Source organism: Lutra lutra, chromosome 10 (assembly GCF_902655055.1).
Source record: "Lutra lutra chromosome 10, mLutLut1.2, whole genome shotgun sequence".
NCBI classification, from domain to species: Eukaryota; Metazoa; Chordata; class Mammalia; order Carnivora; family Mustelidae; genus Lutra; species Lutra lutra.
This window is the reverse complement of record NC_062287.1, coordinates 64,731,745-64,853,901: the sequence shown is the minus strand read 5'-3', so window position 1 is coordinate 64,853,901 and position 122,157 is coordinate 64,731,745. Positions and strand designations below refer to the sequence as shown.

Here is a 122,157-nt window from a genome sequence, read left to right as displayed (position 1 = left end):
GAATTGCCAAAAGATTAAGGCAAAGAGGTGTTAAAGATACCCAGCCTACTAATTGAGTCTGGTTTGAGATTTTTTAACGTTACCTTCTTTTGGGTGGGGAATGGGGGTCGACTAACTATAACCAAAGCGGAGTTGCATAACTGGTGCCCAAACTCCATTAGAAGGCATATAGGACTTTGAGTTTCTTTTGAATAACTCTTTAGCAGTTTAAAGTAGTTTCTATTTTTTACGTCCTTATAAAGATGGAAAATGTGACACAAAACTGGATTAGGTTAATTGAAGCTGGAGGAAGTGGCTTACAAAACAGACCATGTACCCAATGGATATATTCTCTTTGAGAAGTGGAGTTCAGATGAAAAAACAGGTGTTTTAATTACTTTCAGTACCTTCCAGCTGTTATATCTGCATTTTATAAGCAGATATGTCATTAACCAAAATACTTTCATGTAGTTTAGCCAGTTGTTATTGAGTCCCATGCCTTTAATCTACTTATTAAAGCACTATAAATATAAAATCTCATAAAGAATTTAAAAATCACCCTGTAGTTACAGGCTGCAATTGCAGGACATCTTCATGTCCCTAGAACCTTCTGAGTAGTTGTAAAAATTGAATGGTGGTGGATAGGGGGTTATAATTCCAATAATTCAGAGAGAAACCTTAATTCAGATTTTGTTACAGGTAGTGGAACTTCATGTTAACAGTATTTACCAGTGACTATAGAACAGAGTTCAAGTGTACATAGTATTCAAGGCCATTCATAATCTTCAGATTTTCCCCACATCACCTCGTCTCATATCAATACATGTTGTCAAATTAATGGCTTGTTGAGAATACTTTACTTCCAATCAGTGCTAGTCCAGGCTTTTAAAGCTGAACCATTTCCTCAATTTTAGAAATAAGCAAACATTTCTAGCCCCCTTTAAAAACTGTTAACATCATGTTTTTTTTAAAACGTTCCTTTCAGTACCTCAAAACTTTTCTAGAGAATGATTGTTTTGGGCATGTTCGTATAATGACATGACCATTAAAGTACTACATGCACAGAAAAAAGATAAAGAGAAAGGATGCATTAAACTATTATAAGTATCTCTGGGAGAGGGTTTATTTTTTCTGTAATAAATATGGATCTTTTCATCATGAATTTGAAGATTTTTTTTTTTTCCAGCACTAAAGAATTTAAAACCAGGGCACTTGGGTGGCTCAGTTTGTTAAGTGACTGCCTTTGGCATGGGTCGTGATCCTGGAGTCCTGAGAGTGAGTTCCGCATCTGGCTCCCCGCTGGGCAGGGAATCTGCTTCTCCCGATGACCTCTCTCTCCTCTCATGCTCTCTCTCTCTCTCCCAAATAAATAAAATATTTTTAAAAAATAAAAATTAAAACCAAACTAGTAGCTTGCTCTCCGTTAGGAGTTGTAGAATTGTCTTGTTTCAGAACCTGGTAAAACCGCTTATTTTCACAATGTAATTGGGAGGATATATGATAATGTAGATAAATGTAGCACACTACTTACCAGAGGTGCTTCTCATATACTTCTGTTAGCCTGTCTTGGTTCTTAAGCACCTTGATAACACCTTTGAGATTCAGATGAAAGCTACGCAAGATGTACTAAAAAGCTTGAAGTTCTGGGACACCTTGGTGGCTTGGTTAAGTGTCTGCCTTCAGCTCAGGTCATGATTCCCAGCTGGGATCGAGTTCTGCATTGGACTCCTTGTTCAGCAGGGGAGCTCTCTCTCTGACAGAATCTTAATAAGAAAATAAAAAGAAATGAAGTTCTGGGGCACCTGGATGGCTTAGCTGGTTAAGCGGTTAAGCGTCAGACTCTTGGTTGCAGGTTATGATCTCAAGGTCCTCTGATCCAGTCCCTCCTTGGACTCTGCTCAGTGGGGAGTCTGCTCGGAAATTTTTCTCTTCCGCTGACCCTCCCCCTTCTCGTGCTCACACGAAAATAAATAAAGTAAATCTCTTTTTAAAAAAGGGGGGGGCTGAAATTCCATAGGGCTCATGGAGTTTTGGTCTGTAATAAACTTACTGAATTAACTTCATTCAGCGTCCACACTAATCAAGGTTTAGTTAGAACGTACTTTAGGAAGTGTATGATTAGGTTATTTAAAACATTCCCATCTCAGTTCTCAGTATATATGCTGATATAAGCATAGGTATCATAAAACTGGTAATGTAATGTTGGGCCCCCTGGGTGGCTCATTCATTAAGCTTCTACCTTCGGCTCAGGTCATGATCCCGGGATTCTGGGATCCAGCCCTGCATCAGGGTACCTGCTCTGCTGGAAGCCTGCTTCTCCCTCTCCCACTCCCCCTGCTTGTGTTCCCTCTCTCACTAGGTCTCTGTTAAATAAATCTTAAAAGAAAAACTGGTAATGTTGTTAGTGACTAATTGCGCGATTTCCTTACTTCAAACTGATAATGCCCATATGAATGCAATTTTTTCTTTTTGCCAACTCTATGCTTGGACTAATTTGTTAATCCCATTTGAAAAAAATCACCCAAGTAGTGAGCTTCAGGGTTTACCAGTTGTGGTTAATTTGTATTGTTTATTTTAGTGGCAAACTAAAAACACTCAATCCACAAATTATAAAACTTGTAAAGCCCCTTAAGATTTCAGGTGTTCTTTGAAACTGGCTACCTTGATGATGTTCTAGCTATCATTTTGGCTTTTAATTAACATTTACTTAAAGTAGAGCATTACAGGGGCGCCTGGGTGGCTCAGTGGGTTAAAGCCTCTGCCTTCGGCTCGGGTCATGATCCCGGGGTCCTGGGATCGAGCCCCACATTGGGCTCTCTGCTCAGTGGGGAGCCTACTTCCCCCCTCTCTCTCTGCCGGCCTCTCTGCCTACTTGTGATCTGTCTGTCAAATAAAGAAAACAAATCTTGAAAAAATAAAAAAAAAAAAGTAGAGCATTACAGACAGTAAAACCAGTTTCATTAATATGCATAGTAAATCTGTAGCATTTCAGCAGAATAAGTAGTTAGTCCAGGAATGAAACAACTGATTTTAACATGATTTTATTTTTCTGGGGAAACAATAGTTTTTTAATTTTTTAAATATATATTTTTTAATTTGACAGCGAGAGGGTACAAAGGGGAGTGGGAGAGGGAGAAACAGGCTTCCTGCTGAGCAGGGAGCCCGATAACGGGCTCGATCCCAGGAGCCTGGGGATCACGACCTGAGCCACTCAGATGCCCCAACAATCTTAAAAATAAATAAATAAATAAATAAAAATTTTTCATTTTTTTAGACTTTTTTTTATAAGCTTATGATTTTTTGAAAAAGATTTTATTTATTTGACAGATCACAAGTAGGTGGAGAAGCAGGCAGAGGGAGAGGGAGAAGCAGGCTCCCTGCTGAGCAGAGAGCCCGATGCAGGGCATGATCCTAGGTCCCCCTACATCATGACCTGAGCTAAAGGCAGAGACTTAACCCACTGAGCCACCCAGGCACCCCATAGATTTCATTTATTCAAGACAGAGAGCACGCAAGCAGGGGGAGGGACAGAGATAAGCAGAATTCTGTACAGAGCCTGATTTGGGGCTTGATCTAAAACCAAGAATCAGATCCTCAACTGACTGAGCCACCCAGGCACTCCAGGGAAAACATAATCTTGAGATAAAGTGAGAATGTTCTTAAAGATTCATTTTTTAGGGGCGTTTGCGTGGCTCAGTCATTAGGCATCTGCCTTAAGCTCAGGTCATGATCCCAGGGTCCTGGATCAAGCCCCACATTGGGTTCCATGCTCTGTGGGAATCCTCTTCTCCCTGTCCCACTACTGGGCTTGTGCTCCCTCTCTAGCTGTGTCTCTGTCAAAAAAATAAAATCTTAAAAAAAAAAAATTATTTTTTTAGAGAGTGAGTGAGGGTGCACACATGGGCCCTGGGGGAGGGGCAAAGGGAGAGAAAGAGAAAATCACAAGCAGACTCCCCAGTGAGTGCAGAGCCTGACCAGGGGCTCAATCTTATGACCCTGTGGTCATGACCTAAGCCAAAATCAAGAGTCAGACGCTTAACTGAGGCATCAGGTATCCCAATAATTTTTTAAAAAATACAACTCACGTCTCCAAATAAGCATTAAGATTGGTATTATTTTATAGAAAAACACTAACTGCTGTAATTTTTTTGAGAAAAAAGTTTGGTTCAGTCTTAAATTCCTAATACTAGGGACATCTGGGTGGCTCAGTTAAGTGTCTACCCTCAGCTCAAGTCACGATCCCAGAGGCCTTGGATCCAGTCCCGCAGCCAGCTCCTTGCTCAAAGGGGAGCCTGCTTCTCCTTGTGCCTGCTGCTTACCCTGGTTGTGCTCTGACAAATAAATAAAAATCTTAAAAAAAAAAAAAAAAAGATATTTAAAGTAAAAAAAGTAAAAAAGAGAATTTTAAGGATTTGGTTTCAGGGGTCCCTGGGTGGCTCAGTCTTTAAGCCTCTGCCTTCAGCTCAGGTCCTGATCCCAGGGTTCTGGGATTGTGCCCTGCATCGGGCTTCCTGCTCCACGGGAAGCCTGCTTCTTCCTCTCCCACTCCCCCTGCTTGTGTTCCCTCTCTTGCTGAGTCTATGTCAAATAAATAAATATTAAAAAAAAAAAAGTATCTGCCTCCAAAATTTTGGCACCAGTTACAGTAATAGGGCTGTTTGATAGGGTGATGGAATTTAAAACATGAATGGGGCACCTGGCCAGATCAATTGGTGGAGCTTGCGACTCTTGATCTTGGGGTCATGGGTTTGAGCCCCACGATGAGCCTAGAGTTACTTAATAACAAAAATAAAAAAATGAGCTAGTAGCAAATGAAATATGGGGAGATATAATCAAACTATTTACTCCTAATCTCTAAGATTTTATTTATTTATTTATTTATTTTAAAGATTTTATTTATTAGAGATCACAAGTAGGCTGAGAGGCAGGCAGAGAGAGAGAGGAGGAAGCAGGCTCCCCGCTGAGCAGAGAGCCCGATGCGGGGCTCAATCCAAGGACCCTGGGATCATGACCTGAGCTGAAGGCACAGGCTTTAACCCACTGAGCCACCCAGGTGCCCCAAGATTTTATTTATTTGACAGAGAGAGAGATGGCAAGAGAGGGAACACAAGCAGAGGGAGTGGGAGAAGCAGGCTTCCTGCTGAATAGGGAGCTCCATGCGGGGCTTGATCCCAGGACTCTGGGATCGTGACCTGAGCTGAAGGCAGCCACTTAACTACTGAGCCACTCAGGCGACCCTACTCCTAATCTCTATACTATTTACAACCGAATGACCACGAGTAAAACTTTTTAAATTGGGGAACATTTCAGGTTACTTTTTAGAGAACTTTAACCAAATTTGACTTTAATAAAACTGAAAATCGAGATATTTATATAAAATTCAGCATTTTAAAGTGTTCCACTTTAGTGGTTTTTAGTATATTCACAAGGCTGTACAAACCATCACCTCTGTCTAATCCAAATAATCATCCCCAGAATACACCCTGTATCACCCATTAGCCGCATTTCTTCATTCTTTCTCCCCCACAGCCACGACTGTCTCCACACTTGACAATTCTAGACGTTTCATATAAATGGAATGTTTTGTCTGACTTCTTTCACTGTTTCAAGGTTCATCCACATTGTAGCATGTAACAGTACTTTGTTACTTTTTATTGCCTAATATCCAACTGACTGTACGGCCACAAATTATATTTATCCATCCATCAGTTAATGGTTATCTGAGTTGTTTCTACCTTTTGGCTATAATGCTGCTATGAACAATTCTGTGCATGTTTTTGTGCAGATGTGTTTCATTTCTCTTTGTTATGTTTATCTAGCAGAATTTCTGGGTTACACTATTTTTAATCTTCTGAAGAACTGCCAAACTTTTCTACAATAAGCATTTTCATATTACCAGCAATGTATGAGGGTTCCAATTTCTCCACATCCTTACCAAACTTGTGATGTTCACCTTCTTGATTAAAGACGTTATTAAAGTATGAAATATCTACTTGGAATTCTCCTAATGACTAGGGATGTTCAACATCTCTTGCTATGATACTGGCCATTTATCTTTGGAGTTCTTTTTTCAGTAGGCTCTATGCCCAACATGGGCCCAGAACTCACCACCCAGGATGTCACAGGCTCTACTGACTGAGCCAGCCAGGTACCCCTTTACTCCTTTTTAAATGGGGGTTTCTTTGTTGAGTTTTAAGAGTCCCTCTATATATTCAGGATTTCCAAATATTTTCTCACATTCTCTGAGCTATCTTTTCACTTTCTGGAAAGGGTCCTCTGAAGCAGTTTAAAATTTTGATGAAGTTCAAGCTACCTGTTTAACCTTTTGTTACTTGTGTTTTGGTGTTAGATCCAAGAAACTGTTGCCTAATTCGGTCACAAATATTTATGCCAATATTTTTTCTTAAGAGTTTTGTTGGAGGGGCGCCTGGGTGGCTCAGTGGGTTAAAGCCTCTGCCTTCAGCTCAGGTCATGATCCCAGGGTCCTGGGTTCAAGCCCCGCATGGGGCTCTGCTCAGCAGGGAGCGTTTCCTCCTGTCTCTGCCTGCCTTTCTGCCTACTTGTGATCTCTGTCTGTCAAATAAATAAATAAAATCTTAAAAAGAAAAAAGTTTTGTTGGAGTTTGAATGTTTACATCTTTGAACCACTTTGAGTTCGTTTGTGCATATGATGTCAGGGTAGATATCCAACTGTCTCAGAACCATTTGTTGAAAAGATTTTTCTTATATTGAATGGTCTTGGCACCTTTGTCAAAAATCAGTTGACCATAAGCGTTGATTTCTGGACTCTCAATCTTATTCCATCTCTCAGCATGTCTATCCTTATACCTTAAGACCACTGCCATGATTATAAAATCATGTCCGCTTTCAAGATTGTTTTGAGACCCCTTGAATATCCATACAAACTGTTATTTCCTGGAAAAAAAAATTAGCTGTTTTTATAGGAATTACGTAGAACCCATAGATAAATTTGGGGAGGACTGGCATCTTCATGATACTGTCTTCCAATTCATGCATATAGGACATCTTCCCATCTATTTAGTTCTTCTCTCAAGTGTTTATAGTTTTCACAGGTTTTTCAGTTTTGCTAAAAATTTTGATGGGTTATAAAAATTTCCTTAATTCCACTGGTGTTTCAGTACAATTGATTTTTTAATATTAGTCTTGTGTCTTGCAACCATGATGAAGTCAGCTTTTTTGTCAGGATTCCTGTAAGCTTTCTACAAGATCATGTCAAATAGTTTCACTTCTTGCTTTCTAATCTAGTAGGAAGCTTTTTATTTTTTCTTGCCTAATTGCCCTGGCTAGTCTTATATGTACAATGCTGTATATAAGTGGCAACAAGGAACCTGCTTGTCTGGTTCTTGATCGCAGCGCCAGGTAAAATTTTAGTTTCTCATTACAGCCGTTAGCTTTAGGCTTTTGGTAATGCCATTTTTCAGTTTGAGGAGTTCCCTTGTACTTCTAGTTTGAGTTTATTAAAGGATTAAAAAAAAAATCTTTAAGACTCAGATGGGAAGCATTTATTTAAAGATTTTTTTAATTTATTTGTCAGAGAGAGAGGGAGAGAGAGCGAGCACAGGCGGACAGAATGGCAGGCAGAGGCAGAGGGAGAAGCAGGCTCCCCGCCAAGCAAGGAGCCCGATGTGGGACTCGATCCCAGGACGCTGGGATCATGACCTGAGCCGAAGGCAGCTGCTCAACCAACTGAGCCACCCAGGCGTCCCGATGGGAAGCATTTAAATACAGGATCCAAACTGAGTATAACTGACAAAATTTCAATCTACACATGAAAGCAGAATCCAGACATACATAAAAGGTCACCTATGCTTTAAAAAACCTGGAAGGGTGCCTAGGTGGCCCAGTGGGTTAAGCCTCTGCCTACCGCTCAGGGCATGATCTCAGGGTCCGATAAAGCTCCGCATCAGGCTCTGCTCAGCAGAGAGCCTACTCCCCACCCCCCCATCCTGCCTCTCTGCCTACTTGTGATCTCTGTCAAAATAAATAAAATCGAAAACAAACAAACGTGGAAGGGTGTGTCTGTTACTTCACAAAAAAGTTATTTAAAAGACATTTTTTCCTTACATATTAATAAAATCCTGGATTTCTAGCTAAACACCTAGTTTCCCTTTTTAAGAACCACATTCAGCAAAGTGCTACTATAAGAGTGGCCAACCTCATCAAAGGTAAAACGCAGAATTCAGGAATGCTTAAAAAAAAAAAAAAAGTCACAGATATCTTCACCAAAACTTAAATGATATAAAACAGAACTGACATTCTTGTGATGGATGTTTTAATGTAATTTTAGGCCATTCATTTTACAAACACTTATGGAGCGCCTACTATGCTTAAGGCATTGTGTTAGATCTTCCCAAAGACATAGTTTAGTCATATTAATACAGTTCTTAATGACTTTTTCTTCATGCTTGCTTCAGGGCCTACATCTAGGGCTGAACAGAAGCATACAATCGTAAGGCTGTGGTCTGGCCACCCCAGCTCTACACTCTGGTCTCTTCCAGAGGAGAGCACAGCAGTCACTATCTTGATAAGGTGTGTAGCTTAGCAATCACCATTTTATTACCTGGAGAGAAACAGATTAATAACTTCCTTTAATAGTGATCAACGAATAGATTTTGGAAAAAAAATAGACGGCTTAAGTTTAACAAAAAGTGAAGATTCTACGCTGTCAGTCATTTGACAAAACAAAAATTGAAACCCAAACAAAATCAGAATTAACCTCTATAAATTAAATAAGTTACAGGTTAGTGAAACTGTGGGAAAGACTGTATATTAAATAATATCTACATGCAACCCATTACAAGTCTGTAAATACTCATCCAAAGTCCTACACCCTTATTCAGAAGCACTGACAAATATCAAGGTGCATAATCTGTAAGATACTATAATTTGATGTTAAATTTAAGGGAATACTGTAAATAACTGATATATATATTTGATACATTAGAAACTAACACTTGAAAACTAATATAATTTAAAGGTCTTTAATTTCAATTACAATCTATAAATGGAGATTAGTTTGGATTGTATGACAGAGGAGACAATAAAACTTTTCTCAAAGACATACCAGTACATTTTCTTAGAATAAAAGCTCAGCAAATGAGAACTTTCATACTGTGCATGGGAATAACTAAAACCTTTATTAGATATGGTTTTCCAATAACAATGTGAAAATTGGAATTATCAATTCAAAGAGCATTGAAGTCTGAAGTTTAAAAAAGTAGACTAGATATTAAGGGATAAAAGGTAAAGGAAGACGAAAATGTTTAATACTATTCAATATATCCCCTCTGTACACAATGTTGCATATATACAACTACTCCATTTTAATTTTATTGATTTTATATAATAGTGAAATCCCCTTAAGCAACCTAGGGTATACAGATGGTGTCCAACTTGGGGGAAAAAAAGTAGAAACACACTTGATTAACAGTTTTCACCCACACATTTTAGACAGACAATTTTTTTTTTTTTTTTGCCAAGATTTTCATAGTAAATTCATAAATATAGGAAATACTTTCACTCCTTCAGTGTTAAAATAGAAAACCAAACAGTGCCAATAGTAGTGGCTTAATTATTGGCATACAAGAAAAACACAACACCAATGGGTTTTCTTCATTATGCATTTTAAATATCAATATGTGCATTTGTTTCATTTTTACAGTTATAAATTTCCTAGTCTGTTATAGACAACAGCATTTAATAGTTTTGAATCCATTGAGATGTTGCTTTCAATTTGAAATATTGTGTGTATACATGTATATAAAAAAATAACCCAATGTATGACTCATCTGACAGATGTTTAAGATCAATAAAGGCTTATTTTTCAACATGCAGTTAGGAGAGAGGGAAGCAAGCCAACCTCTCCACATTGTCTTTGTTGCTGGCTTGTTTTTGCAGTGGTATCAATAGTGGTTTTTGGAGGGAACCGTGTGCCTTCAGCCTAGCTATTTAAGAAAAGATACCACAATCAACAAGAGGGGTAAGGAAGAAGGGGGTAGGGGAATATGAGCAGGTGTTAAATTTTAAAAGTGTGCATTTTGCACTCTTCTAGGTACAGAATAAAAACAGGCCAATGAGGGAAAAGTTTTATAATTAGGAAAAAAATGCAATCAAATCAAGACATAATAGCCGAATTAAGTTCTTTTAATAGATTGCATATATAGATGTTTAGCCATACTCTTTGATCAACTCTTTAAGAGTAGAACTTTATATCCAATTTACATGCTTCAAATATCACCTTTCTTATTTGATACAGTAAGGTCTTGTATCCAAGTCTCCACTTGTACACTGAGAGCTTTAAGAAAAAACAGGACACAGAGGGAGTTGCCATTTTTAGCAGCAATGAAATATCACTAACCCCTTTTAACATACCGAATTCAAGTCACTATCAGAGGTGAGTGCACCACAAAGTCACCAGGTACAAAATTGCTATTTCATTTTTAAATTAATAACTTGAAATTACCCTGCCCCCCACCCCATTACATCCCTTCTTTTTATAAACAGCAAACATTTTGCTATTTTATACATAGGCTAGCAGGCTTGTTTCAATATGAAAGTGCTAATTCATTTACAGATTTTTTTTTTAATCAGTTATGTAGTGCTACAATAAATGTCCAATAATCTACATAGGAACAATCTTTGATGAATGAAAATGATGAAGATTGAATAAGGCTATCGATTACCTTATCTTATTTACATATAAAGAATAGATACCCAATGGTGAGGAAGAGACAGAAATCGGACAAATACTCATAGGTGTAAAAATTATATCTACCTTTGAGCTTATACTGTAAATGAGACATTTTAAGTAGTCCTGTAGCCCATGCCTATTTTTTCCTCAGAAAAAGAAAAGCTGCCTTCATGACATCCCCTCGTTTCAGATTTCCACAGTGTCACTTGAACTTTCAGTCAGAATCTTACTTTCTTCAAAAAATAAAGAAAATACCACCCCCAAATTACCACCCTCCCCCCCAAAATCCCTCTGGTTTCTTTTTCAGTGCCAAGTTGCATGATCAGGTCCCACCTCCTGGGTTTTTTTGTCCATCTATTGATCAATTAGTTTAGAGTAGATAACATGAACCAGTTCTGGAACCGCTACTAGGAGGAACACAAGCTCTTCACTACAATCACACAGCAGGAAAGAAAGTGATAACTCAATTCATCCCTGGTGCCGGACCTCCAAAATTGAAAGAACTTGGCACAACTGGAGCACTGAATTTGTATCCTCCATGCTTCTCAATCATTTTGGATTCTAAAAAAACAAGTAAGTGAAAGTTTAAGAATATTTAATCATCTTTACTACTTTGGAGAACAGAAGGAATTGATAAGACATTAACAAAAGCTTAACCCACTTAATAAACAGAAAGTTCCAAAGTTGTCCTCTCCCTCCTTCTCTGGTATAGGATTAAGAGAGGGGAAGACATACATTATAGAGAAGATAAACCCTCATGTTATATGCAGTAGACTTCTTAGCCAACTTTCACTTCCTGATGGTAAAAAGAAATCTTTAAATACACCCTTCTGAGTCAAATACTGAATCAGAACTCAGTCTTCAACAAAGGGAAGAACAGCTAATGAATCTAAATATAAAATGCCTTAGAAATTTGTGCCTTCCTTGTAAGGAGGATACTTTTTTGAATACTAATTTGACTAATAGTATTAAGACCTACAGAAAATTGTTAGGCTGTGTATTATCTAAAATGTCCTTTCCTAAAATGCATACTGAAATGTTTAAAGATGGTAAGATGTCATGATGTCTGGGATTTCTTTAATATTTCTAAGAAAATGCAGTTTTCATAACCTAAATTTTTTTATACTTTTAATAGAATTTTCTACTATCAAGCCATCACCAAGAGCTTAAGCAACTTTATCAAAGCTATTGCACAATGAAACTACACTTAAAATCAGTCAACTATGGCCAAAAACAAAACTCATTTCTACATTTCATTCTTTCGTAATTCCGATAACCTGCAACAACTGTAGATTTATACAATTTTAAATCATTTAATATAAAGTGTTAAAGCTGTATTAACTCATCAATTGCATTAAAGAGGGGTTGTGGTCAATTGACATACCATGGGCTGCTCTTCTTTGATCAGCCAGAGTTGCTATATCCTGTAACTGTTTTCTTTGTTCTTCATTAAGACCGTGAGTCAAAGCCTGATACCACACAGGATTACGATTTTGTATAGCTATCAAAAAAAAAAAAAAAAAAAAAAAAGAGGGGGAAAAGGGCAATAATATGAAAGGCCTGGCATTTCCTTTGTAATATGTTCCTTCTACTTCACCTCCAGTTCTGAAATTCTGATCTACTTTATATTTTCCCAGAAGTAATTTAAGTTACTTTAAGTTATTTGTGAAACAAAAAAATTCTGGTTTGGCTTTATGCTACAAAAAAATCTTATCATTATCATACTTCGTATTTCCAGCAAATAAGAAATCATGTATATAAGTCTATAAAACATGTATATAAATATATAAAATACAAAGTCACAGACAAAAACAAGCCAGTAATTCATGGCACCCAATCAATTCTTGATGCCTGCCATGTAGCTCAGAAACCATTCCTTTGTGTTTCTGTACCTTGCATCATAATCGGTTTGTCATGGGTTTGGAAGACTAATGCCTTGGTTATCAGAGAATTTATTCCACATCAAAGTTCTCATAATACATAGGAATGATAGTAGAGTTATAACTCTGTGGAGAAAAGGTATTTCAAATATAATGCCAATTTTAATTTCTTAAGTTGGACAGAACAGAGATGTTATATTTTGTTTAAGTCCAAGTAAAGGATGGCAAAGGCACCTACAATGTATTACAGGAAAAAAAGGGATTCTAAGACCACTAATATTAAAAATGGTCAACTTCTCAGAAAGTTAACTGTGGTTTTAGCTGGAGGGGAAAATAAAGATATACATACATAAACACACAACAAACAGATACAAGAGTGCATACTTCTGGAGAAAGCTGAAAGAAATCAGAAGTGGGAAAGAGGAATTGTCATTGTATAAATTTTGAAATGTACTACTTTCCTATAATGTGCATGTTTCAATATGATAACTTAAATAGAAGTAAAATAATAAAATAAGGAAATGCTCTACAACTCTATGGCAACAGTAGTAACTTTGGATACTTCAGCTACCAATCCCCTCAATCAATCAAGTCAAGTTTGGGTTTGATATACCTGAAATCCCTTCTTTAAGTGACAGACACAAATAGGAACAGACAAGTGCAGAGAAATGGATCATACAGAGCTATCTGAATTACATATCTTACATAAGTCGACTTACTTTGAAATATAGCTTTAAATATCTGATACTCATCAACAGGGTTATCTTCATCATCGATGATTGTGGAATAGCCTTCCAGAGCAGTCTCCTCAGCATCATCCTCTTCCCAATCTTCATCATCTCCATCCTCACCTGCCTGCTTAGCCAAAATCTCCAAATATTCTTGCCCATCTTCATCAATATCATCTTCATCACTCCCCAGTTCCTCTGTAAGTCATAAATAGGTACATTTGTTAACAATGAAGTATTCTCTTACTCAACAAACTGACACTGATCACAGTTAGTAAATTACAAATCACAACTAAATAAATTCAAGTTCCAGAAACTGGTGTTTAAATACAATATTCTGCGGAGCACCTAGTTGGTGCAGTTAGTTAACCATCTGACTCTTGCTTTTGGCTCAGGTCATGATCGGCTCAGGTCATGAGATCAAGATCCAAGCTAGGGTTCGCTGAGCGTAAAATCTGTTTGAGATTCTTTCTGCCCTACCTTTTACTCCTCCTACTCCTGCTCTCGTGCTCTCTTTCAAATAAACAGTTAAATAAATACAATATTTGGGAATAAATAGAATAAAAAAATATCATAGAAATCCAAGAAACCCAACCACAATTCCTAATATCAGAGGTTTGAAAAAGGATTACATAATATGAGATTTAGCACTTGTGCTCTGGGCCTTATGGTATATACCAAACCAAACACCAAGAGTAAAATAATATAGTTGGTTTTTTTTAAGATTTTATTTATTCATTTGACACAGAGAGAGATCACAAGTAGGCAGAGAGGCAGGCAGAGAGACAGGGGGAAGCAGGCTCCCTGCTGAGCAGAGAGCCTGACGCGAGGCTCAATCCCAGGACCCTGAGATCATGACCTGAGCTGAAGGCAGTGGCTTAAACCACTAAGCCACCCAGGCGCCCCTAAAATAATATAGTTTATGTTATATCCGTAGAACACTTTTTGTGAGTTTTTATTTAAAAGGTCAAGTTGGTGAATGATAAAAGACAAAAATGGCAATACCTATCTTATTCTGAAACCATTACAATAATTTCTCTTAACCAACATTCTATCAATTTATACTCTTATAGTCTGGTGTCTAGAAGAAGGAATATATTAGCCAACCTCTAATCAAATTAGTTTTATGGTGCAGGTATACTCAGGTTTTAGCACTAATAAATGATAGATGTTTGCCAACAGCAAAAACCATAAATGGCTAGAACTGCTTTACATGTCAGGAGACCTAGCCCAAGTTCCTGCCTTCACAGACCTTATCCTCTAGCAGGAAGATAAGGTAGTCTCTCTACGAATGAACAAACATGAAAGCATTTGGGTATGATTCCACATTTCTTTAGAAGGGTCAAAAAAAAAAGTCCACTGATTTCTAACTAGGTAAGTTTGGCTTCTTCCACCACAAATCCCTTACCAGTTTCATCATCATCTTCAGCTTCATCATCATCATCACTGTCATTCTCGTGTTCTGCATGGCAGGCATATGCTCTTTTTAATCCATTAAATAAAAGGATAAAAGCTGGCAAAATCTGTCCAGAAACCTGATTTAAAACTTGTGGTATTTGTTCCATATCAATAAGAGCACAAAGGCCCAGAACACACATCTTTCTGTCATGAAGCCTAAAAAATAAAATAAAATAAAGATTTTCTTCTTTTTTTTTTAATAAGCAGAGTTTCTCACAAAGTTAAATAAACAAAGATCCAACATGTGTCACTTACCCCAAGAAACAATCTACATCATTAAGCCACTGCGTAATAAAATGATTTGTAACTGGTTCAACATTATTAGGGAAGCGAAGATTTTCTAAGGTGTTGAGAAGCAGGTGTGGATTATAATACAAAGCTGCAATGGCAACTTGCAGGCACATTGTCCGAAGTTCACTCGTCTTCACCTCTCTTGTCAGTCTCTCTAAAGCTGCTTCCACAAATAAGGGAATGCACTATAAAGAAAGACAGCAAAATATTCCAAAACCTTAAGTGACAGCAGTCTAACCATCCTACCCATATTAACTGTTGCCTCAACTAACCTCTTTTTGTCTTCATTAGATGACCTAATAGTTTTTACTATTGAGGCACTCACTGAGAAATCTAACTTTAGAGAAGACAAGTCTTCATCAGGCTATCAGAGCCTCATCATGATAGCCAGCTGGATTCACAGTATTCTTATTGGCTAATCTTACTGTAGTAATCACTACACACTATATACATATGAATTGATATATACATATACATATATACATACATATATACATACACCTTCAACTTATATGATGTTGTATTTCAAATATATCAGTAAAGCTGGAAACTGTATCATGGAAATTTAACAACTAAATCTTACTGTAAAGTGATAATGTGGCAAACAATACGCCCACAGCCAACTATAAATCTTACCATGCATGATAACAAACAGCCATAAAACTTGTCAGTCATGTTTTCATACATATTTAAACACATGATCATTATATATTGGTTAAATTTTAAACCAATAATTAAAAAGTGTTATCTAGTGTCGTAATAAACAATAATACACAAAATACACAACTGTCCCAAAAGAAAAAAAAGTGGAGGGAAAGATTCTATGAAGCCTCAAATGGGAATCATAAATAGTTAGCCTCACTGACCTGGTCAATGCCACGCCCTTTGCATTGTAGAATAATGACCTCTAACAATTTTGCTGCATGACACTCTGCATCTTCTCCTGCAACTCCTGTAAGAACCTGATCAACACAGAAACAAAAAACTGCAATAAGGCATCATGAAACCTTTAAATCAGAGAATATCTGTCCTCCGTCTATAGTCTCTGGAGTTTTTAAGATACTCTAATTAATATAAATGATTACAATATTCATTATACAGACAGGAATCTAAAGCAACTGTGAGGATCTGGAGTTACTGGTTGGCTGTATCTCAGCAATCCCACACCTTAGTCTACATAATCAAATCACCTCCCTTGTAGTGCCATTCTGGACTACAGCATGTTGAAAATCACTATCTTCTCATACAACCATCATAGCTAAAGCACCCTACCTTTCTCAGGGATATTAGGCTATGTAAAGAAGTACAAAAAAATAAGTAATAATAATAAGCTGACATTGCTAGGAAAGACATTTCTTTACACAAGTCTCATAAAATAAAAAAATAGTGTCACTGGACTGGGAGAGGAGGAAGCAGCAGCAGCTTGTTGATGGCAAATGCTATTCCCAAACAAGAAATAAAAAACATGGACTTGACTTGCTACTTAGAGAACTCTCAAGTGTTAGGAGTAACTTCTAGAAAAGAAAGGATTTGGTACAGATAGATATCACTGTTCCCAGAGTATTAACATTAACTGTATAATTGACAATAAATAATGAATAGTACACCAGATGATTATTTTGTGACTAGGTGTTCAGAAAGAAAAGATATCAATGAAGACAAACCCCTCTAAAAATTCCATGGAGCTGGGCGCCTGGGTGGCTCAGTTGGTTAAGCAACTGCCTTCGGCTCAGGTCATGATCCTGGAGTCCCGGGATCGAGTCCCACATCGGGCTCCCAGCTCCATGGGCAGTCCGCTTCTCCCTCTGACCTCTCCTCTCATGCTCTCTCACTCTGTCTCTCTCTCTCTCTCAAATAAATAAAATCTTTAAAAAAAAAAAAAAAAATTCCATGGAGCAAATCATTTTTTTTTTTTTAAAGATTTTATTTATTTATTTGACAGAGACAGTGAGAGAGAGACCACAAACGGGGGGAGTGAGAGAGGGAGAAGCAGGCCTCCTGCTGAGCAGGGAGCCTGATGCAGGGCTCAATCCCATGATCCAAGCCAAAGGCAGACGTTTAATGACTGAGCCACCCAGGCACCCCCAAAATCATTTTTAAAATGCCTGATGTGGGATGCCTGGGTGGCTCAGTTGGTTAAGCAGCTGCCTTCGGCTCAGGTCATGATCCCAGCGTCCTGGGATCGAGTCCCACATCGGGCTCCTTGCTTGGCGGGGAGCCTGCTTCTCCCTCTGCCTCTGCCTGCCATTCTGTCCGCCTGTGCTCGCTCTCTCTCCCTCTCTCTCTGACCAAAAAAAAAAAAAAAAAAAAACTTTAAAAATAAATAAATAAATAAATAAATAAAATGCCTGATGTTTTTGTTTTGTTTTTACAATTTTATTTATTTATTTGAGATAGAGAGCAAGTGAGCGCACAAGAGAGAGAGAGCACAAGTGGGGAGCAGAGGGAAAAGCAGGCTCCTTACTGAGCAGGGAGCCTGAAGACTTGGGGCTCAATCCCAGGACCCTGGGATCATGTCCTGAACTGACGGCAGACACTTAACTGACTGAGCCACCCAAGCGCCCCTAAAATGCCTGTTGTTAAACAGCTAGCTGTCTCTTAGCACTGTTAGAAATGCAAACCCAATTATACTGACTTTGATACTGAAGGACCCCAATTCAACAACTGTATCCCCTATCTCTTGTGTAAGAAAATCATTAATAAACAAAACAAAACAACACACAAAACATTTGGCATACATTTACTTGTAGTTTTCCAAGAAACGGCACAGTACTTTTGACTTTTTTTTTTTTTAAGATTTTTATTTATTTATTTGACAGACAGATCACAAGTAGGCAGAGAGGCAGGCAGAGAGAGAGAGCCGAGGAAGCAGGCTCCCCAGTGAGCAGAGAGCCCGATGTGGGGCTTGATCCCAGGACCCTGGGATCATGACCTGAGCCAAAGGCAGAGAGGCTTTAACCCACTGAGCCACCCAGGTGCCCCAGTAATTTTGACTTTAAGTAAACCCTTGGTTTTTACAATTTTGCCATTTACTAAATAATCACTGTAAAGCCTTCATAAACCTGTATCTTTCAAGAATTTTCTTTATAAAACATCTTTAGGGGGGCCTGGGTGACTCAGTCTTCAAGTGTCTGCCTTCGGCTTAGGTCATGATCCCAGGGTCCTGGGATGGAGCCCCATATTGGGCTCCCTGCTTGGCAGGAAGCCTGTTTCTCCCTCTCCTGCTTCTCCTGCTTGTATTCCCTCTCTCACCATCTCTCTCAAATAAATAAATAAAATCTTAAAACAAAACATCTTTATTTCTGATCCTTTCAAATATCTCTCAAATAAATTCTTGTTCTTTCCTTCTTCTGATTCAAAGGCTAGCAAAGAATTAGGCCAAGGTAAGCTCCAGGCACTCTAAACATAAAAACATTTATAACTCCAATAAAATGTCAGGCCAGACAGGGGAACCTGGGTGGTTCGGTGGGTTAAGTGTCTGCCTGCAGCTAAGGCCACGATCCCAGGGTCCTGAGACTGAGTCCCATGTCAGGCTCCCTGCTCTGTGGGAAGTATGCTGCTCCCTCTGCCCCTTTTGTGTCCGCCCTCTCTGAAGTAAATAAAATCTTAAAAAAAAAAAAAAATCAGGGCAGACAGAAGACAAATACTCGTCAAAGCCATTATTGTATCATGTAGGAATCAGTCTTCTAGTTTATAACTTTTAAAGCCCTTATTCTGTCAGACCCATATAGTGTTCACTATAATGTGTCATGTGACTCTTCACAATTTCATACTTATCACAGCACCAGCCTCATACATATATCCTTATATTAACTAAAAAATGACCTACCTTCTTACACATACTATATATCATTTCAAGATACTTGGTATCAGAGAGAAGTGTGTCTGTATCAACTGTTACGTAATTATGGAGCAGAGGCATCATATCTGTATTAACAAAAAGCATAAAAATATTAAAAATGAGTTAAAAACATAAAAAGTAATATAAGTCAAATATCTTTACTAATACAAATGCTGTTTCTGAAAAATATCCTTAGAAAAAGAAAGCAAATATGCGATTGTTTGGTCTGTAAGAGAGAGAGAGAGAGAGAAAGAGGGTGTGTGTGTGTGTGTGTGTAATGCAAGGAGTATTATTATATATTGTACAAAAAGACTGACAGGAGCAGGATGCTGAGAAAATGTGTTGAAGAAAACAAATCTAAAAGGATAACTAAATCAAAATATATAATGGAAATCAATGTTATCATCTTTGAGCATTAACTACAAGTGAAGACTTGTAAATAAAGAAGCCTTAGAATATTCAAAAGCGTATGTTCAAGTGATATACTAAAAATAAATCAAAACGGGGAAATCATCAGTATTTCTATGTTTACTTGTCTTACCTGTAAAGTAATCAAAGCCATCTTGCTGAAAAACCTCAAATACTAGAGGTAGCAACTGCCACATTTGTGGAGACACTTGCTGACACGTCAAACTATGTGCTAAAGAGAAGATCTCTTCATAGAATTCTGAAAGAGAGTATGGAGTCATTAGGACAATGCTTGCTGATATGAAAAAGCAGGAAATTCTAAGCATAAGTAAAGGTATATACCTAAGACATGCTGCTGTAAAACAGTTCCAATGACCTGTAAGCAGATTCCCTCAAGCTGCTGGGTTATCTAAAAGAGAAGAAAAAAGTGGATGTAACTGTAGCACACCAGTGAATTAATTAATAAATAATGTATAATGCAATTCACTGCTTATTAAAATACAAAGTCAGTATCTTAAATCATTTTAAATCTTTGTTTGAAGTGACTCATTATAAAATTGTGGGTCAATGTGGAATTGAAATTTAGTAAAATACCATTATAATGAAACACACAAAAAAAATCACTTGCACAGTTTACCTAAAAAGTAAAGGAAAAAACAGTATCTTGGGAAAATATAATTATGAAAATACGGAGCCAAATCATTCTGCGGATAGATTACAGACCTTTTTGTGTTTAAATATAGATCAACTCAGCCCTGATGTAACTGAAGAGTCACTCTCAATAGCTTACAGAAAAATTATTTGAAAGAAGGCATTATTTTTACCACTCTCACTAATTCTTAAGTCACCTCTATTCACATAATTGTTAGCTACGGTGAACCACACTCCAAAACCAAAAACACAAATTCCTCTTTAACTGTCAGTACGATCCTCAATCAGATCCCAAATCTCTGGAAGCCATGAGAATGTTTAAAAAGTAAAGAGGGGAGACAAAATAAAATTTACTAACTGGATACAGAACCAGGACATCCATTTCAATTACATATACTTAAAACATTTTCAACTCTTCAAATATAGTAACATCTGTTTTGTTAACCAGACACAGCTATAGAATTCCTCATGGCTTCTTCCTATCTTCAATTATAATGCAGAATATAAATAGTTTACCAAAAATCTCTGGTTGCAAAAGGCAATTTGAAGATAACATGGAATTACAATTTATGGATATAAATATCTGCATTGGAATTATAAACACCAAATTCAGGACACTGGTTACTTCTAAGGGAAAGAAGCAGGGAAATGAGATTAGGAAGAGGTCCTCCAAGGGCTTCAATTACATCTACCTGAAATTGTTGTTCTTAATGGAAATAAAGTCTAAGGGATATACTATAAAATGTTAAAATCTAATAAATTTAGGTGGTAGCTAAAGGGTATTGGTTACAGTTTTCTGTTCTTTGTCCTTTTTGAACGTCATAAATTACTCCATTTTTAAAAATTCATGATTACAATTCTCTTTAAAGACAACCGTAAGATGGGGCACCTGGGTGGCTCAGTGGGTTAAGGCCTCTGCCTTCAGCTCAGGTCATGATCCTAGGGTCTTGGGATCAAGCCCCACATCGGGCTCTCTGCTCCAAGGGGAACCTGCTTCCTCCTCTCTCTCTGCCTCTCTGCCTACTTATGATCTCTGTCTGTCAAATAAATAAAATATTTAAAAAAAAATAGACAACTATAAGAGAAACTATAAAGACGATAGTAATGGTAGCACAACAATGTATACTTAATGCCACTCGACTATACTTTGAAAATGGTTAAGATGGTAAATTTTATGTTATGTGTAGTTTACCATCATTAAGAAAAATTTTTTTAAATTAAAAAATAAAAACAAAACTAGAAAGATGCCTGGGTGGCTCAATCAGTTAAACGTTTGCCTTAGGCTCAGGTAATAATCCTGGAGTCCTGAGACCAAAGCCCATATGCTTCTCCCTCTGCCCCTTCCCTCCACTTGTAATTTCTCTCAAATAAATAAATCAATCTTAATAAATAAATAAATAAATAAATAATCTCAGGGTTTTGAGATTGAGCCCTGCAATGGGCTCTGCGCTGGGCATGGAGTCTGCATAAGATTCTCTTCCTCTGACCTCCCCTTTCAAAAGAAAAAAACAGGGCGCCTGGGTGGCTCAGTGGGTTAGGCCTCTGCCTTCGGCTCAGGTCGTGATCCCAGGGTCCTGGGATCAGGCCCTGTGCTCAGCAGGAAGCCTGCTTCCCACTCCCCCACCCCTGCCTGCCTCTCTGCCTACTTGTGATCTCTGTCAAATAAATAAGTAAAAATCCTAAAAAAATAAAATAAAATGGGAAAACTAGGAACTAGAAAGGTTTTCCTAGGAATCACCACACTACTGGATCTGGATCTGAGACAGGTAACCTAAGAGGCTGCCAAAATCCAAAGCCTTGAAGTAAAGATACGGTAATACAAATACCTCCCCTTCCTATTCCTTCTAATACTAAAGAATCTAAAATATTTGTAAGATACCAATCTTTTCCTTAAAAAAGGGAACTAGTTAAAAGATGGAACAGTCAGGATGCATGTCAAAGATAACCAGAGAATTTAGATAAGCCAGAGCCTTCAAAAAATACATTAGAACTATTGCTGAAAAATGGCTTTAAATTCCCTAAAACTTGGATCATTACCTGGATCAAAACCTTATAACACTGAATCATTTTACCTCTTTATGATCTTCAACTACACTAAGAAGTGTGTCGATGGTATTCAGAATTCCCATAGCAGTAACTGCTTTGTCATCACTTCCTTCTTCATCTGGCCCAGTCTGGATTACCTGATTAAATGTCATTGCCTAGAGTCAAGAGAATATAATTTAGGCTTGCCGTTATAGCAGTATAAACACATTTTCGTCTAAAACTTAATTTTTAAAATGTTCTCACAGAAACAGCAAAACCAATCAATGTTACCACTGATTAAGAGTCTGGGCTCTACAATCAGAAGGTACTACCACTTACTAGATGACCTTAAGTTACTTGACCTGTTTCCTGACATTTCATTTGAGAACTTTATCATCGAGATACTTTGAGGCTTAAGTGAGGCAAGGCATAGAAATTGCTTAATATTACCAATATTCTTATTAATATTACTGGCTAACATTTGACAATGCCCAAATATAGGTATATTAATCAAGTCTTTTTGTCACAAAATTGTTTTCAAACTTCTGAGAAGTAAAGGATGGAGTCCTAATAACCAGCTTATTATAAATGCAATATACATACTTAATGAATGCTGCTACAGTTATTCAAATATCCTTCCCCATTTCAAAATCAGGTTTTCACAAAACTCTGCTTTTGCTTAAATCCACAGCAGATACCAAGACCTAGATTCCCGAAACCTCAATACTCAGCAAAAATATAAACTGCATCAAATAAATCACTGTACTGGGATTATGAATGGTAATTGTTAGGGCATGTTCATTCTTTCTATTACCCTTAAACAATTTACATTGTTAATTCTCAAAAGTTTGGGGCTATGTATAGTAAACAAAGGCCAACTAGTGAGTAACTACTGTTTATAAATTTCATTAAAAAACAAAAACAACAACAACAAGGGCGCCTGGGTGGCTCAGTTGTTAAGCATCTGTCTTTGGCTGGGGTCATGATCCCAGGGTCCTTGGATCGAGGCCCGCATTGGGCTCCCTGCTAGGCGGGAGGTCTGCTTCTCCCTCTCCCACTCCCCCTGCTTGTGCTCTCTCTCTGTCAAATAAATAAAAATCTTAAAAAAAAAAAAAAAAGAAAAAGAAAAGAAAAACTACCTGGGGTACCTGAAGGGCTCTTTTTAGAGCTCACATTTTCTCTCAGTATATTCATATACAAATATATTTTATATTTTAAAATATACAAATATATTTTATATATAAATATATAAATATAAAAAATATATATATATTTTTAAAGATTTTATTTATTTATTTGACAGACAGAGATCACAAGTAGGCAGAGAGGCAGGCAGAGAGAGAGGAATGGAAGCAGGCTCCCTGCTGAGCAGAGAGCCCAATGCGGGACTCGATCCCAGGACCCTGGGATCATGACCTGAGCTGAAGGCAGCGGCTTAACCCACTGAGCCACCCAGGAGCCCCTAAAAAATATATTCTTTATATAGAATTAAATGAGCTAAATGTATGAATTAAATAGATATAAGGCTTAAAACAGTACCTGATATACAGTAAGCTCTATGAAAATACTTAATAAAAGATTAAGTACTGAATATATGATTGGTTCAAATAACATACCAAATGCTGTGTCATTTCTACTGCAATAGGAGTAACTTCTTCACTATACTCGCAGATCATTTTCTGAATTACATTGGTAAGATCATCATTTTCTGTTTCTCTTATTATATGAAGAAGAGCTTGCATTACAGGTCTGATGAATGGTGTAATATACTCTTTAGCTGTAAGAGAAAAAAAATTTGGCCAAAATCTCCTAAAACCTGATATAACATATATCAAATAATAGATACTTTCCCATAAAGGGGAAGAAAATGTGTCAAGTTTCTAGGATTATGCCTTTTTAAATTATTTGTAAAAACACTTCACTATTTTTGAGATATAAATCCTTTTACCTTTTTCTTGATTGCTGATCAACACCTGAAGTGCAATGGCAGCTTCCACTTTCACGGGCATTTCCCTATCATCAATCAGACATCTTCTTGTCAGCTCTAAGGCCGTTTGCAGGTTCTGGTCACTTTTGAACTTTACTTCACAAAAATAGTGAAGGACCCAGCAAGCCTTTTATTAAAAAATGCAGTGAGTTACTATAGATATCCTATCCTTAAAATGCCCCAAGCTACAGTATGTCTATTCCAAAAGTTCTGTGTGGGAATCTGGAGGCTGGCCAGTGGTAGATATGCCCAGAGACACAACACTAGACCAGTACTATGATCCCAAATTATTCTTTGGCTGCATGACATTTGTGTGGATAGCAAGGTCTGAATGCAAAACACAAACAGACACTGCTATCAGACACAGATGAAAACTATGCACACATTACAGCAGCCATTTAATATTTACATGAAACAGAGGTCTAAAAGGAAATAAGGCTTTTATTAAGGTGAGCATTAAAAAGGCTCCACATAAAAGTCCACATAAACAGTCATTCATTACAAAACATAAATATGTAAGTGAATAAGGATGAAAACATACCCTCGCTCTCATATAGCCTAGTTCACTGCTGAAGAGAGGGAATACATGATTCTGCAACATGTATTCCATCTGATCTTTGTAGATCTTTTTCTGTAAATATAAACAACAATTATTTTTCAAAGAATTCCAAATATAATAAACTCAAATGCCAAATAAATACACAAATGTTAAAAATAACTATGTCAAAACACATTTATTCTAATTCTTTCTACCTCAGGATCCATATCTAATTTTCTCATTCTCAAACTTCACCATCAAAAAACACTGAATACCTTTTCTTTAATCTTTTTACCTCATTTGCTTAGAAAGTTTTTATACTAAAACTTAACAGCAATCATGTTTGAGTAATGGGAGTGTGGTTAATTTTATTCCTTACCTTATAAAACTATTATAATGAAAAAAGCCTCACTGAAAAAGTTCTAAATGAATACAACACAGTTTGAGAAAAGACCCTGCTTACAAAGTAATTATCTGGTTATCTAAAAAGATATTCTCAGGGTACCTCAGTGGCTCACTTGGTTAAGCATCTGCCTTCAGCTCAGGTCATGATCTCAGGGTCTGGGGATCGTGCCCCATGTTGGGTGTCCTGCTGGGGAAGGGGGAAGTTTGCTTCTCCCTCTCTTATTCCCCCTCCCAACCTGTGCTTATGCACTCTCACTCTCTCTCAAATAAATAAAATCTTTAAAAAATAAAAAACATTTCTGGGGCGCCTGGATGGCTCAGTGGGTTGAAGCCCCTGCCTTTGGCTCAGGTCATGATCCCGGGGTCCTGGGACTAAGCCCCCCATCAGGCTCTCTGCTCAGCAGGGAGCCTGCTTCCCTTCCTCTCTCTCTGCCTGCCTCTCTGCCTACTTGTGATCTGTCAAATAAATAAAAAAAATCTTTTTAAAAAAATTAATTAAATAAATAAATTTTTAAGTTTTAAAAAATGCATGGTTAAGGAAAAAAAAAAGATATTCTCATGAATCTTTAGAGTCTTTTCTAAGTGGTAACAAGCTTTTAAAAAGAAATCCTAGGGGCACCTGGGTGGCTCAGCGGGTAAAGCCTCTGCCTTCAGCTCAGGTCACGATCTCAGGATCCTGGGAACGAACCCCGTATCGGGTTCTCTGCTCAGCGGGGAGGCTGCTTACCCTCCTCTCTCTCTGCCTGCCTCTCTGCCTACTTGTGATCTCTCTCTTTGTGTCAAATAAATAAGTAAAGTCTTTAAAAAAAAAAGAAGAAGAAATCCTGGAATTGCATATTATATCAAATCTAAAAATAAATGCTTGAAAAACTGAAGACTGAGACATAGGAACTAAATACAATGTGGGATCCTGGACTAAATCATGGCCCATAAAGGACATTAGTGGGAAACCTTGCACAATGTGAAAGGGGACTGTAAGATTAGTGACTAGTAGGCTATCAACATTAATTTCCTGATTTTGAGAATTGCAATATGGCTATCTTAGATGCTAACATTAAGGGAAGGTGGATGAAGAGTAATGAAAAACTATTTTTGCCATTTTTCTGTAAGTCTAAAATTACTTAAAAATAGAAAGTTAAAACAGAAAAATCTGAACTTGCCAAGAGAACTCACTGAAGAGTCCCAGCCTGCCATGTAACAAATAAACACTGTCTTTAACTTATAAGCTAACAAAAGGATGGGTGGACAGGTATAAAAAAACTAAAATATAAACAAAACATACCTACAAACTCATGGTGATATGGAACAAGGTTCCTGGGAGTTAAATGATTGTGACTAAATATTCACTTACACTTTGGTTACCATTTATTAACTTTTAAGCAAAATAAATTTCAGATCGCATTTATGAAGTCAGACACAATGTGTACAATTAGGTTGAGGTTCCTAAATATAAATCTAATCCAGGGTCATTCTTTATAGAAATTTATGTCACAAAAGCATGACATTCCTAGGCTATGAATGGATTCATTCATGTTTATAAATTTCTTTAGAGATAAATTTTTTGAAGGCACAAACACTTCATAATTATCTTACAACATAAATATAAAACAAATCATCCAAAAGGAGTACCTTAAGCACAAGCAGCAAAAGAAAACATAAACTGGACATAATTTCAGAATCTTATCAAAACTTCTACTTCAAAGGACATCATAAAGTGAAATGATAACCCACAAAATACTTGCAAACGATATATATGAAAAAGGTCTAATATTTAGAATATACAAAGAACTCTTAACAATTCAACAATGAAAGGACAAATACCCAGCTAAAAAAATAGACAAAGGATTTTAATATACATTTCTCCAAAGAAGATATACAATAGCCAATATGCACATAAAAAGATTCACTGTATCATTATTCATCAGAGAAATGTAAATCAAAACCACAATGAGGTATTGTTTGACACCAACTAGGACGGCTACAATAAAAAGGTATTAATTGTTGGTGAGGACAACTGGAACCCTCATACAGGGCTGGTAAAAAATATAAAATGATAACAGCCACTTTGGAAAACAGTCTGTCAGTTTCTCAAAATATGACAGCAATTTGACTCCTAGGTATGTGTCCCAAGGGAAGTGAAAATATTATGTCCACACAAACATGTGTGCATAATGATCAGCTTTAGTATTCAAAACAGCCAAAAATTGGAAACAGTGAAAGTGTACACCAACTGATGAATGCATAAATAAAATGTGGTATATGATACAATGGAATATTATTTGGCAACAAAAAGGAATGAAGTACTGACATATGCCACAACACGGATGAACTTTGAAAATATTGTGCCAAGTGAAAAAAGCCATTTCCCACGAAGCACATGTTACATAGCATTCCCTTTACATGAAATGTCCAAAATGGACAAATCCATAGAGATGAAAAGTAGATTGGGGGTAGCCCAGGGCTGAGAAGTTTGGAAGAAAATGGAAATTAACTGCGAATAGTTTCTTTCGGGGTTGATGATTGTATAACTCTGTGACTATAATAAAAACCACTGAATTACTCGCTTTAATGGGCAAACAGTACAGTATGTGAACTGTACCTCAATAAAACTGTTATTAAACTACCTGTACACAAAAGAAGAAATACCTTCAGAAGTATTTCAGCTAAAGAGCCAATCATATGCAGGGCTCCATCTTTTTTTCGAGGATCAGCATTTGGTTCTGTAAGAATCTGGTAGCAAAATCCCATTGTCTTTTGCAGTACCTAGATTAAAAAAGAGAAGTTAACACTTTATTCAATTTCCTAACAATCCTTAACAACAATAAAAAAAGACAAAATGACTTACATGGCTAACGTTAAAAGCTTAGTGTATATCTGAACAGATTTTAAATATTAAAACAAAACTTCTCTATATTAAATAACCCACCTCTTTCCTCTTGCTACAAGCTGTAAACAAGAGTGTCTGGGCAGCAGTGGTAGGAGAAATGAAATCTTCAAACACATCTGGAGAATAAATTTAAAATTAATACGAAAACCAGTAATTTCAATTTCTTCAACATTTTCAAGTAATTTACAAATGATGCTCTGTAAAAGTAAGACCTTAAAATTATGCTGAATGTTCATGCTAGGTATAAAGAGGAAACCAGATTCCTATATAATTTTGCAACAGCCTAATTTCATGTCTCTTCAGTACAAATTAAATTTTAATCCATTAATTTCTCTTAAGGATCATTATCTTTCATATAAAACCAACTACCATGAGAATTTTCACAATATGGCCACAATAGTACAATTTACTACAAATACAAAAGATTTTGGTACGAAGGACTAATATTCAACATTAGTCAAATTACAATCCTTTAGTTCCATGCAGAGATTCCACGTGATTCCAGCTTCCAATATATGTCTTCTCAATTCCCATACATATCAAAACTCACAAAGGATCCAACAGTATAGTTTTGAAACTTAGTGTTAAGGTGTAATCTTGAATTTCTAAGTTTTAGCATGTGCCAAAAGCACATCCAATAATTGTAACTTATTAACACTACTATCAGTGTCTGCTAAAAATGAAGACTGTCATTATTAAATGCCATAACTAGTGAACACACCCCCAAAAGTCTAAAAAATTGATAAATTACATTAAAACAACAAGGATCTTTCAGTACCAAAGGAGCGGCCTTAAGATACCATTATGAATACTACATACAAACTTAGCTACTGACATATTTTGTTTCTAAGAAGGTGAAAATTTACCAAACTTCATGCGTATATATTCATAAGGGTCTTCTTGCCAAAGTTCTTCATCAGCATCTGTATAGCACATCAATGGAAAAATAACATCTTGGATAATGCCCTGAAATTTAAAAGTTAAGGAAGTAACCTTAGGTCAGTCTTTAAATTTAAAACTTTAATTTTGGTTAAGTGCTGAAACAAAAGCAACCCAATAATGTATCTATCTATATATTTTTTTAATTTTTTCCCCAATAATATGTATTTTAAACCTTAATACTAAACTTTAGTAATGATTCTCAGATCAACTAACTATTAAGGTACATAGTATTTTGTGTAACAAATAATTAAAAGTAAGACATGTGCATAGGTAGCAATTAAGTATTCTGAGAAAATACATTATGACATTTTAGTCCATCAAATCCTATAGTTCTAAATAAAGCAAATAAATCACTCACAGAAATAATACATAAGCTAATTACCCTCAAAAGCAATCTGGTGAAAGTCCTTAGTTTATTCCAAATTACATGACTAAAATGTTATAATCCTAAGCCAGCACTAAGAATTTAAATGCAAATTTTAAGATAATAGCTTTAGATTAAAAGGAATCTGAATATTTACAAAATACCTCTTATAAGTTTATGTCAAGGTATTTTCTCATTTTCCTACTATACCTTCAAAACAATTAACAGAACTAGAAAAACACAAGTAAAAAATAAGCATTTTTCAACCTTTATGTTATTTCAATTATATTCTCCAGAAAAACATCTCAGATAGAAAATTATTACTAACCCCCCCAAAAAAACAAAAAACAAAACAAAACAAAACAATGACAACAAAAACAAAAAAAACACAAACAAAAAAATTATTACTTGTATATGAGGCTTCAAATTCTTCCAGGTGAGAGCATGAGAAACTCCTTGATTAATATAATTTAATGTCTGTTGTAAAACTCGAGGAGCCATATATTGTTTCTCCTTGTACTGATATAATACCTTCAATAAGACCTTTGAAAAAAATATTTGATCAGAAACCAAAACTTAAATAGAAATTTAACTACTTTGTAAGTCAGCAAAAGCATCTGACCTGTATCTTAATACCCAGATCATCATCCTAAAATAACAACCATATTCTCTTAAAAAGAAAGTAATTTTGAAAATTTTGTGTCAGAGAACCATATTTATTCCCAAGGTAGTCAAATAAACAAACTGAATTAATACTATGTCAAAGGACTAGTTTCTGATTAAGTATAAAAAGAAAACCACAGGTTACTCACTGAACATGTCATAACTTTGAGATAGCCCTTCATTGTTGTTTACCTCCCAGAAAAACCTTATGCAAACCACTTACCAATTTAATGTCTGCTGTCTGGCAGGAGTTCTAATTCTATGTATTTGAGAATATCAATTGTAAAGATTTGGCCCACAGACCTCCTGAAGGGTCTGTGAGGTCAAAACTATTTTCATAATAAGGCCAAGACATTATCCGCCCTTTTCACTACGTAACATCTGCATCGATGGTACAAAAGCAATGGTGGCAAATCCTCTGGTGCCTAACATGAATCAAGGAGTGGCACCCAAGTGTACCAGCAGTCATATTCTTCACAGCCACATTAAATTCAAAACATTTGTTCCTTAAGAATACTCTTAATGAATCAGAAATATAAATATTAAACGGGGAGTATACAACATATAGCACTTCTTCTACATACCAAAGTACAATGGTTGGAAGAAAAACTGAAATAGCTTTCCTATCAAATGCTATCATATGCTTGAAAGAAAAACTGACAGACAAATTATGGTTATTTAGACTTGTGTGTATGGCATATTTTTCCTCAAAAATGAATAAATTAAGCCTGTCACCTCAAGGAAAATAACTGAGAGTATGTTACTGATGTTAAAATCTGAGCTTTTAAACAAAATTAGAATTCTCAAAAATCTTAGATGCAAAGACTTAGATCTGCTTAATTAGTTTCCAATATTTAAAGATATTTCTGATAACATCAGTGGTAATATTAGCAAATATGATTTTTTAAAAAGATTTTATTTATTTATATGACACAGAGAGAGAGATCATAAGTAGGCAGACAGGCAGGCAGAGTGGGGGGAAGCAGGCTCCCTGCTGAGCACAGAGCCTGATGCGGGGCTTGATCGAAGGACCCTGAGATCATGACCTGAGCCAAAGGCAGAGGCTTAACCCACTGAGCCACCCAGGTGCCCCGATTTCTTTTTAAAAACTGCATAATGAATCTCATAACTGAACTGCAGTTATGATATATATACAGTATATGATATATAATGAACTGCATAATGAATCACAATCTCAGGATTGTAAGATCAAGCCCCACGGTAAGTAAGCTCAGCGCTCAGTGGGTAGCCTGCTTTTCCTCCCTCTCCCTCTGCTCCTCCCCCTGCTCATGCATGCTATCCTTGCTCTCTCTCTAAAATAAAAAAACCTTTTAAAAAATAAAATAAAATTGCATAATGAAGTATATTAACATTTGGAAAATGTCCATTAACTCAGTTTTCCAAATGACCAGCTGTTACAAAATCATGTATGGATAAATGATCCATTCAAAGTGCAATATAGATCAACAGGTGATAATGTAAAAGAATATAAAATGCTTGTTGTTAACAAACTTTACACTGCAATTAACTTTTAAGAAACTACCACTATTGAGTGGCTCAGTTGGTAGAGCATGTCACTTGATCTTGGGGTCATGAGTTAGAGTCCCACATTGGGTGCAGAGTTTACTTAAAAACAAAAACAAAACTATCATTATCATATTTTGATGTGATATCAAAGAATTTCCACAATTTTGTGAAAAGTTTACAAGTCTTTCCTTTTCCAACTTATCTGGGCCACAGTGTGCAGTTATATCCACCAAAAAAAATTTAAAAAGACTAAATACATAGGTAGATGAGTATATAACTGCCTTTTATTAAGCCATACATTAAAAATTTAGTAAAAATGTTTAACAATACCATTTCCTTTTGTTAAAAACTTTTCATTTTGGGAAACAGTTTTTTAAAAAATAATACATATTCTGGGGGCACCTGGGTGGCTCAGTGGGTTAAAGCCTCTGCCTTCAGCTCGGGTCATGATCCGAGTCCTGGGATCGAGCCCACATCCCACATCCGGCTCTCTCCTCAGTGGGGAGCCTGCTTCTTCCTCTCTCTCTCTGCCTGCCTCTCTTGCCTACTTGTGATCTCTATATGTCAAATAAATAAATAAAAGCTTTAAAAAAAACCATATTCTGTGTTAATATACATTAGGTTTGTTATTATTTTTAAATGAATTAATACTCTTACATTTTAATTTCTAGTATGATAAGTAGCAGAGGTATAAATCACATAAATGGAAGCTTGCTGAGGCTCTCAAAAATTCAGGGAATAAGGAAGACCTAAGACCAAAAAATGAGAACTGATACAGGGTTCAAAATATTAAAGACTGCTACATGCCATCTTTGGGCACCAATAAACCAGGGAAAAGGGCAGAAATTAACCTAATAATAATGTTTCAATTTAGAAAAATTCTTAGACTTACTTGCTGGACACCAACAGCAAACGCCTTCAGAAATACTTCAGCAAATTCATTATACTCCTTGGAAACATTGCCAGGGCTTCCATACCTAAAAGAACATTAAAATGCCCACTGTTTCTTTATAATGTTTTATATATTGACACTTATAAAACTAAGAGCTTGAAAAAATAAACTTAAGTCATCATACACTGAGAGAAGCTTACCTTTCAAAAAGCCTTGCTAAGATATGTAAAGCCCACTTCTTACATTTCCACCATGGTAACTCTGGTCTGTCATCTTCTTCAACCTGAAGTGTTTCCTTCAAAGAGATTTATTTAATGATAGTAAGAGATGATACAATCTAAGAAGAAGAGCATGAAGTGAGAAGAGACTCACAAAAACCATTTATGTTGGCCTTTAGAAATAAAAGGCTAGATCTGGAAAAGTACTAACTCTTATTTAAATATAAGAGGCACTTTCATCTGCTTCACTACTTGGCTACGTAGCAAACTCAAACACAAACATTTTAGTCAAAATCCAATTAACATAAAGCCAAGGCCATGAAAAGTAGTTTAATCAAAACCAGTATAGTTCAGGGCGCCTGGGTGTCTCAGTGGGTTAAGTCTCTGCCTTCAGCTCAGGTCATGGTCTCAGGGTCCTGGGATCGAGACCCACATTGGGCTCTCTGCTCAGCAGGGAGCCTGCTTCCCCATCTTTCTCTGCCACCTCTCTCCCTACTTGTGATTTCTCTGTCAAATAAATAAATAAATCTTAAAAAACAAAACAAAACAGTATAGTTCAAATCAAAAGGGCATGAGAAACACCACCTCAAAAATCTAATTTCAGAAATATTGGTATAAACACAAAAGGATAAACAGATGAAGACATTAATTTAAAAACAATAGTAAAAGACTACCACGGTAAACATTCGCAAATAAGGGAATGCTTACTTATGGAACACCTATAAAATACTACTATACAACCACTAAAAGAATGGACTGGATCCTGGGGCGCCTGGGTGGCTGAGTCATTACAAGTCTGCCTTCTGCCAAAGTCATGATCCCAGAGTCCTTGGATTGAGCCCCTCCTCAGACTCCCTGCTCTGCTGGAAGCCTGCTTCTCCCTCTCCCACTCCCCTTGCTTGTGTTCCCTCTCTTGCTGTGTCTCTGTCAAATAAATATATAAAATCTTAAAAAAAAAAAAAAAAAAAGACTGGATCCTTACATATTGACCTACAACATCCCGACATATTTTTAATTTACAATGGAAAGTAAGACTTGGAACAACCAAGTCTTAGTTTAACAAACTAAAACTAAAAGTGAGAGCAATGATACAGCCACTTTGAAAATCACTTTAGAAGTTACTGATGAAGTTAAACATATACCTATCCTATGACCCGATTCTACTCTTTGGTAATTTGCTCAAGAAAAATGAAAACATGTGATCACAAAAAGATTTGTATAAGGACATCCATAGCAGCTCTATTAGTACTACTAAAATCCTGAAACCACCTAGCTGTCCATCAACTTGTGAATGGATAAATAAATTGTAGTATATCTACACAATAAAATACTACTTGGTAATAAAAAGGAACAAGCTACTATAACACAACATAAATACATAAGAAACAGACTAACACAACATGATATATCTCATAAATATATCATGCAAAAGAAGGTAAATATCAAAAATTAGCTTTATTTTAAGTTCTAAAACAGGCAAAATTAATCTATGGTGCTAGAAATGAGAATGGTGATGATAGGAAAGACTAAAACTAGCCACCAGCAAATATTCTAGGTGATGATTACATGGATATATGCAACTGATAACTCACTGGACTGTTTATTTATATGTGTGTTTATAAATTATACCCAAAAAGTACAGAGTGGTTATAAATGAAAACTTAACATTTTATTTTGTACCTATTAAATATGTCCAGAAAAATATACAACAAACGTTTCCTACAGAGAGGAAGAAATGTTCCTTCACTTCTTCTACACTGTTGTTGTTTTGTTTTTTTTAAAGTAGGCTCCACACCCACTGCAGAGCCAAACACACTGGGCTCGAATTCACAACCCCATGAGATCAAGAACTAAGCCAATTGAGATCAAGAGTCAGACACTCAACCGAGTCACCCAGGCGCCCCTACACTGTTTTTCCTTTTAAATAGGAATTTAAGCAATAAACCATAAAACAAGGGTGTCTCACTAATGCCACTAATAAAATTGTTTTGGAGGGGCGCCTGGGTGGCTCAGTGGGTTGAGCCGCTGCCTTCGGCTCAGGTCATGATCCCAAGTCCTGGGTTCGAGCCCCGCATCGGGCTTTCTGCTCAGCGGGGAGCCTGCTTCCTCCTCTCTCTCTGCCTGCCTCTCTGCCTGCTTGTGATTTCTCTCTGTCAAATAAATAAATAAAATCTTTAAAAAAAAAAAATAATAAAATAAAATTGTTTTGGATAAATTATATAATCCTTCAGTGTCTCCATTCAAAATAAATTCAGAGGGGATAGGGGAGAAAAATTAATTCAGAGAGATTTTTTGAGGATGAAATAAGTAAGGAATATTAAAGCACTTAAAGCGTATTTTGTATTTAGGACTTATAAATTCCCTTACCTCTCTAGAAAACTAGATTATAAAGAAAAATTGCATTTATTTTAAAAATTGTGACTAAATTGGGCTCCTCAGTGGCTCAGCTGGTTGGGTGTCTTCTGGGATTGAGTCCTGCATCAGGGTCCTTGCTCAGATAGGGGTCTGGTTCTCCCTCTGCCTCTCACCCCCAACTTGCGCGCACGTCCGCGCGCGCTCTCTCTCGCTCGCTCGCAAAAATAAATCTTTTTTTAAAAAGTGACTAAATAAAACAATTCCTATGTACTAAATTCTCTATGTACAATTCTGTATGTACTAAAACCCACTGAACTGTACACTTTGAAAAGGTTAAATTTATGGAGTATGTGTTATCTCTATATAAAACTGTTTTTTAAAAAAACAAGTAATATAACTAACTACAAAGTCTTCTGGTTCATGAGTAGCTGACAAATTATTAGGCTAAACTCCAGATGCAAGCACTTTTTAAAAAATACATAATATATAAAATTGTATTAGTTTAAGGTATATAACACAACGTGATATATGTATACACTGTGAAATGATTACCACAGTAAATTTAAGAAGGTGGTCAAAACTTTTAGTTGTATGATAAATAAGTTCTGGAGATGTAATGTTAAGCATAGTGACTATATAGTTAACAGTACTGTACTATATACTTGAAGGATGCTAAGAGAGTAGATCTTAGAAATTCTCATCATGGGCTGCCTGGGTGGCTCAGTTTGTTAAGAATCTGCCTTCAGCTCAGGTCATGATCCCACGGTCCTGAGACTGAGCCCCAGGTCAGGCTCTCTGCTCACCAGGGAACCTGCTTCTCACTCTCCCTGCCATTCCCCCTGCTTATGCATCCTCTCTAATAAATAAATACAATCTTAAAAAAAAAAATTCTCATCATAGGGCACCTACGTGACTCAGTCGATTAAGTTTCCGACTGTTGATTTCAGCTCAGGTCATGATCTCAGGATCCTGGGATTGAGCACTGCGTGGACCTCCACGCTCAGAGGGCAGTCTGAGGATACTTTCCTCTGCCCCTCCCCCTGCTCACCCATGTACGCTTTCCCTTTCTCTAAATTAATCTTTAAAAACATTTCTCTTAAGAAAAGGATTTTGTGGGGCGCCTGGGTGGCTCAGTCAGTTAAAGCCTCTGCCTTCAGCTTGGGTCATGGTCTCAGGGTCCTGGGATAGAGCCCTGCATCGGGCTCTCTGCTCAGCAGGGAGCCTGCTTCCTCTTCTCTCTCTGCCTGCCTCTCCACCTACTTGTGGTCTCTGTCAAAAAAATAAATAAAATCTTAAAAAAAAAAAAAAAAAAAAAAAAGGAAAGAAAAGGATTTTGTAGCTATGTGAGTTGATATATATTATGAACTCTTAATTAAAACCTGAGAAGATAAGATGGGGTGCCTGGCTGGCTCAGTTGCATGTGACTTCTGATCTCGGGGTCATGAGTATGAGCCCCATGTTAGGTATAGAGATTACTTAAATAAAACTTAAAAAATTTTTTTTTTAAATGAAGGGGCTCCTGGGTGGCTCTTAGCTGAATGTCTACCTTTCGCTTAGGTCATGATCTCAGGCCCTGCATTGGGCTCCTTGCTCACTGGGGAGTCTGCTTCTTAGCCCCCACCCCGCCGCCCCCAATCATGTGCTCTCTCTCACTCACATTATAAAAAAACTTTATATATAGATAAATACATAAATAAATAAATAAAATTAAAAACTGAGAAGAAACAGAATCATTAGGATATAAGTACCCAAGATATAAGTACCTATAGATATAAGTACCTAAACAACAGTATATGAAATAACACTGCACAATTTTTAATTATTATTGCACATATGTAAACAAACAAAATGGTCTCTTTATCTAGAATAATTTGCATCATGAATTATATAAACTCATAAAAATGTTACAGAAAGTATCAGTTAAAATTCCCAAAAGATAATTAGATATTTCAGTAATACAAGAACACATAGAGACTTACATTCGGTACATCTCTGTTCACAACAGTCTTTAAAATTTCTATCCATTCTGTCAGGTTCTGTTGGTTTATCAGCTCCAATGGTAGTGTATACTAAATGAAAATCAAGAATCAATACTTTAAAATCATTACAAAAGAAAATCCTACTTCCTTTAACTCTTCACAAAACCTATAAAAAGTATTTCATTCAATCCACATTTCCCATTTTTATTTTATTTATTTTTTTTTAATTTATTTATTTGACAGACAGAGATCACAAGTAGGCAGAGAGGCAGGCAGAGAGAGAGAGGAGGAAGCAGGCTTCTTGCAGAGCAGAGAGCCTGATGTGGGGCTCGATCCCAGGACCCTGGGATCATGACCTGAGCCGAAGGCAGAGGCTTTAACCCACTGAGCCACCCAGGCGCCCCCACATTTCCCATTTTTAGTACACAAGCAAATTTCTTATCTGGCTGATTTGATCAGTTATCCACAACCGAGAATTGTGGCACTACAGTGACCATCCTTGTCTTAGTCCCAAATTACTGGGAATACATCTTATTTTTACCCTAAGAGTGATATTGTGATTTCTAGTGAATGTCTTTTATCAAATGAAGAAAATTTCTATTCTAGGACTCTTAGCTTGTTTTTTGTTTCTTTAAAGTGGGAATGGTTATTAAATGTTATCAAATGCTTTATGTGGCAATCTTAGAGATGGTTATAGGTCTTCTATGAGTTAATCATAGGGGCGCCTGGGTGGCTCAGTGGGTGGAGCCTCTGCCTTTGACTCAGGTCATGATCTCAGGGTCCTGGGACTGGGCCATGCATTGGGCTCTCCGCTTGGAGGGGAGCCTGCTTCCCCCGCTCTCTCTGCCTGCCTCTCTGCCCACTTGTGATCTCTCTGTCAAGTAAATAAATAAAATCTTAAAAAAAAAAAAAAGAGTTAATCATAGAAACTGATCTCTTAACCACTGATCCACTCTTTCTTGCATTCCTTGGATAAATCCTCTCAACAGGGATAAAATCAATACCCTATTTGGGACTTTAGAATATCTATTTTCACAAGTGAGAAAGGGCTATACTGAATATCAGGGTATGTTAGCATCAAAAAATTAGTTGGGAAGATAAATATCTTGCCCTATTCCCTAGAACAATTTACAAAAATAACTTATTCTTAATCTAAAAGTTATAATCTTACCAACTAAAAAACAAACAAAAACAGTATATTATATACCCAAATCACTTGTAAAAATTCTGTAAGAAGCAGCCAATGGAATGGCATTAAAGTGTCCTCTGATTAAGACTGGGAGATAATAGACTATCTTTACTAATCTAGCAAAGACACACAAAATCCAACCAAACAATATGGTGAGTCAGTTACAATCTTAGTGGAAGTCACAGGTCTATTTAAATGAGATTTTGAAGTTAAGTAAGTGTATAAATGAAACCAAAGGTTCTAGTAGATGAGATGAATCCTTCTATGGCTATATGGCACAAAAAGAACTAAAATTTTAATCTTGATCTAAACCAGTTTCATTCAAGTAATTATATCCCACTGAGAAAATACACACAATCATTTCCTCATTGGCTATCTTTTATCCCAGGAAAATTTAGAATATGTAAAAATGATGAAGCCCATCACTGTGTGCCAGCCAAGCCACAGTACTAGTATTTTTGTTAAACTTAGGAATAGGTTTTGTAATCACTGGGACAATCTATATATATTTGGCACATCAGGTTCATGCTAGATATAAATTGTAATTTCAGTAATTGATTTTCAGACTAGTGAGCTTTGCACAGTGGCAGTATCGTAGCCAATGGGGTTTATCTGAGGCGCAATTATTACTAATTGATTTTCAGACTTGTGAATTCTTAAGGTGAAAGGCATAAAAATTTTTTACTAAAATTTTGTAAATAGTGTCAGATGATTTAAGAGAACTTAAGATTGACCAGTTATAATTTAAGATCTATTGGACTTGTTTATGTATTTAGGGAAGTGTGCTTCATTAGACTTTTAATGCACACATAATTTTGGCAATTTATATATGACTAGCAAATCATCCATTTGTAATCCATTTGTAATCTAGATTTTCAAGTGAAATTATTATTAAGACATGGAAATTCTTTGTTATCTTTTAATGTAGCAAAAGATAGACTTTTATATATAAAAATTACCTGAACAAGAGCATAGAAGATCTTGAAAATCTGTTTCTGGATGAGGACAGATTGATCAGACTGATCAGAAAGAAGCTGGATAAAACGGTCCTTTAGAAGTGGCAGGAAATGCTGCATTGCTGCTACCAGTGGACTCCGTTCCTCTGGTTTCTTGTACCTTTGGGTAGGAATACAGACTAATTCTGTAAGAATTTGCATCACAATTTCATTTATATGAATGAGATACAAAATTAAACTGCTTGTTTGTCCACACAAATATAAGCAAATACTTCCTAAGCAACTTTAGATTCCTAGAAAAAAAAGGAAAAGCCAACAATGGAACTATATCACATGCAAAAGCAACTTAAGAAAAACCTCAAATAATAACAAAGTATCTAAAATTTTCTGAGCATTCATTATGAAGTCAATAATCCTCAAGGCTCCCGGGTGCCTCGGTGGCTCAGTGGGTTAAAGCCTCTGCCTTCGGCTCAGGTCACGATCCCAGAGTCCTGGGATCGAGCCCCACATTGGGCTCTCTGTTCAGCAGGGAGCCTGCTTCCTCCTCTCTCTCTCTGCCTGCTGCTCTGCCTACTTGTGATCTCTGTCTGTCAAATAAATAAAATCTTTAAAAAAAAAAATCCTCAAGGCTCCATTAGTATCCTCACTTCAATAGTTTGAGGAAACTGAAGCACAGAGCAGTATCTTTCTCAACATACTCCTCTAGGTATGAACTTCAGCAGTCAAGATCCAAGGTCTGCCCTCACTACAGTCTCTAATTGTGAATGCTTATACAACTGAGGAGCTACAATGACTTAGCTTTTAAATATTAGCAGGTAACTGATATAAAATTGATTATCTATTACCCTCCTTAAGTTATTTATATACCAAAAGCATTAAGGCAGAAGTGGCATCTAGAAAGCAGAAAATAAGCACTTTATAAACAGGATGTTCTTTTGTAACCTATTTGGCAACAAAACCTGACTTCAACAGGCTATTTATGGTCTTCATTTATCCCATCTGGAGTAGATATTCATGTATTTTATAGCAGATATGATAATATGCATCTGACTACTGGGTGTTGGTCCAATTTCAACAGGAGTGTTTAACATGTATTATTATGTGAACCTTCTTATCTTTCTAAAATCCAAAAACTTCTGAATTCTGAATCACATTTGCTCCAAGGATGTGGGTAAAGAACTGCTGCCCTAAGTGAGAAATTTCCATGTATAGATTTCTTAGCATTTTAACAGTATTATTTAAAAAGGTCTGTTGATTTATTTTTAATTAAACTGTACTTCAATTTAAAAAACACTGTGTCAACTATGCTTCAATGGAAAACAAAAACCTTAAACAAGTAAATTAACAGATTAGAACTATAGGGGGACACCTGGATGGTTCAATTGGTTAAGCATCTGCCCTTGGGTCAGGTCATGATCTCCAAGTCCTGGGAGAGGCCTGAGCCCAGCTTCTTACTCAGCAGGGAGTCTGCTTCTTACTCTCTCTCCCCATTCCCATCACTGATTCTCTAATAAATAAACAAAATCTTAAAGAAAAAGAACTATAGGAATGACACCCCACCTTCTATTATTAAGGAGTGGATAGGCAGAATAGCTTTACAAAATACAGACTAGTGGTTAAGTCATTATTCTAAAAAACTGAGTTTATCTTTTTAGATTAAACTGCTTTTTAATTGGTTTTTCCTACCAGATTCCAGTTTTATCTATTGGTAGCCTTCTTGAAGAACAAAATATATTTAAGAATTGAGTATCTGAGCACATTTTTAAAAGGTAAAGGTAAGGGTCACCTGGATGGCTCAGTTGGTTAGGCACCTGACTCTTGATTTCAGCTTGGGTCATGATCTCAAGAGTTCTAAGATCAGGCCCCAAGACAGGCTCTGCACTCAGCAGGCGTCCACTGAAGATTCTCTCATTCTCCCTCTGCCCTTACCCCCACTCTCACACACTCTCTCTCCAAAATAAATAAATAAAATCTTTTTAAAAAAAGGTAAAGGTAAAAAGGCTAGATTATTTTCCCCTACTAGATGGAAATAGAACTGAAATAAATTGCTAAGAATAAAACACACCACAGGGGCGCCTGAATGGCTCAGTGGATTAAAGCCTCTGCCTTCAGCTCAGGTCATCATCTCAGGGTCCTGGGATCGAGCCCCACATCGGGCTCCCTGCTTGGCGGTAGCCTGCTTCCCCACTGCCCCCCCCCACCTGCCTCTCTGCCTACTTGTGATCTCTGTCAAATAAATAAGTAAAAATCTAAAAAACAAAACAAAACAAAAAACCACCACAACAAATTGTTCTAATAATGATTGAGACTACTGAACAATTAACTCACAGATTATTTAAAATACTGTTTTAACATGCTGAGAAATTACACCTAGCATACATTTTAAAACATCTGTACAGTTTTCAGTCAGTAAAAACAATTAACAATTTATGAAAGGAAGCCATTTGCAGTCTCCAATCTGATTACACAAACTACAGTGATTAAAGACAGTACTTCCTTTTAACTACAAAGGCAGAACTATATTACGCACTTCTCTCCATTCACCCAACCCAGATGATCACCCACATTAAGAGGGTTTGAGTATCCAGTCCATATTACACATTCTTCTTTCCTACCTCCCTCTCTACGTTCAGGAGAGGACTTGAAATTAGGTGGTACTAGCTGCTAATCTACGCTAACTGGTATATGAAAGTAATTATGGTAGGAAACAAATTACTAACCCCTAAGACCTGAGGGTTCCTGACAGCACGAAAATGTGACGCTAATAAAAGCGGACTACCACAAGGCTACAATGTGCCAATCTGGTGAGCCATGCTCACAGGAAATCCTAAGTACTAGCCCATCACTTTACCGTTAAAAAAAAACAACAACAAAAAACAACAAAAAATCTTCAATGGTACATTAGTATCTAAAAGGTTACATCCAAATTCTCCATCACAGCATTAAAAACTGTCTTTAACATGGTCCCAATTTACCAGCTCCAAATTTATCCCCCCCGCCTCTAAACAGAAATTATCCATACCATTGGTGGTCTCCTCACTGCCCACTAAAGATAATATCTCATTTCTACCTCTGTACCTTTCTTTGTTCATACTACTCCGTGTGGTGTGACATGCCCTCCTCTTCAAATGCTCCTACTGTGCTCTTTCAACTGACAAGCATTTCCTGAGGATCTATGCTCCTGAAGACCACCACAACTTCCAATTTCTCCATGAATTTTCTTAGAACTGCTTCAGTCCACACAGATCCCTTGTGAACACCTTGTGCTCCACAATCGAACACTGGCTGAAAATGAACTGGAATTCCAATATTGTAGCAGCCTCCTATGTCTCCCATTTTAAAAAATCTCTGTCACACTCTCTCCTGCTAAGATTATAGGATAGGAGAGACTTAACCTCCTCAATGACAATAACAGCTTATTATTGTTATTCTCTCTCATTTTAGTCACTCACTTACCAGAACTACAACAACTGGCACTCTGATAGAAGTTGGAGCAACAGCTGGAACATTCCTTAGCAGGAAGATGGGTAGCTGGTGGGAACACAAGAAAACACCAGTACCAATGCTGTAAATGGTATACTTCTCTCCTGCTCAGAAGAAAAGCAGCAGTTCATCAGCTACTTTAGTTGGGACCCAAAAAGGGTATCGGAGGCTAACTACAGGCCCCAGAATTAGCGGGCTCACAATGGCATCTGTGCAGCTGTCAGGACTAGAAATAAGGCCACCATCATGGTGTAAGTGTTCCTAATGCCTTCCTCAAAATTTTCTGTTATCAAAACTTTCAAATGCCTACAAATTTCATTACTTCCACTACACGACTGAGATAATCCCTTCAATGTATAGCTTACCACTCTTAATGCTATACCTCAGCTTCCAAGGTTAGATCTTTTTTCTCATCCCTAAACCCAGATCTAAAATGATCCCTTGGCCTAAAATCTTTCTTACTGATACTAATTACTTATATGAACTATAATTTGCTCAAATATGCAAACACTGAAACAGGTGACTGAATCCCTAAAACACAATGATTAAAAATGATCATGTGAAATTCCAACATATCCTTCTTAAAGAATTACAGGTAGGTTCTTAAAACTTATCAAGACCCCAAATGAAGATAAAAAATTCACAGAAAGCCAGAAGTTAAATAAGCTCTAATGCTCAAAGTACTCTGATACCCTTCACATTTTAAAAAAGCTTATGTTTAGGCCTTTTATCAGCACAAACTGAGGAGCCCATATTGAGGAATTAGAGATAACCCAGTTTTTGAATAGGGAAACAGATAATATGAAAAAAAGGGCACAACAAGTTTCTAAGCTGAATCAACAGAAGTGACTAAAGAATTAAAATAAGAGTCCTACTTTAAAAAGAAAATACTGCATTAAAATCAACATATAATTCGCTAATTTTTATATACCAAATGTAATTTTAAATATTCAAACAAAATACCTTAAAATTTCCAAATTTTTCCTATTTCTCAAATCTCTGTAGGAATTGAGAGACACTTACTCATAATTTTTCACAAGCTGATAAAGGCAAAGAAGAATTCCTAGCCAACAAGCACTGTTATCAGACTGAAGATAAAAACCAATTTTGTCCACAATGGCAGTCCAGCGGCTTGGATAATCATGTTTGATGATATGGTGAATGCATGTAGTAAGTTGTACCCTGAAAGTCAAAAATAAACAATAAGGAGAAAGAAATGGTACCTAGATAATATTCTGCTCACACAAAGAAAATGGCTGGTTAGGTAAAAATAAGTCATTGAGAAAAAACTACCCATTCCTACTGATTTAAAAGAAACCCAACAAATGTTACAAATGTAGGTGTGATTTTATTTTTCCTTATTTTTCATCCCTATCATCAACTGATGAGTTTCATTTAAAACACAGCTATTTTCGTTAAAAATTCTGCAAAATTGGGGTGTCTGGATGGCTCAGTCAGTTATGCATATGACCCTCGATTTTGGGTCAGGTCGTAATCTCAGGGTTGTGAGATCGAGCCTTGCATCAGGCTCATGTTCAGTGCAGAGTCTGCTTGTCCCTCTCCTCCCCTCTGCCCCTCTGCTCTCTATCTAAAATAAATAAATACAATTCTTTAAAAAAAATTCTACAAAATCATATAAAAATAAGAACTTTTAGTGATCAAGACCATTTAATATATAGGTCAGCATTCTACAGTTTTCTTTAACCCCTCTCACCTGATCACACTGTTTCATAAATTTCACATGAAGAAGTTTAGACGTTCTTGGTTTAAAAATAAAAGAAGTTGTTCTTGGTTTTTATAAATATAAAAACTACAGTAAGAAAATACAAAAGGAATTTGCCTGTTATTAAGTTTACCGCTATGAAAATGACAGGTTTTTATGTTCTGAAAGGACCCACTGTGCTGTCCCCTCCCAAACTCCACAAATTATGTACTTAAAACAATGGGTAAGTTTTAAAATATACATATACCTGATGAGCTCAGGAGAGTGGATAATAGCTTCTACAATATTTTCTCGAATACAATGTCGATCTTCTTCTGGAATAGTATAAGGGGATATATCCCCTGGTGCTGTTTCCCGATCAGGCCAATACTGTGTTATCATATTTTTCAAATAGATAACACCTAAAATGTAGATCAATTTGACAAAAGAGTGTTTACTGTGAAAGTACTGTGAATATCCCTTTTAAGTGTCCACACCTCCATTTAAAATACTGCATATTTTATTATTTTCAAAGTTGATAATCAAAACAGTTTAATTTTTAGCTACAGTAATCACCCATGAAGTTAGTATTAAACATACAGGCTAAGAAACTCTACAAATAAACACACTATACAAACAAAACTATTAAGACTTTTTACATCACATTTGTACTTTTTATCCTGCTTTCTGTAGGAAAGCTATTTGGATTGATTTAACCATATTAATTTTCTAAATGAAGCCTCTAAAGACAAAACTACATATACATACTATACTGTTCCCACAATTAATAACACTGCTATAGACTGAGTATTTGTGGCCCTCTCAAATTCATACTGAAATCCAAACCCCCCAGTTTGATGGTATTAGGGGTGGGGTCTTTTGTGATTAATGCCTTTATAGGAAAAACACCAGAGAGGTTCCTCTCCTCTCAACATGTTGGGCTCTAAGAACCAGAAGTGGGTCCTCATCAGACACCAAATTTGCTTGCTCCTTGATTTTGGACTTCTCAGCCTCCAGAACTTTGAGCAATATATCTATCATCCAGCCTACGATATTCTGTTATAGGAGCCCAAACTAAGACACACAAAGGCTGTTATTTTTATCATAGGAAAATTACAGCATAAAAATTTTTAGTCTAGGGGCACCTGGGTGGCTCAGTGGTTTAAGCCTCTGCCTTCAGCTCAGGTCATGATCTCGGGGTTCTGGGATTGAGTCCCGCATCAGGCTCTCTGCTCAGCAGGGAGCCTGTTTCCCTCTCTCTCTCTGCCTGCCTCTCTGCCTACTTATGATCTCTCTCTGTCAAATAAATAAATTCCAAAAAAAAAAAGAAAATATTTTTTTTTAGTCTATAAATTTAAGCATTTCATTAATATACCACAATCAACCACTTCAAATTCATATTATTTTATGGGAAAATGTGCTGTGTTCAAAAATTACAGATTACTTTTTCTGTTAACTATCACACCACTATCTTGAATACTGCTGGTCAATACAAGATGAACTAGATTGCTAACAATGCTTTTTATCCAGTTCTCTACCCCCAAATGAGAAAAAGAACCCTCAACCACAAATGTATATGATGTGTAGGAAATGGAAATTATTCAAAATTAATCAATTACTAAATTCTACAAAACACCAGCCCTTCTCTGATTAGTAATTAACACTTACCTGGAGTATTACACCTATTTGAATAGCATAATTCATACATCTATGACTTATATTCTACTTGGCTCTACCTTGGGAATTAAAATACTACCCCCCCCAAAATACTACTCCTCCTTATAGTATCTCAAAAAAGATTGACTGCACATTAAAATACCCTTCAACAAAAGTTTTAAGACAAACTACCTCTACAGTAAAGAACACTGACTCAGTATATGTAATATGTTTTAGGTTAGTACTATTTCCAGAATTTTGATTCTTTAGCTCCAAAACAGAACAGATTAAAATTAAGACGTGACACAGTGCTCTATCTTCTGCACAGAGCCTCTGAATATTTCTTTCTATCATAATACATAAAAGAATGGGTATATAGGAGCGCCTGGGTGGCTCAGTCATTAAGCGTCTGCCTTCAGCTCAGGTCATGATCCCAGGGTCCTGGGATCAAGCCCCACATTCCAAGCTCCCAGCTCAGCAGGAAGCCTGCATCTCCCTCTTCCTCTCCCCCTGCTTGTGTTCCCTCTCTCGCTGTGTCTCTGTCAAATAAATAAATAAAATCTGGAAAAAAAAAAAAAAAAAAAAGAATGGGTATATATATTTATTTATTTGTATAATTATGATTCAGTATTTTAAGGTTTTTGGTCTCCAAAACACATAAACAAGTGAGAACTGCACTGTAAGAATACCGTGATTCAAAGTCTATTCCATCCAGGATGCTTGGACTCTGCTACAAAGACCAAATGCATCTCTCAAGTCTAGCAGACAGAATCACCATATGCCCTACACTAAAGAGTATCATTCAATTATTAAAAGAATGTAACTTGTAAAGTAATGATTAGATTTTAAAATTCTTGACTAATTCCACAGTTTGGCTGCTTCTGGTTTTGTACATACTAACTACACAACTTTTTAGTATAATTTAATTTTGCTAATGCACATAATCAAGTCTCAAAATGTTAATTAAGGTCATCCCTCCTCCTTTCAACATCTTAGCAAAAATCTGAGATTTAAAGGCAATTATTTTATTCATTTCAGAAGCAGAATTTAGTGACTCATCAGGTGTATATAACACCCAGTGCTCATTACATCAAAGGCCCTCCTTAATGCCCATCACCCAATTATCCCTTCCCTCCATGCATCTCCCTCCAACAACCTAAGTTTATTCCTAGTGTTCAGTGTCTCTTATGGTTTGCCTCCCTCTCAATTTTTACCTTGTTTTTCCTTCCCTTCCTCAAATGTTCACCTGTCTTGTTTTTTAAATTCCACATATGAGTGAAATCATATGGTATTTTTCTGAGGCAAAGATTCTTATCTACAAAATAACCAAATAGGAAAACGCCAACTTCATTAGCAGAAGAGAAATGACAGTTAAAATGCATAAAAGCAACTTTTCAGATGTAGTGAAAAGAAGGGCCATATGTACCCCAATGTTCATGGCAGCAACAGCCACAATTGCTAAAACTGTGGGAAGAGCCAAGATGCCCTTCAACAGACGAATGGATAAAGAAGATATGGTCCATATATACAATGGAATATTACGCCTCCATCAGAAAGGATGAATACCCAAATTCTATATCAATATGAATGGACTGGAGGAGATTACGCTGAGTGAAGTAAGTCAAGCTGAGAGAGTCAATTATCATATGGTTTCACTTACTTATAGAGTGTAAGGAATAATATGGAGGACATTAGGAGAAGGAAAGGAAAAATGAATTGGGGGATACTGGAAGGGGGAAGGAAGCATGAGAGACTGTGGACTCTGAAAAACAAACTGAGGGTTTTGAGGGGGGGCAGGGGAGAGGGGATAAGTGAGCCTGGTGGTGGGTATTAAGGAGGGCACATATTGCATGGAGCACTGGGTGTGGCACATAAACAATGAATCTTGGAACACTGAAAAAATAAAATTAAAATTAAAAAAAAAAAAAAAAGGCAACCTTTTCCTTTAATTAGAAATTTTTAAAAAAGACTTACAGCTGAACAGGGCCTAGTGAAATTACTATATTTCATAGGCCCCCAAAAATGTTCCATTGTTGTGCTACTTATATAATACCAATATTTTAAAAAATAATAAACTTATATGCATTCATTTGTTTACTGAGTATGTTTGGTGTGTCAGGCAATATTTTAGGTACTGTGAATACAACTGTTAATGAAACAAATCTAAGATTAAATGCTAACACTTGAAAGATGGTTCACTTCATATGGCACATTATGGTAAATTATTTAATCACTGAAATAAATGTTAAGACTAACACTATGTAAAGAAAAGGGATGAGCTTACTATACATTAAATGAAGCAAAAAAATTTTTTTAACAAAACTGATGTACAGAAAAAGAACAGCAAGAAATAGTATCATAACATAACTGGTTTTTCTAGAATGGTGAAATTATTAGTAACTTTATATTTCCTATAACAAAATTAACACACCTGCAAATAAGTAACAGGACACTGAAGATGTGAATTCCATTATTTTGCAGACCAACAGATAATATGAGAAGTAACCCACCACATTTTCACAGACCATTTGGTACTGAGAGAACTGCTCAATATCTTATTGAAACTGGAACTAAGAAATACAGTAGTCCCCCCCTTATGCACAGATTCACTTCCCGTGGTTTCGTTACCCGTGGTCATCCAGTCAAGAAGCATATGACCTGTTCTGACATATTATCAGAATATATTTTGACCATGTCAAAATGCCTACATCATTAATCTCACCTCGTCTCATTACACAGGGATTTGATCTTTACACATCATCACAAGAGTGAGTACAGTAAAATAAGATATTTTAAGAGAGAGACCACATTCACATACCTTTTATTATAGTATCCTGTTATAACTATTCTAATTTATTATTAATTATTGTGGCTAAATTCTTACTTGCCTAATTTACAAATTAAATTTTATCATAAGTATGTACATGTAGGAAAATATGTAGTACATATAGCATCAGTTCTATACAGTTTCAGGCACCACTGTGGACCTTAAAATGTAACAGTCATGGATGGGGTGGCTAATGTAGTACTTTTTAAAAGGTTAAAAACAGTAAATGCACACGCTCTAAGGAGCAAGTGCATAAACAAAGGGGTTTGTATCTTAGAATCATCCACTGGGCTACAAAGAATCTTTTAATAAACCCTATCAATTTCTCTTTTAATTCAACGGAATACCACATTCCTTTAACTCTGCCACCAATAACAAGGCACTAGCTGTTATAGTAAACACATGAGGGCAAACGGATTTTCAGGGAAGAAAATCACTGAAGGGTCACCCCAACACACCTCTGCTATTCAACTATGAACCTTTTAAATAACTGATTTACACAAACCCAAGAAAATAATTCAGGAACTTGCCTGCCTGTCTCACAGGTAAATCCAGTTGTTCCGACATAGTAATCTGAAGCAGTGTTGAAACAAAATTCAGAGACTTGTGTGCCTACAAACAAACAAAAAAAAATGTTTTAAATTTCTGCAAATAAATATTCCCAGTACTCTGTCCTACTGTTTGACTGGCACAAAAGGCTAACCACCCACAAGTTGGTCCAAGCCTTATTTCCCATCACTCACCGACAATGAACTAAAAAAAAAAAAACAATTAATAACCTAACTCCTAAAATATTCTGGATGTTTGCATTTGCCTTCATTTCATACTGTTCCACTTCCCGTTTATCCTAACTGGCACTCTTAACCTACCTACACTTAACTTACATGAACAGCTCAAGAACAATATCCTCTTTAATACCTACTTCCCCAATTCAGTAATAATTTCTCCATAGAGATGTTCTACTGAGTGACCAGACAAACTAAATCAGTAAAAATTAATAGTCTGGGAAGTGGTTTCCAAGGTGCTAATAATGTTTTATTTTGGAATGTGGCTATTTCACTGAAGTGTTCAGTTTGTAAAAATTAATCAACAGTACCCTTCCAATGACTATCCTGTATGCATGTTACATTTACACAGAAATTTAAAAATAGCTCTGAACATACAATAAAAGTAGGATACAAATTATATGTTGATAATAAATACATTTATATGAAATTCCAATGTAGCATATACAGAAAATAAAGAAATACACCCAAAATGTTAATATAGTTATCTCTTGGGTGGTGGGATTATAAAGGGGCTATTCTTCACATATTTTCTATTTTCCAGTTTATACTACAGACCCTGGACACTTTCATTAACAATATAAAAAAGTTATTTAATGATTCCTAAATTTGTCATATTTGCTTCTGTTTTTTTAAAAAAAACAACCAAACACTCAAGTTATATCCCTTCTTAAATGTTTTCACAGTTGCATTCTCTCTCCCCCAATATAACTACCACCTATGTCATCTCTTCCTTTCTGCCCAAGTTTTAGTATTTTTTCTGCACATGTTCACATAAACAATAGTAATTTTTTTTAAATCTTTTTTTTTTAATTATTTATTTACTTATTTGAAAGTGAGGCAGTGAGAGAGAGCATGAGCAAGGAGAAGGTCAGAGGGAGAAGCAGACTCCCCATGGAGCTGGGAGCCCCATGCGGCACTCGATCCCGGGACTCCGGGATCATGACCCGAGCCGAAAGCAGCCGTCCAACCAATTGAGCCACCCAGGTGTCCCAACAATAGTAATTTTTATTTTAGTTTCTTCTTTACAGACTTTCCCCCACAAAAATATTCCATACATTCTTAGAAACAAAAATTTCCCTTTGGATATAAAAAATTTCTTCTACATTAGAAGCTGGAATTCAGTCACTCCAAAAAGTGTTTATTTAAATGTTCCTGGTGCATGATCCCATGGCAGGAGCTGAGAATACAAAGCTGAAACAAAACAATAAGGTTCCATGACCTCATGGAAAAAGAGTTTAATGTGAAGGACAGTGAAGATAATCAAACAAGTAATTACAGTAAAGTACAGTAGAAGAGGTAGACACAGTATGGGAGAATCAAAAGGAGAATCTTCCAACCTAGAAGTAACAGGTAAAGACCCAAATGGGAGTAGTTAAGTGGATAAATGATAGGTATTTGTCCTTTCTGGTACTCTAAACACCATTAACCACTATAACTTTCCTGAAACACCCTTCTAACTATGCAATTCACACATCACTGTTTCTTCTCAGATTGCTTTGCTGGTTTCTTATCCTATTTAAACTGTAACTGCTCAGTCATAGGCCATCTTTTACACTTCCCAGCTGATTTCATCCAACCACTGTCTTTAAATACTAAGTCAGATATATTATTTCCAGTCCACTTCACTCTTAAGAGATTTCTTTAACATCCCTACCTTCACAGGCTTCTCAAATTTATTACGTTCAAAGCATATTCTCCCCTAAAAGCTATGTTTCTTTCTTGTACCACTTCTTCCCACCTTTTTCATCACTAACCAAAGTTACTTATGTCTAATACCTGAATGACATCTTTAATACTTCCCTCTTTTTTATCCCAATTCAATATGTCAGGACCTGTTGATTCTATATCCAAAATACTTCTATAATTAATATACCCACTTTCTCCATTCCCACTAACATCAACCTCATCCAAACGACTATCATCTTCCTTTATGTAAGTAAGTACTCCTCACCTCCATCATTCCCCTTTTAACAGCCAAAGGTCTTTAAAATTGTAAACCAACCCCCTTAAAAAAAGGGGAAAAAGCCTTTTAATATATATATTTTTTTAATTTTATTTGTCAGGGGCTCTTGGGTGGCTCAGGTGTTAAGCGGCTGCCTTTGGCTCAGGTCACGATTCCAGGGACCTGGGATAGAGCCCTTCATCAGGCTCTCTGCTCAGCAGGGGCCTGCTTCTTCCTCTCCCACTCCCCTTGCTTGTGTTTCCTATCTCGCTCTGCCTCTCTGTGTCAAATAAATAAATCCTTTTTTAAAAAAAATTTATTTGTCAGAGAGAGCACACAAAGCAGGGAGAACAGCAGGCAGAAAGAGAAGCAGGCTCTCTGCTGAGCAAAGAGCCTGATGTGGAAATTGGCCCCAGGACCATGGGATCATGACCTGAGCTGAACAGAGACGCCTGACTGACTGAGCCACCTAGGCGTCCCAATGGCTTTCTACTCTACTTCCCAAAGGCTGTATAAGGGTCTGTATTATCTTGCCCCTCCCTATTTCATCTCATTTAAAGAAACTTTCTCACCTCCCACTGTCCCACCTTACCAGCCGCCTTTAGGTTCTTTCAACAACAAACATAATTACTCCACTGTCCATGCTGTGACTTTCTACCTATAACACTCTTCTGTCCACTGCTCCACTGGAGTTAACCGATTCACAGCTTCACATTCTTTGAGTTTCCACTTAAACATTTAGAGAAGGCTTTGCTGACTGATCATTCAAGTTAAAGAAGGGCTCCCTATTACTCTCATAATTTCCAGGGTTTTTTTTTCCTGTTAACATTTATTACATATTTGTAGACTGATTTATGTCCATCTCTTCTGTTAATTAGATTTTAAGCTTGACAGTAACTATTACTATTTTTATTCCCAGTTCCTCATGATGGTTGGCATTTAAGGTGTTCAACGAATTTATTAAATGAAGAACTGAAATGAATCAACAAAAAAATGCCTTGGAAGCAGCAGTGAGCACCTAGGAGCAGTGTAGTATAAAAGAGTACTTACATTAAAGAGACAGATGAGCCCACAAAGGACACTACTATCCACACTAACACTGTGGTTCTTTTTAGGACATTTATATTATTGTATATATCTTATCTCCTGCATCAAATTATGAATCCCTGGAAAGGACAGCTAGATTCAGACAGTCTGATTATAAATACAAGTGATGCTATTTCTGACATTTTAAAATCTTGAGCAAGTTGCTTCAGTAAATCTAAGACTTAATTACAAAATTAGTGTAACAAAATCTGCTTCACAGGATGGCTATAAGTAGTAAGTGAACAAGGTGCCTGGATGGCTCAGTTGGTTGAGTGTCTGCTTTCGGTTCAGGTCATGATCCCGAGGTCCTGATATGGAGCCCAAAGTGGGGTTCCCTGCTCAGCGGGGAGTCTGCTTCTCCCTCTCCTTCTGCCCCTCCCCCCAGTGTGTGCTCTCTAGCTCTCACTCATTCTCTCAAATAAATAAACAAAATTTTTGAAAAAAGGTGAAATATGTAAAATATTATAGTAAATATCAAGACATAACAAATTGTTATGCTGTTTTTATCTCCATACACAGTAGAATCTCATCTTTCTCAAAGTATGTTCTGGCATAAACTGAGCATTGCCAAATGGTTCTTAGTTCTTTAAATCACTTAAAAAGGGCGCCTGGGTAGCTCAGTGGGTTAAAGCCTCTGCCTTCGGCTCAGGTCATGATCCCAGAGTCCTGGGATCCAGCCCCACATCGGGCTCTCTGCTCCGCAGGGAGCTTGCTTCCGCCTCTCTCTCTGCCTGCCTCTCTGCCTACTTGTGATCTCTGTCTGTCAAATAAATAAATAAGTAAATATTTTTTTTTAAAAAATCACTTAAAAAATACAACATTTATGGGGCACCTGGGTGGCTCAGTTAAGTGTCTGCCTTCGGGGCGCCTGGGTGGCTCAGTGGGTTACACCGCTGCCTTCGGCTCAGGTCATGATCCCAGGGTCCTGGGATCGAGTCCCGCATCGGGCTCTCTGCTCAGCAAGAAGCCTGCTTCCCTCTCTCTCTCTCTCTGCCTGCCTCTCCGTCTACTTGTGATCTCTCTCTGTCAAATAAATAAATAAAATCTTAAAAAAAAAAAAAAAAAAAGTGTCTGCCTTCGGCTCAGGTCATAATCCCAGAGTCCTGGGATGGAGCCCTGAATCGGGCTCCCTGCTTGGCAGGAAGCCTGCTTCTCCCTCTCCCATTCCCCCCTGCTTGTGTTCCCTCCCTCACTGTGTCTCTCTGTCAAATAAATAAATAAAATCTTAAAAAACAAAACAAAACAAATATTTGTGGTTTTGTATATACAGGGTTCTCTTAAGGTCCCACTACTGCAGTTTTTCCTTCTGAGTTAAAAAGTACTTCTAGGATTGGAACCCCAGATGAAGTTGACGGGTTCTGTTTAGGGGTCATGTTAAAATAACAAAAACCACCACAACCAACACTGTTTTTGTTGGCTAGCCACATATACAGGCACATGTGAGTTAAAAATGAGCATATGACACTAACTATATCTTCCTACAAGCACAATAGGTACTCCACAATGTTACATCAACAACAAAAGACCTTTATCAATTTCTAATTTAAGTTTTAAATATAAAAAATAAAACCCCAGGGGCACCTGAGTGGCTCAGTCAGTTAAGCATCTACCTTTGGCTAAAGTCAGGATCTCAGGATCCTGGGATCGAGCCCCATGTCAGGCTCCCTGCTCAGCAGAAACCTGCTTCTCCTACCCCCTCCCTATGCTCTCTCCCTCTCTCAAATAAAATAAATAAATAAATAAATAAATAAAAGAAAATCCCAAGAGTACCTGAAGGAAACCACGGTTAAAAACAAAAACAAAACAGGGGCGCCCGGGTGGCTCAGTGAGTTAAAGCCTCTGCCTTTGGCTCAGGTCATGATCTCAGGGTCATGGGATCGAGCCCCGCATCGGGCTCTCTGCTCAACGGGGAGCCTACTTCCTCCTCTCTCTCTGCCTACTTGTGATCTCTGTCTGTCAAATAAATAAATAAAATCTTTAAACAAACAAACAAAAAAACCAGGGGAACCTGGGTGGCTCAGTGGGTTAAAGCCTCTGCCTTTGGCTCAGGTCATGATCTCAGGGTCCTAGGATCGAGTCCCGCATCGGGCTCTCTGCTCAGCAGGGAGCCTGCTTCCCTCTCTCTCTCTCTCTCTGCCTGCCTCTCTGTCTACTTGTGATCTCTCTCTGTCAAATAAATAAATAAATAAAAATCTTAAAAAAAAAAAAAAAGACAAAGCTTCTTGTTAAAAAAAAAAAAGAAGCTAGACTACTTGGTTACATACCAGGTGATCCTATTTACATGAAGTTCAAAGACAGGCAAATCTAGTCTTACAGCTAACAGAAGTCAGAACAACAGAAGTGAGAATAATGGCAACCTGAAGGAGGAAAGGTATTAATTGGGAAGTGTCTCAAAGGAATATTCTAAGCCAACAGAGATGTTATATAAATTTTGATTTGGGGCGCCTAGGGGGCTCAGTCAGTTAAGCATCTGCCTTTGGCTCAGGTCACGATCCCAGGGTTCTGGGACTGAGTCCCACGTTGGGCTCCCTGTTCAGCAGGGACTCTGCTTCTCCCTCTGCCCCTACCCCAGCTTATGCACCCAGGCTCTCATGCTCTCTTGCAAATAAATACCTGAGATATAAATAAATTATTTATTTGACAGAGAGCAGGAGAGAGAGAACATAAGCAGGAAGTGGCAGGCAGAGGGAGAAGCAGGCTCCCTGCTGAGCAAGGACCCGAACTGGGGCTTGAACTTAACAGGTGCCCCAATAAAATCTTAAAGAACAGCAACAACCACCACCACCACTGAACTGGATACATTAAGTGGTTGAATTCAGTAAGTTATTAAAAAAAAAAAAAAAAATCAACAAAACCGAACTATGAAAATAAGTACTGATTTTACTACTCTTCAAAGTCATTTGCCTTCAAAAATACACAAGTACAAATCTAAAAAGTCCAACTGAGGAAAAGTTATTTTCAGACAGCTGAGCTGGGCCAAGGGGTAAGAAAGAATGTTTCTGACAGCAGAAATCACAGAAGCAAATTCAACCTGGAGCATCTATCTACTTGACCCATACAAATTTCCGTCTAGCTGGAATCCCTAATGCCTTCTATTCTCCCAAAGTAACAAATGGACATAAAGTAATAATATCAGACATGAGATTCTTAAAATTCTGAGGGAAAGTAGATTAGCAATCACCTAGGCCTGGGATATGAGATTAAACTGGAAGGAAGGATTAGTGTGCCTGGATGCCTCTGTCAGTGAAGTGTCTGCCTTTAGCTCAGGTCAAGATCCCAGGGTCTTAGGATCAAGCCCTGAGTTGGACTCCCTGTTCAGTGGGGAGCCTGTTTCTCCCTCTCCCTCTGCCAACCCCCGCCCCCCGGCTCGTGTTCTCACTCTCACTCTATCTCAAATAAATAAAATCTTAAAATAAATAAATAAATAAATTAATTAATTAATTAATTAATTAATTGGAAGGAGGGATCTTACTGGGATAATGAAAATATTCCAAAATTAGATTGTGGGGACGCATGGGTGGCTCAGTTGGTCTGCCTTCAGCTCAGGTCATGACCCCAGGTTCCTGGGATTGTGTCCTGCACCCAGCTTCTTGCTCAGCAGGGAATCTGCCCTATCCCTCTGCCTGGTGAGGCACCCAGGCATCCCAAACTATGGGTTATATTAAAGAGATTATTAAGAGGGGCGCCTAGGTGGCTCAGTAGGTTAAGCTTCTGCCTTCCGCTCAGGTCATGATCTCAGGGTCCTGGGATCGGGCCCAGCACTGGGCTCTCTACTCAGCAGGGAGCCTGCTTCCCCCCTCTCTCTGCCTGCTGCTCTGCATACTTGTAATCTCTCTCTCTCTGTCAAATAAATAAATAAAAATCTTAAAAAAAAAGATTATTAAGAGAATGAAAGACAACAATGAAAGACAAAAATAGGTAAATTGTGACCACATCACAATCTAGTAACTGGTACTTTTTTTTGAAATTTTTACACAGCTGCACCTGGGTGGCTCAGTCGCTTAAGTGTCTGCCTTCAGCTTAGGTCAAGATCCCAGGGTGCTGGGATCCCATCCTGCATCAGACTCCCTGCTAGGTGGGAACTGTGCTTCTCCCTCTCCCTCTGCCACTCCCCACTGCTTGTGGTCTCTCGCTCCAGCTCTCTCAAATAAATAAATAAATAATCTTAAAAAAATTTTTTTTTACACAATCAGTTAAGGAAGATAAGGTCTTTTAAAAAAATTTCTATTTATTTGTTTAATTGACAGAGAGACAGTGAGAGAAGAAATACAAGCAGGGGGAGTGGAAGAGGGAGAAGCAGGCTTCCCCCTAAGCAGGAAGCTCGATGTGGGGCTTGATCCCAGGACCCTGGAATCATGACCAAGCCAAAGGCAGATGCTTAAGGACTGAGCTACACAGGCATCCTGGAAGATAAGGTCTTAAAGCAGTATCAAGGATGTAATTCTGGGTATATGACTATAAAACATGACAGGTAGAAAGCTATTACCACATAGTAATAGGCCTGAAAAACTACTCCATGGACAGCCTTTCCCCACTCCCCAAAATATGTCTAACTTTACAAAAGAAAAAGATGAAAAATACACATACATAAACAAATTTCCCCTGACCCTACTATGCCTTTAACCTACAGTCTTATTCCCATTCCCTTTCCAGCATTCTAACACTGTATTCAGAAAATTGCTTTCTCCAAGGTTACCAATATTTTAAAAGCTTTCCCTCCAAAGTCTTCATTCTGCTTTAACCCCCACTCATTTGGAAATATTAATAACCCTTTCTTTTTCTAATAGCTTTTTACTTATTACATAAGTAATTCATGTTTACTAGTAGAAAAATCTATGAAATTCATTTAAGTAAAAAGAAAACTAAATTACCCACAACCAACCTTTTTACTTAAAATTCCTTTTCTTGTTTCCTACTTTTTAAAAAATACTTTGTTTACTTGACAGAGAGAGCAAAAGCACATACGCAGGGGGAGCAGCAGAGGGAGAGGGAAAAGCAGGCTACCCGCTAAGCAGGGAGTCTTTTGTGGGGCTTGATCCCAGGACCCTGGGATCATGACCTGAGCTGAAGGCAGTTGCTTAACCAACTGAGCCACCCAGGCGCCCTTCTTCCTCTTACTTTTATGCACAATTCTCCTTTTTCCTGCTTCTCCAAGTTCCAAAAATGGGCATGGCCAACTGTGAAGCCCTCCAGTCCATCCTACACCTCTAGATCATACTCCCTTCCTCTTAATTTACTGAGAAAAATAACTTTTTCATTGTTGATTTCCCTCCTAACCTTCAATTCCATATTCCCTATTGCCTGCTATACATTTTCTATCTGATGTTTACCAGCTCCCTCAAATCCGACTTAATATTCAAGTCATGTTTTTCTCCAATGTTTCCCCTCTGGACCCACATTTTTCAATGTAATTACCTAATGTCAGTATCTTTTATAGCTACTCTTTAAGAAGTAACTTTTTAATATTTCTCTCCATTGGAATGCAACCGAAGAGAGCTTCAATTACTACTGTACTTTACACTATTTATAAGGAAAAACAGAGGCATAACTGTGACATCAAAGTACATCAATGAATATAACCAGATAATTCAAGAGCAAAGTGATTTCTAACTTTTCTGTTGTACTAAGGAATTTGACAAAGACAGGGGCGCCTTCGTGGGGCAGTTGGTTAAGCATCTGCCTCTTGGTTTCAGCTCAGATGGTGATCTCAGTGTGATTATTGAGCTGACAAAGTCTGCTTAAGATTCTCCTTCTGTCTCCCCCAACCTCTAGTGTGCTGCCTCTCTCAAATAAATAAATCTTAAAAAAAATAAATAAATAAAAATAATATGACAAAGACAATACTATCCCAATTTTATCTACACAAAATATTAGGCATAGTGAGGTTAAATCATCACAGCGGTAGAATCAGGGCCAGGCTTGAGGCTTTTCATTATGTCTTCCAGCTTTTCATTAAATAGTGGTAATACTTAAATGCTTTTCAACCAAGGAGTTTAAAATAACTTCTTTTTTTTTTTTTTTAAAGATTTTATTTATTTATTTGACAGACAAAGATCACAAGTAGGCAGAGAGGCAGGCAGAGAGAGAGAGGAAGGGAAGCAGGCTCCCTGCTGAGCAGAGAGCCCGATGTGGGGCTCGATCCCAGGACCCTGAGACCATGACCCGAGCCGAAGGCAGAGGCTTAACCCACTGAGCCACCCAGGCACCCCTAAAATAACTTCTTAATTACAAATTACTTTAGTTAAAAACAAAAAAAACAGGGATGCCTGGGTGGCTCAGTCAGTTAAGCCACTGCCTTTGGCTCGGGTTATGATCCTGGGGTTCTGGGATCGAGTCCCATCAGGCTCCTTGCTCAGTGGGGAGCCTGCTTCTCTCTCTGCCTCTGCCTCCCATGCCTGCTTGTGCACTCCCTTGCTCTCTCTGACAAATAAATAAATAAATACAATCTTTAAAAAACAAAAACAAAAGCAAATTACTTTAGTAACCAAAAGAAAAAACACACTTTAAATCAAACTCATCACTAATGCGCCAATGACAGAAGCAAACAATAAGTAAAATAGTATAATAGTATAATAGTAGTATTTATAGTATACTAGTATAGTATAATAGTATACTGTATCTGAAAAAGAAATTTTCTTATAAATATATTAATACAGTGATTATCTTTCTTTCAGATCTTTCACATGCTATGTCACTGAATAACTTCTGTGTAACAGCCAAAGTATCCAGGGACTTTCCCTCTCCCAAGTTCAAAACAGTATCTACTTAGGGATATTCCTAATTAAGGAATGTTAAATATACATTATATTCTCATAAATATTTTGCTGAATTTCTAGACATGCCAAATTGTACTATTAAAATGCCATCATTTTGCACTTCTCCAGACCTAACATTTTTATTAACTGAACATTTCACAGGTCCTTTAATAAAAAAAAAAATCAACTTTATCACTTATAAGTAAAATGTATCACTTACAGTAGTAATTGTAATCATCTGTGAAAATCCTAGAAGTGACTTAGGTAGTTTATGAATTTAAAAGGTAAACACAAAGTATCAAGAAACTTAGCAAAGCTAAGACCACTTACTTTGTCATATAAAGCATGTGAGCAGCTTTTCTACCTACATAACCATTTTATAGCACATTAAGCTTAGGAACTGAAGGTTTAAAAGGCTCCTAGGTAAGCCTCCTAATTCTACTTAGAGCATTTTTCTTGCTGCAAGTGTAAGAGGGGAAGGAATACTGATGCTGAGATCAAAGCTGCCTTAAGCAAAGTCAAATTTAAGAATCTCCTCATCTAAAACTTACACACAGCTCTATTATAAGTCCCAACCACATGCATTTGTGAAGGCTGTGTTGACTATGAAACGCCAGAAAGGCAGGAAATCATGAATACTTTCTATTAACCACCTAGCTCAGTGCCTATCATAAAGACATTTGCTATTAAATGAACCAAGGGGACCTGGGTGGTACAGTCGGTGAAGTGCCCCGACTCTTGGTTTCAGATCAGGTCCGGATCTCAGGGTCATTAGATTGAACCTTGTGGATTGAACCTTGTGTCAGGCTCTGCACTGAGCACCAGTTGGCTTAAGATTCTCTCTCATTCTCTCTCTGCCCCTTCTGTCTCCCTCTCTGAAATTTAAAAAAAAAAAAAAGGGTTGGGGGAGAGCACCAGGGTGGCTTAGTCATTTAGGGTCTTTCTTTGGCTCAGGTCATGATCCCAAGATTCTGGGACTGAGCCCCACGTAAGGCTCCCTGCTCAGCGGGAAAACCTGCTTCTCCCTCTCCCATTCCCACTGCTTGTGTTCCCTCTGGCTCTGTCTCTCTCTGTCAAATAAATAAATAAAATCTTTAAAAATAAATTAATCAAATTTAATTAAGTTTTTTTAAAAAAAGAAGAACCAGATTGGGAACTGTTATTCAGAATAAACATTTCAAAAAAATTTTTCCTGACATTATATTTTTTAAAAATATCTTATTTGCGAGTAAGAGAGAGCGAGAGCACACACAAATGAGGGTAGAGGGGCCGGAGGAGAGAAGAAGCCGACTCCCCGCTAAGCAGGGAGCCTGAGGGATGGCTCCATCCCGGTCCTTGGTTCATGACTTGAGTGGTAGGCAGACGCTTAACTGACTGAGCCACCCAGGCCCCTCTCCTGACATTACATTTAAAACTTCAGTTCAAATGTAAACTTGTTGAGAAAGAGGACTCTGTCTTGTATACAGTATCAGATCCCCGGCATAAAGACAGAATCTGCCACATGATAGGCAAATATTTTTAAAATATTTGAAAATAATCAGAAACGGGGCGCCTGGGTGGCTCAGTGGTTAAGCCTCTGCCTGTGGCTCGGGTCGTGATCTCAGGGTCCTGGGATCAAGCCCTGCATCGGGCTCTCTGCTTGGCGGGAAGCCTGCTTCCCCCACCCCCCCGCCTGCCTCTCTGACCACTTGTAATCTCTGTAAAATAAATAAATAAAATATTAAAAAAAAAAAAGAAAAGAATCAGAAACAATTAGTTGTTAGTGTCCATTCTCAGTTAATTAAAAAAAATCTTCATCTACTGATTTTATTCCTATTACAGATAAGTTCAAAGTCCATGAACTTTTAGAGTAGAAAAGAGAGCAATCATCTAGTTCAAATAAAAATAGTTAAAATTTAAGGAACACATAAAACTAGGTGTTAAAAAGGTATGAACTTTCAGCTTACAAGTATCATAGAAGGTCAGAGTAGGAAAAGATAGCATTTAAGATGGGATTAATGAGGGGCGGGCGGCTGGGTGGCTCAGTGGGTTAAAGCCTCTGCCTTCAGCTCGGGTCATGATCTCAGGGTCCTGGGATCGAGCCCCGCATTGGGCTCTCTGCTAGGCAGGGAGCCTGCTTCCCTCTCTCTCTCTGTCTGCCTCTCTGCCTACTTGTGATCTCTGTCAAATAAATAAAATCTTAAAAAAAAAAAAAAAAAAAAGATGGGATTAATGAGATTTGTGAATAGGAAACCCCCCCTTTTTTTGAGATTTTATTTATTTGACAGAAAGAGAGGGAACACAAGCAGGGGGAATGGGAGAGGGAGATGCTGGCTTCCCACAGAGCAGGGAGCCCAATGCGGGACTCGATCCCGGGATCCTGACCTGAGCCGAAGGCAGATACTTAACCACTGAGCCACCCAGGTCCCCCTGAATAGGAAAACTTTTAGTTTTAGGTGCTAAGAGCTTAACAGGAGGGGTGGGCAGCAGGAGCAAAGGTTTGTATAGAAGGTTTCCACTGAGAACACGGGTAGTGAAAGCAGGAAGAATGCAGAGACTATGTCTGTTATAATAATCTCCCAAAGTCTTTAGAGATGTCTTAACTTCATCTTAGAAAGAAACAAGTATTTCTGAGTGAGAGTAGGAAGTAGCAGTCTCTGGAAACATAATAAACAATTAATGTTGAATAAATGAATACCAAATGCCATAGATTTCAGATTTCCTTAAAAAAAAAAACAAAAAACAAAAAACAAAAAACTTTTTTTTGAAGATTTTATTTATTTAAGAAAGATAGTGACCAAGAGAAAGAGTACAAGCAGGGGCAGGAGCAGAGGGAAAGGGAGAAACAGATTCTCTTGCTGAGCAGAGAGCCACATGTAGGGTTCAATCCCAGAACCCTGCCTTAAGCAGTCAGGATTCTGGGATCAGGACACAAGCCCAAGGCAGACACTTAACTAAGCCACCCAGGCGCCCCAAAAACCAATTTTTTAAAACTGTACTTCAAGATATACAGAAGTCAATTAATCTCAAAGTATATAATTTAAGTGACAAATGAGATTCCTGTACACAACTCTAAAGACTGAAAGACATTTCTAATATTATACAAGTTCTTTACTTCTCTTTGCATGCAACAAATATTTACTGAGAGTCCATAGTGTGCCAGGCATTGTGCTTATAATTGTGCCAATTTTCAAGTTACAATAAGCTACTTACTAATGATCTCACTGTTTAAATAGGCACTTATGTTCTTTCTCCATTAGTGCTGATTGTTTTCCACAGAAATATACAACTACTACAGTTAGACTGAGACAGGAAATAAAATGTATGGCATGGTAGATGGGTTAATCAATGGGCACTTACGCGTGATTCAAATAATCTGGAGAGAACTTAGTAGGTGCCAAATACTTTGCTGAATTTTTTACATGCATCTCACTTAACCTACAAGACACTATGACACATATACTATTACTATTTTTATTTTGTACATAAGGAAAATGATGCTTAGAAGTTAAATAACTTTCCTAACATCCCTAGCTAGTACAGAATGCTTCATAGTTAAAAAAAAAAAAAAAAATCAAATAACTAAGCGGTTTTCAATTTTATTTCCAAGAAAGCTTGTACTTCTTATTGGTTTTCTCCAGTGTTTGAGGCAAAGCTTATTACATGAAGATATTTCAACGCGATCAAAAAATGTTAACAGCATTAGGGAAAAAAAGGAACAAAATTCATGCTATGCTACAGAGTAGTAAGTCAGTGGGGAATATTAAAATTCAGCTTTTTTAAAAAAAGATTTTATTTCTTAAGAAGAGGCAAAGTAGGAGGAGCAGCAGGCAGAGTGAGAGAGAGAAGCAGGCTCCTCCCTGCTGAGCAGGGAGCCCAATGCAAGGCTCGATCCAGGACCCTGGGACCATGACTAGAACTGAAGGCAGACACTCAACTGAATGAGCCACCCAGGTGCCCTAATACTAAAATTTATCTAAAAAATAGCTGCCAAAAAGAGAGTTCTTACTGTGGTCTCCAGCAGTCTAATGGAACTTTCTTAATTTTATCTATATGTAATATTTAAAAATATATAAATAATCTAAAAATCCTTGATTTGGGGGGTGGTATAACAGTGCTAAAGCCTATATTATTATCTGCTATAATTAAGTAAGGCTTAATACTGACAAATCAAAGAATTACAGTAACAAGACAAAAATTCCTCATCTCATAAAACTCTAAAATTATACTAGTGAGAATAAAATATGTATGATAAACTAGTGCTACAGAGAAAAATAAATGAAGAGAGATGTAGAATGTCTAGCGTGTTGTAGTCAGGGGAACTCCTCAGTGATATGAAGGAAGTTAAATGATGATAGATCAAGTCTGGGAGATCACTGACTAAAAGCGGATCCAAACAGATGGAACAGTTAAGTGCAATCACTGTGAGGCAAGAGCAGAGCACTTTGTTTTTAACTATTTGCACTAGAATACTTTGATAACATTTATAATTTTTACAGCTAGTGATTACTTCACTTAGCTGAAGAGATTTACTCAAATTCAGTAATCTTTTTCTTTTAACTAAGTTAACCAAAATATAATTTCATCGAATAAAAACAGTATGGAATGATTGCTTCATCCTGTCTTATACAAAGCGAGAAGAGCCTGAAGGAAATAAAAATGTTACTTCCTCATTCTTACTTCAGTCAAGCTTCTTCAACACTTATATGGGATCTATTTCTTAAATCAAGGTTCTGCCACAAAATAAGTCAAAGCAAGTTAAGTGTTCAAATGGAAGCACTTCATTAAAACAGAATGAGGACTAGAGCTGAGGATATTCTAATTAAAAGAAAAGTTACCGGGGCGCCTGGGTGGCTCAGTGGGTTAAAGCCTTCGGCTCAGGTCGTGATCCCAGGGTCCTGGGATGAGCCCCGCATCGGGCTGTCTGCTCTGCAGGGAGCCTGCTTCCCTTCCTCTCTCTCTGACTGCCTCTCTGCCTACTTGTGATCTCTGACTGTCAAATAAATAAATAAATTTTAAAAAAAGAAAAAAGAAAAGTTACCTTAGGAAAATTACTAATAAGTTAAGGTGGAATAATTGAAAGAAATTTGCAAAATGTAAACAGCTAACAATCACAGAAATACAGGCTAGACCACAAAATTTTCTTTGACAGAAAAGCAGTGTTCACTATTCCAGAGTATTCCAAAACCCTAACAGAAGCTTAAGAGTTAAGCAAAAAAATGCTATGAATACTATTTTGATTATTCATCTTCTAAAGATCAGCTTGTTAAGTATTTATTCCAGGTCTCAATTACAAGATATCAGTGCATATAACTAGACATTCAATACCCGCTTGAGGAATGAAGGAATTTCAGATTTTTCTACAAGGGAACCAACTCTTTTTTCAAATAATTTTTAAAATTATTACACACAGCATGTTTAGTCAGAATAATAAAATCATGGTAGAAATCACTGTAACTAAACTTTTAGGGTGCCTTAACTTACACATCTATAAATACTTCATGAACAAAATAATGTTCATCTTAACCTGTATCACAAATCAAAATAAAAAGTGATCCATAACTCCCTCCATATTTTCATAATGGTTCAAAAGAGCAATTTGTTTCAGCACATTATTTTATATAAAAGAAATCTAAACTCCTCCCAAGGTGACTTTGAGCCTAAAAAATTGAGTATGGGGGGTGAGGCCTGGGGTCTGGCTGGCTCAGTGGGTGGAGCATGGGACTCACCAACCTGGAGTTGTAAGTTGGAGCCCCATGTTGGGTGCAGGTTACTTAATCATAAAATCTTTAAAAAATTTTTTTGAATTATCACTCTTGGTTGAGCTAATGACAGTTGCATTTATGTATATATAAGACAACTTTTTTTTTTTTTTTAAGATTTTATTTATTTGACAGACAGAGATCACAAGCAGGCAGAGAGGCAGGCAGAGAGAGAGGAGGAAGCAGGCTCCCCGCTGAGCAGAGAACCCAACGTGGGGCTCGATCCCAGGACCCTGAGATCATGACCTGAGGCTGAAGGCAAAGGCTTAACCCTCTGAGCCACCCAAGCGCCCCTTAACTTTTTATTTTAAAACAACTTTACACTTAATTTGTCTAAACTCTGTGGGTAGTCTTAAAATATAAGTTCCTTGACGGCAGAGATCTCTAAAAAGAGCACTGTACATTTAAGATGTCCAATTAGGAATAACTCCTGTGGCTTCTGTAAAGTCAATACAAATAATGTTTTTAAGTGAGTTTCCTACTAGATAAGAGGAGCATTAAAATAACTGAATTTCTACCTTAAAGAGGGGCTTCTTTTTCCATTTAAAAATAAATGTACACTGAACTTCACTAAAGCTTGCAGACTCAGTGGGATACCAAAAGACAATTATTAACTGGCATAGGAAATTACAGGGGTCCTTTTAAGATGCCTTTAAAATACTCATTGAAATATAAAAAGTTGCAGAAATTTAGAAACAAACCATGAAACCGAAGATAGTACAATAATATACCCCACATATTACGGCTGTTTTCCAAAGGGTGGTCCCCCGAAAATAAAGGGGGAAAAGGGAACCAATCCTCCGCAAGCTGATAAGGAGCTTGGCACGTTTCAAGTCACCCTGCTTTACACTGTCTCACTTTGACCGTCACAGCAACCCTGTGGCCTAATTTTATGAATGGGAGAAATTCAGCATCAAGAGGTTAAGTGACTTGTCCAAGGTCAGTCAAGAAAATTAGTGGTTCAGCTCTACCTAGAAGGGTGCACTTCACCTGACACTTTCTACTACATCGCCCTGCCTCCCCGACTGAGGCATTAGCAGAGTAGAACAGTGAATCAGACTGATATAGGTAGCCCGCACTACCCTAACCCTGCCCAAGCGGCGAGGGCTTGCCTCTCAAAGCTTTCCCTGGCCGCTCAGTCGCAGAGAAGAAAGTTGTGCAGATCACGGATCAGCCCACTGAAGTGACAAGCTGACAGGCGAAACCCCCAAAGGACCGGCTCTGCATTCCCAGGAGCCCCTCCGACCCCGGCGCCAGCGAGACTGCTCCCGGAAACGTCTGAAAAACCTCCCAGTGAGTTTCGCCCCCTCCTGGGCGCGAGGAACGAGCTGGGAATGAGCCAGAGGGCGGCCGGCCACCCAAGCCAGCCATGTGTCCAGCCCGTCACGCCCGCCTCGCCCTCAGCCGGCTCCTCATGCCTTGACCGCAGCCAGAGGCCCAACTCAGGATCCGACGCAAAGGCTGCCTTAGCCGCCACCACCACCGCAGCAGCCTGAGGAGCTCTGGCGTGGCACTCGCAGTCAGGTCCCCGCCCCACCCCTCCAGTTGGGCCCCTCAGCGACGCCGTCCGCGCCTCTGGCCAGGCCCAGAGGGCTCGGCCTGCCACAGTCAGCCGCCCGCCCGGCGTCCTTACTTCATTGAGCTGGCGCTCCGCGGCCTCACGCAGGGCTGGGTCCATGGTGCCCCTCAGGGCCTCGATAATGGTGTTGGGGTCCATCGCAGCGCGGACTCGGTCAAACCCGGGGCTCGGGTGCTACTGGGCCAGGAATAGCGCCGCTCACTGCGCACATGGACCCGCCGCGCTCCGCAGCGGCAACCGGCGCGAAAGGAAAGAGAAGCGCCAAGGCCCCGGATAGAACCTCTTCGCCTCGGCGTGGAGGCGGGAGATGCTCCAGACACTTCCTGTCGGCGCGCGCGCGGGGCACCTTGGGAGATGTAGTCCACGAGAGCTTTACGCAGCCCACGTGGCCCTGAACTGTCTCTCCTACAGACCAGTCTTGTTTTTCAAAAAGGAAAAATGTTCAAACTGCAAGAAAAAAATTAAAGCCCTCTGGCTCATTCCCAGCTCGCAAAAAGTTTCCCAGAATAATATACCTATAGTGACCGTGAAGTGAATCTGATGCAATGTATGATGCGATCCATTGCTAGTAGCTTTGTAATTGAAGGTAATCTTCTGGAAAGCAGTTGAGATGTATTTATAAATGCCATAAAAATGCTCATAATCTTTGCCCCAAGAATTACCATTCATGAGACTTTATCCTAAGAAAATAACACAAAAGATTAAATGAGATTTATGTGTGAAAGATATCATAACACTACATATTTATGATAACCAAATACTAAGAGGGTTTTTATTGAGTATCCAGATTTTGGTTAGGAACTTTATATAAATCACCTGTAAATGCAGAATAAGACATAATCCCTATTAGAATCCCACCTTCTTTAAAACAGTTAAACAGTTTCAGAAAGGTTAAATAACTTGCCCAAGTTCACTTCCTAAGAAGCTGACCCAGGATTTCAAATCCTAGGATGTTTCTGTTTCGAAAGTTTTCATTCTCTTCACTGAATCACTCTGCCTTTCAAGAAAAATGTCAATATGGGGGGACGCCTGGGTGGTTCAGTTGGTTGGATGACTGCCTTCGGCTCAGGTCATGATCCTGGAGTGCTGGAATCGAGTCCCGCATCGGGCTCCCAGCTCCACGGGGAGTCTGCTTCTCCCTCTGACCTTCTCCTCGCTCATGCTCTCTCTCACTGTCTCTCTCTCTCAAATAAATAAATAAAATCTTTAAAAAAAAAAGTCAATATGGGGATTGTCAAGCAAATTAAAAGAATTCGATCAATTAAATATTTCACAGCCATTAAAAATTACAAATATTATATACATTGTAACAACACAAAAAGTTATGTGTGTGATGCTATGGCTTTGTAACATGGACAAAAAGTGGGAAGCAAAGCTGGCAAATAAAATCAATTGATTTTCTAGGATGGTGAGATTTTGAGTAATTCCCTTTTATATTTGTCATCATTGTAATAAGGTTATATAAACATAGTTATGTGAAATTAATCATAAATCTTCAAATGCAACTTGTTAAAAGGTCACTTATTGTTTTCAGTTTGCAGAAAGGAGAACGGGGCGCAAGAAAGCCTTTCCCTGGAATAATGGACTTTGTAATATTAATATCTCTTATATGCCAACCATTGTGCCTAGAAGTGAGGTTTATATAATTATTCCTAATTTATGAATGAAGAATCAAAGGCTCATATAAGCTACTTAAATTGTGAAAGATCATAAAAATTCCATAATATAACCTGTTGTTAGCTCTGTCAGTGTACTGATACAATCTGTTTAAGAATTTCCTCTCCCTGGGGCTTCTGACTGGCTTAGTAGGAAGAGCATGCGACTCCTGATCTTGGGGTCATGAGCTATTGATCTTGAAGTCCTGAATTTGAGCCTCACATTGGGTCTACACCTAGAGATTGCTTAAAAATAAATAAACTTAGAAAAAAACAATTTTCTCTCCCTACACATCCCTTGATTATGAGAGCCTTAAAAATAAGGATGATGTTTTATTCACTTTTGTATCCTTATCTCCCATCATGAAGCTTAAATGTCTGCTAAGAGTTCAATAAATATTTTAGTGAATAAATGAAGAAAGGAATAAATGAGCTAGTGATGACTTGGTGGCTGAGCCAGAATTGAAACCTCAATCTTCATGATTCCAAAGCCAGTCCTCTTTGCACTACTACATTATCTATTTTAGATTCCAGAATTGACTTGTACATTATGAAATTGTGACAATTATAGCATAGCACAATGTATAAAAGTGCTCCAAAAGTGTTATTTCCTGGGGTGCCTGGGTGGCTCAGTGGGTTAAAGCCTCTGCCTTCAGCTCGGGTCATGATCCCGGGTCCTGGGATCGAGCCCTGCCTCAGGCTCTCTGCTCCGCAGGGAGCCTGCTTCCTTCCCTCTCTCTGCCTGCCTCTCCGCCTACTTGTGATCTCTGCCTGTCAAATAAATAACTAAAATCTTTAAAAAAAAATGTTATTTCCCTTTCCCTGAAACTGAAAGGGAAAAGAAGTAGTAGTGGGAAAATAGGGTTTTTAAGCTATAGTACTGGGAACTGGAACCAGCAAGTTTTGCAGATCTAAAGCTGAAGTGGGGCTTGTGTCTCATGCTTCAGATAGAGCCCAAAGGATGCTAGATACCATCTGGGGAGCCAGAGCTCCTTTATCCACACAAGGAACTTGGCTCCAGGACCCTTCAAAAGGTTAACTGCCGGGTGATTAGTATACCCAACTTATTTGTAGGTTTATTATTTTTTTGTCAAGCAAGTGACAGAGAGGATGTTACTTATATGACTGGAAATACAGATGTGAGCTCCTCCAGGACAGAGACCATGTCTATCTCTTTGTGGCAAACACAGAAATGAACATGTGCTCAACAAATAAATGTGTGAAGATTAAAGAAAAAACTGCCACATTAGATCAGTATAAACATCAGTAGATAAACTTTTTATCTCATTGCTCAATCCCAATTCCTAGTACCACGATAGCCAATAAAGATAAAATACCTTCTCCGGCAAGATTAGTCTGAGGAATTCAGAAAAGTATAAAATAATTTTGAGCTGGAATGGAATTGGACAAAAACAGAGGTAAGGAACAATGTAGGGGTGACTTGGTTAACTAATCTTATGAATGATGGTTCTGTTGTTCATACAGAAAAAAGGCATATCTTCTGCAGATATGAAAGGAAAGGAGGGTTCGGGGCGTGACCATACAGCTATAGTATAAGGAAACAAAAAGAATCAATTTTCTCTTTACAAACTTCCATTGGAGGCTTTTGTAGATGAATACCAGTGATAAGGCCTTGAGGATAAATATCTAGCACCCAAAGGTATCTTAAGACCTAGACGGATGTGTCTGAGATGACTGAATTTTGTAAAGACATTCCACAATTACTGAAGCTTCACATCCTATATATCTTTTGTTAGGCCTATTTCAGACAACCCAAATATTTCAGACAAAATTTTTCATGAAATTTAATTTTTTCAATAATGGTTATCATTATACTTGTAACTAAATGAAATTCATTTTTACACCTTGGTAAGATTTTTACTCCAAACAATTCAAAATGTAGGGGTTAGGGTGCCTGTCTGGCTCAATCAGTAGAGCTTGGGACTCTTGATCTTGGGGTAGTGAGTTCAAGCCTGACCTTGGGGGTAGAGTTTACTTTAAAAATAAACAAATAAAACAAGTTTTCCTGTGCAATATCCTTTCCCAGTGTCTGCTAACTCCTGGGACCACAGTGGAAGAAAAAAAAAAAGGTGGGGGTTAAAAAAAAAGACAAGGAAGCTAAAAAAAAGAGTGATTGATTATGTTCTGAGCCATGTACCAACTGTGTTGCCTTGAGTAAAACTTTTATCCCACTAGCCCTCTTTTTTGTTGTTGTTGTTGTTCCTGTGAAGTGTTAAATAATCCTACCTAGGCTCCCAAAATTATTCTGAGAATCAAATGAGGTTGGGGAGTGCTTTGTAATTAAAAAGCTCAGAACAAAAGTAAATTGTTATTGGTATTTTAAGGCAAGGACTGAGGAGAAAGGAAAGTAAGAGGGCAAGGAAGGAGAGTTATAGAAGGTGAGGAAAGGAGGACTTTCTTCAGAGCATCCTTCCTGGCAGCTGTGGTTCTGCACATTCGGCAGCTTGGTAGGTACGTGTGTAAAGCTTAGTACGTGCAAGAAAAAGTAAAAGACAATGTCGTACAGAAATTGTTGAATGAAGACCATTCTTTATTGCATTTCTTTTAAATACACTGACTTGCACAAAATTGGAGTTCATGCCCTAAACCACATAAACAATTTTAAAGATCAACTTCATCAAAGTATTATTTACTTAAAATTCAATGAAGGTTCACAAAGTTATACATTCATGTCACTCTACCACAATCAACATATAGATTGTTTCCATCAGCCCTTCCCGATTAATCCTAATGTGTTCAGCTCTGTGCCTCATATGCCCACCGATGTGCTTTCTGTTACTATCAATTAGATTTTCCTTTCCTACTGTTTCATATAAATGGAATCATGAGGTAAGTGCTTTTTGTGTCCGGTTTTCTTTCCATGATGTTGAGGGTATCAACAGTTCCCACCTTGCTAAATGACAGTCCATTACCAGATATACAACAATTATTCATTCATCCATTGCTGGACATTCGGGTCATTTATAGTTTTTTTGCTATTGTGAATTAAGCTGATACGTACATTCATGTACAAATCTGAATGTGGATATATGTTTTCATTTCTCTGGTAAATAGCGAAGAATGGAATGGTTGATTTGTATTTTAATTGTATATGTAACTTTACAAGAAACTGCTGAGGGCGCCTGAGTGGCTCAGTCAGTAAAGTATCTGCCTTTGGTTTAGGTCTTAATTCCAGGGTTTGGGGATTGAGCCCCATATCCAGCTTTCCTGGTTTCCTGCTCCTCAGGGAGCCTGCTTCTCCATCTCTCTCAGCCTGCTACTCCCCTTGCTTGTGTGTGCGTGTTCTCAAGTGAGAATTCTCTCTGTCTCTCTCTGTCAAATAAATAAACAAAATCTTAAAAAAAGGAAAGAAAGAAAGAAGGAAAGAAAAAGATTTTCTCCTATATTTTCTTCTAGAAATCTTGTAGTTTTAGCATTTATGTTTTGATCTATGGTCCAGTTTGAGAGAGGTGTGTGTGTGTGTGTGTGTGTGTGTGTGTGTGTATGTGATGGAGGTAGGGTTGAAGTTATTTGTTTCTGCATATGGATATCCAGTTAGTTAGTACAGCAGAATTTTTTAAAAAGTTTATCCTTGACCATTGAATTACCTTGGCCCCTTTGCAGAAAATTAATTGACCAAATACGTGTAGTTCTGTGTTTGAATTCTCTACTCTGTTCCATTGATCTATTTATCTGTCTATGTCAATATCACAGTGTCTTGATTAATGTAGCTTTCTAGTAAGTCTTACAGTCAAGTAGTGTAAATTTTCCAACTTTGTTACTCTTTTCAAAATTGTTTAAACTATTCTAGGTTATTTGCATTTCAAAATACATTTGGAAAATTCAGATTGTTAATTTCCAGTTTTAAAAAATTCTATTGAGGTGCGCCTGGGTGGCTCAGTCCATTGAGCAGTTGCCTTCCGCTGGGGTCACTATCCCAGCATCCTGGAATGGAGTCCCGCATCAGGCTTCCTGCTCAGGGAGGAGCCTGCTTCTCCCTCTCCCTCAACCTGCCGCTCTGCCTACTTGTACTCTATCTCTCCGTCAAATAAATAAATAAAATCTTTTTTTAAATAAATTAAATTAAATTTTTTTAAAAGTCTGTTGAGGGCCGCCTGGGTGGCTCAGTTTAAGTGTCTGCCTTAGGCTCAGTTCATGATCCCACGGTCCTGGGATAGAACCCCCGCTTCCCTGTTCACCAGGGAGTCTGCCTCTCTTTCTCCCTCTGCCCTTCCCGTCCCCCAACCCCACTGTTTGTGTGCACCCGCACAATCTCTCCCTCAAATAAATAAGTAAAATCTTTTTTTAAAAGTCTGTTGAGATTTTGATAGATATTGCATTTAATCTACACACCAGGGGGACCTGACTGGCTCTGTTGGTGGAGGGTGCAACTCTTGATCTTGGGGTTGTGGATTTGAGCCCCACATTGGGTGTGTAGACTACTTAAAAATAAGATCTTAAAAAGAATCTGCACATCAGCTTGGGTAAAATTAACATCTTAACAATATTGAGTGTTTTGTTCCTTGAACATAGTCTATCTCTCCATTTATTTGGAAATTTAAAAAATTTCTCCCAGCAATATTTTTAGTTTGCAGTGCATAGATTTCATACATATTTTCTTAAATGTATCCTTGAATATTTCATGTTATATGTAATATATGTATCATTTCAAATTGTTTTTTAAATATATTACTTCATTACTCATTATTTTTAACTGTTTTTGCTTATATCTAGAAAGACGATTGATTTTTTGTATTTTGACCGTATCCTACAGTCTTGCTAAGTTAACTTACTGATTTTAGTATTTTTTTCTAAATTCTTTAGAATTTCCTGTGCATATAATTAGATCTTCTGCATTTCAAAATGGCTTTAGTTTCTCCCCATACTTTAGCCATATAGTTTTCATAGAGTCTTTCTACCAAGTTGAAAAGTTTCCCTTTCATTTCTAGTTTTCTTAGAATTTTTGACATGAACAGGACGTTGAATTCTGTCACATGTTTTTTCTAGAGCTATTGATACCATCGTATGCATTTTCTTCTTTATTCTGTTCATGTGGTGAATTTTATATATATATTTTTTTTAAGATTTTATTTATTTATTTGACAGACAGAGATCACAAGCAGGCAGAGAGGCAGGAAGAGAGAGAGGAGGAAGCAGGCTCCCTGCTGAGCAGAAAGCCCAATGCCGGGCTCGATTCCAGGACCCTGGGATCATGACCCGAGCTGAAGGCAGAGGCTTTAACCCACTGAGCCACCCAGGCGCCCCATGGTGAATTATATTAATAGATTTTTTTACATGTTGCTTTCCTAAAATAAACCTCACTTGGTCATAATATATTAACATTAAAAGGCATTTTTATATATTGCTGGATTCAATTAGCTAATTTTTTGGAGGCGATTTGTACCCATCTTCATGAGGGGTATTTGTCAGTAGTTTTCTTTTCCTAAATGGCTTTACCTAATTTAATATTAAGTTAAGCTAGTCTCCTAAAATACACTTCTTCCGTCTTTGTTTTCTGAAAGAATTTGTGTAGAACTGGCATTTAATTTCTTCTTTAAATATTTGGTAGAAATCAGCAGTGAAACTATCTGAGCCCTGGAGTTTTCTTTCTGGAAAAAATTTTGAATTATGAATATAAGTTTTAATAGAATAGGACTATTTAGACCTTGGGGGGGACGTACACTAAATTTTTACTTTGTTATTATTATTTTTAGTTCTCTCCTTAATGTTTTCTCCTTTGCAGATAGAATTCTAAAAATTTAAGTACAGTTGACATACAATATTGTATTAGTTTCAGTTGTACAACATAGTGATTTGATAATTATATACATTACAAAATGCTCACCATGATAAAGTGTGGCTACCATCTGTAACCAAAGTTTTTACAATATTATCAACTATTTCCCCTATGCTGTACTTTTTATCCCCCTGACTTATTTATTTTATAACTGAAAGTCCGTATCTCTTAATCCTCTTCACTTATTTAACTCATTCCCCCACTCCTACCCCTCTGGTAACCCCTAGCTTGTTCTCAGTATTTATGAGAATATTTCTACTTTGTTCTATATATAAGTAAAATTCCATATATAAGTAAAATCATGTGGTATTTGTCTTTCTCTTTCTGACTTACTTTACTTAGCCTAGTCCCCTAGGTCCATCCATGTTACACAAATGGCAAGATTTCATTTTTTTTAAATGGCTTAGTTATACTCTATTATATACATTGACAGAGAGAGAGAGAGATACTCTTTAACTTCTTAGCTTTGACATGACTAAAGTCCTCAATTTTCTATTCTGTAAAATAGAACAATAGTATTTCTATCATTGGATTGTTGTAAGATCATATATACCAAGCAGTTAGCACAAGCCATGAACACAGAGTACAGGAAACTCAACAAGTGGTAATTTGAACAGACATCTCACCAAAGAAGATATGCAGATGGCAAATAAGTATATGAAAAGATGCTCAACATCATACATCGTTAGAGAACTGCAAATGGAAACAATGAGATATCACAATACACCTATCAGAACAACTAAAGTCAAAAACACCAACAACACCAAAACCTGTTGAGACTGTGAAGCAACAGAAATTCTTTCATTGCTAGTGACAATTCAAAATGGTACAGCCACATTGGAAGTTTGGCAGTTTCTTACAAAACTAAACATATTATTTTTTAAGATTTTGTTTAGGGGCACCTGGGTGGCTCAGTGAGTTAAAGTCTCTGCCTTTAGCTCAGGTCATGATCCCAGGGTCCTGGGATCAAGCCCCGCATTGGGATCTCTGCTAGGCGGGGAGCCTGCTTCCTCCTCTCTCTCTCTGCCTGCCTCTCCACCTACTTGTGATCTCTGTCAAATAAATACATAAAATATTTTTTAAAAAAGATTTTATTTGTTTATTTGAGAGAGAACAAGAGCGAGAGAGAGCACAAATGGGGGGGGGGGGAGCAGCAGAGGGAGAGAAAGTAGGTTCCTCGCTGAGCAGGGTGCCCAAAGAAAGGTTCCATCTCAGGACCCTGGGATCATGACCTGAGCCAAAGCCAAATACTTAAGTGACTGAGCCACCTAGGTGCCCCAAAACTAAACATATTCTTACCACACAATCCAGCAATTGTTTTCCTTAGTACTTACCCAAATGAGTTGAAAACATATTTCCATACAAAAATCTGTACATGAATGTTTATGGTAGCTTTATTCATAATTGCCAGACTTGGAAGCAACCAAGATATTGTTCAACAGGTGAATGGATAAATAAACCACGATGTTCATGCAATGGTATATTACTCAGCAATGGAAAGAAATGACCTATCAAACCACAAAAAAATAGAGGAACCTTAAGTGTATGTTGCTAAGTGAAAGAAGCCAACATGAAAAGATTGCATACTTTATGATTCTAACTAAATGACATTTTGGAAAAGGCAAAACCATGGAAAAAGTGAAAATATTAGTGTTTGGCAGGGACTCAAGGGATGGAGAGAGAGATGAATAGGAGGAGCACAGAGGATATCTAGGTAGTTAAATTACTCTGCATGATACTGTAACAGTGGATACTATATGGTCTTATGTATTTATCAAAACCCATAGAATGTACAACATAAAGAGTGAATCCTAATGTAGATGATAGACTTTTGTTACTAATATATCGATATCAGTATCAGTTCATGAATTATAATAGAAGTACCACATCAATGAAAGATATTAATAATAGGGGAAACTATCTAGGGAGAGGTGAAGGGACAAATGGAACCCATTGTATGTTCTGTTCACTTTTTCTAAAGTGCTCTAAAAACATAAAGTCAATTAAAAAATCAATAGTGGTAAAATGATAAAATTATATAAGGGGAGAACAAATTAGTGGTTATCAAGGGTTAGAGATGGAGAAGGGGGAAAAAGAAGTTGTGTATGAAGGGAGTAGCACAGTGGCAATGTGGTAATAACATTATCTTGATTGCAGCAGTAGCTACACAAATCTATGTGTGTTATAGTATGATATAGAACTATGTACATTCATTGCACCAATGTCACTTTCCTGGCTTTAATATTGTGCTACTTAAGATATAATGGGGAAACTGGGTGAAGTGTACACAGGGTTTCTCTGTACTATTTTTTTTAAATTAATGTACAGTGTTACATTAGTTTCAGGTGTACAATACAGCGATGTAACAGTTCTGTACGTTATTAAGTTCTCATCACAATAAGTGTACTCTTTTTTTTTTTTTTTTTTTTTTGACAGAGAGATCACAAGCAGGCAGAGAGGCAGGCAGAGAGAGAGGAGGAAGCAGGCTCCCCGAGAGAGCAGAGAGCCCAATGCGGGGCTCGATCCCAGGACTCCGAGATCATGACCTGAGCCGAAGGCAGCGGCTTAACCCACTGAGCCACCCAGGCGCCCCACAATAAGTGTACTCTTAATCCCCTTCACCTATTTCACTTATTCCTCCCGCCCTCCTCCCTTCTGGTAACCACCAGCTTGTTCTCTAAATTTAAGAGTCTGGTTTTTTTCTCTCCTTTTTCCTTTGTTCATTTGTTTTGGTTCTTAAATTCCACATATGAATGAAATCCTTTTATTTCTCTTTCTCTGACTGACTTATTTCACTTAGCATTACACCCTTTAGATCCATCCATGTTGTTGCAAATGGCAATAGTATTCACCTCTTTTTCATGGCTGAGTATTATTCTTCTGAGATATCTATCTATCTATCTATCATCTTCTTTATCCACTCATCTATCAGTGGACACTTGTGTTGCTTCCATATTTTGGCTATTGTAAATGATGCTGCAATAAACATAGGGGTACAGGGACACCTGGGTGGCTTAGTTGGTTAAGCATCTGACTTCAGCTCAGGTTATGATCCCAGGGTCCTGGTCAAGTCCTGCATTGGGCTCCCTGCTCAAGCGGGAGTCTGCTTCTCCCTCTCCTCCTCCCTCTGCTTATGCTTATTTGCTCTCTCTCTCTGACAAATAAATAAATAAAACTTTAGAAAACAAAATAAAACAAAACAAAAAACATAGGGGTGCATATATCTTTTAAAATTACTGTTCTCAAGATGCCTGGGTGGCTCAGCCGGTTATGTGTCTGCCTTTGGCTCAGGTCATGATCCCAGGGTCCTGGGATCCAGCCCTGCTTTGGGCTCTGTGCTCAATGGGGAGTCAGCTTAAGGATTCTCTCCTTCTCCCTTTGCCCCTCCCCCAGGTTTATGCATGCTCTCTCTCTCTCTCTCTCTCTCTCTCTCAATCTCTCTCTCTTTTTCAAATAAACAAATCTTTAAAAAAATAATAAGGGAAACTAGGTGTGAGGTATAGGAGAACTTTCTGTACTATCTTTACAGTAATCCTGCAAATCTAAAGCTATTTAAAAATAAAAGTGTTATTTAAAAATAACAAATAGGGGGCACCTGGGTGGCTCAGTGGGTTAAGCCTCTGCCTTCGGCTCAGGTCATGATCCCGGGGTCCTGGAATCGAGCCCCACATCGGGCTCTCTGCTTGGTAGGGAGCCTGCTTCCCTTCCTCTCTCTCTGCCTGCCTCTCTGCCTACTTGTGATCTCTCTCTGTCAAATAAATAAATAAAAATCTTTAAAAAATTTTTAAAAAAAATAACAAATAGGGATGCCTGGGTGGCTCAGTCAGTTAAAGCGTCTGCCTTTGGCTCAGGTCATGATCCCAGGGTTTTGGGATCAAGTCCCAAATCGGCTCCCTGCTCAGTGGGCAGCCTGCTTCTCCCTCTGTCTGCCGCTCCTCCTGCTTGTGCACACACGTTCTCTTTAACTGACAAATAAATAAATAAAATCTTTAAAAAATAACAAATAACAAATAAATTGGGCACCTGGCTGGCTCAGTTGGTGGAGTATGTGACTCTTGATCTCCAGGTTGTGAGTTTGAGCCCCATGTTGGGTATAGAGATTACTTGAAAAAAAATTTTTTTAAAAACACAAATAAATAAATAAATAGTGGCAAGCTAATAAGATACACAAAACTAGGTAAGGGCTTATATCCAGAATATATAAAGAATTCCTACAAATCAGTTTTTTTTTTTAAGATTTTTTTTTATTTATTTATTTGACAGAGAGAGATCACAAGTAGACAGAGAGGCAGGCAGAGAGAGAGAGAGAGGGAAGCAGGCTCCCTGCTGAGCAGAGAGCCCGATGCGGGACTCGATCCCAGGACCCTGAGATCATGACCTGAGCCGAAGGCAGCGGCTTAACCCACTGAGCCACCCAGGCGCCCCAAATCAGTTTTTTTTTTAAAGATTTTACTTATTTATTTGACAGACAGAGATCACAAGTAGGCAGAGAGGCAGGCAAAGAGAGAGAGAGAGATGGGGAAGCAGGCTCCCTGCTGAGCAGGGAGCTCGATGTGGGGCTTGATCCCAGGATCCTGGGATCATGACCTGAACCAAAGGCAGAGGCTTTAACCCACTGAGTCACCCAGGCGCCCCAAATCAGTTTATTTAATAAAGAATTTATTTACTTATCTGACAGAGAGAGAGATCACAAGGAGGCAGAGAGGCAAGCGGAGAGAGAGGAGGAAGCAGACTTCCTGTTGAGCACAGAGTCCTATTCAGGGGTTCAATCCCAGGAACCTGAGACCATGACCTGAGCCCAAGGCAGAGGCTTAACCCACTGAGCCACCCACGGGCCCCTCTTCTTCTTCTTTTTGTTGGGTGTAAAGATTACTTACAAATAAAATTTTAGGGGCACCTGGATGGCTCAGTCAGTTGAGCATTTGCCTTTGGCTCAAGTCATGATCCCAGGGTCCTGTGATCGAGCCCCACATTGAGCTCCCTGCTCAGCAGGGAGCCTGTTTCTCCCTCCCTCTCCCCACCCACTGCTCATGCTCTCTCTCTCTCTCTCTCTCTCAAAAATAAAATAAAATAATATCTTAAAAATGTACAAAAGACTTAAATAGACATCTCACTAAAGAGAAAAACAAAATGCACAATAAACATATAAAAAGGCGTTCAACATCATTAACCATCAAAGAAATGCAAATTAAAACCACCATTAGGTAGCATTACTCACCAAAGAACATCTAAAATTTAATGATTCATGGGGCGCCTGGGTGGCTCAGTCGGTTAAGCATCTGCCTTCGACTCAGGTCGTGATCCTGGGGTCCCAGAATCAAGCCCTGAATCGGGCTCTCTGCTCAGTGGGAAATCTGCTTCTCCCTCTGCCCCTCCCCCTGCTCATGCTCACTCTGTCTCTCTCCAATAAATAAATAAATCTAAAATAAAAATAAAAGATTCCCTTAAAAAATTTTAAAAAAATAAAATGTAATGATTCACAATATAAAGGTTGGTTAAGATGTGGAACAACTAGAATTCTTTGCAGGTGGAGTGCTTTGCAGGTGCAGTATAATTTAATTTGATGCAATCACTTTGGAAAAATGTTTGGTAGTGCCGACTAAAACTAAGCATACATATGACCCTGGATATATACCATAAAGAAATTAATGCTTATGTCCATCGAAAGACAGGTATGACAATGTTTATGGTAGTTTTCTTTGTAATTGTTCAGAACTGGAAATGACCCAAATATCTACTAAAAGAATGAACAAATAAATTCATACAATGGAATGCTACATTGCGATGAAAAAGGACAGACCACTGATATGCACACAACATGGATGAGTCTCCCTGACAATGCTGAATGAAAGAAGTCACACACAAAACAGTATGTATTATATGACTCCACTTACATTAAATTCAAAAACATGCAAATCTAATCATTGGTGTCAGAATAGCATCTACCCCTGGAGGAGACACTAACAGAAATAGGACACAAGGAACGTTCTGGGATAATGGAGGTGTTTTCTATTTGTCTGGATAGTGGTTACAAGTATTAAATACACACATGCAAAAATTACCTAGCTCTTCATTTAAGATTTGTGTACTCTATTATACATGTTATACCTCAATAAAAAATTTTAAAATAAACAATCTTGCCTACATCAACCGTAACCAACTAGAAAAGATAATAGGAAATAAGATATGTTCACTATAACACTATATTGATATACCATAAAATCATAGTAATTTAAAACATGCAACAATCACTTGCTCAGAAATAGGCAAAAGGAACAGAACAGAACCAAAAGCTATAAGCTGGATCCTTTTATATATGGGGATTTCATATATGACAAAGTGGACACCCCAAAGTAATGTGGAAAGTACAGGTTGTATAGTGGGTAGTTTCGGAAAAACTGGCCCTTTATAAGGAAAGAAATTAAACTGGTCCCCTACCTCACACCATATACATAAGTGGATCCCAGAAAGATCAAAGACATCATTTTGAAAAGCATAATTCTGGGGCACCTGGGTGGCTCAGTCGTTAAGCAGCAACCTTTGGCTCAGGTCATGATCCCAGGGTCCTGGGATGGAGGCCCCGCACTGGGCTCCCTGCTCAGCGGGAAGCCTGCTTCTCCTACTCCCACTCCCCCTGCTTGTGTTCCCTCTCTTGCTGTGTCTCTCTGTCAAATAAGTAAAATCTCAAAAAAAAAAAAAAAAGGCACTCTTTTGCACTGCTCATGAGAGTATAAACTGGTTTAGCTATTTTGGAAAATAATCTGTTGGTACTTAACAAAATTAGATAATGCTTACATACTATAAGGCTATACTCTCAGTCCAAAATTTTATAGTTCAGAGTTTATTCTTCATGGCTTTTGGTTGTTGTAGGGGGAAGTAGGCAGTAACCCAGATATCTATCACTAGAGCACAAAAAAAGATAAAAGTAGTAAATTCACACTGTGGAACATTATGCTGCAGGTAAAAGCAACAAACTCTATGTACCTACCCACAACAATATGAACAGATCTTTGAAAACACACTGTTGTGCGGAGAAGGAAGCAACTCAATGAAATTTACAGCATAATGATATTGATGTAAATGTCCATACATTTACACATGTCACTTTTTAGAAAATATTTTATTTATTTATTTGATGGAAAGAGAGAGATCACAAGTAGGCAGAGAAGCAGGCAGAGGGGGAGGGGGAAAAAGGTTCCCTGCTGAGCAGAGAGCCCCATATGGGGCTTGATCCCAGGACCCTGGGATCATGACCTGAGCAGAAGGCAGAGGCTTAACCCACTGAGCCACACAGGTGCTCCACACATGCCACTTCTGATCATAATGGAGTAATTACAGGAATAGAACTCTCATTGTAAACAATGATAAAATTAGAGAGAATATATGAGGTATTGATTTTGGGGTAAAGGAAAAGAAAAAGACAGTGTAAGACTGTGATCCCTTGGAGAAAAGGAACTTAGAAAGCGAGTCCCGTGATTGTCCATTTACCTGTCTGAGAATAATTCTTAGCTAGAGTTCACAGAACTGGGTTCTGGCAGAACCCAAGGATCCTGCTGATCTGAGGGTCGTGGGTTCAAGCTCTGCATTGGGCTCCACACCTGTGGAGCCTACTTAAAAATATATATAATATATATAAAATAATATAATATATACCACACATTATATTAATATATAATTACTTAAAGTATACATTCATATATAAAATAATAAATATATTTATATATACCATAAAACAACACGATTTTATATATTAATCATATATTAATTTTAATTTTTAATAAATTTAAAATAATATAATAAACAGTAAACAATAATAAAAATATACCACATTGTCACCCTTTTTTAAAAAATAATAGAAATGAATTCTCTCACAGTTCTGGAGTCTAGAAGTTCAAGATCAAGATGTCAGCAGGGTGGGCTCCTGGCTCACTGTGTCAAGAGGAACACGCAACTCTTGATCTCTGGTTGAGTGTGGAGGTTATTTATTTATTTATTTTTTATTTTTTTAAAGATTTTATTTATTTATTTGACAGAGAGAGATCACAAGTAGACAGAGAGGCAGGCAGAGAGAGAGAGGGAAGCAGGCCTCTCGCTGAGCAGAGAGCCCGATGCGGGACTCGATCCCAGGACCCTGAGATCATGACCTGAGCCGAAGGCAGCGGCTTAACCCACTGAGCCACCCAGGCGCCCCAAGTGTGGAGGTTATTTAAAGAAAAAAAAAAGATGTCAGCAGGGTTAGTTTGTCCCAAGGATTCTCTCCTTGGCTTGCAGATGGCTGTCTCCTCACTGTGTCCCCACATGCTATTTCCTCTGTGTATGTGCTTCCCTGGCATCTCTTTTTGTAGAGTTAATCTCCTCTTCTAATAAGGACACCAGTCAGATTGGATGAGGGCCCACTCTAATGGTTTCATTTTAACTTTGCCTCTTTTAAGGCCCTATCTCCAAATACAGTGACATTCTGAGGTACCCATACAGCTTCAACATAGGAATATTGGGGGGACACAATATAACATCCCTTGTTCTCTTCCTCTTTCTTTTTTTTTTTTTTAAGATTTTATTTATTTATTTGAGAGACAGAGATCACAAGTAGGCAGAGAAGCAGGCCGAAAGAGAGAGGAGGAAGCAGGCTCCCTGCTGAGCAGAGAGCCCAATGCGGGGCTCAATCCTCAATCCCATGATCCCATGATCATGACCTGAGCTGAAGGCAGAGGCTTTAACCTTGACCTTGAGCAAATTATTTAATCTCAGTGAGACTCAGTTTCTCATGAACATTTAAGTAATAATAATATTTATCTCAGTGAATTGTGAGAAATGCATAAATGCAAGTAAAGCTCTAAATACTGTACCTGGGGACACTTGGGTGGCTCAGTTAAGGGTCTGCCTTTAGCTCAGGTCATGATCCCAGGGTCCTGGGATGGTCCCGAATCAGTATACTTGCTCAGCGGGGAGCCTACTTCTCTCTTTGCCTCCCACTCCCCCTCTTGTGCTTGCTCTCTCTACCTGACAAATAAATAAAATCTCTCTCTTTTTTTTAAACCCAAGCTGATTTATTTTTATTTATTTATTTTTTTTTTTACTGATTTGACAGAGAGAGGGTTAGAGAGCACAAGCAGGGAGAACAGCAGGCAGATGGAGAGGGAGAAGCAGACTTCCCGCTGAGCAGGGAGCCCAATGTGGGGCTCAACCCCAGAACCCTGAGATCATGGCAAACACCTACCATGAAGAACCCAGAGCTGAAGGCAGACACCTAGCTGACTGAGCCACCCAGGCACCCCCAAATAAATAAAATCTTTAAAAAAATAAACACTATAACTGGCACATAGTAAATATTCAGGACTTGAATTATTATTACTACTTGTATTATTGTTATTTTTATTATCTTTGTCATCATCATCGTCATTGTTCTCATCATGCCCATTATATGAATCAGAGAGTTACCTGTGTTTTAGAAAGATTGCTCTGGTAATAATACGAAGGTTGACTTGGAAGGACTGAGACTAAGAATAGATAACAGATAAAAGTGAGCTGCAGCCGTCTAGGTAAGGGACAATAAGGATCTAAGTGTTGCTAGAGAGTAGTAATTCAGGAAGTAAAGTTCAAGGGTCTTTTATATACTCCTTATACACCACTTCAAATCCTCATAACTACAGCAATAGTGACCAGTTCTGTGCAGGTTTCATCTACCCTCACGTCAAGGTACAACATGACAGCACTTCACTTTTTTTTTTTAAGATTAATTTACTTATTTTATTTTATTTTTTTTAAAGATTTTATTTATTTATTTGATAGACAGAGATCACAAGTAGGCAGAGAAGCAGGCAGAGAGAGAGGAGGAAGTAGGCTCCCTGCTAAGCAGAGAGCCCAATGCAGGGCTCGATCCCAAAACCCTGGGATCATGACCTGAGCTGAAGGCAGAGGCTTTAACCCACTGTGCCACCCAGGCGCCCCTATTTACTTATTTTAGAGAGAGAGAATGTGCAGGTGGGGAGAGTCTTAAGTAGTTGCCAGGCTGAGCACAGAGCCCAGCTTGAAGCTCAACCTGAGATCATGACCTGATCTGAAATCAAGAGTGGGACACTTCATCTTAACCAACTGCGCAACTCAGTCTCCCTGTCAGCATTTCATTTCAAGCCTGCAATTTACCTCTCACTTCCTGCCCTAGGACTTCTCTAATTCCCATCTTGGGATCTGAGGGCACCTGCTTGGCTATTTGCACATGAGTAACCCTGAAGTGCCCAGGCAGGTTTCAGCCTTGTGGGGCAACGCTTAACCAGTGAAAACAGGAATGAACAGATGGTCCCCCTTCTCTCCCCTTAGGTGGACAGTCCCGAGATACATTTCAAATAATTCCTCAGATTGTCTCCCAGGACCTAGCGTTCTGCAGTCCAGAACAGTGGCTAACTCCATAGCCCGTCTCTATCTTGATTTCTGCCTTTTTCCTTGTTATAACTCATGCTGTCCCTTACTTCTGCCCTCTGAAATCACACTCTAAAATGAATACATAAGCCTTTGTCTCAGGGTCTGCTACCAGGACAACCCAGGCTAAGAGCACTGATACAGAAAATGGTCTTAGAAAGCAGACCCTCAGGAGGGAATTGTATCACCCAATGAGGACGTCATTGTTATTGGTAACAGGCTTAGTTAGATGGGTTAGAAGACCTCTGATCTGCCCTGGAATCCCATTTACTAAGAATCTTACCTGTGGTTGATTGGGATGAAGTGCAGGTGAAAGGAACTATTGGCTACATATACAGTGGTTGTGGCCCTTGAACAGCATAGGGCAGTGATAACTCTGAAATTATGGATGGAGTTCACTTTTGTTAGCATTGGTAGACTGGAATTAAAAAGGAAAAGGACAAACTCCTGTAAACCAATTAACCACTCTAAGCTATGAAAGCGAGGGCCTCTACAACAGCATTTCAGGAGACCCCCAAGGCTGGTAAAAAAAATTGTAGCCTGTGTTGAAAATCAGGCATAGGTTCTAATTGTAAGGACAGTATTGCTTCAAAGTCTCAATGGATCTCTTATGTCAAAGTAAATCCCTGATAAAAAGTGGAACTCTGAGATCTAGGATAAAGATAATTAGATGGATAAGCATGAGAATTTTGAACCGCTGGATTCTCTTAAATCCTTTAAGCTCACAGAAGCCAGAAAAAAGTTCAGCTAGAAGCGGTCCTTCCCTTCACTTGAGGATCTGTCATCTGAAGATATAATCTGAAGCAGATCTCTCATGACACTTGTCCTTCTTAAGATCTACTCCTGCCACCCTTCATTGTTCCAGGCTAATACTGGTACCTAGGATTTGGTCTCGGTACAGCCCTGGAAGGGAAAGATCATTGCTGCTCCAAGAGAAAATCAATTATATACCAAAAGAATTCTAGAAATTGGCTAATATACCCCAACAGAAACCAAAGGAGTCTATCTTGAGCATGTTAAAGAGGCAGGGTAAGACAGAAAGCTAAGTAGGTGAGAATTTATTAGCATGGAGGCATTCACCCAAAACTCAAATTCAGTGTTCTGGCAAGAGCAACCCTGGAGCTAGTTCTAGCACCCTACCAGGAATGGCTCTTTTGAAGCTTAAACATAAGGAATGTATATCAACACAAGAACACAGCTTCTAGTAATTAGTAAGTGGCTATGGCTCTGTAGAAAGCAAAGACCAAAACCAGTTTGCCTTTAGTGGAAAAGACATTCATACCTATTTACTGCCTTGCCCCATGACTGTTTTATTTAAGTCTCCTGCTCTGTCCTTATACAGTCTGTAGTGATCTTGATCTCTTAAGAATATTCTACAGAGCATAACATTGGTCCAATATACATCATACTAATTGGACTTGGTGAGCAGAAGTGTTAAATATCCCCCAAATACCCTAGTCTTACAAATGCAGACCAGAGAGTGAGAGATAAAACACATGAAGACTTAAGGGACTACCACATTGGTGAAGTGTTTAGGGATCCGATGGCCTGTGACATCCCTCAAAAGTTAAAGGACAAATTGCTTCCCCTTACACAAAGAAAGACAGCATTCTTTTGTTCTTGGTGGACTTCTTTCAGTTATGAAAGCAGTCTATCCCACATTTGGGGATAATGCTTTATCCATTTATCAGCTATGTAAGAAAGCTCCCAATTTTGAGACAGACCAAGAGCAAGAGGGAGACCCTGCTGCAGAGAAGGTCCAAGCAACAGAGAAAAGCTGTCCTGTCACCTCGGTCATATGACTCAGTAGATGGGATACATCAGAGGGATCCATGCTGGGTAAAACCACTCTAGCAAGCTCTAAAGGAGAGATGCCACATATTTTTAGGGTTTTAGACCAGAGGTTGGAAAACTATGGTCTGGGGGGTCAATTCATCCTGTCGCGTTGTTTCGTTTTTATTTCAGTTTGTTTGGGTTTGTTTTTTACAACTCACAAGCTAAAAGCAGTTTTCACGTTTTTTAAACAAGGTATTATAAAACAGAATATGCAACAGAAATTATATGTTGTCTACAAAGTATAAAATATTGGGGCACCTGGGTGGCTCAGTGGGTTAAGCCTCTGCCTTTGGCTCAGATCATGATCTCAGGATCCTGGGATCGAGCCCCACATGGGGCTCTTTGCCCGACAGGGAGCTTGCTTCCCCCTCCACCTCTGCCTGCTTCTCTGCCTACTTGTGATTTCTCTCTCTGTGTCAAATAAATAAATTAAATCTTAAAAAAAAAAAGAAAACAAAGTATAAAATACTTACTATTTGATCCTTTAAATAATTGTTTGAGAAAACAATTTCTTGTGTCTAAGGGATCCAGTGGAGCCCAAGTGCTATTCCATGGGACACTGGTGACCATGCAGTCAGAGGTCCCAATGATGTGCCGTGTGTTACAAGATCTACCATGTCCTAAGGTCAAGTATTCCGAAGGCGCCTGGCTGGCTCAGTCAGTAGAACGTGCTGCTCTTGATCTTAGGGTTGTGAATTTGAGCCTCACTTGGATATGGAGATTACTTTAAAATAAAATCTTTAGGGGCGCCTCGGTGGCTCAGTGGGTTAAACCTCTGCCTTCGGCTCAGGTCATGATCTCAGGGTCCTGGGATCGAGTCCCGCATCGGGCTCTCTGCTCAGCGGGGAGCCTGCTTCCTCCCCTCTCTCTGCCTGCCTCTCTTCCTACTTGTGATCTGTCTGTCAAATAAATAAATAAATAAAAATCTTAAAAAATATAAAATAAAATAAAATCTTTAAAAAAAGAGAAAGGTCTAGCATTCCGTAGTCCAATAGAAATGCTGGATTTGGGATTGGTTCTAGGCAGGGTGGAAAGGCATAAGTGAATTACAGTAACATGTGACCCCAACTCCTGGGTCACTTATCTCTGTAGCACTGAAGTCTCTCTTTCAATTCATTTCAATGATGGTAGGAAAGGTAGGCCTGGTTCACAGAAAGATCAGCTAATGTCCTAATGAAAAATGGACTATGCTGAACCACAGCTCTACTCAGGGGGTGGCTCTAAAGAGCCCATTGGTGGTGAAGGAAAATTCTCCCAGCAGATGGAGTTGATAACAGTACACTTGCTCATCACTTTATATGGCAGGGTAAGTGGCTTGAGATATGGATATATTTGGACTCTAGGGTGAATGTTTTATCTGGTTAATCAGGGTGCTAGAAAAAGAAACACTGGAAGATGGGGACAAAGAGAACTGGGGAACGTAAACAGCTGGACTTAAAGAAATAGGCACAAAGTGTGTAGATCTCTGTGCCTCCTTATAATGTCCACCAGAGACTAAACATCACAAAAAATGCACTCAGAAACTAGGCAGGCAGGATGACTTGTCCTGTGGATGGCAGCCAGACTCTCTCCATGGCCATCCCAGTACTTAAACAATGGGTCTACAAATGGAGTGGCCATAATAGCAGGGATGGAGGCTCTGCATGGGTCCAACATTATGGGTTCCTTCTAATCAGAGTTGATCTGACTGTTGTTACCTAATGTGTGCCCAACTCGCCAGCAGAAGAGATGAATGCTGAGCCCACAATATCACTCCATTCCTTGAGGAAACTAGCTGGACACTTGGTAGCAGACTGATTACATCAGATCCCTTCGTCCCTGGAGGGACAGCAGTTGGCTCTTACTGAGACTGACCATGACTCCAGAAATAGAGTACTGATGTGAACATAAAACTGCTGCTGCCTGCTGTGTAGTGAGTAATAAAGTCCTTTGCCTCTAACCTAGGAGTCTTTTAACTTCTGTCAGCATCCCTATTACTGTGGCTTGCAAATACCGTACTTTTTTTTTTTTAAGAAATATTTGTTTGTTTATTTATTTATTTTTGCAAGAGAGAGAGAGAGAGAGAGAGACTGTGAGCACAAGCAGGGGGAGGGGCAGAGGGAAAAGCAAACTCTCCACTGAGCAGGGAGCCCCATGCGGGACTTGATCCCAGGACCCTGGGATCATGACCTGAGCCAGAGGCAGACGCTTAACCGACTGAGCCACCCCAGAGCCCGCAAATACAGTTCTTGACATATACGTATATACAACCTGTCTGGGTGACTGGGCCTTGCTTCGTGCCTGAACCTCAGGCCTCTCACTTCCTACCCCAGGGCTTCTGTGATGCTATCTTACAGTATGTGCACAGAAACATGCTTGGCTCTTCTGCATGTGGAACCTAGAAGTACTAGAAAGTTAATAGTCTGTGAGGCAAATCCTATACCAATGAGAATATAAGAGCTGATTCTTCTCTTTTTCCTCTTGGTCAGATGGTCCCAAGATACATTTCATAAATCTCACAATCTCACAGGCCATCTCCCTTAGTAGCAGACAACTGAAACCTTTCCTTGTGTTGGCTTTATCTCCTTCCTAGTTTTATTCCTCACTCCTGCCATCTGGAATTATACATCCAAATAAACTACTGGCATTATGGCCCAGGCTCTACTTCGGGGGAAACCCAGACTATGGCAATGCAACTTTAGATGAACTGGGAAGACAACATAAAATTTTTAAGTCTGAGTGATTGGAGGGTGGTAACACTATTAGAATAAACATGCAGGGGCCCCTGGGTGACTCAGTAGGTTTAGCGTCTGTCTTCAGCTCAGGTCATGATCCTGAGGTCCTGGGATCAGGCCCCATGTCGGGCTCCCAGGGAGCCTGCCTCTCTCACTCCCTCTGCTGCTCCCCCTTGTGTTCTCTCTCTGTCAAGCAAATAAATAAAATCTTTTTAAAAAATAGAATAAATGTGCAATGCAGTAAGAGGAACATGTTCGTTACTCAAAACATTAATTTCAAATATTGGGTATATCCTTTTGATGCCTGCTACACAGGATGTGATGCTGAGCTAGTCTCAAGTAAAACACAGAGCTTCCATTTAGCTAACACATATTGAAAATCTACTATGTGCCCACTAGTTTTGGTTCAATGCCATGTTCCTAAGGATAGGGACACCATGAAAGGATTGAGATCTGAGAAATGGGGAGAAGATAAGCAACATATCAGTTGAAGGAAGAGTGAATAATTAAGCACCCATTCTGTGCATGTGTAGCCCTGCTAAAAAGGAAACGTATGTGACAGTCTTTGTATCTACTTCAAGGGGCTCCTAAAATCTAATAAAGATGATGTTTTTATATAATATATATAATATAGAGTTGGGAGGGGAAAATGTTCTTAAATGCAGTAGAAAAGGGAGCTCTGAGGAGAGAGGGAAGTATCCCTTGCTGCTGAGACTTTGGGTTGGGTAGATGAAGGAGGTGGCATCTGAGCTGGGCTCCACATGCATGGCACAGTAACAAGACCGAGGCAGAACAATGTAAGCAGAGGACATGACAAAGGCCCAGCAATGGGAGAGCGTGATTTGTGAGAATGTGGTAGTCAGGATCTTTGGTTGCAAAGATTGTATTACTTTAAGTGATGTGATAATACTTTAAGTGATAAAGATTACTTTCAAGGGATGCCTGGGTGGCTCAGTGAGTTAAGCCTCTGCCTTCCGCTCAGGTCATGATCTCAGGGTCCTGGGATTGAGCCTTGCATCGGGCTCTCTCCTCAGTGGGGAGCCTGCTTCCTCCACTCTCTGTCTGTTTCTCTGCCTACTTGTGATCTCTCTCTCTCGTCAAATAAATTTAAAAAAAATTTTTAAAAAGATTACTATCAAGGCTATTCAGGGAAATAAAGAACACAGGAATTTCAATCACGTGGGACTGAGGCCTCGTGGGGGATTAAACTCTGTCTGGGAACTGGGAAGTCATACTGGATCCAAGGCAGCTGAAAGGATCAGGTGTTTTGCCTGGATCCCTTTCTGTGGTCTGTCACTACATAGGGATGCTCTCCCAGCATCTACTACCACTTAGCGTCTTGTTTTGTTTCTGCACACTCAAGATTCTGTCTACTCCTGGCTTCTGCTCTGTCCGAACTTCCATTACACTTTTTCCTCTGTATGTCTTTCATCTTATGACCCTGCTATTAACCACTTTACTGTCTAGATCTCAAATTCAATCTTTGCAAGAGAAAACTTATTTGATCTGGTTAATTATTATCATTCTCATTGAGCAACTCCCTTGGGCATTTGAACAGGCTATGAATCAAATGGTCAATTAGATGTGTCAAAGGTGAGAGAGTCCTGTGGTATAGAACAAGGTGACCTCACAGCTGTGGAAGTGAAGGTACTGCGCCAATGCTAGACATATTAAGTAGAGCAACTTGCCTGATCTTAGGTATAACAAAGAGGAATAAACCTGGGACAAGACAATGATGACCATAAGTGCAGGATAAGTCATCTAGATTTAATTAACTAGGCCAGAGTTCTCAACCCTATCAGACCCCTTTTTGTAATGTTCTATTATTCTTTCTTTTTTCCTTTTTTATTTTTGTTTCAAACTCTCTACTCTTCTTAAATGGGGTACATAGATACTATAGTCTAACTACACAAACACATATATATTTTTAAAATCAACAAAGTGCTCTAACTGTATTACCAAAAAAAAAAAAAAAAACCCCAAAAGAAAGTTACTTATAATAAAGTAATATGTACTTCAGTATGTAATTGCTCATGCATAGCTATACCAGAAGTCATAAAGCGGTAGTCAGATGCTTGCAACTATACATAGCAAAACTATAAATGTTACAGTTGCAATTTGGACTGATACAAGCTTGTTGTGTTGGTGACTCAGATGTCATCAGCAACACTGCAATCAGCAGTGTAACTTTTTGAAATGGTATCATTAGCCCCAACCATAGTGTCTAGTTAAATTTAGTATTTTTTGAGATTAAAAAAAAAATCTGAAAGCAAAAGATACCCATTAAAGATTTTAAAAAGACAAGTGTCTGGATCAGAAGAAAGTTCAGGAAGATTTAAGACTCTTAAATGATGACAAGCTTCAAGGTCTGGGTTGTTTTCATCTTTGGCTGATCTCCCACTCCTACCCCAGTGCTTCTAAGTAGTAGGCACTCAATATATGATTCAAATTGAATTGATTTGAATCAAATAATATCTCCAGCAAAGTACCCACAGGGCCCTTTGGTATAACATTATCTTAGGGCAGAGTTCCAGAAAGGCAGTAATAGTGGAAGCAACTCCCTCACCATAGGACCCAAAATCAGTCATATCTCCATTTCTCATGCACAGGACCCTGGAGTCTGAAGCAGAATTTCTAGATCCAGCTCTATTGGGGGGAAAAAAAAGGCAAAGTAAAAGAAAAAGAAAAAGCTACATTCTATTAGATCATCTCAAGATTTTCTAGCAACAAACCCAAGGAACCACGATAACAGAAGTCTTTTTTTTTTTTAAGATTTTATTTATTTATTTGATAGGGAGAGAGAGAGAGAGAGAGAGGTCGATCAATCTAGAGAACAAGCAAGGGGAGCAGCAGCAGAGGGAGAGGGAGAAGCAGTCTCCCCGCTGAGCAAGGAGCCTGATGTGGGGCTCATCCCAGGACCCCGGATTATGATCCAAGCCAAAGGCTGATGCTTAATTGTCTGAGCCCCCCCAGGCGCCCCTACAATAACATAAGTCTTGAATAAAAATCCATTATAGGTAGCTGGCACACATGTTCCAAATTTTGGTTGATTATTTAAAGAAACATCTTCAGCACATAGCATAGTGCCTGGCCTATTATAGCCACTTACTAAATATGTGTTGAATGAAGGAATGAATAACAGCAGTTGAAAAAGTACCTAAAACAGAAAAATGAAAAAAGAAAATTCTAGTGTGTGTTACACCAGAACCAGATCTAGGACTCAGATGGAAGTAATGAGCTCTTGGCTGGCTCAGTCGGTTAAGCCTTCAGCTCAGGTAGTGATCCCAGGGTTTTGGGATTTAGTCCTGCATCCGGCTCCCTACTCTGCCGGGAATCTGCTTCTCCCTCTGCCCCTCCTCCCACTAGATATCTTAATCTCTTTCCCTCGGATAAATAAATAATCTTAAAAAAAAAGAAGTAATATATTTGCATAGTTACAATGTAGTACTAGAGAGTTTAAGATAAAAAGTAACAGCTTCCTGATCTCCCTCTTCCCCCATCTGCAGTCCCACTGCCTCCAAATAGGTACAAGTATCTATACACAAACTTTGTTCCAAAGATCTTTTTTTTTTTTAAGATTTTATTTATTTATTTGTCATAGAGAGAGAAGCGAGAGTGAGCACAGGCAGACAGAGTGGCAGGCAGAGGCAGAGGGAGAAGCAGGCTCGCTGCCAAGCAAGGAGCCCGATGTGGGACTCGATCCCAGGACGCCGGGATCATGACCTGAGCCGAAGGCAGCTGCTTAACCAACTGAGCCACCCAGGCGTCCCTGTTCCAAAGATCTTGTGACATTATACCTCTTTTCAGCTTTCATCCATTTTCTCTAACTATGAAATTACTGATCTGATGGCAAAGACTTACACATTGAGTTGATTTTCAAATGGTGCAGAAAATTTGCAAGGAACTACTTCTACAATTTCAGCCTTGGTAGCCATGATAGATGTGCCTGTCATTGCTCAATACATAGCTATTGTTGTCTTTGGTAGCAAAAAGACAATATTTATAAGAAAACATCTCTGGAGCACTCTGTGCAGGCATCATTCTAAGCACTGTACACACTCTAAGCACTGTACAAATATGATCTCATCTAGCGCTCACAACAGTTTTCAAGGTATATACTATTATTAACTCCATTTTTCAGATGAAGAAATGAGAGACTGACACAGGTTAAATAATTTGTTCCAAGTCACACAGAAGACTGTAAACAGTGGCAGCTGAACATAAACTGATTGATGGAAATCTGTAAATGTCTCAGACACAACTCTGAATCCCATTTGTGTCAGACTCCTGGCAAGGTCTAGTCTTTTTACATGTATACCTCATAGGGGCACCTGGGTGGCTCAGTCTCTTAAGCATCTCACTTCAGCTCTGGTCCTATTCTCAGGGTCCTGGGATGGAGCTCCTCACAGAGCATCCAGTGACCGTCCCCCTCCCACTCTCCAGCTCAGCAGGAAGTGTGTTTTTCCCCCTCCCTCTGCCCTTCCCCGTACTCGTGCTCTCTCTCAATAATAAAAGTATATTAATTTAATATTATTTAATATATAATTATATATTAATTATAATTAATATATAATATAAATTATAATATATTAATTTAATTAATATTAATATTAAAAGTAAATAAATAGATGTAAGAAAGGCTATGAATATCCAAGTGGGATAAAATATCAAAAGAATAATTGGAGAAATTATGCCGGGTCTTAAAAAAAAGCTTTCCTATAGTGCAAGGGTTGGCAGCCACTTTTCCACCTGAGGTTCTACCATTTTGCCCAGTGAGGTTTCCTGATGGAAGACAAACATGGACAATCAGAAACAAGAAAAGAGCGATTCCAGTCAACAATCTACAAGTACACCACAGGAGGATAATTTAGTAGTTTATGTGGTGAACTTAAGGCAGTTATTTAAAATAATGATCTTGAAGATCTGTGAGACATGGGCAAATGTTTATACAACATTACCTGAAGACAGTAAAATTGAAAATGATAGCTCTGATGCAGCTATGGAAAAACCTCTTATTGTGAACAGAAATGTTAGGGGAGAAGCAAAAGTAATTGTGGTTTCCACTTTTAGGGACTGTAATTAGGTATGATTTTTTTTCCCCCCCAGAAATTTCTGTAGTACCGTTTTGACCAAAAAAAAAAGGAACTTGACTAAAAACAATAAAATATACAAAAATGGGTTTCTGGCCTCAGTAGAATAGTAGTGGGGAGAAACTGGAGAAAAAGCTACCGATCCAGTTTACCCGGGACCTCTAGAAAGTTTCCTTTGCAGTGCTCTCATCCAGGCAGAACTCTATTTTAGGTAAACCTTTATTTCAAGGTTTATTTTCTCCTGGAATTCTTGAAGTTTTGCTTTTGCTTTAAAAAAATAATAGGGGCGCCTGGGTGACTCAGTGGGTTAAGCCTCTGCCTTCGGCTCAGGTCAGGATCTCAGGGTGGTGGGATCCAGCCCCCCATTGGGCTCTCTGCTCAGCAGGGAGTCTGCTTTCCCCTCTCTCCCTCTGCCTGCCTCTCTGCCTACTTGTGATCTGTCTCTCTGTCAAATAAAATAAAAAAATCTTTAAAAAATAATAATAATGGGACGCCTGGTTGGCTCAGTTGGTTAAGCGGCTGCCTTCGGCTCAGGTCGTGATCCCAGCGTCCTGGGATCGAGTCCCACATCGGGCTCCTTGCTCGGCGGGGAGCCTGCTTCTCCCTCTGCCTCTGCCTACCACTCTGTCTGCCTGTGCTCATGCTCGCTCCCTCTCTCTCTCTCTCTCTCTCTTTCTAACAAATAAATAAATAAAATCTTTAAATAATAATAATAATAATAATTGAGTGTGAGTGTTTTGTTTTAATTATTATTCACGGCATTTTGGAACTAAGTCAGACAAATCATTTTTGGTCCTGGGCAAGTCTTCAAAATCTGTCCTGTCTTTGACAAAAAGCTTGTCGCTTTTCCAAGGTCAGTGGCTGAAACCTGCTGCTTCGGGCCACCTGAAGATTCGGTCTCCGCTTCCAGTCCCCACCGGGCGCCACCACCGGAGCCTGCGCCGAATCGCGTCCAAGAGAAGCGGTGCAGACTGACGGCCGGGATCCGCGCGCAGCCCCGGCGCCCCCGAGCTTCAGCGCACCAACCCGCTGACTCAGCTCTTCCGGCCGCGGTCTGCGGGCCCGAAGTCCTGAGTGTGCCGACGCCGGGTGTCAAGTCTCCCCCCGCGCAGGAGCTGCCGGGTGCGGGGCCCTAGCCTCGCGCGCTGCGGTCCTGCCCCGACGTGTCTTAGCCGCTTTCGCCTCGAGGCGCGCTGACCCGCCTCCGCCGCGACGCGCCTTCTTCCGTCCTTAGGTGCGGGCCTCGAAGGTCCTGAAAGGGACTGACAGCTCCTTAAGGCGTCCTTGAACTGCAGGGTCTGGGCCCTGCAAAGCCCTTCGCGGTGCAGGAGTTGAGATCTTAGCTCAGGAAAATATTCCTCAGTCCGCAGTGCAGAGTGAATAATCTTGATCTGGGCTATTGAGGTCTAGGACAGCGGAGGGTCTTTGAAGCCGAGGGTCTTTGAGGCCGAGGACAGACATACGTTGCCAGCTCAGCTCCGCCACTGGGCACAAGTGGAACCCCCCAGAGAGTTACTTAATCTAGCCAAATCTCACTTTGCACATGGGCAAAATGGGGGGGGGGGGGAGGCCGTACCCACCTTGGTGGTGTTGTCACAGCCTTGGCAAATCTCAGGGTTTGTTGTTGTTGTTGTTGTTGTTGTTGTTTTTCCCTTTGAAATACCTAGTAGATGTAGCTGTTCCTCTCACCATGGCACCCCAACCATCTGGCACTTCTTATATCCCAGTGCAGGGCCACTGCAGTGACTTCCTAACTGGTTTTGCTGCGTTCCCATCCAGCTCTCACACAATGACCTGGTACATTCTTAAGGCACTGCTATGTTCTTCAAGACATTGCTGTGCTCAAGAAAATGTAACACTTCCCTGTTGTCTTTTGGTTTAAATAGAAAGTCCTTTTCCTAGTATTTAAAGCACTGAAGCCTGGCTCGTCCACACCCCCAATCCGTCCCATAAATATTTTATGGTCACTTTTCATCCTGCATTGTGGCCCCCCTGCAGGAGCTGGGGGTTGGGGAGATAAACACATAAGTGCATACTTATAAAGCCATATATTAAGTGCTTTGATGTAAGTATGAGCAGGATAGGGAGCAACTAAGTAAATAGAGGCGAAAGGGGAAAGGTTGGAAAGGTATGCGTGCTCACATGCTGTCTCTCTCTAAAATAAATAATCTTATTTAAAAAAAGGCCAAAATTTATGATTTCACTACTGTGAGAGGATGGGGAAGAAGAAGTGGGATTGTGTAGCTGGTGTATTTGTAAGGGTGCTACATCCTTACCTACCACGGCAACGAGGCCATAAAGCATGTTTAACACAGATCAAGAAATAGCAACATAAGCACATTATTTCAAATATGGAGGTAAATAGCCGAAACAACAGGGAAGGTAGAAAATGGTTGTCCTTGGGCTATGAAGAATACCAAGCAAGGCAGAAGACAACTGTTTCTCCACTATACAGTTTTAAAATTTTTTATTTTTATCTTTTAAAAGATTTTATTTATTTGACACAGAGGGAGTACAAGCAGGCAGAGCAGCAAGCAGGGAGAAGCAGGCACCCCGCCAAGCAGGGAGCCCAATTCGGGACTCCATTCCAGAACTCTGGGATCATCACCTAAACTGAAGGCAGACACTTAACCCACTGAGACACCCAAGCACCCCTATACATTTTTTTAAAGATTTTATTTATTTATTTGAGAGAGAGAGAGCATGCGAGAGAGAGAGAGAGAGAACAGAAAGTTGGAGGAACAGAAGGAGAAGCAGATTCCCTCCTGTGTAGGGAGCTCAGGGCTGGCCTCCCAGGGCCCTGGGCTCATGATCTGAGACAAAGGCAGATGCTTAATGGACTGAGCCACCCAGATACCCCTCACTATACATTTTTTTAGTAGTATTGTAGTATTGAAATATTTTTTGATATTTTAGTGAATATTTTCTTCTTCTTTTTTAAATTTTTATTTATTTATTTATTTATTTATTTTTGACAGACAGAGATCACAAGTAGGCAGAGAAGCAGGCAGAGAGAGAGGCGGAAGCAGGCTTCCCCGATGAGCAGAGAGCCCGATGCGGGGCTCGATCCCAGGACCCTGGGATCATGACCTGAGCTGAAGGCAGAGGCTTTAACCCACTGAGCCACCCAAGCGCCCCTTTAGTGAATATTTTCAATGAAAAAATTTTAAATTAATTTTTACATGAATAAAAATAAAAGCATGCAAACTCATCCTTCTATAATTTCATTTCTTTAAAAAAAAGATATTTGTTTATTTTAGAGAGGGAGAGAGAGAGAGAGAGCAAGAGGAGGGGCAGAAGGAGACAGAGAGAGAGAGACTCCTCAAGCAGTTTCCATACTGAGCATAGAGCCCTATGTGGGACTCTATCTCCCTACCCTGAGATTGTTACTTGATTTGAAGCTAAGAGTCAGCCACTCAACCCACTGAGACATACAGGAGCCCCTTCCATACTTTCATTTCTATGTATATACCAAGATAATAATTACAGATAAGGGCAACAAGTTATATACAATAGTCATTGTAGGATAATTTAGTTAGGAGCAAAAAAATGGCAGCAATATAAATGTCTAACAGTGCAAAAATGTATAAAATCATGATGCTTCTTGAGAATTATTTAATTTCAGAGTAAAATACTAATTTAAAAATGAGGGGAGGGGTGCCTGGGTGGCTCAGTGGGTTAAGCCGCTGCCTTCGGCTCAGGTCATGATCTCAGAGTCCTGGGATCGAGCCCCGCATCGGGCTCTCTGCTTGGCAGGGAGCCTGCTTCCTCCTCTCTCTCTGCCTGCCTCTCTGCCTGCTTGTGATCTCTCTGTCAAATAAATAAATAAAATCTTTAAAAAAAATAAATAAATAAAAATAAAAATAAAAATGAGGGGAGAGGCACCTGGGTGGCTCAGTGGGTTAAAGCCTCTACCTTTGGCTCAGGTCATGATCCTAGGGTCCTGGGGTCGAGCCCTGAGTCAGGCTCTCTGCTCGGCGGGGAGCCTGCTTCCCTTCCTCTCTCTCTGCCTGCCTCTCTGACTACTTGTGATCTGTCAAATAAGTAAATAAAATCTTTAAAAAAAATAAAAATGAGGGGAAAAAAGCATTGCAAAAGTACATAAATTCTTAGATAAACAGACACTTGATGGTAGTCCTTTAGAATGCTTATGCTGTGTGTCTCTGGGAATTAGGATTATGGAATTAAGATCGTGTCAGTTGGGTTCTATAGGAAGCAAATGCTGAGTTGTAATTAGTGAAAAAGTTTGTCAGGGAGTTAAACCAATAAGAAAAGGGGGAGGAAGTAGAATTGGGCTGATGTGATATAAAATCTTTCCCAGCACAGCAGGGAACTTTGGAGGAGAGATGACCTATTGGAGGTGTTCTGTGATGGCTAGAAATAAACAGGCCTTTGTACCGCTACCTACCATCCTCATTGGTTGCACCACTCTGAGAACAGATTGACCTTGGCTGGACAGCTGAGGATGACCAAGAGGTTAACAGCTGAATGCTGTCACTCCCTGCAACTGGGAAGTAAGTCCTTTCTTGAGGGGAACTCTGACCAGTACATCTCTCTATGTGCAACAAAGCCAGATTTTTTTTAAAACCTATTTTTATACATTTTCTTGTGATCTCCTAATTTTGGCACCAAATGTGCCATTTAAAAAAATAATACAAATATTAAATTAGTAAGTAGACTCCAAATAAATAAATGTTCAGAAGGGATTCTCCTATGGTAAAGTACATGTGCTTTTAGAGCATTGATTTTTTTTTTTTCTTTTATTGGTCAGAGGTCATTGCTGTCCCTTTCTGGCTTGCAGGGTATGCTCCAAATATGTAAGATTGCCAGAGCTGAGTGCTGAGTTCCAGGATCTCACCTGTGTGAGATGTTTATCTCACTAAAATTCCACTAAAACTGTGAAAATAATATTAGTTCTATCACTCACTCAACAAATACTTGCTATGTGTTTACCTATTAAATTACTGTACTAGGCTCTTTGATATAAAATTAATAAGATGTTAATCATGCACTTATAGAGCTTGCAGTTTAGTAGGTGAAATAAATCATAAGTCATGTACTTAATGTGTTAAAAATGTACATACCCTTAGAGTCTCAGTTTTGCAAGAAGAAAAGGGTTCTGGAGATTAGTTGTACAGCAGTATGAATATATGTAACACTACTGAACTGTATACTTAAAAATAGTTACGATGGTAAATTTTATGTTATGTGTATTTAACCACAATTATTTTTTTTTTTTTTTAAGCAGAAAGAGAGAGAGAGAGGAGGGAAACTGTTAAAAAATTGGTAGTTCTGGGTGGTGAGAGTATGTACAATTTTTATTTTATTACACTGTTTTGTATTTTAAATTTTGATTTCTTAAAAATAAATGACTGGGGCGCCTGGGTGGCTCAGTTGGTTAAGTATCTGTCTTCAATTCAGGTCAGGATGCCAGAGTCCTGGGATCAAGGCCTGTACTGGGCTCCCTGCTCATGCAGGGAACCTGCTTCTCCCTCTCCCTCTGCTCCCCATGCTTGTGCTCTCTCTCACGTGCTCTCTCTCTCTCTAATAAATAAATAAAATCTATTTAAAAATAAATAAATTACCACAATTGTTTGTTTTGTTTTGTCTTTGGTTTAAAGCAAAAGGCCTGTGAATTGAGCCTTCAGGGATGGAGAAGATGAAGATAGATGAGAAGGGGACTGTGGAGCGGTATTCCAGGCAGGAGGAATGGCACAAAAGAGGCGTGGAGACAGGAAATCAAGGGACTCTTGATAGTCAGGTTGGCTGGACCAGAAGATACCTGACAACAAATAGCAGGAAATTGGGGTGTCGGTTAAGTATCTACTCTTGATTTAGGCTCAGGTCATGATCTCAAGGTCATGAGATGGAGCCCCACATAGAGTCCCTGATGGAGCCCCTCGGTGGGCTCTGCACTCAGCGGGGAGTCTACCTCTCTCCCTCTCTCCTTCTGCCCCTTCCCCTGTTCCTACTCTCTCTCTCTTCATTGGATACATAAATAAATCTTTAAAACAAACAAACAAATAGTAGGAATTGAGGTCTATAAAGTGGTTTCTGCTTCATCTAAAAGGACCCTTCTATGGGAAACCAAAGAATTTCAGTCTGTTCTGTAGATCTTTAAGAGTTTGGAGTTGGGATGACAGGATCAGAACAGGAAGATTAATCTGATAGTGAAATATAAAATACTTAGAAATACAGAAGGACCAGAGGCAGAAAGAGCAGCTAGGAGGAAATGCTTGTAGAAGTCCAAGGGACAGACGAATACAGGTCCTCTCCTATATGCCCCCAAACTTCTTTTTCTACAGATTACTGATCCCTTTTGAGTGCACACAACAGTCTCTGAAATAGTGTGTCTGCTTTTGGGTGAATGTTTCCCAGTCATTTCTCGTGTTCCTGCACATGGCTGAGGATTATAACATGCTTTTTCCTTAGGGGGCCCTGGGTGGCTCAGTGGGTTAAGCCTCTGCCTTTGGCTCAGGTCATGATTTCAGGATCCTGGGATCAAGCCCCAAATTGGGCTCTCTGCTCAGCTTCCCCCTCTCTCTCTCCCTGCCTCTCTGCCTACTTGTGATCTCTGTCAAATAAATAAATAAAATCTTAAAAAAAAAATGCTCTCCTTAGTTACAGTGGTTCACTGAGGCAGGGTTTCTAGTGACAACTGATAGAAAAGTGAAGTTTGAAAGAAGATCCAAGTGATTTTTCTTTTTTTTTTTTTTAAGAATTTTTATTTATTTGACAGAGAGTGAGAGAAGGAGAGAGAGCACAAGTGGGGGGAGAAGCAGAGGGAGAGGGGGAAGCAGGCTCCCTGCTGAGCGGGGAGCCTGATGCGGAACTCGATCCCAGGATCTTGAGATCATGACCTGAGCCGAAGGCAGAGGCTTAACCCACTGAGCCACCCAGGTGCCCCCCAAGGATTTTTCTGATCAATCAGAACTTTCATCCTGTACAAAGGTTGTCCAAAAATGTTTAAAGTTTCCCATCACCTGATTCTATTCAAAGACTCTAGTCCCTGAGAAGAGGACAGAAACTGCATTTCTCAGCACACCCCACCCCTGGATTGGCAGTAGTTTACTTCTCCAGCTTTAGCAACCTCTCCTATACAGATTCTACAATGCAGCCATGTTGACATGTCCTGTACTCCTGCAGATAGAGCCATTTTCTCACTGCTGTCTTTTATTTAACTGGAATTCTCTTTCTCCCAATCTCTGCTGATCAAAAATTCTGTTCATTCTAGGGGCGCCTAGGTGGCTCAGTCAGTTAAATGTCTGACTTGGGCTCAGGTCATGATCTCAGGGTACTGGGATCAAACCCATAATCGGGCTCTGCAATCAGTGGGGAGTCTGCTTATTTCTCTACTCCTCCCCCTCCCTTCTCCTCCCCCCCCTTCCCCTCCTCCTCCTCTTCCCCCTGCTCATGCTCCCCCCCAATAAATAAATTAAAAATCTTTAAAAAGTTCTGTTCATTCTAGGGCCCAGATTTGACTTCTTCCATGAAGCCTTTATTTCATCACACTGGAGGGAATTATCTTCCTTCCTTCAAGTTATCGAGTCTTCTGCCGGCCACAAGACAGCTTATACTGCCTGTCTCTCTTTAACATTGTGTTTTTTCCCTTACTTAGATTTTTTTCTTATTTATTTATTTTTATTATTTTTTTAATATTTTATTTACTTGAGAGAAAGTGAGCAAAAGAGAGAGACCACAGCAGGGGGGAGGGGCAAAGGGAGAGAGAGAAATTGGCTCTCTACTGAGCAGGGAGGCTGACATGGAGCTCCATCCCAAGACCCTGACATCATGACCTGAGCCAAAGGCAGAGGCTTAACTGACTGAGCCACCCAGGCACTCCTACTTTTTTTTTTTATAACTTTTTTTTTTTTTTAAGTAGGCACCACACCTAATTTGGGTTTGAACTCATGACCCAGAGATCAAGAGTCACATACTTTACCAACAAGCAACCAGGTACCCATTATTTTTGTTTTTTAAATGCCCTAGCCCGAAGTCCTTGCAGTTCAAGATATTTGATGATTAAAATAAGCATCATCTATTGAAAGCCTTTTAGTGCCTGGCAACATATACATTATTTCTATTCCTCATAATAACCCTATGACATAGGTAATATTATTTCCATTTTACAAAAGAGGAAACAAAGCCTCAGAAGTATTAATTAACATGCCCCATATATACAGCTGGACTATAGAAGCTTTAGGATTTGAACAGGGCTCTGATAGGCTCTGAAGCTTGTGTTGTTTTCATTGCACGATGCTGCTGTTCTCATGCAATAGTTGAATGAATGAAAGAATATCTTTTTGAGCACATTTTTCTTCGACTTGCTTTTCTTTGCTGTATTTACAACCTGGAGGTTTAACCAGCTGGCAAAACAGGAGGAAATAAGTCAGTCTTGTCAGTCAGCCTTGTCAGCTGTATTAATTTAATTTACTTATTTGTTTGTTTGTTTTAAAGATTTTATTTATTTATTTGAGAGTGGGAGAATGAGAGAGAGAGAGCATGAGAGTGGGGAAGACCAGAAGAAGCAGCAGACTCCCTGCTGAGCAGGGAGCCCAATGTGGAACTCCATCCCGAAACTCCAGGATCATGACCTGAGCCAAAGGCAGTGGCTTAACCAACTGTGCCACCCAGGTGCCCCTGTTTGTTTGTTTGTTTGTTTGTTTGTTTTAAAAAGACTCCACACCCATGGTGGGGCTTGAACTCATGATCTGAGATCCAGAGTTGCGTGCTCTACCGACTGAGCCAGCCAGGCGCCCCAGCTGTATTAATTTCAAAGTAATAGAAACACAACTCCTACTGACTTACACAATAAAAGTAAATATGTCAGTTAATAAACTAAGGAGTCCATTGGTGGATTGTTGGCTTTAGGATTGGATCAGTGTTGTAAGAAACTTGCTTCTCTCTTTAAGTTTTGCTTTCCTTTGAGCTGACTTCATTCCCAGGGACGCTTCCTTATGTGGAAACAAAGATGGCCACCAGCAGCTCCAGGTTACATTCTACCAACTTAGTAACCCTGGCAGAAAGCATCTCTATCCTCCTCAGGTAAGACTGTCACTGGTCCAGCTTGGGTCACATGCACATCCCTACACCAATCACTGATTCTGGGTGTGTTGTGTTGCTCTGGTTGACCAGGGCTAATGCTGGAGTAAGTATGGGTCAACTCTGCCAGAACTTTATGGCGTGAGAATGGGGAAGGGAAAATCATGGTATCATGATATCAGACCAGAAGGGGTGATGTCCACCGAACTGGGACTCAGCAATCTCTGATCCAGGTTGACTGTGCCTGAATAGAGACAACGGGAGATTCTATGATCTGTCCTCAAAGGGCTCATTGACACAGGGCTGTGCTTTTCCTGGTTTGGTCCCAAGGGTTGCACTGCTCTTCAGATCAGCTGTATAAGAAAACATCCTGCTCAAGGGAAATGGTTCATGCCTGGCTTGAGGTCTGTGGTGGTCTAGGACCAACTGAGAGGGGACGCAGTGTCAGCTGCAGAAGCACTGGGCAGGCCAAATCTGCCATTGGGAAGGCACACTTGCCAATAGCAAGCAGTGTCATAGGCAAGCCGGTGGTATCTGAAGCCAAATAGAAAATGGCATGTTGTCTTACTGAGAGACAGAGCATCCTATGATAGTAGATAATACTCCATTTCAGATAAACAGGTAAGTCTGGTCAGCAGGTAGTAGGACTCCCCTCACTTAGCTAAAGTTCAGGGACATTCCAATCCCAAGGAGTGGGTGATCGAAAGGAGCTGGACTGCCCCAGGGACAGGGCTATCAGGATAGGATATGGGCCCAAGGCTGGAATCCATGGACCGGGTCTGGAGTCCAAGGCAGGGCTGAGTCTTAAGAATGAGACTGAAGGTCAGCTATCTGATAGAACTTGGGCATAAGTTCAGCCTAGCAACAGCCTCCATAGGAAACCCTAGAGTGAGTGCCATAAATTCCTCCTGCCTCAGTATAGGATCCAGTGACTGATCAAGACTGAGGCTGCAGGTGCTTGATGGTCTCAGCTAAAGGAAAGGAGGGAGACAGAGGTTGGTCCCATCACAGGGGCTAACAAATTACAAAATGTAAGAGGCATGTGTTCCCTCATTGAAATGGATAACGTAATAAAAAATTAAATTGAAAAATTTCAGCTGGAATGTATTAAGAAAGTCCCAAAGAGACCTGGGAAAGAACTTGATGCCCTTGTAGCAGGATGTTAAATGAGATTTCCCTATTTCCTTCATTTCAGAGCTTAGAATAATAGGTGACAAGTGTCCCAATATTATAAGGAGATGTGTCAGATCATTTATGCGTGACTTGCTCAGGGAGCAGCGCCCTAATTGGTTCTGAAACCTGTCGCTTGTCACCCAATTTGGGCCTGAGAAAAGACAAAGAGAAGAGGCTAAAAAAGTGAGGACTTCTCTGAAGAGAACTATCAGAGTGCTGTGTTTCTCTCACTCTCCAGTCAAGGGATGATAAAGAGTGGGGATCTACCAGGAGGGGAGACTGACTGACATTTTATGGCCATGTGTGCTGAATGGAAGCAATGCCCTGAGGTGACTGGAAGAGAGTGCTTGGGACAGTCTGACCTGAGCCCTGGGAGTTGGGGAGTTTCGGGGTAGAGAGACTGATATCTTATCCCACCTGAGGGCGGGTCAGAGGCTGGAGGACCAAAGACGGTAAGTTAAGGGGATAGGAAGGGAGAGTTAACAGAGTTTGAAAGGCAGTAGTAAGAAAAAATAAAATTGTTCTTTCATTTGGATAAAAGAGAAGAAGCCTGAGTTGTCTTTTCAGGTTTTCCACTTATTAGCTGGGCTAGTGTGGAAAGAAGCCACTTGCTCTGTCTGAGTCTCAGCTTTCTTTTCTATGAAAAGCAAGAACTTGGGGCGCCTGGGTGGCTCAGTGGGTTAAGCCGCTGCCTTCGGCTCAGGTCATGATCCCAGGTCCTGGGTTCAAGCCCCACATGGGGCTTTCTGCTCAGCAGGGAGCCTACTTCCTCCTCTCTCTCTGCCTGCCTCTCTGCCTACTTGTGATTTCTCTCTGTCAAATAAATAAATAAAATCTTTAAAAAAAAAAAAAAGAAAAGCAAGAACTGGACTAGACTGTCTTTAAGTCACCTTCTGTGACTTCCTAATTGCATGGGTGTATTCGGCTGAACTCTACAGTGACTCCTGGAGTAGAATGGGTTATTACAGTATAACACATTCCATTACTCTGGATGCTAGAAATTCAGGTCACAAAGGTGCAACAGTATTCCCTTCCCCACTCCCTCTTCTCTTAGCAAGTATATAAAAGGCGAACTGTTTTAAACATTTTAAAAGAAAAAGTCACCCATTATACCACTAACCCGACACAGTACTAATTATATTTTTGGCATATTCCTTTCCAGATCTTGACCACTTATATGCGTATTTGCATATTTGCATTGTAATCACTAGCACCTACTTCCTGTGTTCTTATAGCGCACCAGTTCAATAATAAATTGTGCTTGACAAAGAGGAAAGCTTGGGGTGCTTCCAATTATTGCACAATAAGAGCAGGCAAGAAGCAAGCTGGTCTTTGATAACACAGTCTTTTGGGGCACAGGACTATTCTGGTGTGGCCTCTCTTCCTCCTTAAGTCCCCTTGCCCCACTCCCCACTTCCTGATCCTTTAACAACAACAGGAACACAAGAGGCCCAGTAGAGGTAAGCCACGTCACTTGTGATCTACATGACATTCACTTTGAGGTTGTTTCTGAGTTAGAAATACCTGGGGATCCCTTTAGCAGACATTGCAACAGCCGCCAGAGAGTTATGTCAAGCCCCTAAAATCACAGAGAAAACCATTACTAAGGGGACATAGAGATGCACTAGTGTTTCTGCTGTTGTTAAGGTAGGAATGAGGAGATGTTTGCAGATGGTCACCAACGTGATGACACTCCACACATTTCAATGCCAACTCAGTCTCCATCCCTATTACTTCAGTCCTACTCAACAGGAGCGCACCTGAGTCCAACCCCAACAAAGTCAAGTGTTTGGAGAAGTCTTTGTCCTTCCTCGCCTAGGCAGAGAAGGAGATGGTTCAGTTTGGACCTTGAGATGCTGTGTCTTATAACTTAGTCTGGTACTTTAAGGAGCAAGGTGAGAGGTAAAGGGCAATGGGGCTAGAGAAGCAGGTGGGTAACTAGTTCATGGAGTCTCTGGGGCTTGCAGGGGGAAGAGAACGCTCAGATAATTTGAAGCAGGGATGGGACATGCTCAGATCTATGTTTTAAAAAGATCACTCTGGTAACCGTGTGGTAATGATTTGAAAAGGGCAAGGCTAGAGGCGGAGACCTGAGGTTATTATAATTCTGTTAGGACATTAACATTTCTAGAAAAGCACAGGATTTCATCATTAGAAGAGAAAAAGAACAGCATATGCAAGATATTAGACAAAATACTACTCTCCTTGGAGAGCTCCACAGCTAAAAGTTATTTTCTGTGGGTTGCCTTTTATTTGGCATTGAACATGTTAAAGAAATATATGTTCACATTATTTTCTGATTACAAAATCAATCCATGATCATCGTAAAAATTTCAAACAAGTCAGAAATATTTAATTTAGGATGTAAAGGCCTGCACAACCCCTCCCCAGCCCCCCAACTTCAAGGTAACAGCTGTTACTAGCAAAATACTTTTCTCACAGTGGGAATCCTACTCTTACCAAAGGACTTGAAATGCCTCACGACCAGATCTCAAAAGGCAATGCAATGCTCAGATTCCCTGAAGAGTAAATGATGAAAGATTATTCAGAGGAGGAAAGCTGTGCAGAAATAACTGGGTGAAAAAGATTAAATGCTAAAGGAGCTAATTCCCAATTGTATCTTCTGCTCAAGGGTTCATTTGCCTGACTCTACCTAGTGTGTTTGACTAAGGGAGGGGCCAGTGTTTACTTAAGGTGGAATAAATGAGCTCAAGAAGTTTACCTTCCTTCTTGTTAACTGCTGATCTGTTGCTGTTTACTCTTGAAAAGGAAAAAATGTAGTCCTGAGGCTAAAAAGGGGTTTTCCATTCTTAGCAGACCTATTGACAGGTGGATGAAAACAAAATAACTCAGTATCTTTGGGTCAGATTGCGATTTTAATACCTCTTGCCTCCCCATCTTCCTCCCCAGGAAGATGATGAAGCAATTGAATGATTTTTTCTTGGTCACTTGCTTTTGAAATGATAGGGGGAAAATCTGGACTTGAGGCCTTTTTTTTTTTTTAAAGATTTTATTTATTTATTTGACAGATAGAGATCACAGGTAGGCAGCGAGGCAGGCAGAGAGAGAGGAGGAAGCAGGCTCCCCGCTGAGCAGAGAGCCCGATGCGGGGCTCGATCCCAGGACGCTGGGATCATGACCTGAGCCGAAGGCAGAGGCTTAACCCACTGAGCCACCCAGGCACCCCTGGACTTGAGGCCTTTTTAAGAAAAGAATGGTCTATTGTAGACAATTCTTGGAGAGTTTCTTTAAAATGAAAGCTTTTCTCTGAAACCATCCTGGGGTTTAACAACTTTTACCATCAGAAATTCTGAATTCTTTCAATTGCATATAACAGAAACTCAATTTAAAAAAATTTTCAGTGAGGGGCACCTGGATGTCTCATTCGGCTAAGCTTCTGACCCTTGATTTCAGCTTAGGTCTTGATCTCAGAATGGTGAGTTCAAGCCCAGTGTGGAGTCCCTTAAAAAACAAACAAACAAACAAACAAGCAGAGGAACCTGGGTGGCTCAGTCAGTTAAGTGTCTGCCTTCTGCTTGGGTCATGATCCCAGAGTCCTGGGATCAAGACACGAGTCAGGTTCCCTGTTCAGGGGAAAGCCTGCTTCAGCCTCTCCCACTCCACCTGCTTGTGTTCCGTCTCTCTCTATGTCTGTCAAATAAATAAATAAATAAATAACTTTTTAAAAAAAAAGCCACTCTACCAAATGCACCAGTCAGGTGCCCCTCAATTTCCCTTCTTTGCCATGTTGACTGTCTTTGCCTTCTTGAATTTCTTCTCCCTTAGTCTCTGTGATTCCCCCATGCATGGATTCTCCTTTTACTTTTCTGACAGCTCTTTCTCTGTATCCTTCACTGTTTTCTTTTCTCCACTTGCCCTATAGAGACCTCTGAGATTCTGTTCTTAGACATCTTGCCCTTTTGCTCTACCCTCTTTGCTGAATAATTTTATCCACTACTACAGTTTTCTGTCTCACTCATAAGCTAATTCCTATGAATCATTTCCTCATTTATTATTCATAGCCTTGAAGTTTGCTGAGCTTTAGGTCCTAATTATTACTTTCCTGATGAATATCTTTACCTACATAATAAGCAAACACTGTAAACATGTCCCAAGCTGAATTTCTCCTTTTCCTAATCTAGTACCAATTACTTTTCTAGCCAGCAGTACCTCTCATACAGAACCTCTCTGGCAAGCCACACTCTCTTCCAGATTCCTGCCCAGTCTTGTAGGCTTCCTTTCTCAACACCTCTTCTATCCCCTCGGTTCCCTTTCTCAGTACCCATTTCAATTCTCACTTTCTTGTCTAAATGCCGCCTTGTCCCAACATTTATCCTCCTTCTTTTGCTTTGTTGGGTACCACTTTCCCAGAACATGTCATGCATTTTATACCTCCGGGCCTCCTTTCCTTCTTCGTGGAATGCTGTTTCCCCACCTTTTCCTACCTAAATCCCACTCATCTTTCAAAATCCAACTCAAATGCTGATTTCTTCCATGGAGCCTCCTGACACACCCTGTCAGGACCCACCATTCACTTCTTTGGGTTCCCACAGAACCGCTAGAACAAATACTATAACCCAATTGGAGTTATTGCTAGTTATGTGTTTTCCTTTCTCTCCTGGTAGAGTGTGATTTTTCCTGAGGGAAGAAACTGTCATAATAGTGCACTGTACAAGGCACCTGGGAGGCTCAGTTGGTTAATGTCCAACTGTTGATTTTGGCTCAGGTCCTGATCTCAGTGCTGTGAGATCAGCTCCACGTTGGACTCAGCCCTGGGTGTGGGGCCTGCTTGAGGTTCTCTCTCTTCCTCTCCAAAAAGTAAAAAAAACGACAGTGCACTATACAATCCAGACACCCAACAGCATTTGTCAAATTGAATCATAGTAGAAACTAACTTAAAAAACTGAAGAGATCTTTGACAAGAGGCAATGTAGCTTAATTAATGTCTATTAATCCTTTGGGGAGATGTTCTATTGTATAAATTCTTTGCTGTTAAAAAATGGAATGAGAGGGGCACCAGGCTGGCTCAGTCGGGTAGATAAAGCATGCAACTCTTGATCTTGGGGTGGTGAGTTCAAGCCCCACATTGGGTGTAGAACTTACTTAAAAAAAAAAAAATGGAGTAGAGACAGACAATAGCAGAAAGGGCAGACATCCTCTTAACTCTTCTTGGTAGGTGACAGCATTTGGCCTTGATCCTACAACCCAGGTGGGCCTTACCTTTAAAACCTCTGCTTTGTAGAAGCTGAGATTTCTTGAAATTCATATCATGAGAGATTTTATTCTTTAAGGAAGTGGAAGAGAGAACTCTGAACTCACACATTATATGGTTTGGATATGGGGTGAGCTGCACATACATGAGTAATTGGCTTATGAGGAAATCTAAACCTATCAGGGGCATAAGAAGCAGTAGAGCATATTAGGTGGAAGGTTGGCTGTGGAGCAGGACTGTTGGGGCTGCAATTAGGCAAATTAACTTCTCCGTGCCTCAGTTCCCTCTTGTGTCCGGTGGAGATTGTCATGGACCTAAGTCACAAGGTTATTATGAAGGTTAAACAGGTTAATATATGTAAAGTTCTTGAACAAGCTAGGCACCTGGTAAGCATTCAGTAATTATTAGGTGTTATTATTATTTTCAATCACCACTTTCTTTTTTTTTTTTTTTTAAGATTTTATTTTATTTACCTGACAGACAGAGATCACAAGTAGACAGAGAGGCAGGCAGAGAGAGAGGAAGGGAAGCAGGCTCCCCGCTAAGCAGAGAGCCCGATGTGGGGCTCGATCCCAGAACCCTGGGATCATGACCTGAGCCGAAGGCAGAGGCTTTAACCCGCTGAGCCACCCAGGCGCCCCACCACTTTCTTTTTTTTTAAGTTTTGTTTTTTTTTTTTTTTTAAGATTTTATTTATTTGTCAGAGAGAGAGGGAGAGAGAGCAAGCACAGGCAGACAGAATGGCAGGCAGAGGCAGAGGGAGAAGCAGGCTCCTGCTGAGCAAGGAGCCCGATGCGGGACTCGATCCCAGGACGCTGGAATCATGACCTGAGCCGAAGGCAGCTGCTTAACCAACTGAGCCACCCAGGCGTCCCAAGTTTTTTTTTTTTTTAATTTGAGAGAGTGAACTAGAGAGAGCAAGCATGAGCGGGGAGAAGGATAGAGGGAGAGGGAGAAGCAGATTCCTCGCTGAAGAGAGAGCCCCGTGTGGGCCTTGATCTCAGGACTCCAGGATCATGACCTGAGCCAAAGGCAGACGCTTAACTGACTGAGCCACCCAGGCACCCTTCAATCACCACTTTCAACTGAGATGTCAAATCCCCCTCTCTTGTACCTTAATGACACCCCTGGCAGATTCTATGACTTGACTATTACAGTGAAGTTCAATACGGCTTAAAATATCAGCCTCCTATTTGGTTTAAAATGTTCTGCCTTGCCCAATAAAATCTAGACATATCCAGGAGGAGACTTTTGACTTTTTCAATCATTTTCCCACTCTAGAGTCCTGGAGGGCAGGTACATCTAGGTCATGCACTTGGGCCAGTTCTTGGGAAGGGGTTAGGAAGAGGGATGAGTCAGTCAGAGCTCTCTTCACATAGTTAGCTGCCACTTGTTAGGGAGGTATCCCTGAAATTCACTGCTGGGGTTCAGTTTTGTTCTGCTCCTGATGTGGTCTCTGATGAAGTCCAAATGGGTGCATAGGCTCCTAATGCAGATACCTTGTTAGTGTTACATTCCTTTTTTTTTTTTTTTTAAGATTTTATTTATTTATTTGACAGACAGAGATCACAAGTAGGCAGAGAGGCAGGCAGAGGTGGCGGGGGGAGCCTGCTTCCCTGCCCAGCAGAGACCCTGACACGGGGCTCCATCCCAGAACCCCGGGATAATGACTTGAGCCGAAGGCAGAGGCTTTAACCCACTGAGCCACGCAGGCGCCCCTAGTGTTACATTCCGTCATAGGGCTCAGTGTGGCTGAAGCAGATCACAGACCAGAAGGCCAGATGCTACTCAAAGGGCTTCTGGACCTCAAGTACTTTAGAGAGAGAGAGACAATCCAAAATAAAATTTACTGAATATCTTCTAAAGCAAGGTGCTTACACCTAAAGCTAGGTATACGTCATCTATTCTATGTGATAAGGATTATTAGTTCCATTTAACAGATGAGGAAAGTGAAGGAAAAAGGAACGAAATCAATTGTCATTTTTTCTGAGGGCCCTGCTTCTTACAGACAAATTTCTACACCAACCCAGAAATCTAGTTAAGATTTCAGAGAGGTAGGGGCACCTGGGTGGCTCAGTGGGTTAAAGCCTCTGCCTTCGGCTCAGGTCATGATCTCAGGGTCCTGGGATTGAGCCCCGCATCGGGCTCTCTGCTCAGTGGAGAGCCTGCTTCCTCCTCTCTCTCTCTCTCTCTCTCTCTGCCTGCCTCTCTGCCTACATGTGATCTCTGTCTGTCAAATAAATAAATAAAATCTTAAAAAAAAAAAAAAAGATTTCAGAGAGGCAATATTACCAAAGTTATATTTTGGACATTTAGAATAAATCTGTGTTTGGTAATATGAATTATTTGTGGTGCAAACATAGAGCTTTACTTGGCATCAATTCACCACAAGTACAAAGGCCATACAATATCCTTTTTTTTTTTTTTTTTAAGATTTATTTATTTGAGAGAGAGAGCGAGCAGGGGGAAGGGGAGAGGCAGAAGGAGCGACAGAATCTCAAGCAGATTCCCCACTGAGTGTGGAGCCTGACGTGAGATCATTAGCTGAAACCAACAGTCTGATACTCAACTGAGTGGTCCCCCAAGTACCCCAAGGCCATAAAATATCTTAATTTTTTACCATCCTGGTAGTCTTTTTCTCCCCAGCTTTTATTTCTTTCTTTTAAATTCTAGTATAATGTACATGCAGTATTGTATTAGTTTCATGTGTACAATATAATGATCCAGGATTCCTATACATTGCTCTGTGCTCTTCACAATAGGTATACTCTTTTTTTTTTTTTTTTAATTTATTCGACAGACGGAGATCTCAAGTAGGCAGAGAGGCAGGCAGAGAGAGAGGGGGAAGCAGGCTCCCTGCTGAGCAGAGAACCCGATGCGGGGCTGGATCCCAGGACCCTGAGATCATGACCTGAGCCAAAGGCAGAGGCTTTAACCCACTGAGCCACCCAGGCGCCCTAATAGGTATACTCTTAATCCCCTTCATCTGTATTACCTAACCGCCCCCCTCAGTAACCACTAGTTTGTTCTCTAAATTTAAGAGTCTGTTTTTTGCTTGTCTCTTCCTTCCTTTGTTCATTTGTTTTGTTTCTTAAATTCCACATATGAGTGAAATCATATGATATTTGTCTTTCTCTGACTTTTCTTATTTCATTTAGCATTATACCATCTAGGTCTATCCATGCTGTTGCAAATGTCAGGATTTCATTCCTTTTTAAGGGCTGAATAGTAGTCTATTATATACATCTTTATATATTTTTACTTTTATATATTTTTATATTTTATATTTATATATAATACATAATGTATTATATATAACATAAAAATATATTATACTTTTTATATATTTTATATTATATAACATCTGTATCACTTCTTTACCCATTCATTTATGGGTGGACACTTGAGTTGCTTCCATGTCTTGACTATTATATAATGCTGCTATAAACAAAGGGGTGCATATACCTTTTTGAATTAGTGTTTGGATAAATACCCAGTAGTGCAATTGCTGGATCATAGGATAATTCTACTTTTAACTTCTTGAGGAACCTCCATACTGTTTTCCACAGTGATTGCACCATCTTGCATTCCCACCAACTCTGCACAAAGTTTCCCTTTTCTCCACATCCTCACCAATACTTGTTGTTTCTTATCTATCTGTATAGTTTTTTCACTACAGAGAACTAAAGAAAAGGATGATCTCAATGATACTAAGTTCTGTGGGTACTTTTTCTATCCTTTTAAAGTGTGTCTTCTCTATACACATGGATTAATTGAGATTCATTGAGCAAACTTTTTCATTACTAATTTGCATGTTCCATTGAATAACAATATGTTTTAGGGAAATTCTTGCAAGAGCTATTGAGGGAAGCATGTGTTGATGGTTTCCCTAAGATTTGCTAATGGTTTTTTTTGTTTGTTTGTTTCGATTGATCTCAGATCCAACTGGTGAAACTAGCATTGTGTGTTTTATACACTCATCCCATGTAGAGAAACGGGGGCCAAGGGCACAATTAGAAATTTGCAATGGACACAATAATCCCAATTCATTTTTCTTTTCCTTTCTTGGCAAGAAGATAATTCACTGAAAATTAAAAGTTTTCTTTTTAAAATCCTTAAATAAATCAACTTGCCAAAGCTCTTGCCCTTAGTCACTTGCCTGCCATCTATCAGCCACCATGTATTCAATTATAAATAAATACATATAAAAAACCTCTGTACCAAGCAGTGCTAGGATACTGTGGTCACCAAGGCAGACAGGATGTTTGCTTTCATGGTGCATAGGTCTTACCTAGGGAAACAGACAATAAGCAGATCAATAATATAATTTCAGATGATGTGGTGTGAGGACAATAATACTAAGTGACATGAAACAGAGAGATGTGAAGAGGGCATTTGTTATTAAATAAGACAGTCAGGGAGGACTGATATTTGACTGAAACCTGAATGATGAGGAGGGAGCCACTCAAAGATTTGGGAAAAGAGTCTCTCAAACCAAGGGACTAGCAGGTGCAAGTGCCTGGGAATTACTTGGCAATTTTAATGTTTTGGATACTGAGAATATGAGTCCTCTCTCCATTCCTCCCAACCCTCACTAACAAGAACCCAGTGACAAGTACAGTGGAAGATGGGAAGATTTTGTTTAACTTCTGGAAGTTAAAAGACCTGATACCAAGATCAGCAGGAGTCAGGAAGAAAGTAAAAGTGAATTGAAGCCCATCATATAGCCCATCCCACTGAGAAGCTTTTCTGTAACAAAGATGAATTCTAGGATTTGATTTAGTTTTGTTGATTCAATGATGTTATTAACTAGCAAGGAATCTACCCTAAGTCACTCTTCTGTGCTTAGTGCATTATTTTATTTCATTTTATTTATAACTAAATGTTTCCTGAAGTAGAAAACAGCCACTTTGCTCTCTGTATTTATGCTCAACAGAGATCTTATAGTATATGACTTTCTTACATTTGTGGTAAACTGCTTCTAACCATGCATCAAGGCAATAAAAATATTTTTCATGTGATTATGTCTTTGGAAATCTGGCACAAAATGTGATTTCACTTAGTGAGTGTGGTGTGACAGCTGTAAATTGCCACATTACAACATAATGCTTCAATATTGTATTTTCAGTGTGGCTGAGTTGCTGTTTTTTTCTGGCTTTGACTGCATTTTCCACAGAGAAGCTGGCACTCGGACAAATCCCCTGAGACATCCTCACAAAGAGATGCTGACAGATCTCTGTCTCTCTGAGGATCTGACTGGGCATCGTTCCATCCAGACAGGCTGGGCATGAGGACGGGTGTCTGTGTTTGCTGGCCTGTGGGAGGGGCTCCTAATTTTGTCTTGCCAACAGTCAAGAGACATAGAGAGCCCTTCTGCCCTGGGGCCAACATGCTCTAATATGAAGGCACTGGACCAATTTAATGGGGCAAATAGTCGTATGCAAGAAAGCATACAGTAGTAGTGTTGCAGGCCAGAGAATCAAATTTCTCTCCACAGAATATGGGTGGGTCATTGAGTAAGTGCTTAATAAATAATTGGTAGAGTGTTCAGGCACGCCCCTCGATGCTTGAGATGTATGAAGGAACTCACTCTAACTTGGTTGGGGAAATAGCCTATAGCTGCCAACCCTTTTTTTTCCCTCCACCCTTAATCTAAGACCGCTTATAACTCATTCAGTAGATTTGCAGCTAGTTTTTGTCAAGTACTTCAGTGCCAGGCACTGTTTTCTGCCTAAGAGGTGCAGAAATGAACAAGACAGATTTTTCTAGGATTAGTATCTACACACAGAAGTGTTATAAAGGTTATCTTTGGGGGCTAGAATTAGATTTGAGATATGGACAAGTTCCCTTAATTTTTTCCTTTTGAACTGTATTATTTGAACTTTCTGTGACAAGCTTTCAGCCACGATACTTTTTTGTAGCTCAGCAAAAATCTTCTGAGCCACTGTTTTTGCCACCCTCCTGAGCTTTGAGAACACAGCAATGAATGAGGCAGAATAAGTCCCCTGTCCTCGTGAAACTTCCATTCCAACTGGGGAAGCAACACAAAACAGAACAAAGCAAAATCCATACAGACATGCCATACAATATAGTAATGATTGATGACATGTCCTACGGGAAAAAATACTTTTTAAAAATAAATAATTAGGGGCACCTGGGTGGCTCAGAGGATTAAAGCCTCTGCCTTTGGCTCAGGTCATGATCCCAGGGTCCTGGGATCAAGCCCCACATCGGGCTCTCTGCTCGGCAGGGAGCCTGCTTCCTCATCTCTCTCTGCCTGCTTGTGATCTCTCTCTCTCTCTCAAATAAATAAATAAAATCTTTTTTAAAAAATTATTCTGATCTGTTCAGATACTCTTGACTCCTTAGAGGCCTGGATTCTTTACTGGGCTAAGCAGATGGCATTGAGGGAAACGGGCCAGAAGGCCAAGCAAGCCTTGAAGCCTGGAACCATTTGAACTCATTCTGCACTCTCTCCACCCAGTACAAATGAAAAGGCAGTCTGAGCTGCCTACATTCTTTGGGCAGAAGAGTGATGTCAGTCCAGAGAGTCTGACCCAGCTGGCTGCTCTTGACCAGAGCCCAGGCCTTTCTCTACCCCGTCTGGGGACAGAACTCACTGCTATGCCAGTATCTGAAGGTGCTGACCCTCCCTACCCCACATTCATTGTCTGCTTCTTCTTTCCAGCTTCACCAACTGGTTTCCAGGGACCTGATCCTGCTGGCTTCTGGCCTGTCCTGTCTGACAGCTGCCTGAACACTGGAACTTAAAAATTAGTTCTAAATTCCTGAGTCCAGTCACCACATTCCAGTCTATTTTTAGGACAATCCTCCTTCTTTTCCCTGAGAAACTACTCTTCTTTTTGTTTCCTAACTGCTTCCATGCCTAGTTCAGACTGAGGTTTCCTCACCTGGGAATGCAAAGCCTGGGGGTTCCAGTTCCTACTCACAGCTAAGCAGAAGATGTTGTTTTCACTAAATTCCTCTACTCAAAGAAGTGGTAAGAATTGATATGATAGTAAATTAAAGAAACAGCCAAAATTGTATGCACACTGACATTACAAACATCTAAAAATCGTTTTCATTTCAATCATGAAGGTAACACAAGCTTATTTCAAAATGATAGAAAAATACAGTACAAGTAATTTATGCTTTAAAAAAAATTTTTTTTAAAGATTTTATTTATTTATTTGACAGAGACACAGCAAGAGGGGAACACAAGCAGAGGGAGTGGGAGAGGGAGAAGCAGATTTTCCACCAAGCAGGGATCCCGATGCGGGGCTCGATCACAGGACCCCGGGATCATGACCTGAGCCGAAGGCAACAATCAACGACTGAGCCATCCAGGTGCCCCATAATTTATGCTTTAATATATTATTTTCTTTTTGATCTGTTCTCGTGCTCAGAAGTTTGTTGTTATTAGTTAAATATATTATTCATGCACATAGGACAAATTTCAAATAGTAAAATTTCACTTTTCCCTGCCATCCAGTTCTTTTCCCTGAAGGGAACTGTTCATAATATTCTTTTATAATCCTTTTTATTTCTGTAAAATCTGTAGTAATGTTCTACTTTCTTTCCTGATTTTAGTAATTTGATTTTTCTCACTTTACACTTCAGTCGACCTAGGTAAAGTTGGTCAATTTTGTTGGTCTCTTTAAAGAACCAGCTTGTGTTTTTGTGGATTTTCCTTTTATTGTTTTTCTGTTCTCTATTGTTTCTGTCCCCACTCCATTATTCTCTTCCTAATGCTAGCTGTGGATTCAGTTAGCTCCTCTTTTTCTAGTTCCTTAAGGTGTATAATTAGGTTATTAATTTACTCTGCCACTCTTTCTAATATATATGTGTATATACATATTTTTTTAAAGACTTTATTTATTTATTTGACAGAGGGACAGCGAGAGAGGGAACACAAGCAGCGGTAGAGGGAGAGGGAGAAGCAGGCTTCCCAAAGAGCAGGGAGCCTGATGCAGGGCTCGATTCCAGGACCCCAGGATCATGACATGAGCTGAAGGCAGATGCTTAACAACTGAGCCACCCAGGTGCCCGTGAATATATATATTTTTTAAGATTTTATTTATTTATTTGAGAGAGAGTCAGTGAGAGAGAGCATGAGCAAGGACAAGGTCAGAGGGAGAAGCAGACACCCCGCGGAGCCAGGAGCCCGATGCCGGTCTCGATTCCGGAACTCCAGGATCATGACCTGAGCCAAAAGCAGTTGTCCAACCAACTGAGCCACCCAGGCGTCCTGAATATATTATTTTTATTTTATCTAAAAAATTATCCTACAGTGGGGTGCCTGGCTGTCTCCGTCAGTAGTGTGTGACTCTTTTTTTTTTTTTAAGATATTATTTATTTATTCAACACAGAAAGAGAGATCACAAGTAGGCAGAGAGGCAGGCAGAGAGAGAGGAGGAAGCAGGCTCCCCGCTGTGCAGAAAGCCCGATGTGGGGCTCAATCCCAGGACCCTGAGATCATGACCTGAGCGGAAGGCAGAGGCTTAACCCACTGAGCCAAGAGTGTGTGACTCTTGATTTCTGGGTTGTGAGTTTGAGCCCCCACATTGAGCATGGAGCCTACTTAAAATTAAAAAAAAAAAAAAAATTATCCTACAGTTTGAGTTTTTGCAGTGTTGTTCTATGAATTTTAGCAAAGATACAGACTCACATAACCAATGTCACAATCAGGATCTCCTTGTTTTGTTAATTACTGAGAGACGAGTAATGAAATCTTCAACAATAACTGTGATTTGTATATTTATTTCTTTCAAAATTTTTACCAGCAGTTGTTGATATGATAGGTGAAGTTACTTTTTCCTTTTGTAGTTAATCATATTTTATTATTTTTTGAAACTATTATTCTATTTTCATCAAAATTTTAGTTTATTCATTGATTTTATTGATATAAATTCATAATTTCATGTTTTATCTAATGAGCTACTGTCTGTTAATATTTAATATCATTACTTATTTTGCAGCTCACATTATACCTGATTTCATCATTGGAACCTCTTCAAGCTTGCTCTTGAATCCTTTTGATATGTCCTTGTCATTCTTTGGCCATTAGTTCTTTTTTTTTTTTTTTATTTGACAGAGAGAAATCACAAGTAGGCAGAGAGGCAGGCAGAGAGAGAGGAGGAAGCAGGCTCCCTGCCAAGCAGAGAGCCCGATGCGGGACTCGATCCCAGGACCCTGAGATCATGACCTGAGCCAAAGGCAGAGGCTTAACCCTCTGAGCCACCCAGGCACCCGGCCATTAGTTCTTAAAGTACTTCAGGTACCTTATTTTTTTCTACTTTCTGAAGTTCTGATTAGGCTTATGTTAGACTCAGCCTTTTTCTTTCTGTGCTACAGTTTGAAGAGATTCTTTTGCCCTGTCTTCAAGGTCACTGTTTTTTTCTTATATGGTGTCTGATCTGATGTTAAGTCAATCTAATGAATTTTTCATATCAGATAATACATTTTTTAGTTCCAGAATTTTTATTTTGTTCTGTTTTATGGGTTACATTTCTTAATTGACATTTCTCATTTATTCCCTTATTATGCTCATGGTTTCCTTTAAGTCCTTGAACATTTAATGACAGATTTTTTAAAAAGTCATTTTTGGCTCTTTATTTTTTGGGGGGTCTCTCTCTATTGATTAATTTTTCTTCTGATTATGGATCACCTTTTCCTGGTTCTTTGAGAATGTCTAGTAATTTTATTTATTAAACAATTTTTAAAAAATATATATATTTATTTATTTGAGAGAGAAACAGTATGAATATGGGAAGGGACAGAAGAGAGGGAGAATCACAAGCATATGGTGATTCTCCCTGCTGAGTGTGGGACCCAATGTGGGGCTCCATCTCATGACTCTGAGATCATGACCTGAGCTGAAATTAAGAGGTGGAAACTTAACTGACTGAGCCACCCAGGCACCTGAATGTCTAGTAATTTTAGATTACAGGATGAACATGATGGATTCCACGCTATAGAATTTGATTTTCTTTTTATTTAGTAAATATATTTTTTCAAGATTTATTTATCTTAGAGAGGGAGAGAGAGATTGGAGGGAGGGGCAGTGGAAGAGAGATTGAATCTTCAAGCAGATTCCGTGTTGAATGTGGAGCCAGACTTGGGGCTCTATCCTAGGACACTGAGATCATGACATGAGCTGAAATTCAGAGTCAGTGGCTTAATGGATTGAGCCAGCCAGGCACTCCTATTTTCTTTTTAAATTATTTTATTTATTTATTTATTTGTCATAGTGAGAGCAAGCAAGCGCAAGCAGGGGAAGTAGCAGGCAGAGAGAGAAGTAGGGAGAGGGAGAAGGAGATTCCCTGATGAACAAGGACCCCCATGTGGGACTTGATTCCAGAACCCTGGGATCACGACCTGAGTTGAAGATTTATTCTTAACTGACTGAGCCACCCAGGTGTCTCCCTGTTTTCTCTTAAAAAAAAAAAAAATTGTACGTTGAGCAATGTTGAGGCTTCTTCTGGTAGGCAATTAATTTACTTGTGTAGCTGGGTGCCTGGATGGCTCAGTTGTTAAGTGTCTGCCTTTGGCTCAGGTCATGATCCCAGGGTCCTGAGATTGAGCCCTGCACTGGGCTCCCTGGTCAGCAGGAGGCTGCTTCTCTCTCTCCCACTCCCCCTGTTTGTGTTTTTGCTCTCTCTCTCTGTCAGATAAATACATAAAATCTTAAAAAAAATTTTACTGTGCATCAAATTAATCCTTTCATTCTTGTTTTTAAACTTTATTAGGGTGTGTCTAAAACAATCCTTTCTCTAGGGTTATATTATCCCTAATGCCTAGGCTTTGCCTCCTTTGGGGTCTTTTCTGAATGCCCAATATGGTTTAGAAATTTTCTCCACTTCGGTGTTTTTTGTTTTTATGGGTTTTTTTTGTTTGTTTTTGGTGGGCAGCAAAGCAATGTTTATTGAATGATAGCAAAATGACAGTACAAAGCTCTTGAGGAGGGAGGGACCCAAAAAGGTTGACCTTCTCCACTTTGGTTGGTTTATTGGAACTTTAATATCTTCGAGCCCCATGAAAGCTCTGGTATCTCCATTCAGCTCATAGTTCAGCACTTGTAATTTTAGCACTTGTAATTTCCCCAGCATTTGTTCTTTGCTCTACCTCATATAGTCTTACCCTGGCTTGTGTAGATATTTAACAAAAGATCCAAACAGAGGGTGCCTGTGTGGCTCAATTGGTTAAGCTGCTGCCTTCAGTTCAGGTCATGATCCCAGTGTCCTGGGATGAAGTCCTATAGTGGGTTCCCTGCTCAGTGGGGAGTCTGCTCCTCCCTCTGTCCCTCCTTTCCTCCCCCTCAACTCCTATGCACAGTGGGCTCTCTCTCTTTCCCTCTCGTAAAAATAAATAAATAAAATCTTTAAAAAAAATACCCAAACAGACTCCTATGCAGCTATCTAAAGCTTCTTCTTTACTCCTCTCTGGTATCCTGCCCTGCAAATTCCAGCCATACTGATAGCCTTGAACTCCAATCCTTTTCTCCTTGGTTCAGTAACACCACTGTGCCCTCTTTGGATTACCTCTCCTTGTACAGTGGTCCAGAAAGTGCTTCTAGGCAGAAAGCCATGGTGATCATGAGACTTGTCTTATCTGTTTCCATTATCCCAAGGACTACAGTTCCTGACTACTCTTTGGTACCTAAAACCAGTATTTCAGAGTTCATATTCTAGTTGTTTGCAGTGGGAAGACTGGTCTGGTACAATTACTTTGTCATAGCTAGACATGGAAATCTCAAATTGGCTTTACATTACAAATTGGTTTTACATTATATTTTAAGAGACCTTTGTAATTTTTTTATCATGGGGAGCATGCATAGTGACTTGGAAGGAAATATGGGGTCTTCTGTTATTGATAATGTTCTATTTATTGATTTGGGGGCTCCCATGTTGAGTTAGTGAATATTCAGCAAGCTGTAAACTTATGTCAATTTTTCTTTATGTATAACACACTTAAATGTTTTTCCTAGTCCAATATTAGTTTTAGATTCTCAAAAAGGAAATTTCAACTTTATTAAAGACTTTTTTAAACTTGCTATAAAGCTAGGCCTTCCATGGTCTGTGAGTCAAGATTAAAAGCAGAAAAAGGGGGCACCTGGGTGGCTCAGTGGTTAAAGCCTCTGCCTTCAGCTCAGGTCATGATCTCAGGGTCCTGGGATCGAGCCCCACATCGGGCTCTCTGCTCACAGCAGGAAGCCTGCCTCCTCCTCCTCTCTCTCTCTGCCTGCCTCTCTGCCTACTCATGATCTGTCTGTCAAATAAAAAAAATAAATAAATAAAAGCAGAAAAAGATGGTTTGTTCTAGAGATTATGAGGGAAGAAAAAAGAGGGAGGAGCTGATAATAAAAGAGAAGAAGAAGAGAAATGTCTAAAAGAATTTATTAACTGTCTTTCTGTCTTTCTTCAAACAATTCCATAAACTCTTTGGGTGCCTGGCTGGCTCAGTCGGTAGAGCATGTGACTCTTTTTTTTTTTTTTTTAAGATTTTATTTATTTATTTGTCAGAAAGAGAGAGAGAGCACAAGTAGGGAGAGCAGCAGTCAGAGGGAGAAGCAGACTCCCCACAAAGCAAGGAGACTGATGTGGGACTAGATCCGAGGACCCTGAGACTATGCCCTGAAGCCAAAAGCACACACTTAATGACTGAGCCACCCATGTGTCCAAGAGCATGTGACTCTTGACCTCAAGGTCATGATTTCAAGCCCCACTTTGGGCATTGAGCCTACTTAATTAAAAAAACAAAAACAGGGGTGCCTGGGTGGCTCAGTGGGTT

At 39.2% G+C, this 122,157-nt stretch overlaps 1 protein-coding gene, 1 long non-coding RNA gene and 2 other non-coding genes across 4 annotated transcripts; 2 read left to right on the top strand and 2 right to left on the bottom strand.

The window, feature by feature from the left end:
• Window positions 1–8,965: 8,965 nt before the first annotated feature.
• IPO7 (importin 7) lies at window positions 8,966–66,724 on the bottom strand. The gene is made up of 25 exons (XM_047691497.1): window positions 66,488–66,724; window positions 49,073–49,154; window positions 44,328–44,481; window positions 43,381–43,539; window positions 38,878–39,034; window positions 36,730–36,819; window positions 32,378–32,472; window positions 32,178–32,262; window positions 29,504–29,638; window positions 28,656–28,755; window positions 27,829–27,905; window positions 27,549–27,665; window positions 24,501–24,590; window positions 23,921–24,086; window positions 23,589–23,749; window positions 22,020–22,148; window positions 19,639–19,705; window positions 19,430–19,555; window positions 18,877–18,974; window positions 15,914–16,009; window positions 15,012–15,232; window positions 14,707–14,912; window positions 13,290–13,496; window positions 12,075–12,191; window positions 8,966–11,251 (listed from the first exon to the last, which is right to left on the bottom strand). The coding sequence occupies exons 1-25, from the start codon at window positions 66,569–66,571 to the stop codon at window positions 11,154–11,156; spliced, it is 3,117 nt and encodes a 1,038-aa protein (XP_047547453.1). The 5' UTR covers window positions 66,572–66,724; the 3' UTR covers window positions 8,966–11,153.
• On the top strand, window positions 12,339–22,947 carry LOC125078596 (uncharacterized). The gene is made up of 3 exons (XR_007120924.1): window positions 12,339–12,443; window positions 13,168–13,172; window positions 22,908–22,947. It is a non-coding gene; the product is annotated as an uncharacterized LOC125078596 (long non-coding RNA).
• Window positions 24,168–24,351, bottom strand: LOC125080278 (small nucleolar RNA SNORA23). Its single transcript, XR_007121301.1, has one exon. It is a non-coding gene; the product is annotated as a small nucleolar RNA SNORA23 (small nucleolar RNA).
• LOC125080197 (U4 spliceosomal RNA) lies at window positions 38,491–38,629 on the top strand. Its single transcript, XR_007121235.1, has one exon. It is a non-coding gene; the product is annotated as a U4 spliceosomal RNA (small nuclear RNA).
• Window positions 66,725–122,157: the final 55,433 nt, after the last annotated feature.

Coding starts and splice junctions, on each gene's coding strand:
- IPO7 (XM_047691497.1), bottom strand. CDS start 66,571: ATGGACCCCAACACCATTATCGAGGCCCTGAGGGGCACCATGGACCCA. Junction 49,155..66,487: donor CGGAGCGCCAGCTCAATGAA/GTAAGGACGCCG, acceptor GTTTGTTTGTAG/GCACACAAGTCTCTGAATTT. Junction 27,666..27,828: donor CTTGTAGCAAGAGGAAAGAG/GTGGGTTATTTA, acceptor TTTTTAATCTAG/GTACTGCAAAAGACAATGGG.